Here is a 121,896-nt window from a genome sequence, read left to right on the forward strand (position 1 = left end):
AGTTGAAACTGAGTGGTCTTTTTTAAAAGTAGGATGGGCCAGGTGTAGTGGCGCAGGTCTGCAATCTCAGTGACTCAGGGGGCTGAGGCAGGAGAATCTCAAGTTCAAGGTCAGCTTCACAACTTAGGGAGGCCCTAAGAAACTTAGACCCTACCTAAAAATTAAAAAAAATAATAATGGGGCTGGGGATGTGGCTCAAGCGGTAGCGCGCTCGCCTGGCATGCGTGCGGCCTGGGTTCGATCCTCAGCACCACGTACAAATAAACATGTTGTGTCCGCTGAAAACTAAAACATAAATATTAAAAAAAATCTCTCTCTCTCTCTTAAAAAAAAATAAAATGAAAAAATAAAAAGGGCTGAGGATGTAGCTCAGTGGTTAAGCCCCTTGATTCAATCCCTAGTACCAATAAATAAATACCAACCTTTGTTATGAATATAAACTTAAGAAATTTAGGGGCCTATTATATATAAGGCTCTGAGTTCCATCTCTAGTACCATTAAAAATAAAGGACTTTTAGGTATTTGATATTTTTCAATCCATTGTAATCATTAAAGTTTTCTCAACTAAAGTGCTATCATATATTCTGCATATGTATCTGTCCTACATTTTATTGTTTAGATGAGCATTTTTTATTGAAATATGTATATATATGAACTGTGTAAGTGTGTGTGTGTGTGAGAGAGAGAGAGAGAGAGATGTGTGGCACTGGGAATTGAACCCCGGGCATCACTATGCTAGGTGAGCACTCTACTGAGCCACACCCCTCTCCCTCCATCTGATTTCTTTTCTCTTCCCAGGCCCCAGCTCCAGCCCCCAGGTACTGGCCAGGACCTCAGTTCAGATCCATAGTTGATTGGCACGTATGCTCCCTAGCACACTGGAAGGGCCCAGCAGAGTTTCGAACCTGTCTCCACCCTCCCAGGCCCTGGCCCGGCCCTGGCCCCAGCCCTGCCACCTGTACCTGTAAATGAAACGGATGGTGTAGTAGCAGAACAGGAAGATGAAGAACTCTCTGTAGAGCAGCTTGTAGATGCTGCCACGCCAGCACAGCAGGAGGCGGGAGAAGGAGCCCAGGCGGGCATTGGCCACTTGGCTGGAGTAGGTGATGGTCATGGCCAGGCACTGGGCTGCAGCAGGTGGGCGTGGGTCCTGGTGGGCAGGCAGAGAGAGTGCTGATGGGGTGGGTGGGGAGGCCTTAGTTGGCTCCTGTCTGGGACTCATGCATGATCTTAGCCAGGATGCTTCCCTGCGTGGGGCCTCAGCTCTCCCACCTGGACACTGGGAGCAGGGGAAGGGGATCATTTTCAAGGGCCTTCCAGCTCTGACTGCCTTTGGGAGGTGGGAACCCAAGAAAGTGAGCCCAGAGGCTGCCCCTGACCTTGGCAGAGAAAACAGGCAGGTCTGTGTATTAAGGGCATATGCCCTTAATTTTGCACAGTGACAATAACAACAGCAATGTCCACACACTGAGCTGGGCATTGTTCTGAGCTCATCTTGTTCCCTATGCTCCCTCAACTACCTGGAATGAGAAATAAGCAAGGGACCCAGGCAGCCCAGTCCACTGCCAGTGACCCTATTCCCAGAACAGAGCCTGATTGGCAAGGTTGTTCCAATTTACTGAATGGTTGCCCCAGGGCCTTTCCACCTGCTGAGCCAGTTGCCTGGGGGATGCTCTTCCTGAGGGAACTGCCTGACTCATTCCCACTTCATGACATCTCAGCAAGGATGTCCCCGGCTATCCTACTAGAAATAGTGCCTCACTGCCACCAGCAATGTGCTCCCAGCTTGTTTGATTTTTCCACCTAGTATCTATCCCCACTCAAATACAAATTATACAAGATACCTGCTGCTTGCTGCCTCTTTCTTCCTCCAAATGGAAGCTCCTGTGTTGTTCTCATAGCAGGTGCTCAATAAAACTTTATTTGAAGCAGTGATTGAATCTCCATCCTCCCCCACTTGTTCTGATGCAGCTACAAACCATGTCTCTGTGCCTGGTGCACACCAAGCTCATTCCCCACCTCAGGACCTGCAGAAGCCCACACACCTGCACTTGTCCCCTGTGTACAATCATCCACCCTGTATTCCCTCAAAGCCCCAGCCCTGTCCACGTGGGGCACCCCCTACTCACAGGTGGGGCTCCAGTCTGGTCAGACGATCCCTTGTAAAGCTCTGGCCACTGGACTGGTGGGACTGAGACCCTATAGCCAGTGCCCCTGCCCACACGGGGAGGCTGGTACTGCCCACATACATGTGTGCTGAGCGATCACCTGACTCCCTAAGCCATGGCCTCCACAAAGGAGTCCTTGTCTCGGCTCCTCCTTGTAATCTGCTCAGAAGCAGCAGCCCACTCAGCCTGGCCAGGTACCTCTAATTCCTTCCTGCGGGGGTCGAGCTAAGAGCCGGAATCTGGGGCAACAGTTCCTGTACCGTGGCCCTAAAATCCAGAGGTTGAGGGGTCTGCTCCACTTGCAGCCTGACCCGTGAGGTCTTGCAGGGACCATGGGGACAGTGCTGAGCTTCATCTTCCCTTTTCCAGGCTCTACCCAGGGAGGGACCCTCTATCCAGGACCCGGGGAGCTTTGGCAACCCTGAGGGCTGGGGAAAGAACACTGGGCTACCGTCACAAGTCCTGGCTTCTAGCCCTGGCTCTGCGGTGACCTTTGTGGTGACCCTGGATAGGTCTCTGCTCCTCTTTTGCCTCAGCGTCCCTGTCTGAAAAGGGTGGTGTTGCGCTGGAATTTCATCACCTCAGTGAGAGGGACAGGATTCTGCTTATACTGGTGAGGAGTTCTGATTGGCTGCTGGTGACATCACAGGCTGTGATTGGTTGGCAGGATCTGTTAATAGGTGCGTTGCAGCTAGGGAAGGAGGTGGGGGCTGGGAGCCCATGAGTGGAGACCAGGCCTGGCGGGAGATGACAAAGCCATCCTGGTGTTTATGGGGCTGGCTTCTAGCCAGACTGTGCAAAGTGGGAACGAGTGCTCAGACCTCCAGGGGCAGCTGGTTAGACTCTCAGCAGCTGATCTGATACATTTTAATACATTAATCCATTCCGAGGCTCCTCTGAGCCTCTGGGCATGATGGGTATCTACCCAACATACTCAGATTAGATTACTAAGGGAGAAGAGCAGAATTCCAAGCAGCAGTGGCTCTTGATCTTCAGTGGCGACAAGAATTGCCCACTGTTCAGTAAATATGCAAATCTCAGGATCTTTCTCCAGAGGCTAACCCTGTGCCCTTGGGATGTTACATTTTTTCAGGTACTGAGGGAAGCATGATGTGAGTGGTCCCGGGACCACACCTCCAGAAGCCCTGATTACAACATGACCTTGAGTCTTAAAATAAATCCACTCTCCCTTCCTCCCCTTCCTCTCCCCCTGCCCTGTTGCCCCACCTCTCAGACTTTACTCCCTAAGCAGTAACTACGCTGAGCCTGCAGGAGATTTTTGTACACACTGCTTTTGCCTTGACAATTCTCTGTCCCTGATCAGAGGTGCGGGGGCGGGGGGGGGGAGAGGTAGAAGGACAACAAAGAGGACAATAAAAACCTGCTTTGCCATGACCTTGGCAACTTTTCTAATCACAGCAAACAAAGCCACATTGTTGTCATGAGAGCATCTCTAGGAGATCAGGGACAGCCTTGTAGGAGTCCTTTGCTGCCTCCTTACCTCCCCTGCCTGTCCTTGACTAAAACAGGGAAGGGAGCTGTCGTGTGTCTCACGCCTGTAATCCCAGCAGCTCAGGAGGCTGAGGCAGGAGGATGGTGAGTTCAAAGCCAGCCTCAGCAACTTAGCCCCTGTCTCAAAATAAAAAGTAAGGACTAGGGATGTAGCTCAGTGGTTAAGAATCCCTGGGTTTAAGCCCCAGTAGAAAGAAAGAGAGAGAGAGAGAGAGAGAAAGGGAGAAAGAGAGAAAGAAAGAAAAGAAGGAAGGAAGGAAGACCAAACAGGGAAGGCAGAGAGGTGACATGGGCCTCAGTCTGCTCTTCTGCGAAATAGGACAATAACATCTGCCCCAGTGACCAGGTGAGGATAATGAATGGCAAACCTTAGTGAACACTTCAAGCCAGTGTTCTCCTGCCTGGTGCCCATTAGCATTTCCTGGGGAACAGTTACAATCACTAGTACCTGTGCCCCACCCTACAGATGCAAACTCTGTCAGCTCAGGGGTGGTATTTTTGCAGTTTTCCGGGTGGTTCTAATGCACAATCTGGGCTGAGAACCGCTGCTGTAAGGGGTTCTTTCTCTACCTTGTATTCCTTCTTCACCGATGCATGCCAACACCCCAGAGAGAGCTTTCCACCCACCAGATGATTAATACATATATTCTTAAAGTCAAACACGTGTCAGTCGCAATGCCTGGCACCTTTAAACTCTGAAGAATCCTCCTTTGTGGACAGGTTCCTGCCTCCCTTGTGGTTGCCCCTAGAGGGCGCCCTTGACTAGCTGGCTCTTGTCTGGGAAGCCTGGTCCATCAGCTACCAGCCCCAAGACTGTCATCTCCCTGACCCTGACCAGCAGCCTTAGAACCCTGAGAGGGAGCTGGGAGACACTGAAGTCCTTCCTCTCTTTCCCTTGAACCCCAGAACCTCCTGACTGTGCTGCTTCATTTTCCCTGCCCCAGAATGTCGGCAGAAACACTCACAAGTCATGGTCTCTCCCACTGGGTCTCAGCCATGAAAATGGGTACAGCTGGGCACAGCTTAAAGGCACCACAGTCACCAGGTGACCCAAGCCAAGCCTAGATGAAGGACCCCAGGATTGAGCCCTGCAAGAATTCCACAAGGTAGTCATTCAACACAGCAGCTCTGATGCCCAAATGGAGCCTATTCTGTCTCCTGTTTCTGAGAATTCATAGTCAAAAGAAAACCAGGAAAACACTTAAAGAGCTCGAATGGAACTGCAAGGCCTACGATCTGTGCCCAGTACACAGGGGTTAGGGAAACTTTCACGGAGAAGGGAGCATTTGTGTTGGGTCTTGAAGCTTGTGTAGGAGTTCACCAAGCGGAGAAATATGAAAGGGCATGGGGGCATTATTGAGGAACAGTTCGGTATCACAATCTTAGCCACATTTTACAGAGGGCATTGAAACTCAAGGCATGCCTTGGTCATGGTCACACAGCTGTGAATGGCTTGGTACTGAAGTCTGACTTCTGACTTTGGATTCTGTGCTTCTGCTCCCCACGAGGACCTCAGCAGTGGAGGTGAGTTTGTGAGAGTGGAGGCCCAGGGTAATGGTCTGTCAGGGTTGAAAGGAGGTCTGAGGAATGGGGGTGCACACAGGAAACCAACTAAAGCAGAGCCCATGCTCATGAGCCCCCTCACAGAGAGCCATGTCTGGGGCCAGGCAGAGCAGAGCTGGGCAGATGGTGCTCCAGATGCAGGACGCCATAGCCTTCTCATCCAGGGTGGACCTGGCAACAGGAGCCTCACAGAGGACCTGCCTCAGCTGGACAGGTAGAAAGAGACCTGGCTTGGCCGGGGACAATGGGCAAGGGGCTCTGGGGTGGGCCACCCAGGCCTGACACTGCCTCCAGCCTCTGCCCACACCCCTCTCTTGAGCCAATCAACAAACAGGGCAGAAGCCAAGAGAGAAACGGAGGGGGCTTGGCACAGCTGGACAGGGAAGGGGTACTGCCCACCCGGAAGTAACCAAGGCCCAGAAGGCCAAAAAGCACCTGTACCCTGAAGTCAGGCAGCCCTGATCCCCGAAGGCTGGAGAGATGGATATGCAAACAGGTGGACACGTGACCTCTGGCCACTCCACAAGAGCCCCCGGGAGCAGAGGCGCAGGGCAAGGATGGGACTCACCTGGTTCTGGCTCCAGGAAGCCCCGGGCTGCCAGAGACAGCGGATTACCACAGAAGAGGCCAGAGCCGGCTCAAGCAGAGGCGAGGGACGTGACGTCACCGTCACCCTCAGCCTTGAGGAGAATGCCCCAAGTGGCCCCAAGTGGCCCAGACCTCCATGGACTCTGCCCTGCTGAGTGAGGCCAGCCAGGTGAGGACAGACCCACCCTGCCCCATTCCACCCACTAGAACTGGGGCTAATGGGCAGGTGAGGAGGAGGAACTGCCCGGGGCATGGACAGCCTGGCTGCCGTCACACACCGACCACGGGTCGGTGGCCGCAGTTCCTCATTTCAGATGGGCATCTGAGCTTGACAGCTGTGAGCAAATGTCAGCGATTTCTCATCCAGTTACTCATCTTGCAGACAAAGAAATGGAGGAAGGAGAGGGAGAACGAGTTGCCTGGGGTCCCGAGGAGTCAGAGGTGGAGAAAGGCTGTCGAAGGTCACTGGCTGCTCCACTGGGTTTAGCGCTGCCGGGGCATCGTGGGAGGGGAAAGAAGAGAAGAAACCATCGCCTGTCCACCTCCCGGGCACTTACTGGGGGACAGGCAGTCCACAAAGTGCCTTTTAGGAATGATGTCATCTCATTGTTGGTGCATAGCCCTGGGGGATAGGTAGGGCTGTCCATCTGTGTGGACAGACTTGGGGAGGATGGACAAGGGCAAGTCAGAGAGAAAGTGAGCCACACTGCCACTATGTCACATCAACAGGACCCCAAGACAGCGGCTTTAAATCGCCTTTACAGGTGCACGCCTGTAATCCCAGTGGCTCGGGAGGCTGAGGCAGGAGGATGACAAGTTTAAAGCTAGCCTCAGAAATTCAGCGAGGCCCTAAGCAACTCAGTGAGACCCTGTCTCTAAATAAAATATAAAAAAAGGACTGGGGATGTGGATCAGTGGTTAAGCACCCCTGGGTTCAATCCCTGGTACCAAAAACTTAAAAAAAAAAAAATCACCTTTACCAGCCAGGCACAGTGGTACCCTCCTGTAATTCCAGTGACTTAGGAGGCTGGGGCAAGTTCCAGGACAACCTGGGCAACTTACTGAGATCTTGTCTCAAAATGAAGAAGAAAAGGGCTGGGGATGGAGCTCAGTGATAAAGCACCCTGGGTTCCGTCCCCAGTACCAAAAAAAAAAAAAAAAAAAAAGTTTTTAATTTAAAATTAAAATAAGGTCTGGGGATATAGCTCTATGGTACAGCACTTGCTTAGCATGTGTGATTCCCCAGCATTCCAAAAAGAAAAAGAAATTGTCTTTACCTACCTCCCACGCAGGTTGGCTGGCTGGGAGGGCTCTGTCCACCCCAGCCTAGAGCTATCCAGCTTAGCAGATGCAAATGCAGGACATTCGGTTAAAGATGAATTACTCATTAAAAAAAAAGGAACGATTTTTTTAACCCAGGGCCTCACAAATGTTACGCATGTGCTCAACCACTGAGCTACACCCCTCGGGTGTTTTCCATTCTACAATGAAAAAGTCTTTAGTGTAAATATGTCCTGCATGATATAAATTCCTGGGGGAGGGATCTAGAAGCAACAGCCTCTTCTCTGTTGGCCCCTCCATTCAGTGAATTGCTTCATCAGTCTCTGACCTCCTGCTACCATCTTCTAGAATCTGGCTTCTCAAACTGAGGTCTCGGGCCCAGTACCATCGACACTATTTGGAAACTTGTTAGAAATACAAAGTCATGGCCAGTTGTGGAGTCCCATGCCTGTAATCCCAGCCACTAGGGAGATTGAGGCAGGAGGATTGCCAATTTGAAGCCAGCCTGGGCAATTTAGCAAGACCCTGTCTCAAAATAAAAAGGGCTGTGGATGGAGTTAAATGGTAAAGAAAAAAACAACAAAACAAAACAAAAAAATACAAATGCAGAATCTTGGGCCCCCACCTGAGCTCTCCTCGATCAGAACCTGCATTTTAATAATTATTACAGGTGCACATCCCAGATATGGCTTCAGACCATGACAAGAGAGATTGAAATTATTTATTGTTTCCACTTCAAAAGTACATGCTATTATATAAATGATTAGGAAACTACAGAGCAGTAAAACAAACAAACAACAACAACAACAAAAAAAAAAAAAAACGAGTGAAAGAAAGAAATACACCAGTGGTAATTATTTTGATATATTTCCTTCTGTTTTTTTTTAATACCAAGGTAAAATTTCTATTCTATAAAATTCACCTTTTCCATTTGTTTATTGCTTATCTTAAACCCATGGAGTAGTATGTGTGGCTTCTCTGTGGTTTAGGGTTGAATTTCCCAAATGACAAATAATGGGGAGTATCTTCTCCTTTACTTACTTACTACTTTACTTACTGTATACCTTCACTGGAGAGATGTCTATTTAAAACTTTTGCTCCTTTCAAAATTTCCACTTTTTATTTATATTCATACTTATTTATTGCAGTACTGAGGATTGAACCCAGGGCCTCGCACATGCTAGGCATAAACTACCACTAAACTACATTTTTTTTTTTTTTTTTAAATGGGTTCTCACCAAGATGCCAGGCCGTCTGGAACTGACGATCCTCCTGCCTCTAGCCAGCTCTATTTACTTTTTTGAGGAAGTTCTATTTACTCTTTTGAGGAAGTTCTCTGATGCATTTTTGACCTTGCCAAGTCCAAGGTCACAAAGGATTACCCCTGTGTTTTCCTCTAAGAATGTTATAGCTTTAAGTCTTGCACTTAGAAATCTGACCAATCTTGAGCTCATGTCTGCGCATCCTGTGAGGTAAAGGTCCAGTTTCCGTCTGCTGTGTGTGGATGTCTAGTTATCCGTGCACCTGCTGGTTCAATATTCTTTCCTCACTGCATGGTCTCAGCACAGTTGTCGAAAATGAAGGGGTAATAGACGTGTGGTTCTACTTCCAGACTGTCATCCTATCACACTGATCTGTATGTCTGTCCTTATGCCAGTACACTATTTTGATCCCATAGCTAGGGAAAAAACATGAAATCAAGAAGTGTGCATTCTCCAAATTTGTTTGTTTCTTTTTTTCTCAAAGCCTGGGGTATAGCCCAGTGGCAGAGTACTCACCTAGCATGCGCAAGGCCCTAGGTTCCATCCCTAGCACTGGGAGGGAAAAAAAAAAAAAAAGATTGCTTTAGCTATTCACGCTTCCTTAAAAATCTATATAAATTTAGTGGAAAACTTTCACATACAAAATACAAAAATCAGGGACTGGGCATGTAGCTCAGTGGTAGAGAGCTTACTTGGCATGTTTGTGAGTCTGTGTTATATCCACAATTCTACACACACACACACACACACACACACACTGCAGAGCCAGACTCAGTAGTGCACACCTGTAATCCCAGCAACTCAGGTGGCTGAGGCAGGAGCATTGCAAGATAGAAGCCAGCCTCTGCAATCTAGCAAGAACCTATATCAAAATGAAAAGGGCAGGGTATGTAGATTAGTGTTAAACCACCTCTGGGTTTAATCCCCAGTATTGCAAAAAACAAACAAACAAAAAAAAACTCAGTTATATTTCTATACACTAGCAATGAACAATCTGAGAATGAAATTAAGAAAACGATTCTATTGGGACCGGGAATGTGGCTTAGCTGTGTAGCACCTATGTGACATGTATGAGACCCTGGGGTGAAATGGGGAACAAAACAACAACAATTACAATAGCATCAAAAAAGACAAAATACAAATATTTTACAGTGACTCTGTGGTTTGCTTTATAATCTGTTATGGTTTTGATCTAAATTGCCTCCCGAAAGTTCATGTGTAAGGCTCCCTGCCCAGCTGATGGCACTCTTGGGAGGTTGTGGAAACTTTAGTGGGTGGAGTCTAGTTGGAGGATGCAGATAGATCATTGAGGTGTGCCCTTGAAGGACATATGAGGACCTGGCCCTTCTCTCTCTCCCCCGACTTGTTCCCTGTCATGATATTCTGCCTTACCACAGGCCCAGAAAAAAAATGGAACAAACTGACCATGAATGAAATAAATCTTTCCTCCTTTATCTCAGATATTTTGTCATAGCAAAATAAAGCTGACTAATGCACCATCTTTATAACATCAAGTCTTCCAATCTATGAACATATGAACATGGAATATCTATTCACTTATTTAGTTTTTTTTTTTTTAATTTCTCCCTCTCTTTCTATCCCCCCACCTCTCTCCCTCTCTCTCTCTCTCTCTCTCTCTCTCTCTCTCTCTCTCTCTGTGTGTGTGTGTGTGTGTGTGTGTGTGTGTGTGTGTGTGTGTGTGTGAAACCTAGGGTCACTTTACCACTTAGTTATATTCCCCAGATATTTTTATTTTTTATTTTAAGAGTGGATCTCAGGTTGGGATTATGGCTCAATGGTAGAGTGATGGCTTAGCATGCATGAGGCACTAGGTTCCCTCCTCAACACCACATAAAAATAAAATAAAGAGATTGTGTCCACCTAAAACTAAAATAAATATATATATATATATATATATATATATATATATATATATATATATATATTTAAAGTGGATCTCACTAATCTCTGAGGTTGGCTTGAACTTGCAATCCTCCTACCTCAGCCTCTGGAGCAGATTACAGGTACGTGCCACCACATCCTGCTCAATAATGTTTTTATAGTTTTTAGTATATAAGTTTTGCATTTCCTTGGTTAAAAATATCCCTAAGTATTTTGTGGGGTTTTAAAAATACTATTATAAAAAGAATTATTTTTTTAAATTTTTTTTCAGATTTCTGATTGCTAATGTATAGAAATATAACTGATTTTTATATGTTAGTCTTGTGTTCTGCAACTTGGTGAATTCATTTACTAACTGTAATGGTTTCTGTGTGGATTCTTTCAGATTTTCACTATATGTAAGATAAGGCCATTTGTGAATAATGTTGTTTACTTCTTCCTTTCTAATGTGGTGCCTTTGTTTCTTTTTCTTCTATGACTGCCCTTGATAGAACACCCAGTAACATGTTGAGTAGAAGGAATAAGGCTAGCCACCCTTATCTTGTTCCTGGTCTTAGGAGGAAAATGTTCAGTCTTTCACCATTAAGCATGATATCAACTATGGGTGTTCACAGACGGCCTTCATCCGGTTGAGGAAGTTTCCTTCTATTCCTAGTCTCATGAGTATTTTTGTCATGAAAGCATGTTGGCTTTGTGAAATTAGTTTTATGCACCAATTGAGAAAAGTGTGTGCCTATTTTTCATTATTTTAATACGTTAGTATATTATACTGATTGAGTTTCATTTGTGGAACTTCCCTTGCTTGCGTGACCAGAATAAATCCCATGATGTAAAATCCTTTTTACTGAATTGCTGGCTTTAATTTTTTAGTATATCATGGGGGATTTTGTACTCATATTCATAAGGGATGTTAGTCTGTAGATTTTTTTTCCTTGTGATGTCTTTGTCTGGCTTTTGTTGCAGGGTAATACGGGCATCATAGAATGAGTTATGCAGTATACTCTCCTTTAATTTTTGGAAGAGTTTGAAAAAGATTGGTGTTTATTTAAAAAAAAAAAATGTTTGAGAGAATTCACCAGTGAAACAATCTGGTCCTCATCTTTTTTCTTTATTGGAAATTTTTGATTACTGATTCATTCTCATGTTTGGGGCTATTCAGGTATTCGACTTCTTCTCGAGTCAGTTTTGGTAGTTTGTGAGTTGTTAGGAGTGTGCCCGTTCTATCTAGATTATCTACTGGTGCCATATAATTGTTCATGGAACTCTTATAACTCTTTTTATATGTGTAAGATTTATAGCAAATTAATTCCAAATTTGAATTTGAGTCTTCTCTCTTTTTTCTTGGTCAAGCTAACAAAAGGTTAATTGATTTTGGAGATTTTTGTTGTTGTTGTTTGTTTTTGAGACACAGGGATTTATTTAGGAAAGCAAGGGGTATACATTCAAGGGAGAATGCAGGCTATCTCAAGAGTGAAAAGTCCAATTTTGTTGAGTTTTTGAAGAACCATCTTTTGTTGTTTTGATTCTTCCTGTTATTCTCTCTCTCTCTCTCTCTCTCTCTCTCTCTCTCTCTCTCTCTCTGGTACTGGGAATTGAACCTAGGGGTGATTTACCACTTAACCACTTTCCCAGCCCTTTTCTTTTCTTTCTTTCTTTCTTTTTTTTTTTGGACACAGGTTCTTCCTAAGTTGCTTAGGGCCTTGCTAAATTGCTAAGGTTGGCCTCAAACTTGTGATCCTCCAGCCTCAGCCTCTTGAATTTCTAGGATTTCAGGTGTGCACCATCATGCCCAGATTTCTGTTATTTCTCTCTATATATCCTTTATCCACTCTAATCTTTATTATACCCTTTATTCTGTTTGATTTGGGTCTATTTTTTTTCTACTTCCTTATATTGGAAGTTCAGTTTATTCATTTGAGATTTTTCTTCTTTTTAATGCAGGTGTTTGTATCTCTAACTTTTCCTCTAAGTAATGCCTTTGCTGTGTCTCATAAGTTTTGATACACTAAGTTTTCACTTTCATTTATCTTATCGAATTTCCCTTGTGATTTCTTCTTTAATCCATTGGGTATTTAAGAATGTGTTATTTAATCTTGACACATCTGTGATTTTTTTCAGTGTTTCTTCTGTTATTAATTTCTAATTTTATTCTATTTTTTTTGTTAAAGAAGATACTTCATATGGCTTCAAGTCTTTCAATTTATTGAAATTCGTTTTATGGCCTGACATACGGCCTATCCTGGGGAATGTTCTGTGTGCCCTTAAGAAGAATATTTAGCCTGGGGTGGCGTATACCTCTAATCCCAGTGGCTCAGGAGGCTGAGGCAGGAGAATTGTGAGTTCAAAGCCAGCCTCAGCAATTGAGCAAGGTGCAACTTTATGAGACTCTGTCTCTAAATAAAATACAAAATAGGGCTGGGGATGTGGCTCAGTGGTCGAGTGGCCCTGAGTTCAATCTCTGGTCGCCCCCCACCACCACCAAAAAAAAAAAAAAAAAAAAAAAAAAGACAAAGAAGAAGAATGTTTATTCTGCTGTTGTTGGGAAGAGTTAGGTATAAATATGTTTTCTTGTTCAAGTTTTGTTTTGTTATTTTGTGTGTAGTTGTTAGTTGTATTATCCCTTTATTGAAGTGGGATGTTGAAAGTCTCCAGCGATTCTTGCTGGTCTATCTGTTTTTCCCTGTGATTCTGTACACTCCTTACACTTTTGTTGCTGTTGCAATGTGAGGGAGAGCATGCGTGTGTAGGGAAGTGCTATACTTCAGAGCTACGTTCCTAGCCCTGATTCTATCCATTTCTGCTTCAAATATTTTGGGAGTTCCGTTATTATCTGAGTGTATATGTTCATGATCCTTGTGTGTTCTTGATGGACGGAGTCATTTATCATCATGTCATGTCTCTCTTTGTTCCTTGTAACGACCCTTGCCTTAATGTCTACTTTTCTCTAATGTCAGTGTGACCATCTGAGCTGTCTCTTGGTTCGTTTTGATGCAAAAGCTTCTCCATCCTTTTGCATTCAACCTACGTGGGTCATTCCATCTAAAGAGAAGCTCCTGTAGACAGCAGAGTTGAATCATGTTTTTAAAAAATCAGCTCTGGGCTGAGTGTGGTGTGCAAACACCTATTATCCCAGCACTTTGGGAGGCTGAAAAAGGAAAATCACAAGTTCAAGGCCAGCCTCGGCAATATAGAGGGGCCCCCAAGCAACTAGGCAAGACCCTGTCCCAGAATAAAATATAAAAAAGACTAGGGATGTAGTGTGTTGCCCCTGGGATCAATCCCTGGTACCAAAAATGAATAAACAAAACATTAGTTCTGCTAATCTTGATTTTTTTTTTTTTTTTTTTTTGGTACTAGGGTCAGGGGCACTCAACCACTGAGCCACATCCCCAGCCCTATTTTGTATTTTATTTAGAGACAGGGTCTCACTGAGTAGCTTAGTGCCTCGCTAAATTGCTGAGGCTGGCTTTGAACTCACAATCCTCCTGCCTCAGCCTTCCAAGCTGCTTGGATTACAGGAATGCCCCACCACACCTGGCTCCTTTTTTAAAAATGTATTTATTTGTTTCTTTTTTATTTATTTTACTAAACTATTTTAGTTTTTTCTTTGGTAGTTGTCCTGGGGATTACCATTAATTTTTTTTTTTTTCTTACAGTACTAGGGATTAAACCCAGGGGCACTTTACCACTGAGCCACATCCCCAGAACTTTTTATTTTGAAACAAGAGTCTCCCTGAGAGACTTGATCTTGAACCTGTGACCCTTCTGACTCTGCCTTCTGAGTCACTGGTTACTGAAGTGTGCCACCACATCCACTCATTGTGTGTGTGTGTGTGTGTATGTGTATGTGTGTGTTTGTGCTGGGATTGAAACCAGGGGTGCTTCACCACCGAGCTATGTCCCCAGCCCTTTTTTAAAAAAATTATTATTTTGAGACAGGGTCTCACAAACTTGCCGAGGGTGGCCTCAAACTTGCAAACCTCCTGCCTCAGCCTCTTGAGTTTCTATAATTACAGTAAAGTGCCACCATGCCCAGAAAACCATCATAATTTTTAATAATCTAGTTTTAATTAATACCAACTTAATTTCAATAGTACATAAAACTTTGCAGTCCTATAGCTTCATCCCCTGTGCTTTATGTTCTTATCCCCACTAAGTACATCTTTATATGTCATATGTCCATCAACGTAGATTTATGGTTATTGCAGTTGCCTTTTAAATGATATGGGGGGAAAAAGAGGAGTTAAAAATTAAAAATATATTCATACTGCTATATTAATCTGTCTTAACTAGCTTTTCATCACTGTGACAAAATACCTGAGATAAACCACTTATGAAGAAAAAAAGTTTAATTGGGCCCCTGGTTTCAGAAGTTTCAGTCCATGGTTGGTGGCTTCATTGCGTTTGGACCTGTGGTGAGGCAGCACATCATGGTGCAAAGTGTGTGGTGCAAAGAAGCCTCTCACATCATAGCATCTCAGAAGTGAAAGAAAGAGAAGGAGGAATGCACAGGTTTCCAATCTTTCCTATAAGAGCACACATGACCCCAGTGACCTCACTTCTTTCTGGGATCTTCCCCACTTTTACCTACCTAATACTAACCAATAGTACCCCAGGCTGGGGACCAAGCCTTTAGCACATGGGCCTTTGGAGGACATTCAGGATCCAAACTTCAGCATGACGTGTATTTACCTGTATAGTGACCTTGACTTGTTGGTGTTCTTCATTTTTTCATGTTATTTTGGTTTACTTTCATATCCTTTAAAATCAGCCTGAGGATAAAGATGGCTCTTTATCTCTGAAGGATAGTTTTGCTGGGTATGAAATTAGAATCTGATCTTCATATTCCCCCAATTTTCCAGTATATCATCCTATCACCTTCTGCCTCCATGATTTCTGGTAATAAATCAATCATTAATTTGTTTTTTAGTTGTTGATGGACTTTATCTTATTTTATTCATTTATTTATATATGGTGCCAAGAATCGAACCGAGTGCCTCACATGTGTGAGGCAAGCGCTCTGCCACTGAGCCACAGCCCCAGCCCTCAATCATTAATCTTATTGAAGTTAATTTATATGTGATGAGTTGCTTTTCTCTTACTGTTTTCAGGATTCTTTTTGTCTTTAGTTGTTAACAGTTTGCTTATAGTGGGTCTTAGTGTTCATCTTTTAGTTTATCCTATCTGGGGTTCATTGGGCTTCTTTCATGCACAGACTATATCTTATAACAAACTGTAGAAGTATGGGGCCATTATTTCTTCACATATTCCGTCTACACCTTCTCATTCCTCTTCTCCTTTTGGGACTTCCACTATGCATGGGTTGTTATGCATAATCACGTTCCACAGGTCTCTTAAGCTCAGTTCATTTTCTTTGTTCTTTTTGTCTTTCTGCTTCCTTAGGTGGTTGATCTCAATTGCTCTATCATGGGGCATGTGGTGTGCTAATTCTTTCTCCTGCCAGCTCAAATCTATTGCTGAACTTCCTCTGTGGGTTTTTCACTTCAGCTATTACACTCTTCAACTCCAGAATTTCTAATTGTTTCCTTTTTATAATTTCTATCTCTTTATTGGTATTCTCTATTTGGTGAGATATCATTACTATGGCTTCCTTTAAATATTTGCATGTGGTTTTCTTTAGGTGTTTGAATATATTTTAAAGAGTTGATTTAAAATCTCTGTCTATGAGATCCAATCTCTATGCTTCTTCAAGGATTTCTCTGTTTTCCCCCAGTGTATAAACCATGATTTATTGTGTCTTCGAATGCTTCATAAGTGTTGTTCTGAACTGGACTTTTTGTTGTTGTTGTTTTTAACCGTATGAGGGATTGAACCCCAGGGGTGCTCTACCACTTAGCCACATCCCCTGCCCCTTTTCTATCTTACTTTGATACAGGGTCTCTCTGAGTTGCTGAGTTTGGCCTTGAACTTGTGATCCTCCCACTGTAGCCTCCCAAATAACTGGGATTACAGGTGTGTACCACCTTGCCTAGCATTAAACTGGACATTTTGAATATTATAGTGTAGCCACTCTGGAAAGTAGATTCCCCACCACCCCAGGCCTTGTTGTTGGGGTTTGTGGTAGTCGTTTCATTAGTGACTTTTCTGAATTCATTTTATAAAGTCTGTCCTTTTGTTGTGTGTGACCCCAGTCGTCCACGATCCGTTAGCCCAGTGAATTGGCAGCTTCTCTTAGTTAATGGAACAGCAGTCCTTGCAGATGGCTGCATGTGTGCTGAAACACACCTCAGACACTCAGCCGGCGTCTACAGCTTTGTCTTGCTCTCACTTTGTCCCTGCGCGGCACCTGAAGATCAGCTAGAGGTGGGAGTGCAGGTCCTTCTCGGTTCTCCTCTGTACACACCAGCCCCAGAGATGTCACTTCTATCCTCAGGACCACGTGGGAGCTTTCCACAGCCCTGTGGACTCCTGAAGCCCCCGGCTCTGCCTTCTCTACTGACATCTGGTCCTTTGTTTTTATTTCCATTTATTTATTTATTTTGCATTGCTGGGAATTGAGCCCATGTGAGGCTAGTGCTCTACCACTGAGCGAAGTCCCCAGCCCTGGTCCTTTTTTATTTAGGTTCCGGGGATTGAACTCAGGGGCACTCGACCGACCACTGAGCCACACCCCCAGCCCTATTTTGTATTTTATTAAAGACAAGGTCTCATGAGTTGCTTTGTGCCTCGCCATTCCTGAGACTGGCTTTGAACTCGCAATCCTCCTGCCTCAGCCTCCAGAGCCGCTGGGATTACAGGCATTTGCCACCGCAAACTGGCTCCTGGTCCTTTATTTTTAAACATAGAATTTTCACATAAAAATAATGATTCCGTATATAAAATCTGCATTATATTTTTTCATTCAATATTATATTGCAATATTATGTTTTAAAATTCATCCTTTCAGCAATGATTTGTTTGGTATCTTTTCCTAATAGTCACCCTTCCAGTCACTGAACATACAGCAGTGAGCAAAACAAGGCTCTGATTTTATGAGGCTTACATCCCAGAAGGAAAAGAAACTAAAAATATAAAAAGGAGTATATGATTGTGATGCAGTTTTCTAGAACATCATTTTTACTCAAAATTATGTCCCTATGACTCACCTGTACTTTATGTGGGCACAGCTTACTCATTTTTACCACTGTATAATATTCCATCTCATGAATATTATATATAATATAACTGTGGGGAGTGGGGAAATGCTCCCCAGACATATCAGTTCTCAGTCTCTGAAACCTGTCATGGTCCCCTTAAACAGGATCTAATGCAGATGTAATCAAGTTTACGAATCTTGAGGTGGGGAGATTATCCTGATCTCTAGGGTGGGCTCTGAATGTCCCATTATAAGAAGAAAGCAAAGAGATCTGACACAGAGCAAGGAAGAATTCATATTCAAAGAATGTGAGTTCATAGAGGATGGATGTCGCCATCACCAGGAACTCTGACACTCACAGGAAGCCAGAAGATGCAAGGAGCACATTATTCCCTAGAGCTTCTGAAGAAACAAACACTGAGCTACCAACATCTTCCTTTCAGCCTAGTACTATTGATTTTTTGACTTTTGCCTCAAGAGTGCAAGAAAATAAATTTCCGTTGCTTAAATCCACCTAATTTGTGGTCATTTGTTACAGTTACTGTAGAAAATTAATACAGATTTATTTTGGAACCCAGAGTGGGGTACTGCTGTAACAAATACCCAAAAGTGTAGAGGTAAGCTTTGGAATTGGGTAATGTGTAGAGGCTAGAAGATTTTTTTGGTGGGGAGGGGGGTGCCAGGGGTTGAATCTAGGGACACTTAACCCCTGAGCTACATCCCCAGCCCTTTTTATTTTGAGACGGTCACTAAGTTGCTTCGGGCCTTGCTAAGTCGCTGAGACTGGCCATGAACTTGTTGCGATCCTCCTGCCTCAGCCTCCTGGGTTGCTAGGACTGCAGTTGTGCACCACCACGCCCAGAAAGCCTGGAAGAATTCTGAGAAGCATGGCAGAAGAAACCCACTGATCAGAACGATGAATGTTTAAGGCTGCTCGTGACGACTGAGCAAAAAGAAAAAAAAAAATGTTACTGGAAACTGGAGAAGAGATGCCTGTTACGTAGTGTCAGGAAGTCTCATTGTACTGTGCCCTTTAGTTGTATGGAAAGCAGAACTCGCAAGTGATGAGCTTGGATATTTAGCTGAGGTGACGTGCAAGCAAAAGTTGAAGGTGCAGGCTGGTTTCTTTTTGTTGAGTGTGGTAAAAGATACAGAGAGTTCCAAGAGGAACCGTTAAGCGAAAAACGAACCAGCACTTGATGATTTAGGATATATTCTCATCCCATGCAGATTGCAAAAGACGATAAAATGAGACGGTGCACTGTCAAGAAAGGGTGTGCTAAAGGGCAGGCTGTTGGTGAGGCTCAAGCCCCTTTTGCTACTGCTGAGGGTATCAGGTACCTGAGTCACAGATCCACTCAACCATGTCAGCACGGTCAGAATGGAGAGCAGATTCCCCAGGAAGGATCCGTGGAGGACCCTTTTATTTAATGATGCAGATCCCTGTGGCAATACACAGGAGAACCACAAGATTTTTAAGAATGGTAGAAATGCTGCCGTCTAGACTGAGAGAGGAACCGACAAAATGAAAAGGAAGAAAGGTTGATGGACTCCAAGAGTGCTACAGACGGGAAGCAGGTTTATAAAACTGCTCAGCTCCAAACAAGTGCTGCCCTTTAAAGGAAAGGAAGAATGAGCTGGGCGTGGTGGTGCACGCCTGTAATCCCAGCTACTCGGAAAGCTGAGGCAAAAGGATGGCAAGTTCGAGGCCAGCCTCAGCAATTTAGCCAGACCCTGTCTCAACATAAAAAATAAAAAGGGCTGGGAGTGTAGCTCAGTGGTAAAGCACCACTAGGTTCAGTTTCCAGTACTGCAAACAAAGGGTGGTGGGGGAAGGAAAAGAAAGAAAAGAAAGAGGAAGAATTGCTCAAAGGGATGACTTTCAGGCCCAGAGGTCAAAGCCACAGGTGCAAAGGCTGAAACTGTGGGTCACAGAGGATTCCCCTCCTCCAAGCCTAATGGAATTTGCTCTGTTGGATTTTGGAATTGCCTGGGACCCAGGACTCCTTTCTCTCTTCCATTTTCTCTTTGGGAGTGGAGATATCTGTAACTGTTATACTGTGCCAATCCAACATTGCATTTGGGGAATGGATGTCTTGTTTTTCTAGTTCCACAATTCCAGAAATAAAAAGGGATTTTCACCCCCCTAGAATGTATTATACCAGTCTCTTACCCATACTTCATTTAGATGACAAAATTTGGGGCTTAAAATTATAATTGGATAAGATTTTTGGACTTGAGTGTCTTATTTTATTCATATCTTTTTACTGTCTGATTTTCAATCGTTTGCTAATTGAAGTCTAAGATCAAGGTGCGAGCAGATTCAGGGTCTAGTAAGAGCTTCCCCCCGGCTTCCAAGATGGCACCTTCTTGACGCATCCTCACGTAGAGGAGGGGACACAGGCGGAAGGGCAAAAGGCGCTAGCTGCTCCCTTCACTTTATTTATAAGGCCACTGATCTCATTCAAGAGGACTCCATCCTCATAACTTAAGGACCTTCTGAAGCTCCCCACTCTTAATATTATCACATTAGCAATTAAGTTCCAACGAGGAATCTGAGGGCCACATTTAGACCACAGCATCACCCTTGGGCTTTTTTTGAGAAATGAGCATGTGGAAGTTTTCCTGAGGTCTTGGATACCCAAACGTCCCTTTATTCTCTGCTCATACTTGAATGATACTTGGGTCATCATGGAATTCCAGGTTGGAGACACTTTTCCTTCAGAATTTTGAGGGACTCTTTCCTGTCTTCTTGCTTCTTGGGTCGTTGTGAGGTTCGAATCCATTCTGATTCCAGACTCCTTGTTTTGACTCCTTCCGTGTTTATGGGGGCTTGTCACGTCTTCTTTTTGTCCCAGTGTTCTCAAATTCTACATTGACTCTCTGAGGCACAAGGAGTTTGAAAACTGATATATGTCAGTTCTTGGAAATGATCTTGAATTGTTGGATACTCTGTTCCTTCATTTACTTCTGTTCACTCTTGTAAATTAGGTATCGACCCTCCTAAATCTATCCTCTAGTAGTCTACTCTTTCTCTATATTCTATTTCTTTCTTTTTGCTTGTTTTTTGGATATTTCATCAATGTTGTACGCTGCTTCTTGGGTTTCCATAGCTGCCTTACTTTTTAAAGATATACGTTGATTCCAAGAGTTCTTCATGCTCTCCGAATGCTTACTTTCATAGAATCAGTTCTTATTTCAGGAATGCAACGAGTCAGTCTCTCTCTCTCTGAGGATACTAAAGCTGGCTCTTCCCTTCTCCCCTCCCCCACCCCCTTCTTCCCCCTGCAGAGCCTCTGTTTCCTGCAAGTTGCTTTTTCATGCTTCCTGGGTTTGGTTCCTTTCACGTTAGAGGTTCTCCTTGGTTGGCTAATAAACCTCTGTCGCCTGCTCATTATTCAGAATGGGGGGAGTTTAGCGGGGTGTGGTGGTGCATACCTGTGATCCCCGCTAAGAAGGAGGCTGAGGCTTGGAGGATCCCAAGTTCAATGTCAACTTGGGTAACAGTGAGACCCCCATCTCAAAATAAAAAAAGGTGGGTGGTGGGAGAGGACATTCAACGACTGATGGGCCACTGCTCCGCATGTTGGCTTTGACCTTCACAATGTGACGTCCTTGGCTGGATGTCTGCTGGGGAATACTGACCTTAGGGGCTCCCTTCCTGGGCTGGCCAGAGGCCCCAAGAAGGACAGCTGGAAGGTAAAGTTCTGCCACCCTGCTGGCCACTGAGTAATAGAAGAGGTTTGGGGGTCTGTTTTCAGCATGTGTTCCATCGCTTAATCTCTGGAGGTGCCCAGGGACACTCTGTTTTGCTATCTCCAGAGAAAAATTCCCAGTCTTATGCTAAACTCAGAAGGGGAAGGTCCCCAGTGGCATGAAGTAGGGAGAGGACCTAGGGATGGGATTCTCAATTAGCTTTGAACTAATGCTCCTGTGTGTGTGTGTGGGGGGGGGGGGGGTGCTGGGGATTGAACCCAGGGCCTTGTGCGTGCGAGGCAAGCACTCTACCAACCGAGCTATGTCCCCAGCCCCTGCTTCATACTTTAACCTTTATTACCAATGCCAGAGATTTCTGTTGCTGTCACCTCTGACATTTTGCTTCCTAGGTCTGTTAGCGAGAGAGTTCCATTGGTATTCATAATTTAAAGGTAGATTTGCCTAATTTCTTCCTGTAGCTCTAATGATTTTTGCTTTACGTATTTTTAGGCCATGAATTTATCTATTTATTTATTTTTTTTGGTACTGGGGATTGAACCCAAGGGCCCTTAACTACTGAGCCACATCCTCAGCCCTTTTTTTTTTTTTTTTTGTATTTTGTTTAGAGATAGTTGAGTTGCCAAAGGCCTCGCTGAGTTGCTGAGACTGGCTTTGAACTCCATATTCTCCTGTCTCAGCCTCCTGAGCCACTGACATTACAGGCATGGACCACCACACCTGGCCGTTTAGAACTGTCATATCTTTTGTGAATTTAGCTTTTATTTTTAAAGATTGTTAGTAAATAACATATTTTGGTCTTAAAGCTCAGCTGTTGATATAGGGGAGGTAAAGTTCTGCCCCCCTGCTGGCCACTAATTATCTGGCCACTTTTCTTTTTTTCTGGTAACTTTTTTCGATCTCCAGTCTATACTGTCAGCTTGTTCGCTGCTGTGACTAAAAGGCCCAACCAGAACAACTGTAGAGGACGAAAAGTTTATTTGGGGGCTCACAATTTCAAAGGTCTCAGTCCACAGGCAGCTGGCTCCATTCCTCAGAGCTCAAGGTGAGGCTAACATCATGGCAGAAGTGTGTGGTAGAGGGAAGCAGCTCACAGGATACTCAGAGAGCAGAGAAAGTCCCACTCACCAGATATGAAATATATACTGACCCAATCATTTCTCCTCTGAACCTTCCTGTATTGTCTCACACGTGATCTTTTGGGGGACAACTCACATCCAGACTACAACAATACCTTATGCTTAAGTGTGTCAGAAATGTCTTTTTTTCCCCCCTAGACACAGTGGTACATGCTTGTAAGCTCAGTGAGTAGGGAGACTGAGGCAGGAGGACCACCAGTTCCAGACCAGCCTGGTCAACTTAGTGACACCCTGCCTCAAAGTAAAAATTTAAAAAGATCTGGGGTGTGGCTCCGTGGCAGAGCAGTCACCTAGACTGTGTGAAAGGTCCTGGATTCAGTGCCTGGTACTACAAAAAATATATATTTTTTTTTCTTTATCATGTTAAAATGTACAGCTTAGTGGCATTAAGTGTATTCATACTGTTGGGCAATCATCCAGTTCTCCTTGATAATCTTATTGCTTTTTCATCTTCAATTCATACATGACCTTGCTATATATAGGACTGCAATATCTGGAGTCCTACAGCATCCAGATCTGACGTGTGTCGTTTCTGCTTCTCATTCACGTGGCTCACATGTTTATGTGCTAGTGATCTCTGACGGGGAGCTCACCGCCCGATATTAACCAATGGGAATCTCATACATAATGCAGACACTTTGTTCCAGAGAATATTTACATCTGCTTCTGTCAGGAGCCAGGGGATGCCACCAACATGGGACTCTTCAATTTTCCTTGAAGGTCCTAATTTGATAGAGGTGCCTGAGATTCAGCCCTTAATCTCCCTCTTGGCCAAGCTCCCAGGTTTGGGAGTGAGGAAGCAGCTTTTGGAGATTTGTTGTTGTTGATGTTGGTAGGTGGAAACAATATTTTTTTAAAACTTATTTTTTAGGTGGTGCTGGGATTAAACCCAGTGCCTCCTCACATGTATTTGGCAAGTGCTCTATCACTAGCTGCAACCCCAGCCTGCTTTTGGAGATCTTGGTGGACAACAAGGCCTCAAAGAATCATGGCCTCTCTTTCTCTAGGATATTGTGTGTGTGCACGTGCGTGCGTGTGTGTGTACATGCGTGTGTGTGCTCACTCACCATGTTGCTCAGGCTGGCCTCTTAACTCCTAGGGTCACGTGATCCTCCTGCCTTGGCCCCTTGTGTAGCTGGGGCTACCAGCAGATCCACCATGTCTGGCTGAGGATATGCTTTTTCTGTAGCAAAAAGATTCCCTGCTTCTCCAAGTCCACCACATCCTAGGAGTAGAGATTCTCTAGCCCATTCCACACACCCCCATTAGAGCCATCTTTTGGAGATATAAATCTAATCACATCACACTCCTGTTTAAATCTTTCAATAACTCCCCTTTGTCCATAGTATAAAATCTGAACTCTCAGTATTCAAAGCCCCACATGATCTGGTCCCTGATTCTCATGCAGCTTCTTATCTTCCCACTCCCAAATCCTTCCCCTTGGGAATTTTTTCCAGGCCCCACATCCAGGTTGAGTTCCTGAATATATTCCCAGAACACCCTGCTCTCCCCGCATCCTGACCCATCACACACAGCTATAATGAGATGTCCCCCTACACCTGACACCCTCCCGGATCACATATTTCACAAATGCGGAAACTGTCTGTTTACTCACCTAGCGCCTAGCATCAGCACCTGGCGCTAGGGCCCTTGGAACAATCGATGGAATGAATGAATGGTACGTCTCTGGGCTTCCGGTGTTTTTCTTACTGATTTTTGCCAGTTCTCTTATGTGAAAGATGTTGACACCTGGCCTTTGGCTGAGAATATTTTCCCTTTGTTACTTGCCTTTTAATTTTGGTTATTTGCTTTCCACGGGAAGAAGAACTTTTACATTCCACTGTCAACAGACCTATGGGTTCTTTTCTGTTGAGATCTCTTTAAACACTTCCAAGTTGAAGAAAGTCCCTTCCCAGATTTGGGACAAACAAATGTCCTTCGCTATTTTTTTTTTTTTCTTTGCACAAACTGACAGAAGGGCTTGGATCATTTTTCTCTCCTGCTAAAAAATGTTTAACAGTCTCCTTAGAGCTTTTAGAATAAAGTCCAAATTCTTTAGCTTGGTCTCCAAGGCCCCAAACCTGAACCCAAGGGCTTATTACCACTGAACCACATCCCCTGCCCTTTTTGTTTTTTATGTTGACACAGGGTCTCTCTCAGTTGCTGAGGCTGGCCTCCTGCCTCAGCCTCCTGAGTTACCGGGATCTGAGGTGTGCACCACTGAGCGGGGGACCCCTCCATTTCTAAATGGATAATGAAATCTTGTTTATTCTTTAAGCCCTACTTTCTCTAAAAAGCCTCACCTTATGATTCCTCCTGAGGGGGTGAATGGTGAAGGGATAAGAAGATAATCTTTCAAGTCAGACAAACCTGGATTAAAATCTAAGATCCTTCATTTTGTTAGCCAGTGGCCAAATCCTTTCCTCTTTCAAGTCCCCCCCCCTCACCACCCCCGCCTTTTATTTTTTAGCCCTGGGTGTGGAACCTCATGCAAGTTCTCTCTCCCTCCACACTCCTCCTCCTCCCCGGGCCCCAATCTTTAAAAGGGGCACCAAAAGCAGTAAAGGACCACTGCAGGGTGAGCTGGGTGTGATCTCCTAAGTACAGGTCCTAGGACCCTCCCTGCCACGCCCCACGTTCTAGTCCTGTTTTCCCCCCGAGGCTTGGTCCTGGAATTCCATCCGACCCGATGGCTGAGCATCCTCCCGCAGGCCAGGCCGGAGTGAGCCAACAGGTTCCACTCTGGGGAGCCAGACCAGGCCCCAGGCGCCTTGATGGGACTCCTGGACTATTGGGTCTGAAACATCCCCCTCCTTCCTTTCTCCATTCTAGCTGCCGTGGCTTCTTCACTGAGAGATGAAGTCTCTAAAGAGGTCTCCAGCACCCCTGCCCTTTCCCACCAGCACCCCACAGTATGATGGCGCGTTCAGTGAAACTAAGTGGATCCTCCCGATTTTAGCTTGGGTAAACCGAGGCTCAAGCTGGCTTGTGTGTTGCTGGGTCTAGAACATGTGACCTTGTCAGTCAGGGTTTACTCGAGGGCCCGGGAGGCCTGGGCACTGGGCTGGGGGACTGGGGGGGCTTGGCCCTATTCTAGGAGATGGGACAGGAATCCCACTCTCAGGGGCTCTGCCCTGGAGGGGGATGCGAGGCTCCCCGAGGCTGCAGATACCTCTGTGTAAGAGCAAGGACAAGGACTCCCTGCTGTGGCGTGGGTCTCCGCAGCTGAGGGTGAGGTGGGGACTTCCTGGACAGGTGCCTGGCCCCGAGGACTCCAACTGTTCTATCTGCAAAATGGGGAAAGGGTCTGTGTCCCAGGATCTTGGTGTTCTCAAAGTGCTTTCCTGGGCCCAGCCCTTCGCTCAGCCCAGACTGTCCCCAGGGCCTGACCTCACCACGTGGGCCTGAAATCTCTGACAAATCTCTGACACCATCGCAGCCTCCACCCTGGGCCCTGCCCTTCCCCAAGGAGCCTGGGCCTGACTCCAGCTCACACCCCGCCCAGGGGGGTAGCAGTGGTCTCGGGCAGGCCTGGAGGCCTCCGCAGGCACCTCTGACCCCCTCCCTCCACACCGCATCTTCTCCTCCCTCCCTCCCTCCCTCCCTCTTGAAATCCGAGCCTGGATCCTGGGAGAATTCTGGCTACAAAACATTCCACCCAGTTGTCCAAACACTCCCCACAGCTGGAGCAGGGAGGGTGGCCAGGGGCAGCCCTCAGCGGCTGTTTCCATGGGAACGGGCAGTCCTCACTCAGAGGGCCACCCTGGCTGCCCTGAGGGGTCAGAGGACTGAGAGGACAAAGGAGGAGTCCCCCTCCTCCCCAATCGCCACCAACACCCAGTCCCTAGGGCCTGCCCAAGGCCGCCCTGCCACGTGCCGGGCCCAGCCAGGTGTCACACTTGGCTCCCGCCGTCCAGCCTGGAGGTGGCCGGGCAGCCTCCTGAGCCTCCCCTCGTGGCCAGGCCGGCTCCTGGCAGGAGAGGCCAGGCGGGAACGCAGCCCCTGGAGGCGACGGCTTTTACTGGAAGTCCAGCCCGGCCCAGCGCCTCCGTCTCCTGGTTTGCAGGACAGGGCCGGCGTCTTTTTGGTCCTGATTTTTCCAAGTCGCAGCTGGGGGTGAGGTCTTGCAAGCTGGCTGTGTCTCCAGGTCCAGAAAGAGGCCTCTCTCTGCCCCGCGCCCCGTCCCCACCGCAGCTTCCCCCTGCCCCGCGGGCTGAGCCCGTCCCCTCCTCCTGTCGGGGTGATGGGAGATGCTCCCCTTTCCCACTTCCTGTTTCCCATTAATAGTTTCCAGGTGAGGCCAAGGTTGCCGGGCAGAGGAAGGTGGGGGCACCAGAGGGTTTAGTGGGGGGACGAGCCAGAAGCCAAAACAGGAAGGGGGTGGGAGCAGGCCATGGAAACTTCACCGCAGGAAAGGGAGGCCGGCATCTGGTCTGCATTAGGCCGAGAGCCTGGAAGCCCAAAGCCGGGAGATATTGTGATCCGCTGGGTGGGGCAGCCGGGGACTGGCTCCTCGCAGAGGCCCACATGAGAGAGGAGGGAGCCGGAAGGAGAAGGGGAAAGGAAACCCTGCTTCCACTCATCGCCGTGGCTGACACTTGTCCAAGGTTACTTTCTTTCTTTGATTCACAAGTTCGCAGGGGGAAAGTGCTCCTTCCCATTTTATAGATGATGGTTGAACTGAGTCCCAGAGAGGTTAAGTGACTTGCCCAAGGTCACCCAGCCAGAGAAGGGCAGAATGGGGATTAGAATTCAGACAGATTTACAGACATTCCACACCGGGGTCGAGGCTGACCGGGCGCCAGGCCCAGGGGTGCCGAGAAGGATACTGTGAGGAGAGCAGGCAGGTCTCTGCCATAAGGCCGTCAGGATCTTGCGAGAGGATCTGAGAGTTCCCAAGGACGTTCATGACGCAAAGCTGAGGGCCCCAGCGCTGAGCTGCAGAGGGGACAGCTTCCTGGAGGACGGGGGATGAGCAAAGAGACAGGGTGGGATGGAAATGGCAGACAGAGGGGAGAGTGTGGGGGAGGCAGGAGGCTTAGAGGGTCTGGGCCACGGCTGCTGGCCTGGTGCACCTCAGAGGGTGACAGTGTGGCTGGGGAAACTGAGGCACAGAGGGGCTAGAAGTGCGGTGAGCTCCCAACTGCTCACAGAACTGTCCCGCGGTCATGGTGGCTAAAGTGTTAAGGGCTACTGAGGCTGGGCTGGTGGGCCAGGGCCTGTCCAAGGCCACACAGCCAGCTGTCCACGGGACCAGCCGGACAGGCTCTCTCCACTGTGCCGACCTGGGAGGAGAGGGGTGAGGGGACGGCAGCCCCCTTTGTGCCTAGGGAAAGCCCAGGGCCTCAGGCTCCGAGGGGAAGCTTCCCACCCCCCCTGGCCCAGAGCCCAGGAAGGAGGGCCCCTGGCTCTTCTGCTGCTCTGAGCCGGGGAGTTAATAATTATGGGTCGAGGAGATAGAGGCCCATCTGGGAGGCTACGCCCTCTGGGGCTGCTGCTCCTAGAGATAGCAAAGGTTAGTGTGGGGATCGCCTGGGGCGGGGAGCAGCCACCAGCCACCTGACCTCCCGCGGTATCCACGGAGACCCTCCACCTGGCCCCTCCGGAATGGATGCCTCCAAGGAGCCCACTGGGTGCCCGGCCAGAGGGACATGCCCAGTGTTCCTGGCCATGAGCTCGGGGACTGTACGCTTCGCCCCATCAGGCCCGGGTCCTGCCCTTTTGACGTGCTTGGGAGAGGAGCCTTGGGACACAGGCAGGTGAGCTACAGACCTGGGACACGGGGGACGGGGTCCTGCCACCGCGTGAACACAGGGGCAGGTGGAAGCTGGGCTCCCGACAGGGTGCTGGCATGGACCTATGAGCAAGTTTCAGGAGCCTCTTACGAGGTCACCTCCAGCCGGTAGCTCTGATTGCCTTGTTCCACTTGACGGTTGTTCAGAAGTGGAAATGGAAGCTCAGAGAGGGCAAGGCACTCATTCTGGGCCACACAGTGAGCCAAGGACACACCTAAGTCCAGAATCGGGGACTGGGTCACCCAGGCTTCTCATCTGCCCTCAGCTAAGACTCTGTGGTTAAGGCCACCAAGCCTGGGATGGGAATGGCAGGGGCCATACAGGAAGGAAGTCGAAGAGGGCAGTGGCTTGTGGGCAGAGGAAACACCTTTATTTCTCCCTCTCTACCTGCTGGGCCCCCCTTCTGACTGTTGGCAGCTGCAGTGTCCTGTGACCCCTCTGGTTTGGGGGCTGATTTTTTTGGAAAACTGGTGTAAGCAGACTGGCCCTCACCACGCCTGGCTGTGTGACATTAGACAGGTACCTTAACTTCTCTGAGCCCATCCCTTTTTAGTGGAAGAACAGGGTTCACTGTGCTCTGGGAAGAGGCAGTGAAGCCTGGGAATCCACAGTCACCTGGATGCACAGAGGACAGGATATTTTTGGTTAGTAATTGGATGTCAGTGTTCCCAGAATGGTGACCACACACTTGTCCTTTGAGGCCTCTCTCAAGGGCCTCCCTAGTCAAGCAGCCCTCGTAGGCTGCAGACTCTTCTCTGGGGCTGTAACCTCTTTACGCCTTAGATTCCCCTAGTCAGGGCTACCATGAGTTATCTCCTGCCCCAGCTCGCGGACTCAGAGGGCAAGGCTCTATTTTGGGCTCCTTCTGTGTCTCCTCCTTCTATCCCTAAAACAAAATTTCAAGGTCATCCTGGGTAATTACTTAGCGAGACCCTGTCTTAAAATAAAAAGGGCTGAAAATGTAGCTCACTGGGGCAGACGACTTGCCGGCATCTGCAAGGTCTGAGTTCCATCCCCGGGACTGCACAGAAGAAGAAAAAAGGAAGAAAAAGGTGAACAGATAGGAGCAGGAAGACAGCAGTTGCTCAAGGCTTAGCTGGTGAAGGAAGCAAGTCAACAGACATGTTGACATCTGTGCTAGACTCGGGTGGGTAGAGGAACACAGGTCCAACAAGCTGGTCCCTGTCCTCTGGAAGCCATAATCCTGCAAACAATTACCCTGTGTAGGAGCCTGGGCTGAATGGTTCTGGAAAGTTAGAAGGGATGCCATGGAGGGCTGCCCAGGTTGTTCACTGGATAAGGTGTTGGCCAAGGGAGTGGGCAAGGCAGGAAATCCAGCCTGGCCTCCACTCACAAGTCCTGTACCTTGGTGGGAAAGGAGCACCCTTTTCTCTTTTGACCAGAGACACCACATTTGCAAGTCATGCTGTAGGCAATCTGGGCGTAATGGTATGCACCTGTCTCAGCCACTGGGGAGGCTGAGGGGGGAGGATCCCATATTGGAGTCCCAGGAAGGCAGGGTCTATATATCTGTACAATTTCCTTCTAGGTCCGCCTGTCATGGTTGTAAGGCCCATAGATTGTGCTCAGAAGGGGTGGCTGAATGAATGAGTGAATGAAATGTGTCCCCCAAATGAAGACCTGTCACCCTCAGACATGGGCTAGGCTGTAGCTTAGCAGTCAAGAACTCAGCCTGGGCCCCAGGGTCTGTGGCCTGGAAGAGGAGCGCGGATAGTTCTGGTGGCGTCTGGAAGGGGAAGGTCCTTGTCTCCAACCCTCAGTCCTTCTCCAGAGCCAGACCGTAGAAGCCCAGTCACCGGCAGGAGAGAAGGGAGCTTGGCCTCGTTGGCTCCAGGTCCAGACTGAAGTTCTGGCCAATGGTCAGGGAGCGGGGGGCTGAGGGGCGGGCAGGTAGAGTAGTGGTCAGAGACTCAGGGAAAGGTTTTCAGAGGCTGCGGGACTCCACAGGCACGTGTGGGCCATGTTGTTCTGCAGAGGGTAGATGGTGGAAAGGGGGCAGAGGCAGGGATGGGCAGGGTGTCCCGTGGCTGGAGAATGGCAGGCCCCTGTTTGGGGAGGCTGGGTGGGGGGCTTGGGCCAAAGACAGATACCCCCTGGGGATAAGGATCCCCAAAGTAGGGCTGAGGCAGAGTGTCACTGCGGGGCAGGTGCTGAGCCGGGAGCTCCGGGAAGAAGCACGTGGTTGGAAGACGGAGGAGGGGGTAGGAGGGTGTCTGCGGGCCTGAGTGACAATCCCGGGAGCATCTGAGACTCGCCGCCTTTGTGAGGCTCCTGCGCGGTGCCGGGCGGAGGGGGCTGCGGAGAGAACCAGCGGCGGAGGCCGGGCGCCTGATCAAGGGGCCGTTCTTCACCGACTCCAGGGCTGGGCGGCCCGGGAGCGAGGGCGAGCTCGGCGCGTCCGGCGGGCGGAGGGGCGTGGCCGGGCACGTGTCCTGGGGCCGCCCCTCGGCCACGTGACCCGCCTCGGGCAGGGGCGGGGCGCGGCGGGCGCCGGAGCCGCGGTCCCAGGCGGCGCAGAGCGACCGACTGGCTGCGGGCGGGACTGACAGGCAGCGGGACACCCTGCCGGCCCGGGGCGGAGTTGGCGGCGGGCGGGGACGCAGCGCGGAGCGGCGCGGGGAGCCGACGCCGGGCACCTCGGACCGGGATGTGGAGCTGGTGGGTCCGCGCGCGGGGGGCCGGCGCCGGGTCTCGGCCGCCGCTGCCTCCTGGGGCGGGAGAGTGGGGGTCCCGCCTGCGCCCCACCCGGGACGGTCTGCGCCCCCAGCCCGGCCTGGGGCTGAGGTCGGGCGAGCCGGCGTGGAGCCGGGAAGATGGAAGAGTCCTCGGAGCGTTTGGGGGTTTCGGGGTGGGGAGTGTGGAGGGCGACCGAGCCAGCCCCTCCTAGCTCACCCGGAGGGCAAGTGACGGTGGCGGTGGGGGGACGGGGTGCCGATATGTGCCTGCCAAAGTAACCCTGGGGCGCGCACCTAAAGGAGGGACACCCCTCCATTCGCTGGTGAGCTCTTGGAAAGCAGTTGGGTTGGGAGAGAGGAGCTGGGTCTCTCCAAGGTCGCAGGCAAGTTGATGGCCAAACCTCTTGCCGGTACTCTGTAGAGTGGCTGGACCTCCCTGCAGCTCGAAAGGGGCCAGCATCGGCTCTGGGTCCTGGGTCAATGGCCCCAGGACCCCTCTGTGTCCAGACCATTGTTTCTCAGGTGGTTCCTATTCCCGGCCGGTCTGATGGAGGGACCCCTGCTCTGGGGGTGCAGAAAGGTTGAGGTTTTTTTTCATGGAGTTGGGGAGCACTTTCTCTCCCCCATGACTGGAAAGACTTAGGTCCCCGGGGGTGTATTCTTGTAAAGCACTTGGCCAGATGAGTTGTCCCAGGACCCAGCTCCCTCCCTGCCACACCAGGCCAGTGGGTAACACTCCCCCAATCCACCCCCCACCCCCTCAAATGGGCAAGCTGGATCCATTTTCCCCCCTGGCACCCGCAGAACCTGAGCTGAGGTGCTCAGAGAGTAATGGGGTTTCATCCCCAAGGAGCTCCGAGACAGGGGTCCCTGGTAGGAGTGAGGTGTGGGGAGGCTTGAGCCTCCTGAGGGGCCGAGAGTTGAAGGCGAGCCTCTTTGCTGGAATTATGCCCTGGGGGAAGGAGGCTGGGCTTAGGGAGAAAGTGACTAAGGGGCTTTGTGGTGCCTGGAGAGGTTAGGACAGTCCTACCTGGGGATAGATGGGTTTTACCCTAGGGATAAATGTGTCTGGGGAGCAGCCTTGTCTGGAGGAATCTTGTGACCCTTTGTGTTGGGTGGACTGAGGCAAAACTGAATTGCTGTGTGACCCTAGGGGTATGGGCTCCCTTCTCTGGGCCTCTAGGTGAAATAAGTAGGTTGTAGGGTAGCCGTGATTCCATCCTCAAGAATGTCCTCTTTTGGAGGCACCCAGGCTAGGGTCAGACAAGGCCCAGTAAATGGATGTTCTCTGTAAGGATAGAGGAAGAGTTTCAAGGTCTTAGAGAAGGCCTTGTCTGCCATATTCCAGGACCCTCGTAGATGAGCCAGGCTGCCAGACTGACCCCTCCACATGCAGTCTTCAATACGGCACACTTCCCATGTGGACCTGTGGGTCCTCTGGGACTTAGCTGGATACAGAGCACACAGTAGGGACTTCATAAATGCAGAGGGAAGCATGGGCAGAATGAGGAGCTGGGCACCCTAGAGAGGCAGAGTTTGGGGGTTACCTTGAGCACTGCATTTTTATGGATCCCTCATGTGGATATGAAGGCAGAGATTTAGGGATCAGGGGTCAAGGTGCCAGCACCCACTTGGGGCCTGGTGTCCTAAGAGCTCACCCAGATCCCAGCAACAGAGGAGGACTCTTCTCAGGGTCACACTTGCACAAGCACTAAGTGACTTGTGCTTGTGACCCCAGAAGCTCATGACAGTTCTGGGACGTGTGTCCTGGGGGCTGTTGGTCCTAGATGAGGAGTTGGGAGACCTGGCTAACCCTCTGTTTCTGGAGCTTAGCTTCCGCATCTGTCCAAGAACTGCGGTCTCTCTTGGGTGACTGTTCATGGACAGGTCCCATTCCCTGTCCCTTTGTGGCCCTAGACTTAGGGCTGCTCTCCTGGGGTGGGCAGCAGTAGCTGGACTCTGCAGGAGCTGGGGGAGGGGGGTGTCCGCTCCCTTGAGACTCTCAAGCAAGGGCCTTGGACTCTGAACCCAGTGGCTGGAGAGGCTTGGCCTGGCTACCTGCTCCACGTGTCCCCTCCTCCTCCTCCTCCCAGGACCTGCTGCTGCAGGCAGCTCCCACCAGTCTAACTTTAAGGTGCTGCTTCTCTCCCATCTGCCATGGTTTCACATGTCCGATGTCTTGGGTGCCAAACCTGCTTCAGGATGATGGGGTAGGGATGGCATCTAAGGTACTTCTACACCTAATGCAGTGCTGGGCATTTGGGACTCGATCTGCAGAGACCAGAATCTGGGTTGGTTCTTTACCATCAAGTGGCCACATGACATTGGTGCAGCCCCTTGGTCTCAGTTTTCCCACTTGACAGATTGGGGGCTACGCATACTTATCTCTAGTGAGTGCTCACTGTTGCCACCTCCTAGAAGCCCTCCATGGTCTGCCTGCCCTCCCTGCCAACAGGTGTTGGTATCCTTCCTGCTGATCCTTTGTCAGCACATTTGCGCACAGGGCTCAGACCCTCATTAGAGCCCTGCTTGTCCTGGACTCTCCAGTGTCTGCACCAGATTCGTGCTTGATGGGCTTTGGGAAGGAAGTGAAGTTGAGGGGGGAGCTACAAAATGAAATAGAATGTGGGGAGCAGGGGGCTTAGTGATGTTCCCCTGGAGTCTGTCTTGTCCTACAGACTGGAAGGATCAGGGCCCCTGGGGTTCCTGGCACATGATAGGTGCTCACTAGGCCCATGTTGGATGGCTGAAATCTTGGGGTGTCAGTTCTTAGACTGAATGCATGGGGATCCCCCTCAGGCATTATGAGGCATGTGCTAGGTGCCCTGCCTTCTACAGTAGAGAGGGAGACCCCCATTTGCCCCGGCCTGGCACTGGTCCCCAGTGGAGAGTCAGGGCTGAGTGGCAGGGGAGCTTTGGCCTGGCTACCTGCTCCACGTGTCCTGACCTGCTCCCCCTCCCCTCCTCCTCTTCCGACCAGGACCTGCTGCTGCAGGCAGGCCCCCCCCACCTGTTTGCCCCTCCTAGCCTGGAGCTCATTGGATCCTGGCCCGGCTTGGGCTCTACCAGGAGGACAGCCGCCCTCTCCCACCCTGAGGTCCTGCTCGTCTCTCCTGTATTCCCCCGGCCCTGCCTAGAGCTGTGGGAGGACCTCCCAACAGCTGCCTCTGTCCTGCCTTTCCCCTTCAGCTGCCCGCAGCCGGTGCCACTTCCCAGATGCCTCGTCACCCCTCTCGTTTCCCGAGAGCCCTGTCCCAGTTCCTCATTTCCATCAGGGGGACCACCGATTCCCTCATCCTCCTCTTCCTTGTTGTTTAATTACTTAATTAATCAGTTACTCTACCGTGTTTTTTTCCTGCGGCCCCCTTGTCCTCCGATGGTTCCCCCTCAGAGTCTTTGTCTGTCCCCTCCAGGCCAGGGCCTGCCTGGCTGGTACAGCCTCCTTGGGCATCACCCTCCACCATCACCACCCCCACTGAGTCCGATCTCAAACTTCCTCAAACCCCATCCGCATCCTGCCTCACTTCTCTGAAACCATCCTTCATCCCCTCTCCTCCCGATGACAGGTCACGTGACACTGTGCCTGCACTCCAGATTCATCCCCATCCTGCTGCTGCTTTGCTGTGTGTTCCAGCCAGGTCACCAACCCTCTCTGAACCTCAGGTGCCTGGTTGTTCGAACCAGGGTGGGGAATGCACCCTCTGCAGCGCCGTCTTGAGTCCCCACCAGTAGCACTCGTGGATGCTCAGGCAGTGGGCTGCCATGAACATGGTCCAAAGCGTGGGAACCCTGTGTGCTTGTGGGTCTTGCTCTGAAGATTTGGCCCTCTCTGGCCTGTGCTGGGCTTGTAGGCTGGCCACAGAACCTTTCCTGGGAGCCCTTCACATTGTGGCTATCAGCCTCGGTCGCCTCAGTCTGCCCGGTCACCCTGAGTGTCCGTCTCAGCTGGCCCTGGGCAGGTTTCTGCAGCTTACCTGGAGATCAGACTTGGTGCCCCTGGGCAGAGGGTCAAGCTCCCAGTGTGTCCTCCCTGCTCGGTCCTTTTCCCAGTTTCAGAGCTGTCCCATTACTGCAGAAGGTGACTGCGAGGACATCCTGGGCACTTATCAAGGGGCAGGCTGGTCTGGCAGGCAGGGAAGGGTGGAACCCTCAGAGGGCCACACTGGGTCCTGTTTGGCCTCTGACCAGGCTCTCCTGGCCCAGTCAGGGTGACTGAGTGACTGGGGGCCACAGAGTCCTGGAGTCCTTGTTTTGCTGTTTGGTGAGTGGGGACAGAAACCCAGCGGGGCCCCTCAGGGCAGGCCTGGTGGGCTGAGGACTTCAGAGTCTGCTTTTCCCCCTGGTTGTGTGCTTCCTGGGGAAGTGACCCTGTGTGGCCTTTCCTGTATGAGCTGCAGGGTCCCTAGGCTTGGGAGATGCCGGCCGCCCCGCCTACCTCTGACCTTGACTCTGAGGAGCTCCCACCCCTAGGCAGACCCTTCCTGGAAGCAGGACTCTGTTCCTATAGGGATGGGCCTGACGAGGGGTAGGGATACCTGGTGGCCACACTTTCCGATGCCTGAGGCACACCCGGGTTTGGGAGCCCCTGCTCCAGGAGGCTGCAGGGTGAGGAGGATCGGGGATTCTGGCTCTGCTGGACCTGGAGGTCTGGATCATCCCTTCCTCTGAATTTTCTGAGTCACAGGAGCTGGCCTCGCAGTCCGGAAGTAGGAGGGGAGGGGGGTCTGCAGATTGGAGCTTCCCTCCCAGCCCAGGCTGGGCCCTCTTCCTCTCTCACTCCTGCTGCTGTGGCCCAGGCAATGGGGAGCTGGTGTCTGTGGGGTGGCCCCGCTGTCCCTACACTTCCTGTCGTTAGGATGTGAGCCTGGGCTTTTCCACCAGGGGGAAGAGAAGATGTCCTAGAGACCTTGTCTCAGGCCTCCTGGGCCACTGTGTCCTCTGGCTGCAAAGTAGGTCCATCCCCCTGACAGGGAGCTGAAGGAGAGCCTGGGGGGAACGTCTGGCCCCAGCCCCAGCCCTGCCCTTGGAGGCTCTCCCTGCGACCCAGAGGCCCACGCTGGTGGATGAAGCTGGTCCCTGTGGGGAAGGACGGGCAGTCTTGTTCCTCTAGTGGGGGTGTAGGGGATCCAGGGAGGTCCTTGGCTGGGGAAAGGCACCAGCTCTTGGTGTTTGAGACCTGGGATCCTGTCCCATGTCCTAGGCTGTCCTGTGGGTCACCACCGGCCCTTAGACTGCAGTCCTTACTCTGTCAGAGTGGGTAGCCCCACCCTAATGGGATCTGCTGCTTCTGGTGTGGCCTTAATGACTATGACTCCCCTCTGCCACCTGAGTGGCAGAGTCCTCCGGGAGTACATTCCCCTCTCTCTGGGCCTGGGGTTTCGGCTGAGGGACCCAGAGCCTCCGTAGGCAATGGTCTCTGCCAAATTGACTGTGGATTGAACACTGTTCGCTTGGTACCATGTCAAGTGACTTCTTATTGGGTTCTTACAGCGCCTCCTTCAGAGTTTTAATGCCCACCCCACGGGGTGGCTGGATAGGAGGATGTCTGAACACTTCCAGGGGCTCACATGTGGGTACCCCAGGACACAGCCTGGCTGTCCTCTTGGCCACAGCTCTCCTGGCGCAGGCTCTCCCTCCTAGAAAGGTGGTGACTGCAGTTGGGGAGGGAACTGGGTCAGAGGTCCCTGTGGCAGCCAAGGAGGAGCCTCCTGAGTCCCCCTGGGCGCAGCAGTCCCTGATCCTGAGACAGGCATGGATTCTAACACTCATGCTCCTCGTCCCCCCTGCTGGGCCACTGGTCAGGAAGCTTTGGGCCTGGGCTGAAGACCTGACTGCCTGTCTTGGCACTGCCACTGACCAGCGGCGAGACCCCAGTCAAGTCCCTTCCCTCTCTGAGCTTTCCTCCCCTCATCTGTAGAATGGGAACCATCGTAAGTGCTGTGCAGAGTCCTGAATGAGGGCAGAGCACCCTGTGACCCCCTGGGCCCAGACCCCAGCCCGTGGGGCCACAGTATAACTGTAGGGGGCTTGAAGGACCTGCCGTAGCTCCTCCATCCTTAGAGACCCTGTGCCAACAAGACCCCCCCACCCCACCCACCACAGCTGATGGACTGTGGATTTCTGGCCTCATTCATCAAGGCCAAGTCCCTGCCAGGCCAAGTCCAGCCCCAGGACCTCGAGGCCCCATGCTGGGCCAGTTCCCAGGCAGAGGGCAGGCTCAGTGGGCAGCAGGACAGGGCCGTGTGGAAGACTGGGAACAGTCTTGCGGCTGGGGTCTCTGGGTGCTCAGTGTCTGTGTTACCAAGAGGAACGCTAAGGTTCAGAAGCTGTTTGGTGGCCTTATTGGGAACCTGAGGACAGGGAAGAGGGACAGGCCCCAGACCAGCCTCTCACCCTTCCTCCTCAGTTATCCCAAGTCCCGGTCTCCTTGGCCTTGTCCTTCCTCTCCTCCAGTGGGCCTCTCTGGGCCCCTCCCCCTCACTTCCCCACTGTTATCAGCGGAGGCCCAGCCCCCCACCCTAGCAGCCCAGCCCCCCACCCTAGCAGCCCAGCCCCCCACCCTAGCAGCCCAGCCGCTGCTGCTCAGAAGCTGCTGGCTCAGGAGCCCCCAGCTTTTGCTGAGTGAGCAAATCCAGAGGTGCTGTCTTGGCACAAACCCCTGCTGGCCGAGCCCTCCCGCCCTTCCCTCGGCAGGATCCCCTTCCAGAGCGGGAGTGTGGCTGGGGGGCGGGTGGAGGGCAGGGGCCCCAGCACTCCAGCGTCTTCAGCCTCAGGGAGGGGAGGTCCCGAGGCCTAGAGAAGGGGGTGTTTTTCGGAGGTGACACTGTAGGCCAGGGGAGAGTTGGAACTGCCCCCCATAAAGTCCAGGGGGACAGGAAGTGGGTCTGTGTGGCCTGGGCTATTTGCAGAATCTTCCTGCTTACCCTAGCCTCATGCTTCCTCTCTGACTCCCCCCAACCCAAAGGAGTGGAATTTGCAATAACTATTTCGTATTAACATTTGCATGAATTCTCATATAAACTACATCACTGAATTTGTACTAACTATCAACGAAGGTAGCTCTCACTGAAGTGCCTCCCGGGTGACGAGGTTTTACGCGCGCACACCCCCCCCCACCCCCCCCCACCCCCCCCCCCCCCCCCCCCCCCCCCCCGTCCTTGGGGCTGACAGTCACTTGGATCTCCCTGCTGTGTAAAGGTGGAGACTGATCCTCAGCATCCGCACGTGTACAGTCATCTGTTGGACAGACGCAAACTGAGCATAGCTGTGTGCTAAGCATCTGCTGCCGGCCCAGTCCCTAGGCTGGGGGTTGACAAAGGTTCAAGAGCCCTGACCTTGCCCCTAAGAAAATATGTGCTTGACCAACATGCTTTCGTGACAGCCTGGTTATGGCCTGTGATGGAAAGGCCGAGGCCCAGGTGACAGGTGTGGTGCCCGGGGCTTGTCCCTCGGGCAGGTCTCAGAAGCCTGCCCTGTGTCTACTGATGCCTCTGTTTGCCTTGCAGCCCACCCCAGCCAGACGAGGCCCCCCCTCCACCCCTCGCGTCTGTCCCTGTCCCCTGGAAGAACGTGGGTTCCTGCAAAGGCCACAGGGAGTCCCCAGGATCCCTGGTGGAGGCCTCTGCAGGGGAGGAGGCCCAAGGGCAGGAGGAGCCCGCGGCTGCCCCCCTGGACGTGTCCCGCCTGCGCAGCTCCTCCATGGAGATCCGGGAAAAGGGCTCAGAGTTCCTGAAGGAGGAGCTGCACAAAGCCCAAAAGGTAGGGACCTCGGAGAGGAGGAGCCAGCCTGGGAAAGCCCAGAGACACGGTGACACAGTGTCTGACGCGGCCAGCTGCAAACTAGGCCAGTGCAGGCACCTGAGAGCTGCAAAGGAGGAACCCATTTTTGTGTCTTTTTTTTCTTTTTTTTTGAGGTGCTGGGACTCAAACCCGGGCCCTCTAGGGCTTGGCCATCTGGCCACGCTCCCAGCAACCTTGACTTGTCTGAAAACCTGTTCCCAGATGTGAGGGGCTGTCGGGTGGGCTTTCGGTCTCACGCTGCCGGCTGGGGGAAGAGGCATGACAGAGCGGGGGGGGGGCACCGGAGGAGGTCGGCTGGCAGCCCAGAGCCCCACTCACGATGGCGGGGGCCTCCCACGAGGCTGACAGTCCCCTCTGTCCCAGGAGCTGAAGCTGAAGGACGAGGAATGTGAGCGGCTGTGCCGGGTGCGGGACCAGCTGCAGCAGGAGCTGGAGGAGCTGACGGCCAGCCTGTTCGAGGTACGCCTGGCCGGTGGGCGCAGCCTGCGGGGCGGATGGCCCGGGCGTCCAGGTCCCAGCCACTCACACGGAGGCTGCCTTCTTCCAGGAAGCCCACAAGATGGTTCGGGAAGCCAACATGAAGCAGGCAGCATCAGAAAAACAGCTGAAGGAGGCCCGGGGCAAGGTGAGGTCCGTGCCCTCTGCCCAGGCCAGCCTGGGGCGCCCGCCATAGGGCGCACCCCACCCCGAGCGTTGGCCTGGGCTCTCCAACCAGATCCTCCAGGCCAGCCCCAGCCCAGGGAGGTGGGGGTGTCTGAGATCCCATAGCCCAGCGCCCTGGACCCCCCTAGTGTTCCTTCTGAACCACTGAGACTTTTCTGGAGCCTTCCGGGGACTGGAAGGACCCTGTGGTTGCTGTAACTCCTCCTCCCTCCTCCCACCCTCCTTAGCAAAGCAGAAACCTGGGTCTGGCCGTGTAGTGGGCAAGTAGCTTCCTCTCGGAGCCTTTTGGATCATCAGGAAAATGTGAACCAGGGCTGCTCCTGCCTTCCAGGGACCCCAGAACACTCAGTGGGTCACCAGGGAAGCTCCCAGACACTTGTTCCCCACAAAGTCTTGTTTGCAGTGTGACCTCTGGCTGGCCACATTGCCTCTCTGAGCCTCAGTTTCCCCGGGGCAGGCGGGGTTAGGCGCTGGTTGCTGTTAGGCACAGGCTGTCCTGAGCTGGGCCGATGGATGGTGGGAGCCAGGGGGGTGATAACTGGATTAGGTTGACAGCCATCCATCTGGGCCAGATCGACATGCTGCAGGCAGAGGTGACGGCCTTGAAGACATTGGTCATCACATCCACACCAGCCTCTCCCAACCGAGAGCTCCACCCGCAGCTGCTGAGCCCCACCAAGGCTGGGCCCAGAAAGGGTCACTCGCGCCATAAGAGCACCAGTAGCACCCTCTGCCCTGTCATGTGCCCCGCTGCAGGGCACACCCTCACCCCAGACAAGGAGGGCAAAGAGGTAAGGAGGCAGGTGGGCAGTGAGCATGGGAGGGAACGGGGTGCCCACTGACAGAAGGGGCCGATGAGGACAGCCTGCGCCCTTGCTGTGTGATCTGCAGTCTGGCTCACCCCTCTCTGTGCTGAGGTGTCTAGCCTTTGGCCGCTAGAGTGTCCAGCTCGGGGCCTGATAACCACCACTGTCTGCTCCAAGCGGCAGGTGGTAGTTTCTGCACCTGGACTGGCTTTGGTGGGGCTCTGCTTGGGCTCTCTGGCCTTAAGGCCCAGGACCACCTTGTGACACTCTTTGTACTCAGAGTCCTCGGCAGCTCTTGGTACAAGCTGGCCTTGGACAGGTGTCTCTCCTGAGCTGGCTGGGCGGGCACTCATGGCTACAGGTCCCAAGGCAAACAAAACCACCCGTTAGCACCCCCATTCCCTCATGTGGTCAATGGAGTGTCCTGGGACCACGGGAGAAACTGATGACACACTGATGTCAAGAGCCAGCTCAGGCTGCACCGAGTGGACACCGAGACAGGTGTAGTGGGATTCAGCTTCCCGGGTGTCGTGTCCAGCCCACCCGGCTCAGTCCTGTCCTCTGTCTGTCTCCAGAGCTTACAGGGAGGAGGAGCAAATAGACCTCTTGGCCCACTTCTGAGCTCTGAGCTTCCAGTCGGACACTGATATCTCCTCATTCCTCCTGTCTCTGTCCACCTGTCTGTCTGTCTGTCTGTCTGTCTACCCCATGGCCCAGCCTGGGCTTCCCCCTCTCCTCTCCCTGCTCCTCTGCGTGATCCCCAGCAAGGCCATCCACCTCACCTACGAGCCGGCCTGGCAGCTCCCGCCCGGGGAGCCGCCCGCAGCCCCCACCTCTGCCACCTCTCTCTCCTTTTCCCAGCAGGTAATGGCTCCAGAGGAGGGCCGCTCCGTCTGCCCCGCTACCTCTCCACACCTGCATGCAGCCCAGGGCAGGCCACAGTTGCCCCTCTGAGTGGGCAGCAGAAGGCCTGTGTGTATGTGCCTGAGTGTGTCCCGTGCCCTCAGGGACCTGTGGGTTCCCACCAGTTTGCTTGAAGAGGCAGTGAGGGTCATCAGGACGAGGCCGGACCCACATCTGTAGTCTTGTAGCACTGAAAACTTAAAGCACTTCTAGAACAAAACTTTGAATTCTAAGTTGTTGGGTGCAAAGGGCAGAGACTTCTTCCCTTGGACACGGCTCCCCTGCCCGGCTGCTGGGGACAGTCTGATGGCTGCTGAGCCTGCCCCACAACTCCCTGGCTCTCCTCTCCCTTAGCTCTGCCTCCCCTGCGATGCCCGCTCTCTGCCCTGACCACCCTCACCCCGCATGCCCTCCCTGCTAGGTGGACACAACCCTGTTTGCAGAGTTCCAGGCCTGGAGGGCGTCGCCCACGCTGGACAAGGCCTGCCCCTTCCTGGAAAGAGTGTACCGCGAGGACGTGGGCCCCTGCCTGGACTTCACCATGCAGGAGGTGAGGCGGGGAGGGTGGCCGTCTGGGAGGCCCGGCCCAGCTGCCCTCCGCCTTTGCCCAGCCCTCACCGCTCCACCTGCTGCCCTGCTCTGCTGCAGCTCTCGGCGCTGGTCCGGGCCGCCGTGGAGGACAACACGCTCACCATCGAGCCCGTGGCCTCACAGCCCCTGCCCACAGGGAAGGCGGCTGAGGTGGACTGTGGCAGTGCCAAGTAAGTTGGGCACCCTCAGCCTTCCCTGCACCATGGGGAAGCCCCCGCGGGGCCTGGAGCCGCACCGAGGGGGTGGTCGGGAAAGGCCGAGCTCAGGCTGCCCGGCCCTGGTGTAGGGCCCCTTGCAGGGCCAGGAGGCATGTGAGACAGAATGTCAGGGTCCAGCCCCCGCCCCCCGCCCCCGGCCCCGGTCCTTCCTGGCTGACCTGCTGCATGCGCCCTGCCCCTCCCTGTCTCTCCCAGCGGGGGTTTTGGACCCCAGTCAACACATAAGTGATTGTCAGTGACTGGCTCTGCCTCCTGCCAGTCAGTAACTCGGTGGCCCTGGCATCTTGTCCTCCCCACTGTTCACCCCGCCTTGAGCAGGGGCAGTGGCAGCACACAAGGGCCAGGGCAGAACCAGAGCACAGTGTGGGGAGGATTCCCCTGGACAGCGGAGACCTGGCCCAGGAGGGGCGGCACCATGGGAGCCTCATCCTGGAGGAGGGAACAGTTGAGGCAGGTTTTGAAGGAGGAGTTAGCCAGGGAGAGAGGAGCCCTTCCTGTGGAGGGCACAGAGTGCAGGAGGGCAGGAGGTGCTGCGTATGGACGGGAGCACCTTGGGCCGGGTCAGAGTGACAGGGCACCGGGGCTGAGGCTGTGCAGGCTGTTCAGAGCCTCTGCAGGTTTGGGCATCAGCCACCGAGGCTGGCTTTTCGTATGTTGTAGCGGAGGGACGCTGGAAGGAGGGTGCTCTGGTTCATTTATGGCCATGTGCAGCAGGAGCTGGTCAGGGGGATAAGCCAGGGTGGTGTTTCATCCTCCCTGGACTCGGAACCCTCCGTAACCACTTCCTGGGCAACAGGGAAGCCGCGGGGAAAGGCGATAGATAGATGTGGGTGTTGGGAGGAGCGCCTGGCCGTTTCGTGGAGGAGAGAGGAGGAGGTGAGGCGAGGAGCTGAGGAATCAGGACAAAAGGCAGACCTAACCTGGGGACATGGTGGCTCACCAGGTGGAGGGGAGGAGAGACCCCCCTTAGGCGATGCCCAGAGTCAGCTCTGGAGGCTGGGACCACCACAGGAGCCAGAGAGGGGAGGCCAGATGGTGGGCTGTCCGCCCAGCCCAGCTGACCTGCACCTGAGCGGCTGAAGGTGCTGAAGGAGGTCGCCCAGGCCTGGCTGAGGACAGAGGGGGGTGCAGGGTGGGGCTCTGGGCGGGAGCTGGTCGGCAGGCAGCGGAGAACCCAGAGGGGCTGGCGGGGCAGGCGAGGCCAGGCCCACCCCACGTCCCTGGCCTGCCTCTCTGCATAAGTCCATTCAGGCCTCACGGCCACCTCTGCTGTCCCCCCAGCACGTGTGCCCTGAGTGGGCTGGCCCGCATCTGCCGCCACCGCATCCGGCTCGGGGACTCCGAGAGTCACTACTACATCTCCCCATCCTCCCGGGCCAGGGTGAGTCATCCTTCGCTATGTGTCCCTCGGTTCCTTGGGCTGGGAGCACAACTGGACTGTACCTCAGTCTAGAGAGCAGGGAGCAGGCTCAGAGAGGTGCAGAGACGTGGGCCACAGCCAGGCCAGGTGTGCTAATCTGTTTTTCCCACATGACAAATGACCGTAAACGTAGTGACTTAAAGCGATGCACCGCTCCCGTCTGGCTGTTGTCCAGGGCCGGGAGTCTGCGCGAAGCTCAGCAGGGATGTGCTGCGACGTGTTCTTTCCTGAGCTCGGGGTTCTCTTCCAGGCTCACGTGGCTGTTGGCAGAATTCAGTTCTCCGTTGTTGCAGGACTGAGGTTCTCTTGGCCAGGGACACTGTCGCCTCTAGAGGCTGTCCACAGTCGGCCACACGGCCTTCTCAAAGTCACCAGGAGAACCTCTAGTCTTCCAGGCCTGGTCTTACATAAGAAATGTCCTCCTGGGAGTGGCCTCTATACCTCGGTCCTTTGATTAGTGACTTAATCAAGAGAGTGGCTGGATTTCAGGTTAAAGCTGCAGGCTCAGACCCCCAGGCTAGGGCTCTGGCCCACCCTAGGAAGTTCAGGGGTGTGTCTGGCACACAGGCTGTGATCAGGCCCGGGTGCTGCAGGTCTCCAGAAATCCCACCTGCCACCCGCAGTCCCCCAGGTTGGGTCAGGGGACCTTACCCAGCTGGGGGTTGAGGCTGGGGATTCCCCTTCCTCTGCCCCACCATTGAGTGGTAAGAGGATTGAGGGATGGAAGGGGACATGTTTGATCCACGTGCAAAGCTGATGGGCTGTGAGGCACCACCTCCCCCTCTGACCTGCCAGAGGCCCCTGTTGGGAGGGCAGGACCAGAGTGGACAGAGGGGCCCCACAGCTGGACAGGGACCGTGTCTGCTCTTGGTTCCTGCACGTGTTGTCGAACACTCAAAGGGACTCTTCTGGTGGTGAGTGAGTACCTGTTTACGGGAAAGGAGTGTGCCCCTTTGCAAAGGAAAGGGGTGTGCCCAGGGCCACGTGGCCTAGATCTGGGGCCTCCCAGCTTTGCATTGTGTCTGTAGTTGCTGCCCCATGGATTGGTGCCCAGAGCCTTGTTCTGTGGCCACAGGTCCCCTTTGCTCCTTTCAAATCCCAACCAGAGCTCAGCAGAGGGCCCACGCCAGCCATTCCTGTGCCCGGCAAAAATCACATCTACTAGTCTGTTTCTTTTCCTGGCCTAGGTGTCCAGCTGTGTTGGGCAAAAATGAGGATAGGAAGTAAGCTGAGGAGGGTCTGGCATTTTAGGATATGGTCCCCACCCCAAGAGATCCAGACCTGTGGGATTGACAAGGAGGAGCACAGTCCCAGGGGACGGCTCCACCATTCCTGCTCAGGAGCTTGTAGCGGGCGCCACTGCCTGGTGCACACCCACCCTGGGCTGCTCTCGTCTCACCCCCATGCAGAGCCGAGCTCGAGCACGCCCGGCCGGCCCTCATGCTGTCCTGCACCTCCTGCCTTCGCTAGGCTCCTGTGAACAGCCCCCTCCTGCAACCTCCTCCACCCCCAGCCAAGGGGTCCCCCACACATGGGACATCCCTCCCCCAGTGTCCTGTGTTCCACAAGGGCTGCTGTGGGCCCAGCTGCCAGGCCACCTCCCAAGCTGTCCCACTGGGCTCCCTGGAGCCAAGATGGGGAGTTGATGCAACTCTTAGGAGAGTGGTGGTCACAGAATAGGGGAGGGAAAGAAGCCACCCCAGGACAGGGCCTCAGGGGCACATGTCCAGCTGGACCCACGGGGACTCTAGAGCACAGAGCTGGTTCCACCCTAGTCAAGGGGCAGGCCTCACATAGCCTCCATGCCAGTCAGTCATTAGTTCTGCTGGGGTATGGGATGCAGAAGGGGACATCTGTGAGCCACAAGTGGCCTATATTCTCAGCCGCTGGGACAGGGACACCCCCCCAACCTGGGGATAGCCCCTGGGAAGGGGACCCACAGTTCTTTCTTCACTGTAAGAGAGGCCTTGTGACAGTACCTGAGCCAAAGGAGGGTCGCCAGGGCTTGGCATGGAGCAGCCCCAGGACCGACTGGGCCCTCAGGCGCTGGCTGGATAGTTCAGTCAGCTTTTCCCTCACTGTGACCAAAAAAATCTGACAAGAACAATTAGAAGAGAAAAAGTTTACTTGGGTCACATCTTCAGAGGTCTGAGTCCATAGATGGCCAACTCCATAACTCTGGGCCTGGGGCAAAGCAAGACATCAAGGTGGAGGAGAGCAGCTCAGGACACGGCAATCCGGGAGCAGAGAGAGCTCAGCTCACCAGGGACAAAATATCAACCCCAAAAGCACACCCCCCCGCCCCGCCCCGTGACCTACACCCTACCTGCCTACAGTTACCACCCAGTTAATCCATATCATTGGATTAATCCTCTGTTTCTGGCAGCAGCTAATCATTTCACCACTGAACATTATTGCGTTGGCTGACACATGAGCTTATGGGGGACACCTCATATCTGAACCATAACACAGGGCTGGGAGGGCCCCGTGAGGGACTGATTCCTTGACTTTCTTGGTATAATAACACTGCCCGGCCTCCACTTCAGCAGGCCCAGCTCCCCGGGTGAGCTTAGACTCTGGGGCAGGCTACCTGGCTGCATTGCTCAACTCAGCTGCTGATTAGCTCCAGGGCTTGCTGTGTTGTCAAGTGCTTTGTTCTTGGGGACTCTGATTTCTCCACACGTTAGATGGGAATGATTAGCATGCCTCATTTGAGACCCATGATTGGTGGACAGGCAGCGCGCTGTGGCTGCCCGGCCGTTATTAGAGCAGTACTAAGTAATCTTGTTGTTGTTTATTAAAACTTCAAAGCCCCAGCCCTGTTCCAGGCCAGGAGTGCTACCTAGCTCTGCCAGGGACCTGGAACCTACTGCTGTTTCAGGTCCCCGTGGCTTTTAGGGAACCCGAGGGTGGGAGTTTGGCAGGTCATACTCTCCCTACTTCTGCCTGCAGATCACTGCCGTTTGCAACTTCTTCACCTACATACGCTACATCCAGCAAGGCCTGGTGCGGCAGGATGGTGAGCACCCCCTGGTGGCCAATGTCGGGATGGCACCCAAGGGAGGGGTGGAGCAGGGCAGTGCTGCACAGGCTAGTCTAGTGCCTTTTGGGTCCACCTGCCCTAGGGCAGAGGGAGGACGCTGGGGCTCATTTCCCAGGAAGCAATCAAAGGAGGAGATGTGGGTCTAAACGGATTAGGATCCTCCTGGGTTCAGAATTCCACAGAGATGCGCCAGAAGGCGGGCTCACTGGCCTCCAGGCTCTGCCTGCTCCGAGGGGCCGATGCCTCCCAGACCCACGCCAGCCCCGAGTCGGGGCTGGAAAGTATTTGGTGACCCGTCAACTGCAGTCCTGGGGCCTCCGTCATCACTGTTGAGTGGGGCACCGTGTGCAAGCATAGACTGGTCAGACGGGGAGGTGCCATATCTGCTGCCACCCACAGCCAGTGGAGAGGGCCAAGCCAGCTGCTGAGGGGACCCTGAGCTGTCCCTCTGTCTACCTACAGCAGAGCCCATGTTCTGGGAGATCATGAGGCTGCGGAAGGAGATGTCCCTGGCCAAGCTTGGCTTCTTCCCCCTGGAGGCCTAGGGCTCGGCCGGCTCAAGAGGGCTCTTAGCTGGAGCATGCCTGCCGCAAGACAGTCCAGAAGTGCAGTCCTGGAGCCAGCCCTGAGCAGACACTGACAGTATGGACAGACGGCCAGGCCATAGGGCAGCACCGAGACAGCACCAAACACCCATCCTGGGACAGACAGAGGGACAGACAGACTTGGACTTCATGAAATGACCCTTCTGTCTCCCCCACTGGATTCTGCAACCATCAGGAGAATTTCAGGAAGCACCGAAGACCAAGGAGCCATATTCAGGGGTTCAGCCCTTGGGAGGGACCCCTGGAAGTCTGTACCCCACCCCGGTCCTGGAGCTACAGCCTGCAGGTGCCTTGTTGCTGCCACCTCTTCAGAAAGGGACTGTCCTGGGGTGGCTGGGTCTCCCAGCTATCGCCACCTCAGTTCTCAGGTCCTGGGCCACCAGCACCTTCTTGTGGCCATCATTCACCCAGTTCCCAGGTGGCCCCTCGGCACACTGCCCCAGTGACCCTGGCCATTTCAAGGGCCCTCTGGCGGCAGGGGCTGGCAGGGCCTCTTCCCCTCCAGCCTGTATATCGTTGAGAACAGAAACCGTTCTTAAGATGAGTCAGGGCCCCTCCTCCCCCCTTCATAAAGGCCTCCCTGTCCCCTCCTCCCCCATCTCGACTTGGGCTCCAGGAGGCCCTTCTCCCCAAACTACTGGAGGTCTAGGTCGCTTTTCTCCAAGAGTGAGACACAGAGGGGGCCTCAGGAACCCACGCCTGTTTCCAGCCCCTCATACAACGGGGACCCCTGCATGTGGTGCCAAGTGGGGCAGGCAGGACCTGGCCCTCCCTGGCCCCCATCACAGCCTACCAAGACCAAGGTTAGGGGATCCAACCTGGACATGTCCCTCACCACGCCCTGATTTCCTTCTTTGAATGGAATGTAACGCGATCTCTATTTAATAAAGGAGGGCTTTGTTGGTAGGGCCAGGCGGCTGCTTGCCTTCCCTGCTGCACCCTGGGGCTCTGGCCAGGCTTGGGCATCTGAAGGAATGAAACCAAATCCTTTCCTTGCCTGCCCTCGTGCTTGGGATTAAACCCAAATCCTGAAGCCACCTCCCTCCACCACCACCACCACTTCCTTGCTGTAGGGAAGACCATTTGAGTCCTCCCTTTGTGTTCCATGGAGTTATGGGGTGTTGGGGATGCTCTCGGGTCCCTCTCTCCATGAGGAGCAGCCTGCTGTTGGAGAGAACCATGCTGGGGCTGTCTCTTTGTGGCAATTTGACAGTTCTGTCTGGCTGTCCTAGCCCTCAGAGACAGCCCGTTCCGGTCTTCTAGAGGTGGGGAGCACAGAGCCAAAGGCGTTGAGACTGCTGGGGCTGGGCATGAGGTTAGCATGATGGATTGGCCATGTCTGCTCGCAGCACAGGTGGGGATTAGGGAAGCTCTGGACTTCCCAGTCTGGGTCGGAGATGGACTCTGGGCACGGGGCAGCAGTTGCAGGTGGAAAAAGGTGGGGGTAAACAGAGCCTCTGAGGACCCAGGGTGGGACTGAGGAGGTGGCTTGTGCCTGGCCTCCTTTGTAGGAATTCACACTTTCCTGGCAGGGGGGCACAGCAGCTTCTGCGATGGGTCAGTGCCCATGGGGGCAGATGGTGCCTCCTTGGGACTTTGCTTTTGGCCAACTCAGCTGGTCGGTCAGCTCTGCTGTGGACTGGTCAGGGCTCTGTCTTGCCCTCCCTGACCAGTAGCCTTTTCTCAGGATTCTCCTGCCCCCCTCAGCACCCCACTGCTCCCCTGTCCCCTTCCCACTCCACTGTGATATGAATCCTTTGCTGCCTCCCTGGCCTGGTAGTGGTCACCAGCCAGTCCTCCTGTCCCAAGTATCCACTCACTCCATCAATACCAGGGACACCTCTGTCTGTGCTGGATGCTTGTAATAATACAAAAAGCACCCGTAGTTTATCCATGGGCAAGGGTGGCCGTCAGGGAAGGGCCCGTGCTGCTGGGTCACGTGGGGTGACCTCAGTGTCTTATACACATCGGCCTCTTTCTGTCTTGTTCTCTGTCAGCCCTGAGGGATCCAAGGGCAAAGGAGGATGAAGGCCTGAGCCTGGAGCTGCTCACTCCTGGCCCAGCCAGACCTAGGACCAAGGAGACATCTGAACCCCCCAGCGGCCCAGCAGGGGGTCCTATAACCCAGAGCCACTCTGCCTGCCCAGGTAGTACCACTGGCTATTGTGAGACGCCCGGTGGGGCTGCCGTGAACAGATAACTGAGATGGCTAGGGGACAAACACAGGCTGGCCTTAGTATCTACCAGGAACAACCGATATCTGAGTGCTGACCAGGTGCTAAGCATGATTCTAAACCCTTTAAGTGAACTCATTTCCACCCCACAGCATCACGAAGTACTATGTTCCCCACAGATAAATAGATCACAGCACCATGAGGCTGTGCAGAGATCACGGCGGCCCCAGGACACAGATGAGGAGCAGACTCCGGCGCCTACGGTATTAACCAACCCCCTAGATGCCTTTCACTGAACACTGCAGCGTGCCTTAGGTTCGTCCCTAATTTAGAAGATGCAGAAAGCTGAGTGGGTAGCTCAGGGGTGGAATGCTTGTCTGGTACACACTAGGGCTTGGTTTGGTTCCCAGCACCTAAAAGAAAAATCTCGCCCTGCAGCTGGCCTCTGGGCTGGAGGCCACCAGCCCCGAGCAGTTCTCCTGGCCTACACACTTCACCGTCTGCCAAGCCTGCCCTGCTGGGGCTCTTCCCCGGGGAAGTCGCGGCTCTCTGGGCGGCAGTTTTCTCATCTCTAAGGTGGAAGATGTGTTAAATGGCCTTCCCGCCCCCTCCTTTTTTCCCATTTTTAAAAAATGTGGTTTAAAAAATGACATAACAAAATTTACCATCTTAACCATTTTTAAGAGTACAGTCCAGTAGCGTTGGGTAAGTTGTTCACATTGTTGTGAAACAGATCTACAAAATGTTTTCATCTTGCAAAATGGAAACACTGTATCCATTAAAAACTCCCTGTCTCCCTCCCACTGCCCCTGGCCACCACCATTCTACTTCTCTCCAGCCTCTATGAGTCACCTATCAGTGCAACCGTACGAGCAGTTGTCTTTTTGTGACTGGCTCCCTTCACTTAGCAGTGTCCTCAATGTTCATCCATATTGCAGCCTGTGACAGAATGGCCTTCCTTTTTAAAGCTGAATAATAGTCCCTTGTATTGCAATGCCACATTCTATTGATCTCTTCATCTGTGGACGGACAGAGGTTGCATCCACCTCTTGGCTATAGTGGATAATGCTTTTCCCCACGTTGCAGATAAATAGATCACAGCACCATGAGGCTGTGCAGAGATCACGGCAGCCCCAGGACACAGATGAGGAGCACAGCTCCAGCGCCCACAGTATTAACCAGCCCCCTAGATGCCTTTCACTGAACACTGCAGTGTGCCTTAGGTTCGTCCCTAATTTAGAAGATGCAGAAAGCCGAGTGGGTAGCCATAAATGGTCCAATAGCTCTTCGAGGCCCTACTTTGGGGTTAAGCAGCAGGACTGCTGGGTCCTGAGGAGCATCCCACGCTGTCCCCCAGTGGCTGTACCATTTCACTTTACCACCAGTGGTACATGGGGTGCCAGTTTCTCCACATCCTCGCCAACACTTGTCATTTTATGCTTTGGTTTTTGGTAGTAGCCATTGTAAAGGATGAGGTGACATCTCACGATGGTTTTGATTTGCATCTAATGATTAATGACTGACCATCATTTCACCTTGGTGGCCACTTGAGGGGAGCCCCTTTTACTACAAGACCTCCTGCCACCAGAGTGATGCCTTCAAGGATGTGGCCCTTGCCCCCCCCCCCCCAACCCTTCCCTTCTCAGAGGAGCGGTGTCCAGGACTAACAAACAGCTCATGACATGATGAGCTTTTCACTCAGAGGCAAACCTGAACACGGTGACTCAAGTACTCTGTGTGTCTGCTACAGAATCAATGCCTGCGCTTTGTGACTGCTGTCCTGGGGGGCCCAGAGCTTTCATTAACCTTGCCCTCCAGGCTAATGCTTCCCTAGGAAGCTTGCCCCAGCCTTGCTGACCCTTAGCATGCATCGCTTGGCTCTAGGACAACAGCTGGTATCACTTGGCGGGCAGCAATTTCCTTGTGTCCAATAAGAGGCCTGTGTCAGCTGGCAATGGGAGGGAGTCCAGCAGGAACGGGGGCTACATTCCAGGGGTTTGAGGGGCTCCCCTCAAACCTAAAGCTCCCCCTTCCAAAAAGTCGCTCCAGCTGGCCAGTTCTGTCAACCCACACCCCCTGCCCCCACAGACCCTGGCAGTGGCCCAGTGGCAGCTCAGGAATGTCAAGTGATGCCTCTCCCTTTCCAAGTGGTCTGAGAGGCCTGACTTGGGGATTTGGGGACAATGGAGTCCCAAGTTCCCACAGCCCCTTTGACTTCCCGAAAATTCAGTCAAGCTGGTTAGAGAGGTTGAAGGTCAGAGATGCAGAAGCAACCTATAGAAAGCCCTGAGACCTGCAGAGAAGTAGTGTGCAAAATTGTCTGTCTGGGCTGTGAGAAGAACACATCCACGGTTCAGGCTTTATGGGAACACACAACTACAGATAGCAGAGACATAGAGCACCTATCACCCCGTGCTGGATCCAAGAAGCCAGAAAGGGTGGCAAGGCCCAAGCCCTGTCCTTGGTTTATCTCCTTGGGGAGAACCTGTGCAGGCCTTCCCCATCTCTCCTGCTACCACCTTCTACAGCCCTGGGCTGAGACCAGGCCAAAGCTCCAATGTAGAAGCACCTGGATAATCCCTGGGTTGACCACATCTGACCACGGAGGGTTACTCAAGATGGGGCAAGGGCCACACCCTTGTGGACAACCAGATTTAGGTGCAGCAGGTACATTTCCTCTAAGAGTCTGCCTTTTCACCCCTGTGCTCAGTGGGAACATGTGGAGACTTCAGGTACTGCTGGCCAGGGCTGCCACCCTGCTCCATGCCCACACATGTGTACACGATCAGGGTTCCAGGATTTAGTGGCAGCCCCAGTCTGTGGTAATGTCACGGTCTCTCTGGTTTTCCTGGCTACCAGACGCAGGAGCTCCTAGAACCAGTGAGAACCCAGAGTCACCCCTCCCCCCACCCACCCCCCCTTCTTCAAGCCCTGGTCTGCCTGTACAAGAAGAGTCGGTTTTCCAAATCCATGGGTTCTTTTTCTGGAATATTCTGGGGGTGGGGGCAGATTCCAGAAAATTCCAAAAAGCAAAAATTGAATTTGCCACACACCTCATACTACAGTGAATCCATGTGAACGAAGTGACGGGTAGGCATCCCCTTCCTCCTGCCTGTTCACAGATCCTGTCTCTGCAGTGCTCACCTGAATGTTCTCCTGTCTCCTTCATGTATTATGAAGTTGAGCCTGGGGTGGTTACATCTGCACTGCACGCGCACGGACCTTTTTTCTTGTCATTATTCCCTGAACAATACAGTACAATAAGTATCTACAGAGCATTGACATATTTGGTATTGTAAGTCATCCGTAGGTGATTTAAACTATCCGGAAGGACTGTGAAGCTTCAATGCAGACGCCATGCCATTTTATATGAGGGATTTGAACACCTGCTGATTTGGGGATCCATGGGGATCCTTGAGCCAGTCCCCCACAGATACCGTGGAATAACTGAATTAGATACACTTATTTCCTACAAGTTGTTAGACCCAGAGGAAATAGCATATGAGAGAAATGCATCTGGGTTCTCAAAACATGTCTCCCCAACCAACATGCAGCATCACCTGGGATCTTGTTAGAAATGCACTTCTATGCTTTGCCACCAGACCTGCTGAATCACACTCCAGATAGGACCCCACAATCTGTATACACCCACCCACTGCAGTCCTGGGAATTGAACCCAGGGTGCTCTACCACTGAGCTACATTCCCAGACTTTTAACATTTATTATTTATTTATTTTTGAGACAGAGTCTGATAAGTTGCTCAGACTGACGTCCAATTTGGGATCATCCTGCCTCAGCCTCCCAAGTGACTGGGAATACAGGCAGGAGCCACCAAGCCAGATTCCACAGTGTGTATTTTAACCAGCCCTCCAGCTAGTTCTGATGGGCACTCAAGTTTGACAACCATTGTTCTGGATCAGTTCTCATGTTGGTGTGAACCTTTAACCTTTAGCACCAAGTATGTACCTCCAAGAAACAGAGCAATTTGGGGATCTACCTACATTCTCAAAAGAACTTCAGCTTAAGTAAAATAATGGGACAGTGTGGGGGCAAGAGTGGGATGTGGTGACATCCAAGCCATCCAGCCTAGCACTGGATGTTCTTTCAACCCCTGAATGGCAGCACTCCAGGGTGCCCTCTGTTCGAACCTCTTCCACCCTGGCGGCCACTCCTGGGCACTCCCAGCCCTGCAGTCCGGAGGAGAGGTCGCCGGGTCCAGCAGCCGGTCACAGAAACAGTCTCGTAGCGCGACGTTGGAGGCCCATTGTTTGAAGGCTATTTACTATCGCCCCGAGGTAGTGGCCCCCTCTCGGGGAATTCGGGATTTAAGGTTCTGGGACGCGCGGCTGGAAGCCCGGAGAGCCACCATCCCCAGCCCAGCTAGGCACAGACCTGCGCTCCCTCTCCGGCCCCGAGGGCGCGTCCGGGCTCTGCGCAAGGACGCGGACGACTGTGGAGTCCCCCTCCCCCTCCTCGGCCGGCCGAGCGGCGAGTCGCCGGAGCTGGGGGCGGGACGGTGCCCCGGGGGCAGAGCGGGCGTGGTGGCCGCGGCCCTCGGGGTGGGGGAGCCCGCCGCGACCCCGCCCTCCCCGGCCAGCCAATGGAGGCCGAGGCGCCGGGCCGGGATTGGAGCGGGCGCGGGGGCCGGGGCGAGGGGCGGGCGAGGGGCGGGCGAGGCGAGCGCTGTCAGCGCGGTTATAAGGGAGGGAAAAGTTCCCTGCGCCGAGAGCCGGGCAGGCGCACGCTCGTACGGCGGCCGCAGCGGCAGGGCGGGGCCGGCAGGGGCGGCGGCGGCGGCGGAGGAAGCCCCCCGGGAGCGCGACCTCGCTTCCCTCGGCGTCTCGCTCGGACCTCGGCGCGTCCCGGCTTCCCGAGGACTTTTGCGCGCAGACATGGGCGGCGTCGGGGAGCCCGGCGGGGAGCCGGGGCCGCGGGAGGGGCCCGCTCAGCCGGGGGCGCCGCTGCCCGTCTACCGCTGGGAGCAGATCCGCAAGCACGACCTGCCGGGCGACAAGTGGCTGGTCATCGAGCGCCGCGTCTACGACATCAGTCGCTGGGCACAGCGGCACCCAGGGGGCAGCCGCCTCATCGGCCACCACGGCGCGGAGGACGCCACGGTAAGGAAGCCCACCGTGGCGGGGTGGAGCCTGGCTCTCGCGGGGACCTGGGTCTGGCACTGTGCCGGGTTCCGTCTGCGCGGCCCTCGCATCCTTCCTCCCCTCTTTGACCTCTGACCTCCACACCCGGGATCCAGAATTGGGATGGAACCCGGGGCCTGATGTAGGGTAGAGGTCACTTCCTTGCCTGGAGGACTCAATCGCCTGTCAGGCCGTGGAGCAGGTCTGCATGGGGGAGGAAGGGGCCTAAGAGGTGGGTGTGCCATGGCGGCAGAGACGGCCCTAGGTGAGGACCCTCCGTGTTGCACTGAGATTAGTGACTCCGTTTTGGGTCTCCCAGGCCAGGGCAGCCTTGCTGGGTGCTTGCTGGGTGCTTGCCTGCTGCTAGGGGCAAGGCTGGGTCCCTAGAGGCCGACAGGGATGTGCCATTAGAGGCTGGGGGCTGGGCAGCAAAGCTTGGGCAGGGCCTGGAGGTCTGTGGCTTTCCTCAGAGCTGCTGTAAGCCTTGGAGGGCCAGTGACTCACCTCTGCTGGGCTGGCAGCTGCACGTGGGAGGGTTTTGCCAGCCAGGCAGGGTGGGCCTCATTGGGAAGCACAGTCACCCCAGGAATAGGCTGGCCCTTGGGGACCCTGCCTTCCCATTCCCAGCCCCTGTCTAGACAAGGAGGGATGTGGCCCTGCCCGCAGGGCTGGCCGGCTGGAGCAGCCACCGGTGGCGCAGCCTGTCCAAGGTCTTACCAGCTCTTTTCCCCTATCCCCCACCTTGGACAATAGGGATTGAGGCCACAGTGCTCTGTCCTTGAGAGTCCAGAATTCTAGGTAGGCACACTGGGTATCAGGAAGCCCTTCGAGATCTGAGGGAATGAATCCCTAATGGCCGAACTTTAGGTGGCAGAGGAGACTCAGCCTTGGCCAGGACTGTCAGCATTCCTGTCTTCCCTCTCCTGACCCAGGGAGCTGAGGGATTAGAGTGAGAAGTCTCCTGAAATTCTTGGGGGACTGCATAGTCATGGGTTGAAACAGCCTGTGGGCCAGTCAGTGTGTGGGCACGTGCAGGCCTCTATGTGCGCCCACACACAGTTGTAAGTGTGGTTTTATGTGTGATTCTGCCAGGGAATGGCAGGCATGAGGTGTCACAACCCCACTGCCTGAGCTGTGGCCACCCTTCAAGGGTCTTGTTATGAATGCCTGTTCTGGCCTTTTCAACCTGTAGGCCAGGGTGGGGGCAGGTGAGGGAAGGACTACAGAGAACACTTGTTAATCACTTTTTCCGCTTGGTGCCAGGCCTCCATCTGATGGTTTTGTCATTGATAGCCAGTAAGTCCTGTTTAAAAAAAAAAAAAAAAAATCTCTTGGCTCTCTGGGCCCGAGTCGGCCTTTGGAGGCTCTGAATGGCCTTGAACCAGGCATGCCACTCCTGAGCCTCCGTTTTTTCATCTGGGGGGTGGGTAGGACTGTGCTTCTTCAACTCTGGGGCCCCAAGGCTTCCATGACGGAGTTTCTATGTGCAGTACATGTTGCAGGCTCCTCGGGGTGAGCATGCCCCACACACTGGAGAATGCAGTAGGATGGCTGTGACAGAGCTGGGCCTTTTCTCGGTGGCCTTGTCTGGTTCCAACCCTGTCTATAATAGAAAGGGGGTGCTGGAGGCCATCATGCAGCTCCCTCAGGGCTCCAGACACTGGTTGGAATTGCCGGAAATACCTGGTCTGCTCAGGCCAAAGGGGTTGAGAAGTGCCTGGGTGCGGGGGACCCCGGTCTTTGTCCAGGATGGGCCCACAAGACATACTGGGGGCGGGACCAGCCCTGGACCCTGTATAATGGAGCCCAGAGGCCCCATCCCCGACCCTGGAGCTCAGATGATGGGGGTGGGGCAGTCACCTCTCACCAGCCCATCAGCTGTTCTCATGTCCAGGCAACAGAAGCCTTCCTGCCAGGAAATTCCCAGAGTTCCTGTGCCATGAAGTCAGCCTGTGGCCATCCTGGGATACAAAGCCTTGTGCCCTGGGGAAAGAGCTCTGGGCCCAGGGCCAGGTTTATCATAGGCACCCTGGGACTAGCACAGCCAGCCAGAGGGGGCTGAGGCCCAGCCACTTCTGGTCAGGAGTATATAAGAGCCAGGTACCTACTACCTTCTATATGCCAGATTCTACATTCAATGCTTGTCCATAATAGTTCTTTCTTTTTTTTTCTTTTTTCTTTTTTTTTTTTTTTTTTTTTTGTGGTGCTGGGGATTGAACCCAGGGCCTTGTGCATGCGAGGCAAGCACTTTTCCAACTGAGCTATATCCCCAGTCCCCAATACTTTCTTTTAATCCTAAAATACTCCCATGAGACAGGCACTGTTACTATTATTCCCACCTTACAGATTAGAAAATCAAGGCTCAGGGAGGCAAAGTGAAATTAAGTGGCAGGTTTGGCATTTGAACACACAGCCATGCTCTTCGCCACATACTGACTGCATGTTGTTTCCATCATTCATTCATTCTTTAGTGATTGGATCCTTATATCCATCAGTGAGCTTTTATGAGCCTCAAGATGCAGCTATGAACAAAACATCTGCAGGGAAGGATTTCTTGGCAGAGGGATCAACTAGAGAAAAGGCTCAGGGGTGGGATCATACTTCTTATATCTAAGGAATGCACCATGGTGGCAGTAGATAGCCGTGGTGGGGGTAGGAGTGCAAGAGGCAGCGATACCAGGGCTCCTCCTGACCCTTCATGCCCTTGGATGGACTTTGCTTTATTCTCTTTAGGAGGGGGAGCCATGGGAATCTGATTCCTAATGGAGAGGGGAAAGGCGGAACCTTCTAGGGAAAGAGCTAGGGGCTGAGAGAAGGGATGGTAGGGAGGCCACTCAGAAGTGACCATTCAGCTGGACCTCAAAGTGCAGTGTGGCCAGAGAAGAGTTTAAGAGATGCTGTGGACACAGGGATACTAGTGGGCGCCCCTTGAGTTAGCTCTGAGTTGTCTCTCAACAGGGAGCTGTCTTGGGCTCACACAATGACTCTTCCCTTCTGGGTCCTGATTGTCCCATCAGTGTAATGGGGATAAGAATACTTTCATCTTGGGCACCGTGTGATGATGGATGGTATGGGGCAGCTGTGTGATGTTTCACCATGGGCCAATAAGCCTTGTACACATATATGTGATGAATTCCCTGCCCACAGCTCCGTGGGAAAGATGAGGGGTTTCCCAGCACCCCATTGTGCCCTTTGGGCTAAAGCACTAACTGCTGCAGATTGAATAGACCTTCTGAGCCCCTTGGCCTGGGATCCTCCCTCTAAGTAGCCTGCTGGGCCTGAACTCAGCTGGAGGTGGGGGTGGCCAGTGCTACCACCAGAGGCTGTGTCATAGTAATTTCAGCCAACAATTACTGAACAAGCAGTGTTCTGAGAGTTTTGGGCTTGGTAACTAATTTAATTTTCTAAACAATTTTATAAGATGGGTCCTCTTGTTCCCCTATTTTGCAGATGAGGGGATGGAGGCCAAAAATAAGTAATGTAATGGGACCTTCTTGGGACCCTGAAAGGCCAGGGCCTTCCTCCTTGGGCTTGGAAGGTGGGGTTGTGTCTGGGTGGGAGCTGTAGAGGGGGAGGGCCAGGACTAGGCAGGTCCGAGGCCAAGTGAGAACAAGGTGGCTCCTGCCATCTGAGACCCAGTGTCCACTCTCTGGCCCCACCCACCATACTGGCTTTTTTGAAAGTTCTGCTGCTGAAGGGCCACTCCCTGTGAAGTGTGGCCGCTGTGGTCTCTGGTGGGCACTTTTGGCAATGCCCTCATCCACCCAGCCTCCTTCCCTGGGGGATGCAGTACTCCCTCCCCCCGCTCGGGGAGGAGTCAGGATTCTCCCACGCTGTCAGGAATGCAGAGTGCAGAGGTGGGAATGCTGGTGACCTAGTGTGTCAGGCAGCCCTCCCGCTCCCTCCTAAGGGTGCCTAGGGCCCCAGCTGAGCTCCAGTGCTAGAGCCACAACTCACTGGTGGAGAGAATACCAAGTGCCCAAGGGCCTGATGGCTTTGGGGCCAGCACTGTGATCCGCACCTGTGGGATCAAGGGTGCTGGCTGGAGGAGGACCTATCGTGCATGCCCACCCTTCACTGGGACGCCAGGGATGCTGGGAGACAGGGGTACCAGCCCTCAGCTGAGCGCTGCTGCACAGACTGGAACTGGATGTGCCACGTTAGGAGCAGGGTCCTTGTTTCCTCCTCGCGAGCCCCAGTTTCCCCATCTGTAAAAGTGATGTTCTGGTGGCTTCCCCGCTGGCCTCCTGGAGTGGGGCGCTGGAGGGAGGATGGGGAGGGCATTTCAGTGACCTGAGTTCCTGCTCCGTCCTCCACCCAGCAGAGCCAGAGAGACAGAAGTTTCCGGGGGGTGTCCTTGGAGACCCCAGCTCCACCCCCATCTCCAGCACAGGCCTAAGGAGGCAGGTCCAGACCACCCAAACCCCAGCAGCTCTGTGCATTCCCTGCTCTGCTGAACTTCCTGACTGATCTGGAATGTTCTCTGTGCTTTGGCCAGTGACCAAAACTCCCTCCCTCCCCTGCCATCTCTGGGTGAAAGGAGGCTGCTTGCCCTTCTCCCTTGGCGGGAGGCGTGGCTGGGACTTGATGGAGTGCTCCTGCCCATGCTCAGGCCCGTGTCAGCAGGCTCTGAACTCTAAGTGGACTCAGGAAAAGGTCATCAGGGCCAGGGGCTCAGATGAGAGCCCAGCTGTGGAGCACTCGCTGCCACCAGGTCCCTCTGAGTGCTTTACCTGTGCCAACTCTGTCTTCCCAGCAGCCCGTGAGATGGGCCTTAATGGTTCCTGAAGAAATGCGGGGAAGGAGGTGCAGTCTTCTCTGGGGCTCCTTGGCTCCTAAGTGGTATCTCAGGCTCCATCCTGGGCAGGCTGGCTCCAGACTGTCCCCTTCAACACTCCCGCCAGCCGCTACGTGGAGTGCATGGGCCTGCTAAGGGCAGTCGGGCCCTGGGAGTCAGCCAAGCCCCTCTGAGGTTTCAGGGCCGGCAGGGCTGGGTTTTAGCCGTATGCTGAGGGAGCATGAGCGTCACACTCTCATTTGAATCCCAGCTCTGCCACTACTAAGTGACCTGGACAGGCATCCCTACCACTCTCCTCCCTAATTAAATGGTACCTCCAGGTAGGGGTCATAGGGTTTGGATACATCCTCCTAGAAGGATGTTTCTGGGTACACCGCCGGGGTCGGGGGCTCCTGCAGTTCCTTGAGACCCATTGACATGGCCCAAGAACTGCTCTCCCATGCACCACAGCCCAAACTTCCAGCAACTGTGTCCTTGGCCACTCGGGATAATGACTGGCCTCACCCCGCCCCACCCAGGAGGCTCACTGCCTCCCTTCTAGCCCAGGAATGGCTGCCCCATGGAGACTGCTGAGTGGCCACAAGCACAGCTTCACAGTCAGCCCTGGTTTCTGATCTAGTATCAGTCAAATGGAGCTGTGTGACCTTGAGTAAGAGGCTGAACCTCTCTGAGTCTTCATTTCTGCATGGCCCCTGGGTCCTTGAACAGAGGCCCAGAGAGGACTAGTAGGTCACATGACCTAGAAAAGGCTATTTGCTGGTTTATCAGGCTTTGGTCTGGTTGAGGGTCCTACCTGGCTGGTTCTCAAGAAGTGCAGGCACCACGATGCCTCTCCAGCCCTGTAGCCCAGGCTACTCTCCAAGACCTGCTAGAGCCCTGACCACATTGCCCTAGAATTTTCTGACCTGCGCTGAGGGGGCTCACACTTCCCCTCTAAGGGATAGACTTGACTGGAAGACCCTTGGACAGGCCTGGACTGGTGCACCCCCTCGGTGCCTGTGCAGGCCTGGGTCAGACAGGACCAAGGAGGTGGATGCGTGCCCAGCACTCAGCTTCTAGCTCAAGGTGGTGGCCACAGAACAGATGGGAGGGGGAGGGAAGGGCTGGGAGGGAGGAAATCCTGGGGCTGGGGAGGAGGGAGTGGGGTCTGGTGTTTCAGCTGGGAGAGATGAAGTTCGGAAATGGACGGTGGTGATCGTTACCCAGCACAGGTGAACCTACTTGATGCCAGTGAGCAGTACACCGAAAAATGTCATGCTCAGCAGCCCGAACCTGAAGGGCCCTGAAGTCTGGCTACTTTGATTCGCTCAGGAAATCAAGGCCAGTAGGTCAGTGGACTAGGTCAAGGTCACACTGGGGGCAGGGCAGCAAATCCCCAGGAACAGTCTTCCCTCCTTTCTCCCCTCCCCTCACCAACCCCAGATCCCCGGGGAGCTAGGGCCCAGGCAGCAGAGGGCAGGAGATGGTGGACCCACCATGCATGTCCTCTAAATGGCGGCTGGCAGGGGCCTGGGTGCTTCCTTTCCCCTGGACGGTGCAGGGCTGGCCTGGCAGTGATGTCCTATCACTTTCAGTTTCATTGTCTGTTTTAATTGACACTTAATAATTGCACATATTCAGGGGTGCAGTGTGATATTTCAATACATCTATATAATGTACAGTGATCAGATAAGGGTAATTAGCACTGTCACACTGTCCCCAGTGAGGTGGCCAGAGACACCACTTCTCACCTGCACAAGTTGGTAGGCTTGTTAGCAAGAGGACAGCAGGAGGCCCCTGTTCTCCACCTGCCTCCCTCAAAGGTACTTATTTCCTTCAGCGTCTGGGGGCCCCTTCAGTCACCTCTCCCAGGCCCATGGGGACACTCTGCCCAGGCAGTGTAGTCCAGCCTGCTTGCTGTCTGGCTGTGGCTCGCCCAATCAGAGGGAGGCTCTGAAAGCTAAATAAAAATTCATCGGAGAGCTGTGAACAATTAATGGGCCAAATACAATACCACGGACAAACAGGGTCTGTGCCAAGTGCAATACCAACCTCGACCAGGAAGGCTGAGCCAGCCGCGGTGTGAAGTTCACGTTTACCCGCCCATCAGCGCTGCCGCTTCCTGACGGCTTCTCTCCCCAGCTCCTTATCTTTGTCCCCCTCTCTCTTGTCCTTCAGCCCCTCTCTTCTTTGTTTCCTTCTCCTGCATGGCACCCACCCCCACTCCAGCTACTACACAGAATCACAGGAATGTTAGATTCTTCTTTTTTTTTTTTTTTTAACTTAAAAAAAAAAAAAGTGTACTTTCTGTTACTTTTAAACCAAATGTGTTTACCCAGTCAAGTATCCTTCCTTGTACACCCCAAGAACTCTGTGTCCCGCCACTGAGAGTTTCCACTCAGGAGCCCAGGTGTCCTTAATTACAAGGCTCCCCACCCCCACACCCATAATCCCAGCTGCTCAGGAGCCTGAGGTAGGAGGATCACAAGTTCAAGGCCAGCCTGGTCGACTTAGCAAGGCGCTGTCTTAGGACTGGGAGTGCAGCTCAGTGGTAGAATGTCCTTGGGTCCCATCCCCAGGCTGGGAAAAAAATAAAAGGGTATAATTTAGAGAAAGCTTTTTGGAAGAGCCAAACCCTTTCATGAAAGGAATCAGCCCTCCAGGGATGTCTCTCTGTAAACCGGATTTTCGTCCTTTCAGCCATGTTTGGAGAATGTTGTGCGCCGGGCAGAGCAGATGGGGCACAGCAGGCCAGGGGTCTTGAGCGGGTACCCAGGGCCTGGGAAGCCCCAGGGAGGGCTCACAGGCACGCCTGGTCCCCTTGGTCCTCTTGGCTATTGAAGAGCCCGCTGACTTTCTCTCCATGTGTCTGTCTGTCTGCCCATCCATCAACAGCCCTTCCGCCCTGTCTCTGCCAGCCGCTTCTGGGTGCTACTCCAGCTGTCTGTCTGTCTGTCCACCTGACTGTCTGCTCTCCTTCAGGACGCCTTCCGTGCCTTCCACCAGGATCTCAACTTTGTGCGCAAGTTCCTGCAGCCCCTGCTGATCGGACAGCTGGCCCCAGAAGAGCCCAGCCAGGACGGACCTCAGAACGTGAGGGGGACGGTGCTGGAGGGCTTGGGGACACTGCCACATTATGCTGGGGGATGCAGGGTCAGAGCTGGGCTTGCCACCCGGACCTGGGCAGACAGTCACAGTTGTAGCAATGTCCTGCACAAGTCGGGGCTCCAGATAAGACTTGGCCAGGCGCCTGCTGTGCGTTCCCAGGGGAGGCCCTTCCCTGCCCCAGGCCTGGCAGCCCCTGCTACAGTCAGGATTGGGAGAGCTGAGTTCTGAGGGTTTTCTCTCCTGTTTCTGGCTCTCTGCTTCTCACCACCCCACACTCTGTGCGGAGGGGGAAACTTGGCCCTCGGTCAGGCCCCTAGCTCACCCCCTGGCCGGGTGCTCCCATGCCGCCATCCTTCCCCCCTGCCCTCACCTCTTGGGCCAGGCTCTAGGAGGAGAGGCTGGGACCTGGGAGCAGTGGGAGGCCTCTGGGGAGGCCTCACCTCAGCTCAGCGGCTACTCTGCCATGGCAGGTCCAGCTGATTGAGGACTTCCGAGCCCTGCGCCAAGCGGCCGAGGACATGAAGCTGTTCGAAGCTGATCCCACCTTCTTCGCCCTCCTGCTGGGCCACATCCTGGCTATGGAGGTGCTGGCTTGGCTCATCGTCTACCTCCTGGGCCCTGGCTGGGTGCCCAGCACCCTTGCTGCCCTCATCCTGGCCGTCTCCCAGGTGATCCCCGGGTTACCCAACAGAGAGGCCCAGCACATGTGGGCGCAGGAACGTATGTGCTGTGTGAACGGATACACCCAAGAGTGAGCTGCCCGCGGCCCGTGGGGATTGCCTGCGGTCAAGCCGTGGTCTCCATGAGCCAAGGAAGTTCTTTGCTTAATAAATCCTGTGTAGGAACAGGGCAGAGAGCCCAAGGTCACAACCCCAGGACAGACTTGCGTAGGGGAAGAAAAGGACGATCCCTCCTGCCCACCATAAAGGTCATGGCCCCTGTAATACAAGACAGGTTAACGAGAGAAAAGCAAATTTATTTGCTCATCATTTTATGGGACAAGGGAGTCTTCAGAGGGAAGAACCAAAGACCGACCAGGGCAAACTCTCCATTTGTACCCTTGGGGTCCGTGCAGCAGGGCAGCCGTGTAGAACTGGACAGGAAGAATAGAGCCAATGGAGACGGGCGAGTAGGGAGACCCGGCCAGGCCTGTCCAGGTTCTCCAGGGCCTCTCTGAGCAGCATTCTTCCCTCCCAGGTGTACACAGGGCCCTTTCTGAAAATGGGGGTCTTAGGATCCACTGCTGGATAAGATCGGTCAGAGCAGTTCTTTGGGGCTGCCTCCAAGTCAGGGAGATTGAGAGTCCTATCGTGAGGCCTCGAGGCTGGGCTTCAGGGGGGAGGAGCTCTGCTTTCTGTGCCCTGCCCTGGGACATGGCAGCTTCTATGGCTTGCCTTAGGGGAGAAGGAGCCGGGGACAGGAAGGCAGGAGAGGGCTGAAGAGAAACTTTGCTTTTGAGGCTTTCACTGGGCTCTGACCTTTGCAAGGCCCTTCCACTGCTGCCAACACTCAGTTACCCTGGTTGGTAAAAACAGGAAATGGCCCCCAGGGACGTCTAAGTGACGCAGCGTCTGCAGTGGGCATAGCCCTGGGAGCTAGAAGAGCCCTGCAGCTCAGGGCTGGGGTCCCATGCAGCCGGTGCCCTCTTCTGTCCCGCCCTCCTGCTCTCCGCTAACCCTGCCCCTCTCCCCAGGCCCAGTGCTGGTGTCTACAGCATGACCTGGGCCACGCCTCCATCTTCAGGAAGTCCCGGTGGAACCACGTGGCCCAGCAGTTTGTGATGGGACAGCTGAAGGTGAGGGCCCTGGTGGGATGGTGGCCAGTACCCAAGGAGGGCAGTGCACCGGGCCTGCCCAGCTGTGTGGGTGCAGTGGGGGCGTGGCCTGGCCCTGCCCCTGAAGCCCCTCCTCTCCTAGGGCTTCTCGGCCCACTGGTGGAACTTCCGCCACTTCCAGCACCATGCCAAGCCCAACATCTTCCACAAGGACCCAGACGTGACCGTGGCACCTGTCTTCCTCCTGGGGGAGTCGTCTGTCGAGGTGGGTGGGGAGGGACATGGACACCCTTAGGCCAGGCCTGCAGCTGAAGGGACCTGGCAGCAACTGAGCGACCCACGGTGGCCCCGTCCAGCCCCTGCCCTCATCCCTGCTGAGCTCCAGTCCCAGCCCCTGTCCCAGGTGCTTCCCTTCCTCCCCACCTCCTACCCAGCTGGGACCAGGAGCCCAGCTGCTAGAATCTAGAGTTGCCTTTGACCTTGGCCCCAGCCAGCCCCCTGACCTTGGCCTGGAGAGCTGCTCTCCCCAGCCGCCGCCTGTCTCCACAGTACGGCAAGAAGAAACGCAGATACCTTCCTTACAACCACCAGCACCTGTACTTCTTCCTGAGTGAGTGTGCATCAGTCCTTCTGGGGGTGGGGACGTGGCAGGGCCATGCCTGAGTCTGCACTGTCCTCCCCACTGTCCCGAGGTGCCCACACCCTGCCTGCTCCAGGCCCGCGGCCTGGGCTCCCTCTCCCAGCACCAAGCCTTCTGCCTGGCTGCTCCCCCACCGCAGTCAAGCCCTGCACGGAACTTTCCAGGCCCCAGCCAGGATTCCCTTCTGCCCTCACAGAGGGTGGTCTGGAGCCCTAGAGCATTTGGGCAGTTTTGGCAAACAGGCAGGGTGAGGATTCAAGGGCAGGAACGTGTGGGGCTGTTCCCTGACGTGGGAGTCGGGAAACGGCAGGGCAGGGGTGAGCCGAAGGAACAAGTGTGGACCAGGCCTTGTGGGTGACGACGCAGGGTCGTCCCAGCTGGACGGGACCAGTGCCAGCATCCCAGGGGTGTGTGTGGAGGTACAGCCCCCTCTGCCCACTTCCTCGTACCCCAGCCCTGCTCCTGCTCTCTGCCCCTTCTTGCAGTTGGCCCGCCGCTGCTCACCTTGGTGAACTTTGAAGTGGAGAATCTGGCGTACATGCTGGTGTGCCTGCAGTGGACAGTGAGTGGGGGATGCTCAGGACCCGTGGACAGCAGGGGCAGGGCTTCAGCCCCAGTGCAGAGGGATGCCCATGCATGGGGGTGCGCGGGGGTGGGGAGCAAGTGTCTGCCTGACTGTGTAGCCTGCAGGGAGAGCAAGCGTCCACAGAGGCACCGAGTGCGTCTCTGTAGGGGCGTCCGCAGGGGTCTCTGGGCCCGCGGTGCCAGGCACATGATAGATAGCCTTCCCCTCCGTGGTCAGCCCTGTGAGCTGACAGCACAGGGACCTTGTCCTTTCACCCAGCTGAGAAAGTAGAGGCCCAGGGAGGGGCAGTGGCCTATCCAGGGCTCCCAGGCAAATGAAGCCGAAGGTCAGATGGCCCCGGCCCCTCCCTCACCCCCTCCCGCTGGCCGGCCTCCAGACCTCGGCCCCGGAGGCCTCTCAGCATTGCCTCCACCCCCTGCAGGACTTGCTCTGGGCTGCCAGCTTCTACTCCCGCTTCTTCTTGTCCTACGTCCCCTTCTACGGTGTCCCTGGGGCCCTGCTTCTCTTTGTTGCCGTCAGGTATGGCCCGGATGGTGGGAGTGGGGAGGTCACACTCCAGCAGCAGGCGGCCCTGACCACAGTCCTCCTGGGCGGCGTCCACCCCTCCCCCACCCTAACCCACAGCAGTGCCACCGCCCTGGGCTGTCGGCGGGATCAAATAAACATGAGGGGAGGCCGCTGGGGTGGGCAGGTCGGGGGAAGCAGCCTGGCTCGCCGGTGACCCCTGAGTGTCCACCCCCACGAGCCCGGAGTCTCCGCTCAGCCTTGCAGTGGTCACTGCTCCATCCAGCTGCTTTAAACCCCCGGGAGGGAGCGATTCCCCGACCCCACTGCGCCCAGGGGAAGCTGGGGCCCGGGCCTGGGGACAGGCACACTGCAGCCTGCACTCCTGGTACCTCAGTGGTGAGCTGGACGTGGGACAATGCCCGGGACTCCCACAGGGTCCTGGAGAGCCACTGGTTCGTGTGGATCACGCAGATGAACCACATCCCCAAGGAGATCGGCCACGAGAAGCATCGGGACTGGGCCAGCTCTCAGGTGGGCAGTGGGGAGGGCTGGGCGGGGTCCATCCTGGGAGTGCGGGGGAGTCCCAGTGGGCAGGGAGGGATGGGGCTGGCCAGGTATGGGAGGCAGGCCCGGGGGGCAGGACCCTGAGCCAGCGTCCCTTACCTATGCCCTCTGCCCCTGGCAGCTGGCAGCCACCTGCAACGTGGAGCCCTCGCTCTTCATCGACTGGTTCAGCGGGCACCTCAACTTCCAGATCGAGCACCAGTGAGTGTGACCTCGGGTCTTGACAGGTAGTGGGTGAGCCCCGGGGCGGAGCCAGGAGCCCCTTCCCTACCTTTCATGGGGAGGCCGGGACCAGAGTCCTGGGCTTGCAGGGCCCCTGGGAGAGGTGGTGTGTGGGGCCGGGGAGGTGAGGCGTGGCGGGGCTTCCTCTGCCAGCCCTGCTCAAACGCCGGCCATGTCCCCCCCAGCCTCTTCCCCACCATGCCAAGGCACAACTACCGCAGGGTGGCCCCTCTGGTCAAGGCGCTGTGTGCCAAGCACGGCCTGCACTATGAGGTGAAGCCCTTCCTCACTGCCCTGCTGGACATCGTCGGGTAAGGCTCTGCCCAGCCCCTTCCTTCCTGGAGGTGCCGGGGGGGGGGGGGGGCACACTGATCCCCGTCCCAGCTCAGCTGCTGAGCACCTGGCCCCTCGTCCACACGGGCCCCCTAAGAACTGGCGACGAGGCCTCTCTGGGTCAGCCATGCCTCCTCCCTTCTCAGCATTGACTCACACAGTGAGAATTCTTGGAGCATCTATAAATACATCAGTGAGCCAGACAGGCGGTCCCTGCCCTCCTGGAGCTGACATTCTAGCAAGAGAGCAAGTAATTAAAAGAAAAATGAGTCAACTGCAGAAAAAGTGAACGTGTTCTGGCAAAAAACAAAACAAACAAACAAACCAGGAGCAGGTGAGATTAGAAAGTAGGCAGGGGTTGCAGTTACAGGATGGCAGATGGGCAGGGTCAAGATGCCAGCATGTGAGCAGAGACAGAAGCTGAGAGGGCTGGCCCTGGGGCATCTGGCAGAAGAATATTCCAGGCAAAGAGCACCACCGTGCAAAGGCCCTGAGGCAGGAGCATACTGCTGTGTAGGACCTGAGCCTCATCTTGGGACGAGGCTGTGGCTGGGAGCACATTATGGGCCAGAGCCAAAGCAGAAAGGCAGAGCAGAAGCCCCGGCAGCCTGGAGGTGGGAACACAGATCAGATCGCCGGTCTTCCTCCTCTGGGCCCTGGCACACGCTGTTCCCTTTGCTTGGCTGCTGCTGTCCAGACTTGAGGTCTCCCCATGTTCTCCCAGCCTGGTCCTCTGAGTCCGTGCCATTCAGCAGAGCACCGTGTAAGCCCTGACACGGGGTTTCCTAGCGAGTTTTGATATGTCTGACTCTTCTGCCTGACTTCAGGCGCCTGGTGGGAAGGTTCCATGTCCTAGGTGTGTGAGGTCACAAGGTCCAGCAGGAGAGGGCAACAGGAACTATGAGAAGGAGGGTCAGGCCCACCTGGGCTCCTACCCGGACTTGGCTTTGTCCACACCCCCCATCTGCATCCCATGCAGCTCATGTGTGCCCAGGATGCTCCCTGGCCCCGTTCACCTGCTTGCCTCAGGGGGAGGGGACTCACGGGGGACTGGGGACGCACCACGGGAGCCTGAGAGTGTTGGCGTCCTGTAATTGAGTCTCTGATGCCCGCCACACCTCCCAGGTCCCTGAAGAAGTCTGGCGACATCTGGCTGGATGCCTACCTCCACCAGTGAAGGCAGCCCCCGGAGGAGAGAAGGGGTAAGGCCAGGGCCTCAGCAGCCACGCGCCAGACCGGCCGATGGACAGCCTCACCCTCCGTGCCCAGCCCAGATGCCCTGTGTGTCCTGCAGGCCCTGCTGTCTTTGTCTCCACCCTCTTGCCTGCCTGTTCAGCTGCTCTGCAGCGTGGCTCTGGGCCCAACAGGACCAGGAGTCGAGGGAGGGACCTAAAGCCACACCGGAGCACAGCATGTTTTCCTAAAGCAAGAAATGGGGGAAACTGTTATTTTTGTATAAAAACCAACCCAGATATATTATGGAGCAGAGTGTGGAGTTTGCATGAGTTTGGGGGCTGGAATCTGCCCTGGACTCCCCATCGGTGTCTGGCCCTGGGTATCCAGGTGTCATGGTATCCAGGGAGGTTGGTGGCTAAGGAGCTCCCCTCCCTCTCTGGGTGCTCTGGGTTGGGGGTGGTGACAGCTGGTCTCAGATCCACTTCACTCACTAGCAACCTGGCAAGTCCTTCTGAACTTCAGCTCATTTCACTCCTCTGTGGGACAGGACGGGGCTGGTGTAGCAGACAAAGGCCCAGGGCTGAGGGCCACGTCTGCAGGCACCTTCGGGGCATGGGAAGGGCAGCTCATGTGTCCCTGGACCTGCACCAGCCTTGTTTTGCAGCCCTCTAGGAGATGGGGGCTCAGAGGGCTGCATGCAGTGGGCCACCTGCCCCACTCAGGACCACACCTGGCATCACATGGGTAGGGGCAGGGTGGCCTGTGGCCACCTGGGGCCAGGTGCTTGCCTGTGGTTGCTTCAGTGAACAAGTCAGATCCTTAGGGCACTGCAGTCCCACCCCTGAGCCCCAGGAGTCCAGGAACTTGTCCTTGGGCAGGGCACTGCCCTTCACCGGCCCTCGCCTCCTCGTCTGCACAGTGGGTAGGGCTGGACGTCCTGGGTTGGGACAGTTCTGGGGAGGGCTTACCCAGGGCTTTGCGTGTGCTAAGCACACACACACTTAGCTACGTCCCCAGCCGGGGAGACCTTTGGGTTTCCTCTTGGGGCATCCTGAAGGTGAGAAGAAAGGAGAGGGGAAGTGCCACGCTCCTCGGCTCTGAGCTGAGCTTAGAGATGCTTGGAGAAGTGCTGGTAGCCTTAAATAACAACAGAAAATCTGAGATGCTGTGCTAGGATTTCTCTGAGGGCCTTTCTAGTGTGGGAACAGAGGTCACCCCACCAGCTGCAGGGAATGTCCTCCACTCTTTATTAGGGTGCCTATTAGTTTGTGCTGGGGTCCCCTTTGGGAGATGGAAAGGACACAAGTATTGCACTTCTGGTTATATCCTTAGTGGGGGTCCTCTGTGGGCACGGAGCTGGGGACATGCCCTCCCTATCACCTCCAGAAGGCAACCCTGAGTGTCTATTCCAGGGAGATTCTGGACTTCTATTCCAGGACCTGAAGCCCCTAATGTTCGGGTGATTGTGATAGTCCCTGGCACCTGGGCACCTGCTCTGGGTGGGGAAGGTGCTGCCTGGTTCCATGGGTTCTTGTGGCTCTTCCCCAGGGTCTCGCCTTCTGGGAAGTTCTCCAGGACTCTCCCCCTGCCGCCTCAGAACGTCGACTGAGTCTTTAACTCACGAAAGCTGGAGGAAACCCAGAGTTGCCCACGCCCTCCCTGCCCAAGGTGGCGCCAGCGGGAGCCCCCGAGCAGGGCCCGGCAGAAGCAGAGGGCGATGCTCATGAGCAGCCAGTGCCACGCAGCCCACCCTGGTCCACTCCATGTGGCTTCCACCTGCTCTTACCTGGGGTGGGAATGGGTGGGGGGCCAATTCTAGTGTGGGAACAGAGGTCACTGGGAGAGGTGGGAGTGGGTGGAGTGTGACCTTGGGAAGTGATTCAGCCTCAGCCGTCGTCCCACTTTGGAAGTGATGGGAAAGGAAAGGGATGCGGCAGGAAGGCTCCTGGTCAAGAGACCAGCAACAGGGCCTGGAAGTTTTATGCAGTCCCGGGCCCTGGAGCTCACTACTTGCTCTGTGACCTGAGACAAGCCTTTGGCCTTATCTGAGCCTCATTTTCCTCCTGTGGGTAGGACTGGATGCCCCTTGAAAGGTACTTGCTGCCTCAAGTGCCAACTCTTATGCCCAGATCTGTCCCACCTGCAGGGTTTCTGCACAGGCTGTCTCCTCTGTGGTCCACTTGTCCCAACCTGCTGACTCCTGGTGTCACGTGGACACTGTGAGCAGGGAGGGCTCTGGACAGTGTTCCCTTCACCCCCTACCTCGCAGGGTTTGGTCCACAGATGGTCAGCAGAGTTCCATGGTGGCACATGCCCGTGAGCCCAAAGATTTGGGAGGCTGGGGCAGGAGATTCATCAACTCAAAGCTAGACTTAGTAGTTTAGCAAGGCCCTAAGCAACTTAGCAAGACCCTGTCTCAAAAAATAAAATAAAACTGGGGGTGTAGCTCAGCAGTAAAGTCCCCAGTACCCCCGAAAGAGTTAACACCCTGGGTGGGGGGTGGGGACATGGGACAGAGTATGCTCCTGCCTGAGGGACCACTGAGCCTGCAGCGCCACCCAGGGGCCCCCGGAACACCTGCACCACTGTGGGGTGGGCTGTGCTCCATGCTGCCTCTGGCGGTCGGTGGCCTCTGGTGCTGCTTTGGACGATTTGCATTCCTGTCTGTAAATCGGGAATCAGCCAGTAACGTGCTTGAAGGACCTTTGGGGACACCCTCTGTCCGTGGTGACTACCCCCAGATCCCTCTCTACTGCCTGAAATCCATCACTGACAGGTCGTCTTTGCCCTTGTCCCCTTCCTTCCCCATGCTAGAGCCCCTGGGGACAGGCCACTCCCCACTCCAGCAGAGCTCCCCCTTCCCTATCTATAGGACTCCGCTTGTTCAGTCACAGGGTTTGTAAAAGGAAGGCAGGAAAGACCTTGGTGGGGCCTCTGAGACGCATCCCCATTTTTATTATCTGTTCCTTCAACCAAACAACATCTAAGTCTCCTGAGGGCCATTCAGAACCAGCCCTGGCCCTTGTCCTGTGGGAGTGACAGTGATGGGGAGGCGGAGAAAATGCTTTGTGCCAGGACAGGTCGTGAATCTTTCCCATGCTCACTTCCTGGGATACCTCCCCACTGCCATATCCGCCCCTCCCAAGCTCCTGCCTCCCGGCACTAATTCTCTCAGATAATCGCTATCGGACCAGATGATTTGGAAGAAAGACCTAATTGCTTTCAAAATCTGGAGAAAGGCATCACTAATGGCAGAGGGCAGGGACACGACCCCTTAGCATGCTGGGTGGCTGGCTGCGTGTTCCTGTGTGCCTGGAAACAGCAGGTGGTCAACCAGCACTGACATCTGGGGCCCGCAGTGAGCCTTGTCCTCTGGCCTGTGTCTTTACAGGTCATCACCAGGCACCCTGCTGGGTTCCACAGCTGACCATTTCCAGCCCCGTCATTAGAACAGACCACCCCTAGAGGTTCTTCTCTCTGGGGATGGTGCAGCTGGGCCGGTGTCCTGATGCGCCCAAAGCACATGGCAACCCAGCCCAGCCCAGGTGGCTGCCACCTCTGCCTGGCCTCTTGCCAAAGGCTCCTCTCCCCTCCCAGTGGGCCCAGAGGGCCCCTGAATGTCCAGCAGGACTGCCTGCCTCCCGCTCACCAGCTTCAGACACAGCCCAGGCTGTTTGGCCAGCCCTCTCTCTGGGCCTGGTGCCCAGCACGTGCCCACACCCCCCACAAAGCTGATATGGTTATCTCAGCAGCCACCCTACAAGGGGTGAGGTCTTATCTCCTCCACCTGGACTAACTGCCCTCCACCACCTCCACCCACTCAGCCAGCCTCCTGGGAGCAGCTGGGAGAGGTCTGGGGTGGGGGCAGGATTCCCATGTGCCCTCTGTGTTTCAGCTGCCATTGCTGTGTGGCTCAGGCCAGTGTTTCCACTCTCTGTCCTCAGCTTCCTGGACTATGAATGGAGGTGTCAGGGTTTGGGTCACTCAGGGTTTTAAATATGAGGGTGTCATACCTTTGGCAGGGGGCAGGGTCAGAAATCCACAATTCGGCGGGTGTTGTGCAAGAGCCATGGCTCAGTACGGGACAGGGGGGAGCCGTTAGGCATGAAGCACTGGTGGGTATCCCCAGCTTCTGGACCCGACCATAGTACTTAAGGGCAAGGCAGGGGCTGGGGGCATCACAGAGAAGACCCAAGTACCTGTGCACCTGGACCAAGATTTACCTGGTGCCTAAGCTGTGGTGTCTGTCCACCTAGTTCCCCACCACTCTCCCTGGCCTCAGGTCCCTGAGTGACGAACCCTGGATTTCCAGTTGACAGGGACTGGGCTGGTTGCTACTGCTGCCCTGGACCACCCTGGGACTCAGGGGTGCAGGTGGAACTCACAGATACATAAGAACAGGAGGCAGGTTCTCCCAGGTCTCCGGCCTCCAAGGGACTTACCAGGAGGACGAAGGCTCACAGGTGTTGAAATGTTGGCGTCCTTGGAGTCCCTTTACCCCCGTGCCTTTTCTGCTCAAATGCAGAAACTGTGGCCCGGAGGGCCAGCAAGAAGAAAGGACTCACCCAGGGCTACTCAGTGACTCAAAGCATCCCAGACCCTGGGGAATCACACACCCCACAGGGGTGTGGGGGAGTGAAGGTCTCTGCTGGAGCCCTCCCCAGCCCCGCTGAAGAATTGAGAGGTTGAGAGGCCGTGTGGGGAGCCTCAGGCCACTCTGCCTCCTGGCTGTCCCCTGAACCAGCAGACAGCAGCGCGGAGTCAGTGAGAGGCAACTGTCAAGGGCCCCTGCCACAGTCCTCTGACTTCCCAGGCTCAGGGTCAAATAGACCCAGGACCTGACCCCTGTGACATGGGCTGGGATGATCTTGGCTTCCCCTGGGCTGTAGGGCCTCCCCCTGCCCCCCAAGCCCCTAGAGCACACCCTGTGTGTTAGGCCAGGCAGCGCACCAGCGCACAGGGAGGTGAGAATAAAATTACTGCTTTTATTTCCCAAAAACGTAGGGGTGGGGAAGCAACATGATAAAAATGAAGATCAGTTCCCTAGGATTCATTCTGCCTCCGGAGGGAGCACATAGGAGCTAGGTGGTGGGAGGGGTCAATGCTGCCGCGGTTACCTTGGGGTCTCAGCCCCACTGAACTGTCTATCTAAATGTTGGTTAGTGGATTAGACAGTAGAACTAGGCCGCTGGGCCGCAGTCTTCTCCCTCCCGCACACTCTCCCAAAGCCTTCACATGTCCTGGCCTCCGGCCGGCCTCCTCCTCTTCCTGACACCCACTTGGCCCTCACTGGGCCCCCCACTCCCCTCGCGCCTCAGGGTGGCCTCCTGAGACTCCCCTCCCTCCTTGCTTCCCTGCCCTCCTGCCAGTAGTGGTCTCCACACCCTGGGCCTGGGGGAGCCCATGGGGGCATCTCATAAAAGGCATATTGTCCCAAGACCCAGCCCATTGCCCTCCACCAGAATGCATACCGTGGAACAAGTTAAAATGGCAAAGATTAAAAGCAGTAAGACAGGAGAGCGAGGCTCAGTGCTGTCCCCCTGACACCCATTCTGGGGAGGGCCTGTGGCAAGCTCTAGTGCCCTCCTGCAAGGCCCAAGTCCTTGGGCCAAGTAGCCAAGGACTGACCGGAGCCTTTGGGGGAAGAATCTGACGGCTAAATCTCGGGACACTCAACTAGGACAAATATCTGAAAGAGGTGGGCGCAGGGCTGAGCCTCCAGGCTGGCCAGCCCCTCCCACAACCTGGCCGAGCCCACACAAGGGACGCCCCTCTGCTCCCAAGGTCGTGGGCTCTGGAGTTAGGAAGACGGAGGAACAGAAGCTGCACCAGCCTGGGGGCCCAGAGCTCCAGTGGTAGGCGGTGGACATCCCCTGGGCCTCGAGGTCTGAGCTGGCCATGCTGCAGGCCTGGAGCCCTGGACAGCTGGAGGGAGGCCCCAGGTACAGACCCCAGCCGTGGGAAGGAGACCCAGAGCACAAAGCACACCTCCCTCCAAACAGGAGGGCAGAGCCAGGCCAGGACCCTGCCCACAGACCCCAAGAGTATCCGAGGGACTAGGGTTTGTCAGCCTGGTGGCCAGGTAGAAGCGGAGGAGTCCCAGGCCAGACCCCATGGACCTCTGGTCTCCTCAGATCTTTTGGGGCAAAGGCTGGAGGCAGGGACAGAGCCACTTCCCATGGCCACCTCTCTCTCTGCTCCTGGGGAGGAGCCAGGAGGTGGTGGGTGAGGGTTAGGGCTGGGAGAGGGCAGGCCCCAGAGGGGTTGGTGGGGTGAAGGGAAAGAAGAGAAAGAAAACCAAACATGGGGTCCATAAGCCAGTGTGTACCCCAGCCTCATGGAAAACCCTCAGAACAAAAGCCCGCCCCTCCCTTTGGCCATCACCCCCACCTGCGCCCCTTCCCCATGGGGCCCTCTGGGGGGAGAATCTGACGCTGAATCTCGGGACGCTCAACTAGGACCAACATCTGAGAGAGGTGGGCGCGGGGCTGAGGGCGGCCACTTCACTTGTGGAGGTAGGCGTCCAGCCACAGCTCCCCAGACTTCTTCAGGGAACTGCAAAGAGAGAGGGAGGGACCAGGGCTCAGGAATGGGGCGCACCAGTGCAGGGGGAGAGGCGGGGGAGGCCGTGTTGGGGGGGCGGGGCGGGTGCTGCGCTCAGCCATCAGTGGGAGCTGTGGGCTGCTGGCTAAAGCTCCCCAGGGAGGTCCAGCAGAAGGTCAAGGGGTCAGTCCTCCCCAGCCCAGAGCAGGAAGCCAGGAAATTCCTGAGGGTAGGGGACAGGAAGGCCAGGTCCTCTTGTGGTCTCCACCATGAGTACTCCCAGCTATGGACGTCCTGGTCCCCTCAGCCCCGACTCTGGGCCCTCCCTGCACCCCAGGGCCCCCAGGCGCTCCAGCACTGTTGACTCCGCCGCTTACCTGATGATGTCCATCAGGGCCCTCAGCAGAGGCTTCTCCTGGTACTCGATGCCGTGCTTGGCGCACAGAGACTTCACCAGCGGGGCGATCTTGTGCAAGTTGTGCCGGGGCATGGTGGGGAAGAGGCTGGGGGAGCACAGCCCGGCGCAGTGTGAGGGCGCCCCCCACCCCCGCTGCTGCCCGCCCCTCCCACGGCCCAGGGAGGCCCCATTTGCAGGCAGGACAAGGCTCCTCCCGAGTGCCCGCTAGGGTTGTGGGAGGGGGGCTGTTGGTGAGCAGGTGTGTCTGCTCTAGATGGCCAGAGACAAAAGTGTCACGTCTCCCCCCCCAAAAAAAAGGAAATGAAAGAAACAGACGGGAGATGGGAAGAAGAACGATGACAAGAGGCGAGACTGGGACAAGGGGCAGCAGAGACAGCCCCTCGGCCACCTGTATTCTAGGGAGGCCATGTAGTGGAGCCTCAGTTTCTCAGTCCATAAAATGGGATCAACCATCCCTGCCCGGCTAGCAGGGATACGAGATGCCCAGGCAAGCTCTCTGAAACTACAACCCTCCAGCCACACGTCAAGGAACGTGCTCACTACTATGGCCATGTGGCACGGGGTCCGGGCACCAATGCTTTGGGGAGAAGCCCAGGGAGCCCCTCTCCTGACCTCAGTGAGGGCGGCTGCGGAGTCGCGCTCTAAGATGGGGAAGTGACCTTGCTGAGGGGAGAGAACCCCACAGGCCGCCCTCTGCCCTGTGGGCCTGGTGGCCACTTCCCTCCCTGCCTGTCTCTCCGGGCCTCACTCACTGGTGCTCGATCTGGAAGTTGAGGTGCCCGCTGAACCAGTCATTGAAGAAGGACTGCTCCACGTTGCAGGTGGCTGCCAGCTGCAGAGGGGAGGGGGTGTGAGTGGCGGGGGCCGCCTAGAGGCCGCGGTCCAGCCAGATTCCCCACCTGTCCCTCTTGGGGATCTTGTCACCCTTTCTTGCTTAGCCCGAAGGTTGCCAGTAGGACACAGGCAGCCCCAGTAAAACCCAGAAGAGCGGGTCCCCTGGTGCAGCCACATCAGGGCTGAGTGCAGGGTCCCCGGGGAGCCTGGTGACCAGCTCTGGCTTCCCTCACCTGGCTGCTGAACCAGTCGCGGTAGTGGTCCAGGTTGATCTCCATGACAATATGATTCATCTGTGTGACCCACACAAACCAGTGGCTCTCCAGGAACCTGGAAGGGAGCCTGGTCAGCACTGCAGCCCCGGGTCCCTCCTTGGGTCCCGCTCAGCCCCTGCTGCACCGTCAGGAGGGAGGTCCCGGGACCACAGGGGTATGTTGGGCATCTCCCGTCAACGCTGGTGCTCTAAAGGGCCCAGGGACCACCAGCCCAGGTGACCAGCCCAGGTGAGGCACCTGATGAAGTTGAGGAAAAGGAGGGACCCCAGGATGCCGTAGAAGGGGATGTAGGTGCAGAAGAAGCGGGCATAGTAGCTGATGGCCCAGGCCAAGTCCTGCGGGAAGAAACAAGATCAGACGCAGGCCTGCCCTGCCCCCCTGCCCTCCTTGCACAGCGCGCCCAACCACAGATGTGCACACACACCTCGCACTGCCAGGCACAGCTGTGAAGAATCACCCCCGACAGCCCTCTGCGGGCTGGACACCAGCCCACGGGGATACAGCACCTCCCCGAACACCACCTGTTGGCTCAGGTCTCCCAACTGCCTTGATGCCCGAGGAAAGGGGGCGTGTTTCAGTAGAGGATCCAAAGGCAGAGGGGCAGCCATGGGCAGCAGCCAGGGGAGGCAGGCTCGGGTGGGTCCAGGGGGTTCTACAGGCTGCGTATGCGCTGCCCACCCACCACGCGTGGCCAGGTGACCAGCTGCCCTCGGCCTGCCTCAGCTCACCAGCACCTGGGCCTCCTTCCTCATCTGTTGCTCCAGCATGAAAACATGGGAGGGCAAAGGCCACACACCCTCTCCAGTCTCCCTCCCCCCCTTCCTGGGGCCACGTGGGCAGCAGGGTTCTGAGCAGCCCCTCCACAGGCAGCACTGCGCAGAGCAGCCCTCTCTCCACTTCCTCTGCTACCCAAGCCCATGTGTCTTGGCTGGCCCACAGCTGTCCTGCTCGTCCTTGTGCACCCTTGCCTCCAAGAAGATCCCCTCTCTCTCCTGTGACACCCTCCCATCCACCAAGTGGCCCAGAGCTCTGCGGCATCGGGAGCCCCTCTCTCCTCAGCACCCTGCGCCAGCTCATTCCCACCTCAGGGCCTCTGCATGGATTGCTCCTGGTGTCAGGAAGGCACACCCAGGCGGTCCTTAAGTACCGACGGTAGACTGCATGGGACAGGACAATGTGTGAGGTGAGGGGTGAGACGGCTGGCCAGGTAGGCCAGAGTCAGCTCAGGTGTGGCTCAGGGGACTGTCCCCTCTCTCGGCAACGGAGAACCATTGTTCTTCAAACAATCCTTCAAAGAGGACCGCACTGGTGTCTTAAAATAGATCCTACCAAGTGGAGTTGGGAGATTCGGAGGTTATTTCAGCAACCCCTGCATGAAATGGTGGGTCCTAGATCGGGACCCACACTGTGGATGAAGAGGTGACAGATTCCAGCCTATTTAGGAGGCAGAAGAGGCCGTATTCGGCAGCCGCTTGGTTGTGAGGAACCTGGGCTGGCCCTGCCGTCAGCCCAGGTGGTCAGGGCTGGGGTGGCCTAGGCTGAGCAGAAAGCGGGAGAGGGCGGCTTAGGAGAGGCAGGAGTTTTCCCTCATTCTCCTTTTCTGGTGTGTCTGCAGGGCAGAAGTGTGGGTGTGGGTACACACATGGAAGAAAATGGGGACGGGGGAGATGCTTGCTGAGTTTTGCGTTGAGTGACATATGGCTATGGGGACCTCTGGCTCCAGGACAGGGATGAGGAGATGCAGGGAAGCCACGGAGCAGGAACAGAGGGAGCAGGGGAGCGGAGGGCAGGGCAGGGGAGGGGAGGGGGCTGGGAAAGGGTTAGGAAGAGCTTCAGGAAGAAGTGGTCAGGGTGTCAGTGACGGTCATAAAGGTGGGCACACATCCCTTGGCAGAGTGGTGAGGCCTTCCTCACAGCTCTTGGGGAGCTGGGCACGGTGACACCTGCCTGTAATCCCAGCAGCTCAGGAGGCTGAGGCAGGAGGATTGAAAGTTGGAGACCAAACTGCAGGTTAGTGAGGCCATAAAGCAACTTAGCAAGACCCTGTCTCAAAATAAAAAATAAAAAGGCCTGGGGATGTGGCTCAGCGATCAAGTGCCCCTGAATTCAATCCCTGGTACCAAAACAAACATAAACGCTCTTGGGCTTGTCCCTCTCTTTCCTCAAGGCCAGGGCTTCCTGGGGCTCCATACTGCAGCCATCTGGCTGAGTCTCTGCTTGACGGGTCACATGCAAGGTGGATGTCTAGCACGCTCCCTGGCTAGATGCCAGAAGTGCCTTCCCATCTCCAAGCTGTGACATCAAAACTGTCTCTGGATCTTGCCAAATGGCTCAGCAGAGCAGCTCTCACTTGGGACTGACAGATGCCCGGCTCTGCCAGCTGGTGCCTTTTAGGAACGTGGTCTGATCTCCTTTCCTGCTCTTCCTGGTCAATGCTTTGTTCCTTACAGAGCAAGCAGGTAAAAAAAAAAAAAAAGTGGGCATTGACACCCAGTCATCCGATATAAAATACAAACGCTAGTTAAATGACCAGGACTGCGGGGCTCAAGTTTCTCCTGGGGACCCGGGCGAGCCCCAGGGGAAACAGCAGTCCCACATGGGCAGGAGATGTGGGTTCTAACATCAGCCGGCAGGAAGCTGGTGAGGACAAGGCCGGCCTGAGCAACTTAGCAAAATCCTGTGTCAAAATAACATTTTAAAAAGGGGTGGGGATGAAGGTCAGGGGTAGGGTGCTCGCCCAGCAGGCACGAAGCCCTGGTTCAATCCCCAGCACCACAAAAAAAGAAAGAGAAAGGAAGGAAGGAAGGAAGGAGGGAGGGAGGGAGGGAGGGCCAGCAAGACCTACTAAGTGACTGGACTTGTCTGTTCTCTGCCGGGGGCGGGGACCATGTCCCTGTGACAGCAAACCCTGCTCTGCCTATGGGTTATTCTGTCAAGGGGGTGTTCTCATCTTGCACAAAATCAAAATCATGATCTCACGTGTACATAAATCCAAGGGTTCCCTCGGGCACCATGGTGCTCAGTCCCCGTCAGGGCCACTCTCGCTCTCTCTTTGGAAGCAGAATCGGGAGACGCCCATAAGCCTGTTATTTTAGGTTGAATTGTGAACCCCACATTTGTATGTTGAATTCTAACCCCTAGTGCTTCAGAAGGCGACCTTATTTGGAAATAGTGTCACTGCTGGTGTACCTAGTTAAAAGGAGGTCATCAGGATGGGCCTTAATCCAATAGGACTGGTGTCCTTATAAGAAAAGGGGGACATCTGCACACAGATAAAGGAAACACAGAGGGAAGAAGATATAAAGGCAGAGAGAAGACGGCATGTACTAGCCAAGGAGAGGGTCTTGGAACCGGCCTTTCCCTGGCAGCCCTCAGAAGGGGACTGCTGACGTCCCTCCAGACTGCAAATTTGGGTTTGCTGAAGCCACCCAGTTCAGGGTGCTGTTACACAATCTTGGCAAAGGAACACACCTGTCTTCTTAGCCAATGCCCAGCTGCTTCCCATTTCTCAACCAGAATGTGGAATGAAAATGTCCAGGAATCCCACAGGGGACGCAGAGGGCAGGGCCGGGCAGGGCCACAGCTGGCTGGGCTGTGTGCCTATCCCAGGCCGCCAGGAAATTTCTAAGGAGCTCCGCAAAGCAGTGGCTGTCCTGCGTGTACGCACTGGAGGAGTCCTTGGAACCGGCATGCTGTGGCCTTCCTGGCTCTGATGGTCCCAGAGGAGGACCCTTGCCAAGAGTGAGCAGGCAGCCCCGGGCCCAGAGAGCCACAGAGGGCACAGGGCAGGACCCGTGGGTGCCTGTGCCCCACTCACCCGCCCCCCGAGCCAGCCCCCTGGACTCACCACCCAGTGTTTGTGAACGATCATGGTCATGATGATCTGATACTGGAAATACAGGGGGATGAGCAGCGGCGGCCCAACTGTGGGAGAGAGTAGAGGCACTTAGAGGCGACCCGCTGAGCACGGCTGGGCTGGAGGTCAGGGAGCCAGGCGGACACTGGACAGAGGCCACCTCGGCAGTGCAGGGGAGGACGGGGCGCAGAAGCCCCACATCACATCTGTGATGTGGGCTGAGTAGGGCCAGCTCCGGCAGGCTGCCGTGACCCCTGCTCCGACAGATTTAGTGTCCTTCCTGGGCCTGGAAGGGACAGCTCCCACAGTGGGGAGAGGTGGCGGGGGGGCAGGCACCCCAGTACTCACTCAGGAAGAAGTACTGGTGCTGGTGGTTGTAGGGAAGGTACTTCAGCTTCTTCTTGCCGTACTGAGGAGAAAGGAGAGATGCGCGTGAGCACCGGCCACCCGGGCCAGCCTCCAGTGCCCCCGACCCACACACTCTGCAGCCACCGTCCCTCCTTGTCAGTCTGCACCCTGAGCCTTCGAGAGCTAGCGGGGGCCAACATTCCTCACCCTGGCTCATGTGTCAGCCCCCACTGGCCAGAATCCCCTGCAGGCCCAAGGGACGGTGCTGACCGAGCTCAGGCTCAGAGGCCCAAGGCCCAAGGCCCAGGCCTGGCTGGGACTGGAAAACTCACATGGGTACAGGGGCCCAGAGGGAGCTCCTCAGCCTTCTCTACCCCTTTGGTGGTCGGAAAAGTTCCTCAGTCTCCCTGGGGAGCTCCCGGGAGCCCACAGAGGCTGGGGGAACCCAGTAAGGGCTGGGAATTGTTAGCGGTCATCAGCCCGGGGGCCTCCACTCCCTGGAGCTGCCCTGATTAATTTCTTTCTCCTTCCTTCCTTCCTTTTTTTTCCTTTTTATTTTTGGTACTGGGGATTGAACGCAGGAACACTCTACCAACCACCGAGCTACATCCCCAGCTCTTTTTATTTTGTTTTGAAACAGGGTCTTGCTAAGTTGCCCAGGCTGGCCTTGAACCTGCAATCTTCCTGCTTCTGCCTCTCGAGTGGCTGGGATCACAGACAGGTACCACCATACTCCGCAGCCCCGAGACGTCTCAGAGTTAATCACTCCTTCCCAGTACACCTGGGAATGCCAACAGACCACACAAGGCCACACGTAGCACAGGCACCAAGGAGTCCCCGGGTGATCTGACTCTTTAGTCCCACAGGCCAGCCCCTAGGAACCAGCCTACCTTGCTCTGTGGGGGCTGAGACCCGAAAAGTTTCATAAAACCAAGTACTGACCCCAGGACACTGCCCTCATCCCAGATCCCAAGGCCAGGGACACCCTCCAGACGGTGTCCATTCCTGTTGTTAGAGTCTGAAGATCAAAGTGAGTTTCAGCTGGGAGAGAGCTCGGCCAGAGCCAGCTCTCCAGTGAGAACACAGAGGAAAGTGCTCATCAGATCACAGGAGAGCCGATGTGCTCTGGCGAGGGAGCAGGTGTGAGGAGGACCAAGTCCAGCCTACCCTTGGACTTCCATCTTGGTGCCAGAGGCCGTGGTCACAGCACATCTGGCCAAAGCACTGCCAGACGCAGTCCCTTTGTTCCATGTGGCTCCGGTGCCCTGGCAAGGAGCTCACTCCTTCCCACAGCATCCCATGTGCCCTCAGCCTGTCATTAAGGTCAGGGCTGAGGCTGGTCTTGCAGGGATCAAGCCAGGGAGGCCTCAGAGGAGCCTTTGATGATGACCCAGTGAAGGGAGGGTTGGGAAGGGCCAGCCTGGGAAGGCGAACCCCCAAAGTGGTCACCTGCGGGGAACACAGAGGCCCAGGGTTCCTGGGAGGCTGTGGCCCACAACACAGGCCCTGGGCCCTTTGCTAACCTCCGCCAGCAGCTGGGGACCCAGGCCCCAGGCCCAGCCTCTAGACACAGGCTCCCCACCACGTCTCACTCCACGGACATCTCTTTCCTCTCGGGGACTAAGCACTAAGAGCAGCCTCCAGGTCAGCAGAGGCCAGAGGGTTCCCCTAGAGGGACTTGAGGCTGTTCGAACTGCTGAGAGGCACGAGGTGGGGGGCACCCAGGGAGTGTACCTGAAGCTGCATCTGTATGACAAACACACTGCTGTCATGGGTTTATGGTGACTTTGCGGGGATGACAAGGCTGTCCCACTTGTATACTCTGCTGGGCCCCACATATAGCTCTTCAATGCCCCAGACTGACCTAGGGGAGACCAGGCACCTTGGTCCCCCTGGGCAGTGGCAGCCCTCAGAACCAGCTTCTGGGAAGCCTTAGGAAGCAGGGGCTCGGGATTTAGGAGCCATTCATTATCTAGACAAATTGCATCACCCCCTGAGCTCTGAGGTCCTGTTGCAAAGTGGAGGTTTGATGTACACACTCCACAGGGTTGTGAGGGCCCAGCGGAAAGAATGGATAGCAAAGCACTATGGGGCAGCAAACGAATGTTACTCATGGTCACGTGTGTGTGCAGCAAGTGACACACCAACACTCGGTGCCCATCAGCCCCCATCTCCACGGCCTCCAATGAGGCAGCCGCGAGGCGGTCTGTCAGGATACAGCAGACCTGCAGCACTTTCCCCAAAATCAGAAAGCGCCGCTATGGCTTTGATGACATCAAGCCCTGCCCTGTGACTAACTCTCGGGCCTGCTTTTCTTTGTCAGCACCTTGTCTGGGAGTGGGGAAGAGATGAAGAGAGGTATTTTAGGAAGCAGAACCAGGAAAATGAGCTCCTGACTTCTTTCTCTACCTGCACCTTTGAGCTGGTGGCTTCATCCCTAGGCCTCAGCTGCTCTCTGAGGGCTGGTGACAGCTCCGCCTCACAGGCTCAGCGAGGACTAAGTGACGGTGCACATGCCTGGTGCTGGGCCCACGGACTCGGTCGGAAAGAGTCAGCTTTCCTCCCAGCTGGGGACTGCAGGGAGTGGGAGACCCCCACCTCCCTCCGCTCCTAACCAGGAGGTCACACATGGAAGAGGGCTGGGGAGGCAGCCGCAGGGGGTAGAGAAAGCAGACAGATGGCACTTTCACCAGCTGGGCTGTAGGCAAGGATGTGGGTGGCTTGCTGTGGCCGAACCCCAAGGAGGAGATGATGGTACACTCAGGACTTGCCTTGAACAGGGACAGAGCGTTCCCAAGCCAAGGCCGACAGCTCGGGACGCAGGCCAGGCCAGAGCGAGGCGAGAGCTGCCAGCCCCGGTGGCTGGGCTGAGCCCTCTGCGCTCAGTCTCTACAAAGCCCACAAGGCCAGCATGGGTGAGGGCCAGAGCGGGTGCCAGGGGCACGAGGAGGGGACTGTTCAAGTTTGAAACAAAAATGTCTGAGGAATGACAAGAGCCTTCCTTGTGTGTCTAGGGCTGGGGGAAGGGGAGCTGCTGAGAGCCGGCTGGTTGCCTCTGGGAACCCACAAACTCACACAGAGAAAACGAGCCACGTGGCCATGTCAGGAATGGGCAGAATGGCAGGGTCCCTACCCAAGGCGCCAGAGAGGAGAGCCACAGTTGTTCCAGGAGGGGACTGGCCACTGTGGTCTGTTCGTGGTCTGCAGGAAGCCTAGGGCTTCCGCTGCCAATGGGCAGAGGGCAGGGACCTCCCCAGATGGGAGAAGCAAGAGGCTCCCAGGCGGATATTCTGGGAGCCATTAACAGTGCTGTGTGGATATGGCCTTGCGCTGCCCTCGACGATATGGGGAAAACAAGGAGCAAAACAAGATTGCTGCATCTAAGGCAGCCATGAGAGTTCCCGTCAATGCACTAAAACCCTAAGCAGAGGTCACAGGATAGAGCCATTAGAAAGAGCATACATTTTCCTTCCCCTCCCCCTTCTTTCTGGTACTGGGGATCAAACCCAGGGGCACTCTACCATTGAAATACATCACCAGCCCTTTCTATTTTTTATTTTGAGGCATGGTCTCACTCAGTTGTTGAGGCTGGCCTTCCACTTGCAATCCTCCTGCCTCAGTCTCCTGAGTCGCTGGGATTACCGACACGTGCCACGGCACCCAGCTACATTTTCTTTATTTTCAAGGATACGATTGTCTATCCAGGAACTCAAAAGAATCGACTGAAAAACTAGAATCACGAAGAGACACCCGTGGACACTAGCTGGACATGACTAGCCAGTTATCGACCACATTCCTGAACCCCAGAGAAAATTTGATCATAAGGGTGAAAATTTAAAAAGAAGTCCCCAAGAGACCAAAGAGCACAAAGCCTTGTCCAGAGAGACAGAAAGGCACTTGAGTGGCTGAGAGGCCCTACTCCTGGGAGGGAAGCGGAAATGTACGGCTGCACATGTTTTCAGAAGAGACAAGTGCTCCATTACTAGCTTCTGAAGAGCCATTAGTGCAGAGTTCTCATGAGCACGGGTCCAGATGACCCGTCCAGACCAGACGCTGGGTGTGGGAGGGCTCATGCCATCATTTGGGGGAGCGGTCACTGTGATCCCTTAGGGGTGCTGGGGAGCCCGGCTGACCCTGGAGAAATGTGAATGTAGAACATCATCAGCCCCCAACCCCCTGGGCAGAAGCTAAGCATTCAGACATAAACCCACAAAGAAGTGAAAACGACATCATGAAGAACTCCCTAAGCATAAAAGTGACGAAAAGAATCTATAGGGAAGGAAAGTGAATATATTTTACTACATAAAACACAGCAACCAAAAATCCTCCTGGAAGTCATAAATAAGACCCAGAGGTAAGGATCTACCTAGGAAAAGGGCTTCACTGGGGTGACCTTGCTGTCTACCTCTCTTCTTGCTGGACAGCCCTCAGGGCCCCTGGCCAGGCTGCTCTGGTCACCTGAGCCCAGGGGTAAGAGCCCTGGAAGGCACCCTTGCTCTGGAAGCTGGGGTGGTGGTCAGGATCCCAAGGCCTGGCCATGCAGGGCAGGGTGGGGGGCCCTGCTGTGGCATGTGAGGCTGACGGGAGACAAGAGCCATCAGACCAATGTCACCTCTGTCAAAACACCAGAGCTCCCTGTGGGTAACAGTGCACGACCTGACCAGGAACCCAGGAAACGTGGGCCCTTTCTGCTCGTGAGTAGGTAAGAAGGGGGTTCCACAAACACTGGTGGGGGCCTGAGTCTTCCAAACGTGATTGGCAGCTGGACAAGGCAGACCTCCACAACCTCCCACCCAAAGGCCAGCATTTGAGAAGTGAGATGTCAGAAGAGGTTCCGCGGGCCACCTCGCAGATGAAGAATTGGAAGCAGAACGGGTGAGACTAGGTTTTACTTGTTAGGGACACAGAGAACATGATCAGAACAGCCAATCGCTCTACCCCATGAGAAAGGAGGCCTTTGTCTGTGCTATCAGAGAGCCTCTAGCTAATCTGTTCTCTATCTAGACACCCCCTAATCAATGCTGGCAAGCTGTTTCCTAAAAGAAAAACAAAGGCTTGTGTTTAAAATCCCTGCCCGGCCAGCCAGAGAGGCTCAGTGCTTCCAAGGTACCGAACTACGGCTCGCTTCCTGTGATTGAGCTGTCACTAGAGACCCAAGTCTGCCAGAGAGAGGGGTTCAAACCAGAACTGGGGAACAGGCTCTCTCCTCCCCATGCTCCAAGCCTTAGACACCAACACTGTTGGGATACTACCTCATTTATGACGCCACTGTTTACCAAGGGTGAATTTGCCTCGCTTGGCCAATGCTTATTGGGCACTCTGAGCACTGTGATTCTTAAGACCTGCGTAAAAACAACAAAGACCCCCTGACTTTGGTTTCCATCACCAGTGTGTTCCCCAAGAGAAAAGGGCATGTAAATATTGTTAAAAATGAAAGGCTCTACTTTAAAAAAAAAAATTGTGGCTGGGCATGGTGAGGTGCACCTGTGATCCCAGATTTGGAAGGTCAAGTTCCCGGCCAGCCTGGGCAAATTAGACTGTCTTAAAATAAAAATATAAAAAAGGTTGTGGATGTAGCTCAGTGATAGAGTGCCCTTGGGTTCAATCCCCAGTATCAAAAAGTGTTCAATGAGAACCTTCTTTAAATGCACTTGGGAGGACTTTTATTTAAAGAAAATTAGGAAACTAGGGGTAGAGCTCGGTAATAGAGCACATACTTAACATGTGCAAGGCTCTGGGTTCAATTACCAGCTCAAAAAAAAAAGGAAGGTAATAGTCAATACTAGTAACACCACATTTTCCTGTCTTAGGAAATGCAGTAGCTGTGCTATGCTACAGAAATGTAACAGAATACTGTACAACCTTCAAAATGGATAAGAAAAATCTTTTTGGGACTCCTGAAACAGGGTCCACATTTGGAGAGGCTGCAAGCTACAGAATGTAGGGCAGAATTTATTTTAAATATTGGGTTTATTTTTGTTTTCATTTTGGTATGTGAACTTGAAACCAGGGGCACTTTACTAATGAGTCACATCCCCAGCCCTTTTTATTTATTTATTTGTTTTTTGAGGCAGGTTCTTGCTAAGTTGCCAAGGCTGGCTTGGAACTTGCAATCCTCCTGCCTCAGCCTCCGGAGTTGCTGGGATTATAGGCATGCATCACCATGCCTGGCTTGAATTTTGTTGTGAATGAAACAGATACATGTATATTCATATACACAGAAAATGTTGGGAAGGACATAGGACATCTTGTCAACAGGGGTAACCCCCAGGGTCATAAGACCTGGGGCAAAGAGTGTGGTGGAGATACTAGAAGAATCACCTTTTAATGTTACATATTTTTATATTATTTCAATATTTACACCAAATATGTATAAACATGAACTCATATAAAAATGAGATGGTGTACAGAGCCATAGTAACATAAATGGCATGGTGTTGGCACCAAAACAGACACGTAGACCAATGATACAGAAGACACAGAGACAAACCCACATAAATACAGTTATCTCACACTAGACAAAGGCACCAAAAACATATTGGAGAAAAGATAGCCTACTCAACAAACGGTACTGGGACAACTGGAAATCCATATGTAGCAAAATGAAATTAAACCCATATCTCTCACCCTGCACAAAACTTAACTCAAAGTGGATCAAGGACCTAGGAATTAGACCAGAGACGCTGCACCTAATAGAAGAAAAAGCAGGCTGAAATCTCCACCATGTCAGCTTAGGAACTGACTTTCTTAACAAAACTCTTAAAGTGCATGAAGTAAAATCAAAAATCAATAAATGGGATGGGATCAAACTAAAAAGCTTCTTCACAGCAAAGGAAACATTCAATAATGGGAAGAGAGAGCCTTCAGAATGGGAGAAAATCCTTACCACACACACATCCGGGAGAGCACTACTCTCCAAGATATATCAAGATCGCAAAAAACTTAACACTAAAAAACCACAAATAACCCAATCAATCCATAGGCAAAGTAACTGAACAGACATGTCACAGAATAAGAAATATAATCAATCAATAAATTCATGAAAAAATGCTCGGCATTTCTAGCAATTAGAGAGATGCAAAACTACACCAAGATTCCATCTTACTCCAGTCAGAATGGAAATCATCAAGAATACAAGCAACAATAAATGTTGGCAAGGATGTGGGGGAAAAGGTGCACTCATACATTGCTAGTGGAACTGTAAATTTGTGCATCCACTATGGAAAAAAGTATGGAGATTCCTAAGAAAACTTGGAATGGGCCACCATTTGACCCAGTCATCCCACTCCTAGGTTTATACCCAAAGGACTTAAAGTCAGCTTACTACAGTGACACAGCTACATCAATGTTTACAGCAACCCAATTCACAATAGCTAAACTGTGGAATATTACAATAAGCAAAATAAGCCAATCCCAATGAATCAAAGGCCAAATGCTTTCTCTGATATCTGGATGCTAATTCTCAATAAGGGTATTGGGGAGGAGAATAGAGGTAATGTGGACTAGATGGAGGGAACTGAAGGGAGGTGAGGGGGTATGGGGTTAGGAATGATAGGAGAATGAATCAGATATTATTACCCGACGTGCATATATGATAACATGACCTGTGTAACTCTACATCTCGTACAACCAGACAAATGAGAAGATACACTCCATTATGTATGATGTGTCAAAATGCATTCTACTGTCATGTATAACCAATGAGAACAAATTTATATATGAGATGGTGTGGTTGAATGGAAGGAAACGGCCTAGTGGCCAGGATCTAAGACTTCTCTAGACTGAACTGTAAGCCCTGCGACTCGGAAGACACCCCGTTATCTCACTGGGCCTTGATGATTCTCATCTATGAGTGAAACAGCACGGACCAGGCCATGCTGAGGTTCCTCCTACAGGGGAGACTCCCAGGGGGCTATGAGTCACCAAATAGTTTTCTCAGCATGATCTGGCCCATGGGGGATCCAGCTTTAGCCTGGAACCTTGTCTTCCTGCTAAACTTGAAACAGATTCCCCATGGGAGGAAGGGAGGAGTATTCCTATGGAGGCCCCTCCTCCTACTCTCCAGGTAGAATAATCTGGGAGCCTAGGAAAGTGTTCTGAGTGCATCAGAGACCAGTTTCCTGGGTGCATGTTGACCCTACGGGATCCCTCCCCTCCCCTCTATGACACCTCTTATGTCAATGCTGTCACATACCTCAAGGGCCTGCCATTCGCCGAGGACAAACACGTGAAGCATCTTCACGTCTGGGTCCTTGTGGAAGATGTTGGGCTTGGCGTGGTGCTGGAAGTGGCGATGGTTCCACCACTTGGCAGAGGCTCCCTGCGGAGAGAGGGGCTGGGGTGAGCCATCCGGCCCAGAGGCAGAACTCACCTGCGACAGGCTCTGCAGGACAGTTCCTGGTCCCCCGACACACAGGCCGACCTCCATATCCCACTTGAGGTGGTGCCTTGGGCCCCTGAGAGAACGAGGCCCTGTCACGGCTGAGCCCCCAGTGCAGGGAAGTCCCCTCTTCTCTCCAGCCTCAGCTTCGCCCTTCACACGATGGTGCTGTGGGTGGAACGTGCTGGTGTCGGGTCGCAGGGTGAGGGGCGGGGTGGTCTCTGCCTCTGCCCACGCCCGCTCACCCAGGCTCATGCCTTGGGCACCAGCATTGACAAGGGGGAAGGGTCTCGGGTCGGTAAGAACCCTTCCCCACCAGGGACCTGGCAGTTTCTCTCCTGGATGTGCAGTTAAGAGAAACGAAAACGGATCCGCAGAAAAACCTGCGCATGAATGTTCACAGCAGCATTCTTGAAAACAACCAGAAAGTAGAAACGACTCAAATGCCCATCTGCAGGAGAATGGAGAGACAACACGTCGTGTGGCTACACAGTGGAATCGTTTGGCCAGACCTTAAGAAAGAATGAAGCACTGACACGTGCCGCAACACGGACGGACCTGGAAACGCAAAGTGAACGGAGTTAGTCGCAAAGGATCCTCAGTCCCCCATTCCAGATATGAAAGCTACAGACAGAAAGATCTGCCCAGGCCTGGGGCGGGGGGTGAGGAGGGGACGGCAGATTGAGATGTGATGGTGAAGGGGTGCAGGGTTTCTTCTTGGGGTAAAGGAGGTGCTCTAAAATTGACTGTGATAATCGTTCCATTAATTATGAATATACTACACACATATTCACTGCTTTGGACACTTTATTTTTGCAGTACTGGGGATGGAACCCAGGGGCGCTCTACCACTGAACTACATCTCCAACCCTTTCTATTTTTTTATTTTAAGACAAGATCTCACCAAGTGGCTGAGGCCAGCTTTGAACCTGTGATCCTCTTGCCTCAGCCTTCTGAGGAGCTGGGATTACAGGTGTGCACCACTGCACCTGGCTTGATTTGTACACTTTAAATGGGCAAAGGCATAATATCTTTAAACACGTTTTCTTTGTGTTTGGAGGCTCAGACACAGGACTGGGCTGGAGCGATGCTGAGGTCCCTGACCTATCAGCAGGCTCTAGGGGGGCTGACAAATAGTTGTTAACAGGGTCAGGGAAGGGCCACCCTGATTCTGGCACTGAAGCTAGGATTCCATGAGACAAGGAGCTCACACAGCAAGGATGTTTATTTCAAGGCCACAGACTGTTACGTCACCGGCTCAACCTCTTGAAGCATTCTGCTGAATTGTGTCCCTCAACAAAGTTCATTGCTCCGTGGAAGAAATCAGTCTTTGCTGACCCTTGAGCATCAGAACGGCATGGTGACGGCCAGATCAATGCTAGGGCTAGGGTCCGGCCATCCGCAAAGTGGCCCTATTTGCTAAAAGCAAACAGTTTACTTGGGAGGTGTTTTTGGCACAAATGCAACGTCTGGACACTCATAGCCATGGGTGGGGACGGCTACAAACAGCTGTGGCCTTTGCAGTGACCTCAGGCCCCTGTGGACAGGCGAGCCTCAAAACCCATCCGAGCAAAAACCAAAATGTCAGAGAGGAAAAGCCCGGAGGTTTGAGGAATCAGATGACACATTCACATCTGAGGCCAGGGGAACAAACGTCCTGGGAAGAAGCGAGTGGAAAAGTCCCTGGCACGAGGACATTGAGGAGCAAGGCCACGTGACAAGAGAGCAAGCTGCGGACAATATGCCAGCACAGGCCTGGGGTGCAGCTAGGCAGAGCACTGGCTGGCCTAGCACCTCAGGGCCTCGGTTCTACCTCCCACGCTGCAAAAGCAAAGCAAAAACCCAACGCACCCACCTAGAGATGTTTGTTAAGTGGATAATCAGAGGGACAAAAGTGAGACAGCCACGGCTAGCCCCTCACTGGGCGCAGGTGCTAACTGGGCTCCGACGTGATGAAAACACTTGTTCCTGCTGTTCCTCGGTGGTGATTCTCTTCCACTCTTCCCCAAGCAAAGTCCTACTCATCCTTCGGGAACCCCTCCACTGGGACACTGTGGAGCCTGCCAGCGTCCTCAGAATTCAGAGCAAACGCTGCCTGCTCTGAGCCAGCTGCTCTGCTGGGCCCTGAGAACAGAGCTGGGAACCAAGAGACAAAGCCCTCGTCCCCAGGGAGTGGCGCGCCAGATTTTAGAGCAAGCTGTGAGCCTCCGGAGTCTGGGGGGGCCCGGGGTGAGCCGTAGGCCACACCACTGACTCAGCTCTGCACACAGCACCGCGGACACGGGCAGAAGAGGCTGGCGAGCCACGACTGCAGTCCGAGTCCCTGAGCCCAAGGACCTTGATGCTGTCAGCTCGGAATTCTGATTTCCTAGTGAATGATCCACATGGAGGCCAGTGCTCGGTCTTGCCCTGGCCTTCGGTCTGATGAACGAGCCGGGCTACAGGAATCTTCAGGGACCAAGGCCGTGGGGCTGGAAGGCCTTTGCTGCCCAGATTCTAGAAACAGCACGCAGCCCATCTTTGTCAAGGGCATGGGGCGAGCATGGGGAGCGCATGGGGCGGGAGTGAAATGTTACTCTCCAACCCTGAGAAGGGTTTTATCCGACAGAACACAGCACAAGAGGAAACAAAGTGCTGTGCATTCATACCCGCTCCCTCCACCCCTGAAGTTCTGGAAGCCATCCAGGTTCTCAGACCTTTCAGGCTCAGAGCCCGGCAAATGCTGGCCGGGGAATGGGTGGCCAGCTCGGGGCTTGTCACCCTCTGGCTGATCTACAGCTGGCAAGCCCAGAGCCCAGGAGATGTGAGCAGCAGCTTAACCTAGACACAGGTCCCCCTCTCCAGCATGGGCAGGATGGCGTCTCCAGGACCCAGCTAGATACTGTTAGGGGAGGGCTGGCGTTGGGGATGATCAGGCCTCCTTTCCCAAACCAGGGAGATAACACCTATCAGATCAGCACAAGGTGTCACTGGCAAGTGGCTCATCTTAGTAAACTTGCTGAGCAGTAATGCCTCTCTCTGTGGGTCTGTCTCCTCACCCAGGGGTGCCCAAGACCGAAGAGGCTCACAGCTTGCCTGAGGGCTCTGGCCCTTGGCAGGCACACAGCTATAGTGGGCAAATCTTGCAGGGTCATCTGTGCCTTACTTCCTGGGTTTTTAACAACTTTTTTATCTTTGGCTCATTTGGGCATCATACAGTTTGACGTCCCTTATCTAACAACTTATCCATGACCACAGTATCGATGGTCCCCAACTTACAAAGGCTTGACTTATGATTCTTTGATTCTATAATGGCATTAAATAAGGCGTCAGTAGAAACCCTCCTTTGACTTTCCATCTTTTCCCAGGCTGGTGTAGGCACTGCAGGACTCTCTGGAGGCTGGGCGTGGCAGCCAGCCACCGATCACAAGAATAAACAGCCAGCACCCGACAGCGCACCGTGTTGCTCAGCCGTGGGTAGGTGAGTTACAGGTGCTACGTACACTCTCAACGTACGGGTTGAGTTCTTCCAAACTCCGTCAGAAGTTAAGGGGCATGCCTGTCTTCCTTTTGTACCCCACATATTTCCAAAGAGCATTTGAGAGGTTTAAGAGAAAGGACTCACATAGACAAAGTGGTTCAGACGGAACCAACCAAAGGCAGAGGGTCAGGATGATGGCCCTTCCAGATGTTGCTCCGCACTTCCCGGAGCCAGAGGATAAAAATAGGGACACAATGTGAAATGGCTCTCCTCCACAGTGAGAGGAAGCCCAGCAAGTCACCAGGGGAGAGGGCTTCTTCACCGGCCCCAGACTAACAGTTAAGAAGCGCCAAACAATATGACCAACGGAGCCAGGAGACAAGAAAGGGGGGTGTCTGTTTTTATAATCAGAACATGTGCCAGGCGCGGTGGCACATGCCTATGATCCCAATGACTCAGGAGGTCACTGAGCCTGGGCAACTTGTGATACCCTGTCTCAAAATGAAGAAAGAAAAACAAACAACGTGGTTTTGCAGGTACGGCTTGGTACCAAGTCATGCTCTGGGGGAACAAGGACCAGCGTGTGGCCACACGGTCCATCCCAGCAGAAGACACTGGGAGGGCCTGCCTTGTTCCTGAGCGGTCCTGGAGCACTGACCCCGGAGGTCCTGGTGTCAGCAAAGTGAGATGTGCGGTGACAACTGCTGATTGATAGTTTACCTTTAAGTGGCCGATGACGAACTTGTGGACGATGTGGTTCCACTTGGACTTCTTGTAGACAGAAAGGTGGCCATAATCATGTTGCAGCCATCCAGCTTGGGCCTGGGGACAGAGGGCCACAGAGGCCGTCACAGAATCAGCGAGGTGGGGGAGCCAGTGGGTAGAGCGGGCAGGACTTCCAGAGACGGGTGAGGGTGTCATGCCTCACCTGAGAGGTAGCAAGGACAAAGGCTGTGACGAGGGTAGAAATCCAGCCATTGCCGAAGTAAAAGACAGTGAACCAGGCGATGCTCTCCATGGCGATGATGTGGGCCAGGAGCAGGAAGAAGAACAGGTGGTTGGTCTTGAACAGATTCATGTCCTCAGCAGTCTTCCTCAGGTTCCGGAAGTCCTCGGTGATCTGAGCCTATGACCAAGAACACAGAGAAGGGAAGGGGCTGCCTGCCCATCCGAGAGGACCGATGTTTGGAACCCAGGACACCCTTCAGAAGCTGTGGCAAGAGGGGACAATCCACTATCCCAAATCCTGCAGGAGCTGGACCACCACATACTGCAACAGCTGACATTGCCACATGCCTGCTGCGCGTGTGGCACAGGCCTGGGGACTCTGTACTGCCACAGCAGTAAGTGACAAAGAATTAGACTCAAAAGCTGGCATCTCATACCTCAATGTTCTCAGCAGGTTTTTCAGGATGGTTGAAGGTGGAAACAACCCAAATGTCCAGAGATGGACGAAGGGCTGACCCAAATGCAGCCTATACGTACAATGGAATAGTATTCAGCCTTTAAAAGGACATTTCCGACACATGCTACAATACGGAGGAAACCTGAAGACATTGTGCTAAGTGCAATAGGCCAGTCCCTGTCACAGGAGGACAGATACTGTAGATCCCTCTTAGGCGGGGTCTGTAGAGTGGTCAAATGCCTAGAGCAGACTGTTGACGGTGGCTTCCAGGGGCCGAAGGACGTGGGGAATGAGGAGCTGGTGTTTCATGAACATGGATTTTAGTTTGAAACAATAAACAAGTTCCAGAGCTGGATGGTGGGGTGGCTGAGCAACAGTGAGAGAAACTGAGTGCCGCTGAACTGGGCACGTAAGTACGGTGAAGTTCTATGTTAAGCATATTAAGCAACACTTTAAAAAGGAAAGCTTGTATGTATTCACCACCCGCCACTCTGCGTCACTCTGGAGAACTGAAGGAAGTGAAGTGGGGGACACAAACAAGTCAGGCTGGTCCCTGCCCACAGAGGGCCTGGGGCACAGGGGAGGACAGGTGAGCGCCGGGCACAGGGAGCCAGGGGTTGAGGCGGAGTCCGGAATGGCCCTGGGTCAATGCTGGGCGTCACGGCAGAGCGAAGCAGCAGGGGACAGAGAGCGGAGCATGGAAGAATGGCTGGGTGGGTGTGGGGGAGGGGACTGTGCAGGAACCTGGGTGACACCTGGGGGACAGGTGCAGAATCTGAAGAGCAGCTGTCCAAGCTAAGGAGCAGAAAGGGGAGAGGCGGGTGGAGCGGGAGAAGCCAGGCCGGAAGGAAGGAGCTTAGGACGCAGCGGAGGGGACGGCTGGAACCGGGGAGGGCCAGGTGGAGGAGAGGAGATGACCAGGTCAGCCAGGGCAAGGGGTGCAGGTGATCTCCTGTGTGCCCTGGTGGCAAAGGCGAGAGGAGAGGGGGAGACCCAGGTTGGGAAAGGGCCTGGCCCCTGCAGGACACGCAGGACGGTCTGCATCTGTTCGGGAGGGCCAGACGCAATGGCAGGGGGCCAGTCAAGAGCCTGGGTTAAGAAGCCTGTGTCCAGCCTGGCTGGGCTGAGGCCACTGAGATGGAGGCTAACTATGAACCACTCCAGGGTGGGGCCCAGCTCAGGCAGGGAGCAGGAGACAGAGGGCCCATCAAGAGGAAGCATGTGGCGTCTCCAGGGCTTCACCCTAGACAGGAGTCAGAAGCCATGTCCTAGGGCTGGCAGGGGCCATGGTGGCCCCAGAGCAGAGGGGATGAACCGACCACAGCCTCCAAGGCCCTCAGAGGAAGCAGGATTTCCACAGAGGCCACCCCAGCCCTGGGGTCACAGGCAGGCCTTGTGCAGACCCCCACGCGGCCCTGGACACACACTGTCGGGGACAAGGCTGGGCCAGACAGGCTTGAGGAAGGGACTGGACTCGGTGCCTCATCCCTGCTTAGGACCAGGATAGAACTGGGCTTGCTGCGCAGGAGAAGGCCAGGACTGGGAGGAGCGGGGAGGCCGGCCAGGGCGACTGTGCAGGAACTCAGAAGCACAGAAGCAGGGTCTGGCACGCGGGCCCCTTCGCTGTTGAGCAGGGCGGCCCCACGAGGCCCAGGTGTTTCTTCACACACCACCCTCACCGAAGCCCAGCAACCAGCAGGGCATCTGACCCAGAGAAGATGAATAACGAATGAGCAAATGATGGTCACTCTCCCAAAGTGACCTAGGAATACATTTATTCCTAGATTGTCAAATCCAGGAAGGGAAGGAGGAGGAGGAAAATGAGGTTAGCTGGGAGAGGGGGATGCCACTAGCTATGGCCAGTCCCTGGCTGTCGGTGGGAGCTCTGAGGTCCACTGTGACCCTGGGTGCTCCATGGAAGCTCCTCCTGGACTGTCCCAAAGGCTCCGCTGCCCCCAGCCCTGACATTGTGGCCCTAGAGTGAGGGAGCCTCCCCAGGACCCCCAACCCTGCTCAGGTTTGAAGTCCTACTCACGCTCTTGCCACGATCCAGGCTGGGCTCCTCTGGGGCCAACTCGCCAATCAGCAGGGGCTTCAGGAACTTGCGGACAAAGTCAAGGTCAGGGTGGAAGGCATTGAAGGCATCCTGGAGAATAGAGGAATAAAGGCGAGAATGAGCCCCAGCCCTCGGCCTGCTTTTCTGGCCCCAGGGAAGATAGTGCTCACCAGTAGCAGCCCAGTGTACATATCCACACCAAGCAGGGCATCCACCATCTGGCCTCAAGAGCTCTCTCCAGTCTCATCCCCCAGACAGATCCCTCAACCAGGAGCAATCCTAGAGCTGTGTTCATCTGGGGCCTGCTGAGCTGGCCAAGGGTTTGAGTGCGCATCCTGGGAGGTGCGCCCACAGGGGTTGGGCCTACTCCTAAGCTGGGTGCCTCACACAGTGTGCAAATCACAATACCCACCACCCTGGGGAGCTCCTCACCCACACACCCACAATTATCAATGAAAAGAACAAGACCAAAGACAAGTACAACACGGAAAACAAGCTTAGGACAGAACTGTGAAAAAACACTTCTGTCAAGAGTCTTGGGAGATCTAAATTCAATGTGTTAAGGGAGGGGTGTTGAGCCTCAGTTTATTTTCCTTACTTCCCAAATTTTCCCTAACACCACTATCATGTTATGCATTTTAATCTCTCCTAAGGATGAAGTAAAAAATGCTTAGTTTGGGGAAAGTCAGAAAGTGTACAGAAGAATAAAGAGAAAAATAATTACCATCAAGAAAGTGGCCATCATTGCTAATAATTTTAGCATTTTTTCCTTCCGACTTTTTCTATACATATTAAATAAATTATCTCATTAAAATAGAGATGAGCGGGCACCAGGAGCCCCCAGGGCTGAACAATAGGATGTTCCAGTGGCACAACCTTTACCCCACATCAAACTAGTCCCTAGAATGGAGAGGTCACCAGGACTGAAGGAGAAGCCTAACAGCACCATGGGAAACCAAGAGAAAAATCAATATGGCGGGTGGAGGTGGGGTGGAAACATGGGTTTGTGGGAGAAGGGTCTAGATGAAAAGAAACTAAAAAGACATACAAACTGCAATGCCTTAGCTTGAAAGACTCCTGTTTGGAGGAAAAATACAAGTTTTACAAGACTCTCTTCAGGGTTAGACATACGGATTGGCTATTTGATCCTATCCAGGAATGGCTATTCATTTGCTTGGAAGGGACCCAGGGAGTGCGATCATGATGAAGCATCTCCTCACTCTCAGGAGAGGATGCTGAAGAATTTAGGGGTGCAGACACACCACAGGGATGCGACTTATTTTCAAAAGAAAAATGGTCTGCGTATAAGGAGAAAGCAGATGTGGCCAGGTGTCACAACTAGCGGCTGTGGGCCGAGAGGATAAAAGGTGCTCACCTGCTCTTTCAATATGTCTGTATGTTCAGAGAATTTCCAAGTTAAAAAAGAAGTGGGGGGAGAGAAGGTGGGAAATGCTGGCAACTCCTAAAACTCTTCACCCCCACACCAAAGTATCTCCTGACAGCGACTGTCAGTCCCCTCCGGCTTCCTCGCTGCGCCTGCCCCCTGTATCCTGTCCTTGCCTCGTTTAGAGCAGACATACAGAGCAACACTTTATGCAGGGGAAAACTGGGCCTGGGGCTTTAAAAGAAAAAAAATCTCTGAGCCCCCCCTTGCTGAAGGGAAAGGTATGGGTCAGATCCAAGGGTCAGAACAGGTGACTTTTCTGAGACAACAGAGGAGCCTGCAGGGGAGGAAGTGAGGAGGCCCAGGACCCAGCCCTGATCCGCTCTGCCTGCCCCGAACTCAGACGTCTCTGCCAAGCGAGGAAGGCCCTGGGAAGGGCCCAGCTGGAGCCGCCAGAGTCAGGGGCCCTTCATGTGTCCCTCTCACATCAAACCCCGGCCTTTGAGAAACAAACAGGAAGTCCTCGGTATAGTGCCCCAGGAACAACTTCAGTGTCTGAGAACTAAATGATGCCTCTCAGCTAATCACGGAAAGGTAAAGTCCAATACCTGGCAAGTGTGTTCACCGCAGCCTTTCCCAAGGGCCAGACATGGCCTCGCTGGCTGTACCTGGGAACCTGGTCTCACAAGGACTTGAAGGGGTTCCACCCTGCAGACCTGTTCTGAGTGTCTTCATCTACTGCTTTACACAGCCCTGCGTATACTTCTGGAATACCAGTGTTCTCCTCCATCTCCTACACCCACACCTTGGTGGTTGGTCTAGCTGCATGTACCGAGGTGGCAGAGGCTCGTCACTGAGCCACACGAGTGGCCTGCATCATAAGCCACTACTCTTTACCTAACTCTGGGAGGCAGGTCCTCGATTAGAGATGAGAAAGGACTCCCAGGTTGGTGAAGCCACTTGTCCATGGTCACTTTGCAGGGATTAGCTGGTCAGAGCTCCAACTAGCTGCGTTTACTCTAGATGTTTCCTCTGTTCATACAAAGACCTCAATCAAAGCAAGTTTCCATCTCCCTGAGAGTTAATCATTTTCTCTGTCTCCCCATTTAAGTTGCCATAAATGTGCCTCACACACTTCCAGAAGTGTCCCAACAGCTCTTTGGGACAGGGATGTCTGTTGATTGCAAGGTAGGCCACGGTACACGGCAAGACAGAGCCAACCCAAACGTTGATTTTGGAACCAGGTTCTATCCTGTTCTGACAGGGAGAGAAGCCAAAGCCCTTCTAGCAAGAGAACCCGGGACTCCAGAAGGGATGCTGGGCCTGGGCAGGAGGCCTCCCACTGAGCTGCAGCCAGTAGGAAGCAGGCAATTCAATGCCCCCTAGATCTCGGACACAAAGCTGCCCCCAGGCTAGGAACACGGAAGGCCAGGACTCACACCCAGGCTCTCTCCCCTGAATACCACGCCCCTCCTGCCTGTCCACCACATGGCCTCACTGAGTCTCTTCAATTGCTGCCTTTTCCCAAGAACAGCACAGGAGCAAGCGGGAAGCTGGAGCGTTCCTCTGGCCTCCTCTTGCCTTCCCTGGATTTTAGAGCTGAGCAAGGCAGATAAGGCAGGAAAAGGGACAAGGCCAGCTGGGGAGGGACAAGATTAGTGCCTAGAGGCTGACAGTCCAGAGTCAAGCAAGCTTGAGAGCGATGAGGGAAGCAAATCCAGTAGATTCAGGTCACTGTGAATTATTCATCTTCCTGCCAGGGCCCAGCTCAGAGTCATGGAGCTTCTCAATGAATGTTTGATGAATCCCAAGTGGAGGACGTTCTGTAGGGGATGGGGACTGCAAGGAAAAGCGCAGACACACTTTTGAGGCACAACGGTGAGGGTTCTTGGCGCCCACAGCCTGGCAAAGACAGGAGAAACTCCAGGGAGCAGAGGGAAGAGATCGGAGAGGCAGAAATAGGAAATGAAAGAGGAAGAGGGGGAGTGAGCCCACACGATTCACTGCCAGAAGATCCTGAGTTTCGGGTTTAAGCACTGCTGCTTGAACAAGGTTTCCGAACCTTAATAATGAGAATATCTACATGGCTGATCTAAGGATTAAATAAGATAACACATATGAATGCACTTTACGAAGTTGCAAGAATTAGGTGACTTTGTCTTTTTTTTTTTTTTAAGATATAGGAGCTTGCTATATTGACCAGGTTGGCCTCCAACGCCTGGGCTCAAACAATCTTCCTGCCTCAGCCTCCCCAGCAGCTGAGACTACGGGTATGCACCACAGTACCTGGCTAAGTGACTTTTTATTATAAGCACAGCCAAGGTCTAAATTCTGCAGAAAAACCTAAGGACAATTGCTCCCTCCTTTGGGGGAAGAGGTAGGTCCCTAACTTCTACATCTTCTTTTCTGTAGAAACAGAAAAATCCCCTACTGACATCTGGATTGTGCCCAAAATGGCTTCTTCTTTAACTTATGGCTTCTCTTTCCAGCCCCTTGTTAGGATGTCACTGGACTGTAGGTGGCTCAGAGCTACGTACTAAGGGGATACCCATCTGTCTGCTGATCCGTTCCTCCCAAAACTTTGCCAGATCCACAAATACTCTGTCATTTCCTGTGTTCTCAGGAAGAAGTCTGTGCCCCAAGGGACAAAGCCACTTGCTTAACAGGCTGGACAAAGCTCTCGAGGCCCACAGGCTGCTCCTACCTTTTTTCCCTTCCCATATTCCCCTGATGCTCAGGGCCTTTTTTCAGAAAGTTAAAAAAAAAAAAAAAAATTCAAACTGCCAAAAGAATCCAGTTGTTCACTCTATCACTATTCAATTACATCCTCAGTGGAAGTCCATGCCCGAGAAGTCTCAATGTGGAAGGCAGTAAGCTTCATGGACAGGGGTTGTCTTTATATTTTGCTACAACAAAATAGCTAGCATAAATTAACATTTTCTTTCTTCCAAGTTCCTCTTTGCATACTTTACATTCTAGTGGTTTCCTAATTCTCTCTCTCTCTCTTTTTTTTTTTTTTTTTTTTTTTTGTCATTTGTCTGATAACACCATGTTGGGTGGTTGGGTGGTGTAGGGCTTACTTTGCCTCGAATATTTCTTTGGAGTAGGTACAGGTGTATCTTACCTATGAGGACAGGGGGCTCAGTAGCATGATACCACTCCAGTAATCACATCTTCTTTCTCCCATTTCAGACTGTCTGCAGCCTAATCTGACTCCTGGCCTAGCTTTCTGACAACAGGCAAGTCACATCCGTGTTGCCAGATTTACCATCAATGAAATTTATACAGAAAGCTCTGGGGCAAAAATCAGAAATAAAGAAAGTGTTATATTTTTACCTCCAACTTGTGAGATAGTGAAGGGGCATAGAAGAGTAAGGCATTCCAGTACTGAACAGGATGGATGTGAGCACAGTTTCTTGGAGGAAACTCATTGTAAAGGTCAGGAAAACACTGATAACATCCAGAATAAGGATGGAATAACTCTGACAGCTTAAACTATGAAGTTCAAGGCAATGGACAGATTGAGCTTCCACATAAGAAAATGATTACTAGACAAAAACAGAATAATCAGACCAAATATATCATGTTTGACTTTTCCTTCTAGGAAACTCTTTGGTGAGAGCCTGGTAGAGCAGGGACCTTCTACAACTTACCTATGGAGTCATGAACAGGCTAGCACAAGTCCAGCAACAGAGAATAGTGGAAAGGCCCCAACCAGGAGGTAGGAGGTCTTTTACCTAGGAATTGCTTCACCAAAGCTCCTCACCAGATTGCAGAAAAGTCCAATTGAACTAGTACTGAAAGTCTGTGAAAAGTTTATACCCATCTGAATTCTGATTAGCATCATCAGCCCTCCTGGGCTTAAGCATTGTAGTGAGCAGGTCAAACAAGGTGGGGACGAAAACTGTAGGCTATATGGATATGGTGGCCCTCTTCTCAATCTTGAAAAGAGTTGAGCCCTGCTCACCAAAGCCACCAGTCCATCTGGTCTCCACGATATGAAAGTGGGGAGAGTCAAGAATTAGGAGTATCCCACTTGAACAGCAAAAGATCACAAACAGGTCAGCATCCTAGACCTCCAGGTGGAATGAGCGGGGTCAAGGTTATCCCTCCTTTCTTTCTGCCTCTCCCCTATTCACCTTGCCCCAGTTTCTTTAGCCCAGTCCACCTTTTTCTCTGCTCTGGCTCACCACCACCAAGGGTGAGCCAATCCTTGTCTCCCTCTCCCCGCTCTGAGTCTCTGGGGCTCCTGTCGAACTTTAATGCCAGGATTTCAGACTGGGGGCTGCCGGAGTGGGACTGCTGCGTAATTGCGGAGCCACACACGTGGTGAGGGCAGGAGAGGCAGCCCTGGCTCTGGAGAGGTCCCAGAGCCCATTATCTTTGACAGTGCAAGATGAGGGAAGTGAGTTCCCGGTAGGATTTACAAACAGAGGGCCATTGAGTTGAACGTCCGAGAGTAACCTCGGATGCAGATGGACCTGTTGCCAAGCCTGCCTACTGTTTCTAAATTCCGGTTCCAGGCATCCTCTCTACCTGGGCTTTGCAGACTCCAGCCCGTTCTCCTTCCACCAGTTCTCCATCCGGGTGTCCCAGAAGACCGGCCTTTGAGGTGGGTCCAGATAATCCTTGGGAGCGTGGGAACCTGAGCTACTAGGCTGCTTCTCCCGGGCAGCCATTGCGAACCTTCTCAGACCAGAATCCCAGCAGCAGCGAGCTCGCGCCAGGGATGAGCTTCCCTTCTCCGCCCCCTAGTTTTGCTAGAGAGTGCAGGACGCGCGCCGAGTCCCACACAGGGCTGCCCGCTCTCCCGCTCCTTTCCGCGGCGTCCAAGGGTGGCCATCTTCCGAGCTGGGAGCGCGAAAGCCCCGAGGAGCGCCCCCTTTGGAGAGTGCCCGTCTCAGGCTGAGCTCGCGGAAGGAGTGGACGCGTGGGTCGCAGCACGCGCGGCAGCTGTGCACAGTTACCCACCGCTGGGACCTCCACGGCCGCGCAACCCCCCGGGGTGCGAAATCCGACCCCCACCCCAAGTCGGCCCAGTAGGCCCAGAGGAGGACGATTCTGGACGTGGGATGAGCGCAGGAGATTCACTTTCCTTCCCTCCTGAACGTCCCGAGCTCGATTCAGAGCCTGAGGTCTGTTTGGCGCCCAGTAACCCCGGGCTCCCGATCCCGCCGGTGGCAGAGAAGGGAAGCTGGAGCCCCCAGACTCTTACCGTAGCATCTTCTCCCGCGTAGTGCGCGATGACCCGGTGGCCCCCCGGGTGCCGCGTGGACCATTTGGTGACGTTGTAGACCTTGCGGTCGACCACGAGCCACTTGTCGGTGCCCTGGTTGTGCTTCTGAATCTCCTCCCAGCTGAAGGTGGGCATCGGCGCCTCGCGCTCGGTGGCCCCCTCGCCCTGGTTCCCCCCCTTCCCCATGCTGCCTGCCCACCGGGATGCTTCGTGCGCCGCGGTTTCCGGGAGCCGGCGGCTGGCTGCACGGACCTTTCCCTCCTGGCCCGCACCCTCCTCGCTTTCGGCTTTTGTCTTCTCCTACTCCTCCTCCCACCGCGACCCCTCCCCTCGCCTTCGCTCCTCCTCGCCTTGCAAGTATCCCTGCCTTCCTCCGGTGTATCCCGGTTTCCCGGTGCCCCCAAGTGGTCCCCTTCCTTCGCCCCACCCTCAGCCCGCCCGCTACGACTTTTGCCTCCAGTAAAAACTCCCGGGTAGCTCACGGCCTCGACGCCTCCTCCTCCCGCCCCTCCAGCCCCCCCCCCCGACCGGGGCTCCGCATCCTCCCGCGTTCCCCGCCGCCCGGGTTTCCACAGTGATCAGCAGAGCGCCTGCACCAATCAGGGATCGTCGCCCCGCCTGCCATTGGCCCAGGAGGATCTTTCGAAGGCCAGCGGGCTGGAGCGGTGGGTCCCCGGCTCCCCCGCCCGCCCGCGTGGAGTCCAGCCCTGCGGCGAGGCCCGCTACGTGTCCGACCTCCTCCCTCCCCCAGATGCAGCCCTAGGGCCCGGAGGAGATCCCAGAGGGGCAGACCGGGGGCGGCGACTGGGCTCGGCCGAGCTCAGGGGCGCGTGCGCGCACTCCAGGCGCTTCGGGGGTTTGCACCTGATGCCGGCACAAAGAGGGTTCAGCCGCCGCCCACGCCAGCAGGCTCTTAAGCTGGCGAGCAGGCCAGGACACCGAGTTGGTGAGGTCCACTCCAGGACTGGATTGGCTAGGTAACGCCCTTCCCTGGCCCGCTGGAATCGAGACTCCGGTATCTCACATTGTCTGAGCGATCCACGTTGTGTGGCACCTCCCCGGCAGCCTCTCTGGGGAAAGGAGCCGGTCTGGATCTGTTTGCAGGCTTTGAACCTTTTAATCAGACAGTCTTGGGAGGAGAAATTGGGGAATCTCTGTTCTGTTCCTTGTGCTAGGAGCCAATGCCAGGAAGGAGGTGAAATTCCAAGTCGCAGCGCTTTCCCAGGATTCAAGCTCACAGCCTTGTTGGGAAACACGGAAACAATACAGGACCATATATAATTGATGTGAAGTGGTGGTGTTCAGACTCGGGGAAGTCTAAGCCTGCAGTCCTGCAGGTCCCCAGATGCTGTTTAACATCAGTGCCCTAACAGGGCTGGCCCAGATTCCTGGGGAAGTGGGCCTGGCTGGATGAGGAAACCAGTAGAAAATAAGGATGAACAGAGGGAGGTGCAGAAGATTTGGGAATCAGCAAGTGGCCCAGTCACTCCCGGAGACCACAGAGAGTTCATACTGCCTAGCTCCTAATGACTTTAGTGAAAGGAACCAACCTGATGCAGGGGTGACTTGGGCAGACATGGGGAGGGGGGACCAGGCAGGATCCCTTCCATGTCACTCCAATAGTCCCAGACCTATAGGACCTCCATGGCCTCATCATTCCATACTGGTATCAGTCCTGAGCCCTGTCGTTCACTCCACAAACCCCAGACCTGAAGAGGGCGAGACCTCTGCCTTAGAGCTTCCCCACAAGATAAGAGAGAATGAAGCAAGTCATCCAGGGGGTACAGTGACTTTTAGGCCTGTTAAAGTTTTATTGAAATGGAACCAAGAAGAGGATTTTTTCAAAAGAGTATTAGCACAATACAGAGATCACTTCAATGAAAAAGTTTTAAAGGGCTGTGGAGCTCAGGAGAGGGAGCGATATCTGAAAGGAAGACCCGGGGAGGTCTCCCAGGTGAGCCTTGGAAAGTTGGGGAAAGCTGGGGTTCCTAGGAGCAGGTGCCAGCTGGGCACTAGCCAGAGTGCGGGGGGGAAAAAGGCAGGGATGAATGAATGAACAGGACGGCTGCAGCAAGGCCAGCTCCCGGCAGGTTTCAGGTTCGGGGAGCCTCTTGGGCCTCCATAAGGACAGGATGAAGGACTTCGTGGTGGAGCCAGTGCAGAGCTTTGAAAATTCACCCAGCACGAGTGTGCCCCGATCGGATCTGTGATGTGGAAAGAGACCCTCTGAGGCAGGTTGGGGCTGGGATGAGAAGTGGGGAGAAGCCAGGGATGCAGCAAATTTAGCTTAGGATTGAGGAAGGGAGGCCTGGACTAAGGGGACTTCATGAGACCAATCTCCCACTAGAAGCACCTGGCACCCTCTGCCCTCTTCCTGTTCCTCTCTTATTGAATATTCTGCCTGCTTGGATGAGCTGGTGAGAGTGTTTGCTCAGCCAACCCACCCAGAGTCACTTAGGAAAAGGGGTGATCTCAGAGAGGAAGGAATTCCTGTGGCTTCCTCCTGTCCCACAGAATCGGCCCTCTGCTCCCCCAGGAGCACCAAAGACTGCAGCCTCCCAGGGGTGCTGCCAGGATCTCATCATGATCTTTCATCTTTATCAGTGACAAAAGGTACCAGCTTGCAGGCATGGAGCCCAGGTCCCCTCAGCCAGCCAAGAGGGTGAACAGATCAGGCAGAGTGCATACGAGGGGAGAGAGGGCCTCCAGGAATGGAGCCCACACCCACAATCCCCGCTAAATGGGGGGATTGCCCTCACAAGGAGGCACTGATGGGAGCCTGTTAGGGTCATGAAAGAGAGAGTGAAAATGAATGACCCTCCAGCCATCTTGCAGCTGGGGCTCATCCAGAGGGAACACTGGAGACAAAGGGCACCTTGGAGGCAAACCATCAGCAGAACATTCATTCTGGCCTCTTCTGTCTCTTCCTTTCTTTGGGTGATAAATATGGCCACATTGCTTCCAACCTTTAAGATATCTTCCTGTTGCATCTTTCCAAAGCCCTCAAGGTCCACCCACTATCACATTTCATGAATGCGGACTCTGTGCTCTCTGGGTTTACTTTCTGTCTTCCATTCATTTCTCAGTTCATTACAATTTCTCCCATTTTTTTTTTTTTTTTCCAGTGCTGGAGATGGATCCCAGGGCCTTGCACGTGTTAGGCAAGTCCTCTACCACTGAGCCACACCCCGGCCCCACTCTACTCCAGTTCTCCTAGTGTGTCAGTCAGCTTTCTGTTATGATAACAAACACCTGAGACGATCAACTTATTTTTTTAAATAGGTTTATTTTTGCTCACCGTTTCAGAGGCTTCAACTCTCTGGGCCTGTGATGGCACATCATGTGGAAACGTGTGGCAGGCAAAACCGTCTACCTCATGGCTTAGAATGGAAAGAAAGAAAGGAGAGGGGCTGGGGTCTCGCTGTCCCCCTTGAGGGCATGCCCCTAGGGACCTCTTTCTAGGTCCCACCTCTTCAGGGTTCCATTGCCTCTCAAAAGCACATGCTGAGAGCCATGGCATTTTTGGTTGAAAGCCATTGAGATGATATGATTATGTTAAGATCTGCATTCAAATGGATATTAGACCCCTGCTGTCCGCCTCCACCTGCTACTTTGGAGCTCTAGCGGGACTCCCGGAGAGTTCCCATTGGTTGGGGAAGTGCGGGAGGAGGGATTGCCAGAGGAGGGATTTGTCTGTTGGTGTACTGTGGCCCAGGAGAACCGCCGCGTGTGTGGTTCGGCATATTTCCCGGGAGAGTGCGTGGCATTGGCGGGAGTTTCAGAAATAAAGTTTGTTCCTGCTTGAGTGGCTCGTGATTTTGTGCCCAGCCAGACTGCGGCAGGGGACCAAGCCTTTGACACATGGACATTTGGGGTACACTTACAATCCAAACTATAGCAAAACATAATAATAGCAATCCCTCCCATTGGTTTCTCCATTTAAGTGCACAAAGATCTTTCAAATAATGTACAAAACCACTGCATAATGTCCAGTACAGAGCGATCATTCAATAGACAGAAGTTCTCATCCTTCCTCCCCATGACCTGGTTTCTCCCATTTCCTTGTTCAGGGACCAGTCTGCATCCAAATCTACATTTGCAATGCCATCTCTTTCCCAGGGCCTGACCACACTTCCACTCCTTCCCTGGGCTGCAAAGCTGAGGTCCCCCTCCCAACTGAAACCCAGAGGCAAGGGAGCAGCCCAGCCTCATGTGTTTTGGGGGTCTATCCAGGTCTAACTCACACCATTTCAGGTACAAAATCAAACTTGTCTTCTTCCCAAATCCAACCCTGCCTTTGAACTTCTCCATCTCCATGAATAGCACCACTGTCCCTCCAGCCATGCAGTGTCAGAATTCCAGAATATCTTTACTTTTCCAGGATCCCACTCTTACAAAAAGGTTATGGTGTTCAGCAGATTCTACCTCCAGAGGGTTTTATTCTGCCCCCCTTATTCCTTTGTCTCTGTTACTGCCCTGGATAAGACCTCTCAACAACCAGCCATTGCCGCACTGAGCCCAGATCTCACTGTGACTTTCCTTGACTCCAAACTTCTCTCCGTCCCTCATTACCTAGTGAATTAAGTAGGGCTGAAGTGCTCCCTGGGGGCTGGTCATGTGACTCATGGGTAGAGTGCTTCTAGCACACAAGCGGCCCTGGGTTCCATCCCTGGAAGAAAGGAAGGAAAGAAGGAAGGAAGGAAGGAATGAGTTTTCCCTGAAGACATTGGCTTGCCTGTAGTTCTAATGCAAAAGGCAAAAGGCACACACACACACACACAAAAAAAAAAAGGCATGTGGGGAGAAATACCTTATTTTTATGTAAAATCATGGTAGGAATATCCCATCGTAGTTCAGACCATGAAACCAAAATTAGAGAAGTGTTCTTGGGCCCTGAAGTGGAGAACCAACAGAACCGATATGTAATATCTTAAAAAGCTTAGTTTATCTCGCGGACAAACAACTGTAAGAATGGGCAATGAATGATCACACTACACTTCTCAGAGAGCCCAGGCTGGGTGGGTTGTGTCCAGTCTTCCATTCTCACATCAGACAAGGTCGTTGAGTGCTTTGTATGTCCCTTTAGGTCCCTTTGAAGGGTACTGGACCACAGGCCATTGTTATTAGAAGGCCCAAATTATCCAAGCTCTGGCTCCTATTGGCCTTGTGATCTTTCTTGACCAGGTCCTTAGGTTTTTCTGAGCCTCAGGGTCCTCATCTGTAAAATGGGAGCAAACCTACCTCGAATAATTTTGCAGATAAAATCAGGCAATTACAATGAAAACTAAAAACACTTTGTAGTCTACAAATTAATCCACCTACCCACTTCAAGGGACTTATTATTATTATTGCGGCTGTCATTGCTATGATATCAGTAATGGCAGGTCTTTGGTATTGCCACCAATGTTTGTTTCTTCAGCTATCAGTACTGATAATTAACAGTTCTTGAGCATTGATCATGCACTGCTGTGTTACATGCTTTAAACCCATTGTCTATTTTAATCCTCATCTCAGCCTTATTTTGCCAATGATGACAAGAGGGCTCAGGGAGATGATACAGTTGCAAGAGGTCCCATGTTTATAAGCATTGGTGGGATTTTTCTGATCCATGGCCCACATCCTTTCCATCAAATTGCAAATTGCTGGGTGACAGCAGGTAGATGGTTAAACCTAATCTCACCCATTCGTTCATGCAATAGATATTTTTTGAGTTCCTATTACTGTCACACAGCATAAACAACTGAGGTAATGTCAATGGATCAAGCGGCCCTCTGCCAGGAGGAAGAGCTGCACTGGAGACCTTAGATCCTGCTTTCAAGTTAACCAAGTTCAAGTGCATTTGTACATTTCATAATATCATAGTTTTTAGAACTGGAAATACCTTGTTTTACCGACAGGATGGCTAAGGTCCAGCAAGGATGATGAACTTGACCAAGGCCAACATTGTAAATGAACGGTAGAACAAGGACCAGAAATTGTAACTCAAACGTTTTCTGACTCAAAGGTCAGGGCTGCCTTACTGACAGCAGCCAAATACAGGTGGCAAGACCTGCCCAAACATGACAAAATGTACATATGCATTTGAGCACGATGCTTCTGGAGCTTTGAATGTCTTCTCAGACATGTAGGGTTAGGAGGCTTAAGTTAGATTGAAGTAGGGACTCACTGGGCATTAGCCGAGTAATCTCTAGGCCTCGTGTCCAGTCTTTGGTTGACTAAGCAGCAGGGTCAACACTGGTGCCCAAGCCCTGTCCCAGCTAAAGGAGGAAAAGCACCAAAAAAAAAAAAAAACTATCATCCTCATTTTTACAGTTGGGAAAAGTAATTGATGCTCAAGTAATTGGTAAAACTTGGATTTGACATTCAGGTCGAATTCTACAATAGGATCTCTTTCCCAATAGCATTACCTCAGGCAACTTATGACCTTTTGTTGATCAGTTTTCCCACAAGAGATAAATAAGTGGGCTGGGGATGTGGCTCAAGCAGTAGCGCACTTGCCTGGCATGCGTGCGGCCGGGGTTCGATCCTCAGCACCACATACAAACAAAGATGTTGTGTCCGCCGAAAAACTAAAAAATAAATATTAAAATTCTCTCTCTCTTTAAAAAAAAAAAAAAAAAGACACCTATCTGAATTCATTAAAAAAAAAAAAAAAGAGATAAATAAGAGATATCCACACATTTTGCCTGCCTCCAAGGGCTGTAGTGACAATCGTGGTGTAATGGATAGAAAATCACTTTTTAAATTGTTATAGATGCAAATGAAATAACACGGATACGTCTAGATATGGACATAAACTTTACATGGAGCTAACATGCTGGATCTGGAGGCAATTTAGTATCTAATCCAATCATCTGATTTGACCAGACTTGAAACTAGTCTCATGAAGCTGGGTGGTTGCAGAATCAGGATTAGAGTTCACAGATTTTAGTTTCTATTCCAGGGCTCTTTCCCCAAGAGACCTCAAGGAATTTGCAGAGCTGGATAGAAAAGTGGCTGCTGTGTTTCTGTGGTTCCCCCTCCAAGCCTGCTGTGAGGGGGGACAGGCATCCTCATAAGGGGCAGAGGAAGCACCCCAAGAAAAGGGAAGCCCAGGGCCAGAGCTGAAGCAGAGGAGAAAGACTGTGACCACTGGTGTGGGGACATGGGCACAGGAGCCCACGGGGCACACAGCCAAGGCAAGGCCAGAATTCACCCAGGTCATGGAGGGCAGCCTGGCGATTACCTGGCTTTACTTTTAAGACAGGGAAACTAAGACCCAGAGATGGCCTTGTTCAAAGTCACACAGTGGTTAGGAAATCTGAGAGGCTTTCTGTTTCTAAGAATAGGTTGGCGGGTTCTGAAGTTAAGAGGCTGATGAAAACACAAGAACAGTATGGCCTAGGCATCCGAAGCCACCCTCTCCATGAAAATACATAAAAGTTCTGGCTAAAATATATAAGGGATCCCTCAAATGCAGCGGTCATCAATTTCTACCCAGCTTGTCAGACCTCAGGTGACCTGTCCCCAGGCCCACCTGAGCAGCATCCCTTAGCACTGGGCCCCTGGGCTGTGACACTGGGTGTGGGTGCCGCAGTCTGGCTGGGCACAAATGCCACAGTCTGGCTGGGCACACAATCACGAGCCACCACACAGCTTGTAGATTCAAACAGCAACTCTTTATTCCCGAACTCACACCAGCCATCTACAATCACGTTCTGGGGAAATCCACGTTCTCTGCCCAAATCCACCTCCACTGGGCTTCTGTCTCCCAAAATATACTGTCTGAATCCCGTGAGAACTCAAGGGGAACTCAGGCAGCAGGATACGCCCTATTCCCAGCAGGAATAATCTTAAACCTTAAACCTGGAACCTAAACCCGGAACGCCCTAATCCGCCTTGGTCCTTGAGCAAGGTCACCTACATTCAATGTCACTGCAACATGGGGTACGCTGGCAAGGAAATTGTCATACCTACTTGGCTAATGGCTCCCAGCATGTGGGCACAAGAGAGGCTTCCTCTTTTGTTTGCCATTGCTCTAAGCCCCCCAGTCAAACCTGAACCCTCTCATGCCCCACAGGTGAACAAGGTCAAGTCCTCCTCTGAATGTCTCCCGGGTGGATGTCCTCTCCCCCTGCCCAAGATGCTGTCCTGCATCTTCTTTCCCAGAGTTCTGTGCCCACCACTCTGGTGCCCTCACTTAGACCTAACTCTTTTTTCTCCTCTGATCGTTACCGTCCAACCATGTGGAAATGCCGGTTTCTCAAGCATGGCTGTGACCTCTGAGTCCTCCTGGCTTTCAACCCATCTCCTCTCCTGAGCAGAGCGCCTCTCCCCACCTTCCCTGCCTGCAACTCCTACTCAACCTAAAGACCCACTGGAGAGTTTCCTCGGCTGTGGCAAAGTCAGAAGTTCCCTCCTCTAGGTCCCACAGTACTTCTGTCTATTGCATCGGGATGATTTTCCACATCTCCTCCACCATCCAACCTGTAATTCCTTCTGGGAGGAGGTTAAGCCTAACTCAGCATTGACTCCTTGGTGTGGGTCACATTCTGGACTCTGGTTAACCATCTGTGGAAATCTACCCTGGGGAAAGAAGGCTGATGGACTCACCAGAGCCATGGGGGTGTCCTGCCTCGTGGCCCCTGAGGCTGGGCTGAGCTTCCAGGCCCTCTGTGTGTGTGGTGCAGAGTCGCACCCCTGGGTTGTGAGACTCCATTCACATTCCAGCCTTGCAGCCTCCTTCCTTGCTGTCTTCCTTCAGTTATTCAGCAGCTAGGGGCATTGTGGTGTGTCAGTTTAGCTAAGCTGAACTGCACTTCTGATCTCTGTGATAAGCCCTTTTTCTCCATAGCCCACAGATGGGACCCCAATAGACACTGTATGACAAATACCTCCTAGACACTAAGGATGGGAAAAGAAACAAGCCATCACCCTCTGGGATCTCAGAGTCCCCAACTGTACAACTCAGGGGAGCAATTAGATGATTGTTAAGATTCTCAGCTGCTCTTCAACTGTATGACTAGACAAGCCCCCACGTCCAAAGCACATGCAGCCGCTCTTTGCACATGCATGGGTTTAGGGAACTCATTCATTCCTCCCAGAATATGGTGCTGTGAGTCAGATAGATAGTGACCCAGAAACCACGCTCAGATGATTTTGGGGCTGTGTGTGCCCAGGGATAAAAGAGAGACCTTTGGATTCTGACCACCAGTGAGTTCAGCCAACTACATGCTATTTTGTTGTTTTTGTTCATCTTGAGGTCAGAGAGCTCCTGGGCTCCATGCAGAAAGTAGCGGGTGGGCAAAACCTCCTCTGTACTGTGCTTCTCAAGCTTGTCAGCAGGGAAGGAACAGCCTTTTTTAAAGAATTTCCAATTCGTCACTTGATTGACACTTTCATATTTCATAAAATAGGAATAAAAATGAATCATTGGAAAAATGAAACTCAATCATAAAAAAAGAGAATAATGTCACTAGACTAGGGATTGGGGGGGGTGGGAAAAGTAACAGAAAGAAGTGAGATAACAGATATCAAAATACAATTAGAGGAATCAGTTCTGGTGATCCACAGCCCAGCAGGGTAACCATAATCTACAATTGATACTCTATTTCAAAATAACTGGAAGAGTTCAAAAGTTTCCAACACAAAGAAATGAAATGAAATGAACACAAAGAAATGAAATGAAATGTTTGAGGAGATGGAATTGCTCACTGCTCTCATTTGATCATTATGTATTATATATATGTATGGAATTGTCATACTATTCCTCATTAAAGGGGTACAAATATTATGTGTCATTTTTTTTTAATTTTAAAAGAAAAATGAAATACAAAAAAGATGCCAATATTTTAGCTCAGATTTTTTTTTTTAATTAATGTTTACAGGCAAAAAATTATTCCGTCAAGTTGCTAAAACATGGATTCCACCTCTTGGGTCCCCTTCTTCCTCCGGGAGAAGTCTTTTCTGCTGTCCTTTAATAAACTTCTAATTTCTACTCTGACCTTGCCTCGGCGTGCTTTTCTGGTGTTATTCTTCAACATTGGGGAAGCAAGGACTCGTCACCGGTCAACAGCGGTAACATATTGGAGGTCCCAGACGGAGATTCTACACCGAGACCACCCATCACTCAAATGGCCTTCCAGTCTATTACTTCTCAATCGAACTTCTATCATGGACCACTCCATAGACCTGATTTTTAAAGGGGAATCCAAACTGCTTGCCCCACATCGTCCCCTTTCAGCCTGAAGAAGCCAGAAGTACCTTCGCCCCCTTTCCTTACAGCAGTAAGGAGTTCCCCAAATTAGAGGGGAGAATGAAGCCAGATTTAAAATTAGGTAGTCAGTGTAGTTAGGTAAATCGGGTCTAATATCAAGTGAAATCTAAAATGACAATGATTCCAGGAAACACAGGACAACTCATGGAATGTTAATGAAGTCCCAGAGAGGCCATAGGCCAAAGTCCACCCCAAAGAAATGTTAATGGAGCCCAGGAAACAGCCCCCAACAGATTTGGAGATAGCCCATCCCAAAGAAGTGATAAGCCCATCCCAAAAAGTGATAATTAAGTCCTTCCTGCCCCCATTACTTGTTTGGCCCACTTGTGTCCCACCCCTTGGGCCTTTCAACCTACATTCCATCACCAAAACTATAAAAAGGGGAGACAACCGCACTTCCACGGATTCCACCTCTTGCGTCCCCCTTCTTCCTCCTGGAGAAGTCTTTTCTGCTGTCCTTTAATAAACTTCTAATTTCTACTCTGAAAAAAAAAAAAGTTGCTAAAACATTTCTGAAGGTCTACTGTGAACGTCTAGAGCGTTCGGGTCCCTGGGTAAGGGTCACGAAATAACCGGGACACAGGGGATGCAGAGCCAAGGCAGCAATCGCAACTGCATGCTGAAGTTTATTTGTAAGTTCCTTTTATACACTTCTTCTAACAAAGCAAGCAATTCTTCAATAACACTTTACCCACATTGCCCAAATATCATGCCTCAGCGGATACACAGAGCTAGATTCAAATTGTTCCTGTTTGTTTGATAAGTACCCTCCTAAAGTTTTTTGTAGACATTATCTACTCCTCTGAGGATGCATTTGTTTCTTCAGAATGTACTGTTCCCAGGATAAGTATGCAGGAAGCTTCTTCCTCTTGGCCAAACCATGCAGAACTTGTGACTTGCAATAAAGGGAAGAGAACTTTTCCTCCTCCTAGCTGAAGTTTGCCTCAGCTGATGTAAATCACAGCCACAGCTCTTGCAAAAAGTCAGGCCTGAGGGAGCTAAACTCTGCACACTTAAACCCCAACAGTCTACTTCTCAGTTCTCTCACTTCTCAGAGACAGACAGCAATTTGTGGGCAGGTACTGACTTTGGAGTAAGGCTCCCTATTGCCCGGTGGGCTGGGGAGAGACCCCAGCTGCGTAGGCCCAGCGTCTGAGGTTTCTTGTTCTTCTGGTGCTGAACAAAGAAAACAGGTCTTGGAGTCACTCACTCTGTGACCAGGCCCTTCCAGATCTCAGGTTTCTCATCTGCAAAATGGAGCACAGGTAGAAGGATAAGGTGACACACGTGAGGGCACCTTGTGAACACTTTCCACTGCGTGGTGCACAGCAGCAGGGCCTAGGCTGGGCGTTGGCTGTGGCTCCTGATTCCTAGTTGGTAAAAGGACTCGTCCAGGAGCACATTCTGGGAGTCCTAGGAGCAGAGGCAGAGCTGGAGAGATGGGTGGCATCTTGCTGGGTCCAGCATCCATCTGTCTACTGGGTATGAAGGGCCTGTGCCTCCCACAGGCATGGAAGAGCACGGGGAAGACGTGAGACATCATGCAGGCTCGGGGTGCTGAGGTCTGCAGGCAACAGGGCGCTGGGACTTTGGGAGTGGGGGAGAGGTCCCTTTGAGAAGGATGGGGTCCTCTGCAGTGCCTGCTAACAGGGGCAGTAGTGAAGCATGCTCTTCAAGGAAGCGAAAATGGACAAGTTTGTGAGCACAGAGGAGACACCCTGGTCCCTGTTATAACTGGGCAGAAACTTGATCTCCAGTGTGCATTCTCAAAGGGGCCATGGTGCCCCTAAACGGGGGAGAAAAAAATCGTATTCTTTTTACATATAAAATAGATGTACAGTGTGCATATTGGCTCACACCTGCAATCCCAGGGACAATGGAAGCTGAGGCAGGAGAATCTTAAGTTCAAGATTAACCTCAGGAATTTAGCAAGGCTAAGCAACTTAATGAGACACTGACTCAAAATAAAAAATAAAAAGAGCTAGGGATTTGACTCAGTGGTTAAGCAAGCACCTCTGAGTGGTTAAGTACCAAAATAATAATAATAATGATAATAAAAGAAAGAAAGAAAGAAAAGGAAAAAAAAATACCCCACAGATGTGTAAACCAATACAGTAGTTATTATTTATCCACCATTTAATTTTCTGAGGTTTCAATTACCCACAGTCAACCACATCCCTCAAATATTATTGGTATATTGTTATAATAGTTTTATTCTTCAGTAGTCATTATTGTTACTCTCTTAGTGGCCTAATTTGGAAGTCAAACTTTACCATAAGCGTGTCCGCACATGAGTGAACATGGTGTGTGTGTGTGTGTGTGTGTTATTCAGCACTATCTGTGAACTCAGGCACCTGCAGAACAGCTGGCATCATAACTCCTGCCGTTAAGGGGAGACTATGGTAAACAGCTTATCTGTGGTGTTAACATTTCCAGGGGGGGGTTCCATCAGGGAGAGAAACATCTCAATGGCTCCTTGGGGGTCCAATAAGGAAAAAGAAGAACACACCACCCAGGGCTCTGCAGAACTGCACTATGTAGGGAGAAGCCAGTGCCATTTTTTACATGTGCTGTGAACTCACTGGCGTCCCCCAGACTGGTGAGACCCAGGGATAACTGAATTGCATTTTTAGTAACAACAAACCCCAGACTCCTGAGCTCCCTGTGCAAGGCAGGGACATTGCAGCCCTGCCCACGCCCACCACTCTACTGTACCAGGCAGGTCTCTTCTGGAGCCCTGATGCATCCACGAGTCACCCTTGGCTCATTGTGACCTCAGAACTATTTTAAGAAGCTGGCATTTCCCCGCCAGGCGCTGCATGAGAGAACCTGGGAGGACTGGTGCCAACTGTGGTTAGCCTTAATGAGCAAGTCTCTGCTCTTATGCCAGCTTCCAGAATGGCGCCTCAAGCCTTCCTTTCTCGCCCTGGCTTCAGCCCTGCAGACACTCTGGTGGATCCGTAATGGCAAGGCAGGGGAAATCGCCCTCCCTCCCGACTCATGTTTGGGCCAGCACACTCCCCGGGAGCCTCCCGACAGTCTCACTGCTCCATTCAGCTTGAGTGATCTTAAAATACAGGTTGGATCCTGTCATTCTCAGGCTTAAAACCTCTCTCTTTTTCGAAAGTTCAAAATCTTCATGTCAGGCCTACTTGTGGGTTTTGGAAAGTCAAGTTTATTCCTGTTTCATGGCCTTTGTCCAGACCTCTGCTTAAAATGTTCCTCCTTGTCCCCTGCCCACGTCTGGCTCAAAAGTTTCCCAGAGTTTTCGCTAGCCACCCCCGACCACCTCTGCTTGTTCCCGCCACCCTGTTTGTTTCCTCCGTAACACATAGTTGTCGTGCTTTGTAATGGTCGGTTTACTGGTTCATGATTGTTTTTCTTCCCACTAGACTGTTAATTTCCTGAGGGTGGGGACCAGGTCCATCTTGCCCGTTACTATATATTCAACCCCGAGGAGAATGCCCAGCACATACCAGGCATTCAGTAATTATTTGTTGAGTGGGTCGAGCATGCATGAGCAGATGCTGCCCAACAAGAAGGGGCAGGCTGGGACAAACCGAAATGCCAGGGTCAAGGGGCAGGAAGCTGCCTCCTAGGGGGTCTCCTGCCCTAGCACTGCCTTTGAGGATCCATATGGTCAGCTAACAAGAAGAGGCTGAGGACAGAAAGGGTACTGCCCAATGTTTTCCAGGGTATAGCCCTCCAGGGGCCTGGGGGAATTCCCTGGCTTCATAATCTACCAATCCGCATTGGTAATGATCTAGAAGGATAAGTCGACCCAGTAGACCCACTCAATGAACTGGTAGGAAAGGTGGTTCCTCCTCGGACAGCTCTAACGAGTGCATCCCAAAGGTTGGGAAGGAGGGAAGAGGAGGTGTGGTCGACACTCCTTGGTCCAGTGATGTAAACAGCTCTGGTGGGCTTCTGGGGGACTTTTTACTTTCAGGGCACTGTTTTGACTTCCTTGACATTTCCACGGAAACATATCCTCTCAACTTAACTTGGCCACATTAGTTCATTGTGCTTTTAGTAACACGGGTGGGTTTGGATTTTCAAGGAATTTTTATGGCTTCAATCTCCCTAATTCAGCCAACCAAATTGTCTGTGCAATGCTCTGGGGAAGAAAACAGAAAGAAAAACGTGTCAAATATCTAGTGTATACTGGAACCGTGCAGGACACACACACACACACACGCACGCACACACACACAATCTCATCGACGAGTCACTACCTGTGAAGTAAGCTTTATTATTCCTGTTTTACAAAAGAGGAAACACAGAGTTGAGATTAATAAAATAATTTACCCCAAACCACACTTATTAACTTAAAAAAAAAAACCTATCATGAGTTCTTCGACAGAACAGCTTGTGTTTTGAAGTCTGAAGGATATCAGAGAAAACATTTGTAGTTGGATCGAATGTGGATGCCCCACTATAAAATTCATGATCGAAATGGTCTCATGGGAGAGAATTCAGTGCTAATAGAGCCAAACAATATCTATTGATCGGCCAGCAGATGTGTGTTGAAGATTAAAGGAATTCAGGGGCTGGAGTGGAAGCTCAGTGGACCAGGAGGCCTGAGTTTAGGTCCACCCTCACTTTTCACACCTTTGGGCTTTTAAGCTGTCCCCTCTAGGCCTCGGTTTCCCCAACAGGGCACCAACAAGACCCTCAAAAAGTTCCAGATTTTGGACATTTTGAGCTTTAGATTCCCAGATTAGGGATGCTCAACTGTTCCCAAATCTGAAGCACTTCTGGTCTTAAGCATTGTGGGAAAAGGATGCTCAATTTGTGTCACTTATCAAGTCCCTGCTAGCTCAGGTGTCCCATCCGTGAATCACTGGTCAGGTCCAAGGCTCACTGTAGCAACCCTGGACTCGCGAGCACCTTTCTTGAATTCTTTCCTGACCAGCATTACCGCATGTCCTGGTTCCAAGCCACAAAATCTCCAGGTCCCATTTCCCCCCTCTATCACCCTCACCCCAGTATTCTTTCCTGTGTGTTGTTCAGATTTCTCTGGTTCTGCCCATCCGTCCTGTCCTCTCCTGCCTGGCCCAGGTTTGCAGTTGCTTTCCGACTGGTCTCTGCCTCTGAGCCTGGGTTCCGGAACAGTCTGTGGGTGCTGCCAGACTGATCCTATTATGAGACCATGACACTCTTCTCGCTGTCCTCCCTCCCTCCTGAAGCCACGGCCCTGCTCTTCTAATCCCCCCTGGCTCTGGTCCTGACTCAACCTCTCTGACTATTAGTTAATCCCTTGCCCTCGTTCCTTGGTCTATTAAAAATGGAGAGTGGACAAGGTCCTGCTCAAAGTTCCTTTAGTCTAAAAATGCCCCAGCTCTCCCAGAGCCACACAGAGTTGCCGGCAGCCTGGTGTGGACCAACCTCAGCCTGCCTCCTCGCCACGTTGCCAGAGCGTCCTGGGAGCCACTGAGGGTCCGAGAGTGGAGACAGGGGAGGGGTCGAGTCCGGTCCATGCTAACTGTGATGCCAGGGACGGAGTCTGACTCCCTCGGCCTGTTCTTCACCTGCAAAAAGGAAAATTCACCCTTTTTCTGGGTCCCTTAGAGATTTGTTGAGAAGGAGTGACTACATAGAAACGATCTTTCCGTTCTTTCTCCCTCCTTCTTCTATCCCTCCCTTTCCCCTTCCCTTTTTCTTTCCTCCCTCCACTCCTCCTTCCTTCCTTTCTTCCAAATATACTCATCCTATGCACCAGGCACTTTGGTAGACATTGGGTATATCATGATACCAGGCACATCAGATGAACTATGGCAGCCACTAACTGGATGTGGCCACTGAGTACTTGAAACATAGCTACTACGTAGGACTGAGAGTCTGCATCTTTATTGTTTAATTTTAACAAATTTAAGTTTAAATAAACACATAGGGCTGATGGCCTCTATATTGTATGGCATAGACCTAGCTGTATGATGGTAACAGAAGCATTAACAATAAGACCAGTCCGGGCAACTCAGGGAGATCCTGCCTCAAAATAAAATATACACAGAGCTGAGGATGGAGCTCAGCGGTACAGCATTCACCTAGCAAGTAGGTAACCCTGGGTTCAAGCCACAGTACCAAAAATATTAATGATTAATATTAATCATTAATATTAATTAATGATTCTCCAAAAAGTTAAACTTGACTACCATATGACTCAGCAATTCACTCCTACATATACGCCCCCCAAAGAATTGCCAACAAGGATTCAAATACTTGGGCCCAGATGTTCATAGTGACCAAAGATGGAAACAACCCAAATGTCGGTGAGTTGGTAGGAGCATGTGGTATAGCCATTGTGTTGGGAAGAACACAGAACGCCTGTTTCTCCTCTGTATTCAGGCCGCGATCAACACAAAAGACTTCTGACCCCAGGCACGTGGGGCTTTCACCTCCGCAGCCAAGTAAGCAATTCTCCAGCACCAGACACTAGCTGGGTCTCCTCCAGTTCAATTCAGTTCTACCTGAAGGTGGTGTCAGACCAAGGACTCAGTCTCTGAGACTGCTCCCTCTACCATACACACCTGGGTGTGCCACCTGTGATTTCGATCCACCAAGGCTCCCATGACCCTGTCCTTAGCTTTGATTAGTTTGCTTGAGTGACGCCCAGAACTCAGGGTGACACTTCCACTTACCGGTTTATTCTGAAGGATATTAGGAATCACATAGAAGGAGGGATGTGAAGGCAAGGCCTGGGGAGGGCACAGAGCTTCCATGCCCTCTCCGTGGTCAGCCATTGGAAGCTCTCTGAACCCTGTTCTTTGGGACTTTAATGGAGACTTTATTGCTCAGGCACAATTGCTCATAGGCTGACTGATGACTCTCAGCAAGGCTTGTCCGTTCAGATTCTTCTTGATCTCTCTGTAGAGCATTCCTGCCTCCAGGGTAGGGGACAGGATCCCTGCCCCTGTGTAAAATGAGAAGGGTTTTATGATCTACGACTATTGGACCAGGGTAGGTCCAGGAATTTCTTTTTCTTATTTTGAGAGAGAGAGAGAGAGTTTTTTGATATTTATTTTTTAGTTTTCGGCGGACACAACATCTTTTGTTTGTATGTGGTGCTGAGGATCGAACCCGGGCCGCACGCATGCCAGGTGAGCGCGCTACCGCTTGAGCCACATCCCCAGCCCCCCAGGAATTTCTTTATGGCCAGCTCCAAGACAGAAAGGTGGTGGAAGATCAGAGTTTCTGTGACCTGCCTTAGGGAAGAGAAATTCTAGTTTCTGTGGTCCCTCGAGGAGAGAGTTAGGATCCAGCAACCAGGATTAAGATCCAAAATATATAGAGGCCCTAATATCACAACCGTATATCAGGGGATATTAGTCAGCCATAAAAAGGAATGAGGCACTGATTCATGCTATCCCATAGGTGACCCTTGAACATTATGCTAAGTGAGAGAGGCCAGATGCACAGGCCATATGTATATAAAATGACCAGGAAGGTATACCTATAGAGACAGAAAGCAGACTGGTACTTTCCAGGGGCTGAGGGGAAAGGGTCAATGCGAAGTGACTACTTAATGGGTATGGGGTTTCCTTACGGGATGGTTGGAAGTGTTTTGGAACTAAGATGAGGTAATGGTTGCAGAACGCTGTGAATGTACTCAAGGTCACCACGTTGTACCCTTCAAAATGGTCAATTGCATGTTTTGTGAATTTCACCCCAGCCAAATACATACATGGACACATACCGTGATTGTTACTGTAAAGAAAAAATCAAGATGCTTTGGTAGAGAGTGATGGGGAGCCGGGAGGGGACCTTGTGCCCAGGTAGATGAGGAAGGGCTGTGCAGGGTGAGACCTGTGGGCGGGGAGAGAGGTCCTTGTGGTGGCAGCAGTGGGGAACCAGAGTTCTCTATGGAGAGGGAAAATAGCAGGAGCTATGGCCGGAGGGCCAGAGAGCTGGGCAGTTCCAGGTGTTGGGAGGAGGCCTCTGGAGTCATAAGGCACACCATTGCCCCACACCCTGATCATCCCCCAGGATCACTGATAAGGCTGTCCTCCAGCTGGGCTGACATTGGTTGGAATCCCAGTGTCCTCAGGAAGTATCTTACTCGGAGGGCGTGTTCTCCTCTACCTGCAGGATGTGGGCTCGCTTAACCCCTGAGGACTGAAGACATTCTCTGCTGTAGGGTTCAGCAGAGTGGGGGTGGGGCCACACCTGCCAGGTGCTCTCCTGGCTCCTTTGTCCCTTCCTGCCTGGACCTCAGGGTGTGTCTCCTTCCTCCCTCAAACAAATGTCGTCCTCCCCTGACAGCCGGCCCAATGACTAACTGTCCCCTCCCTCAGAGCACCTGAGCCACGAAGTCCCAGCTGCTGGGGTCCGTCCCCGGCCAACTCTTCAGCCTGGGGGGCTCCTCTAAAAAGCCAGTGACTCCCTGCTCAGTCACTTCCTGCATCTCTGCAGAGCAGAGAGGAGCCCTGGGCTTGGAGGATGCCCCTTTTCAGAAGGGGAAGGTGGAGAAGCAGCAACGTCAGGGAAAGGGCAGGTTCAGATCTGCCCTGGGCTTTGAAGTCCTGCCTGCCGTCGTCCATGGAGCACTGCCGCTGTGCCCGGTGCGAGGTCAGCAGGTGAGGAAAGACCCAGGAGGACTAGCCAAGGACCAGGGCAGCGGTGGTCGAGTGTGATCGGCAGCAGTTGGCATGTGAGGGTTTGGGTGCTGCTTTTCTTCTTACTAGATTTTGACACCCGCTCTGGGTCAGCGAGGCCAGTCTGCGGCCTCCTCGTTTTACAAGATGAGTCCCAGAGATCGACTTGTATCAAGGCCATCCTGCAGGAGTTAGAACCCCGGGCCCTGGACTCCCACTCGGTCATCTTTCCCCTGCTCTAGTCGGATGCCTCCTGAGGCACCCCACCCCACCCCACCATCACCACCAAAGAGCAACGACCTCAGGCTGGTGGGGGGATTGGAGGAAAGACTAGCCTCAATTCTGGGTGCTTCCTACAGGAATAAGGCTGTCTTTGGCCCTGGAAAGACAGATGTCCAAGCCCCCTGGGCTTGGGTCTTCCGGAAGCGTGCTCTCTGAGCCAGCAGCAGGGTTCCTGGGCTGGCCGAGCCTGCCGCTGGCCCCCAGCTGCCTTGCTCCTGCTGCCCAGGGGTGGACATGGGTCTCGACAAGGCCAGTGGTGCTGAATTCCGGAGAGAGGCCCCGGGGCAACTGCAGAGAGCTGGACTGTGTCCTGTGGCTCCAACTACCAAGTGGCAAATAGAGAAAGCTAATAGATTCCGTTTTCCCAAGGTCACTGGGGTTCAGGAGGACAAGAAATAGGCAGCCAAATGACACCAGTAAATCAGACATTGTCCTTCACCTGAGTTAGCCAGGCTTACCGTGAATCCCACAGAGTGGATCCCACAGCTGGGCCTTTACCTTTGGTCCTACCTGGCACAGAAAGTGCCAACCTGGAAGGAGATTGCCCGCCCCCACTGTTTTTCTGTCTGGATGTTCCCTGAGTTCACTGAGGAGGTCAGAGATGAGGGGCCACGGTGCTTTGGAGAGAAGCTAGACTCCCCACATTCATGGCTGTGGGCCCATGGCCCTCTGCCCAGCCCTAACTTGAGTTCTCCCCACAGCCAGACTTCAGTTCAGTGAGGGGGGATTTCCGGCCACCACAGCTCCTCACCCTAATTCGTCATGACCCGCAGAGAGGCACTTCCCTCTGAACCGCCATGTCTTT

At 53.3% G+C, this 121,896-nt stretch overlaps 4 protein-coding genes and 2 long non-coding RNA genes across 10 annotated transcripts in view; 3 read left to right on the top strand and 3 right to left on the bottom strand.

Annotated features, from left to right (window-relative positions):
• Nucleotides 1–1,114, bottom strand: part of Best1 (bestrophin 1) — a 9,233-nt gene extending 8,119 nt beyond the window's left edge. Inside the window, exon 1 of the mRNA XM_027944579.2 lies at nucleotides 963–1,114. Within this exon, the coding sequence (XP_027800380.2) occupies nucleotides 963–1,114 (152 nt within the window). The remainder of the gene's footprint in view (nucleotides 1–962) is intronic.
• A 25,417-nt stretch (nucleotides 1,115–26,531) lies between these two features.
• On the bottom strand, nucleotides 26,532–29,082 carry LOC139706862 (uncharacterized). Its single transcript, XR_011708518.1, has 2 exons — nucleotides 28,991–29,082; nucleotides 26,532–27,182 (listed from the first exon to the last, which is right to left on the bottom strand). It is a non-coding gene; the product is annotated as an uncharacterized lncRNA (long non-coding RNA).
• Rab3il1 (RAB3A interacting protein like 1) lies at nucleotides 27,731–47,675 on the top strand. 4 transcript variants are annotated; one of them, XM_034637034.2, is made up of 11 exons: nucleotides 27,731–27,984; nucleotides 38,222–38,474; nucleotides 38,880–38,975; nucleotides 39,064–39,141; nucleotides 39,752–39,970; nucleotides 40,703–40,849; nucleotides 41,310–41,438; nucleotides 41,537–41,649; nucleotides 42,979–43,078; nucleotides 46,070–46,136; nucleotides 46,626–47,675. In XM_034637034.2, the coding sequence occupies exons 1-11, from the start codon at nucleotides 27,833–27,835 to the stop codon at nucleotides 46,703–46,705; spliced, it is 1,434 nt and encodes a 477-aa protein (XP_034492925.2). In that variant the 5' UTR covers nucleotides 27,731–27,832; the 3' UTR covers nucleotides 46,706–47,675. The 4 variants fall into 4 exon arrangements, with proteins under 4 accessions (XP_034492925.2, XP_027800008.2, XP_034492926.2 ...); XM_027944207.2 differs by having other exon boundaries at nucleotides 27,732–27,984; nucleotides 46,623–47,675; XM_027944209.2 differs by lacking the exon at nucleotides 27,731–27,984 and adding an exon at nucleotides 30,626–30,699 and having other exon boundaries at nucleotides 46,623–47,675.
• A 5,963-nt stretch (nucleotides 47,676–53,638) lies between these two features.
• Fads3 (fatty acid desaturase 3) lies at nucleotides 53,639–70,277 on the top strand. 2 transcript variants are annotated; one of them, XM_071616113.1, is made up of 13 exons: nucleotides 53,639–54,057; nucleotides 61,838–61,948; nucleotides 62,434–62,631; nucleotides 63,657–63,758; nucleotides 63,880–64,002; nucleotides 64,287–64,347; nucleotides 64,863–64,939; nucleotides 65,385–65,482; nucleotides 65,905–66,001; nucleotides 66,156–66,235; nucleotides 66,442–66,567; nucleotides 67,715–67,791; nucleotides 69,314–70,277. In XM_071616113.1, the coding sequence occupies exons 1-12, from the start codon at nucleotides 53,833–53,835 to the stop codon at nucleotides 67,764–67,766; spliced, it is 1,350 nt and encodes a 449-aa protein (XP_071472214.1). In that variant the 5' UTR covers nucleotides 53,639–53,832; the 3' UTR covers nucleotides 67,767–67,791; nucleotides 69,314–70,277. The 2 variants fall into 2 exon arrangements, with proteins under 2 accessions (XP_071472214.1, XP_027800238.1); XM_027944437.3 differs by lacking the exon at nucleotides 69,314–70,277 and having other exon boundaries at nucleotides 67,715–68,072.
• A 2,453-nt stretch (nucleotides 70,278–72,730) lies between these two features.
• On the bottom strand, nucleotides 72,731–102,348 carry Fads2 (fatty acid desaturase 2). Its single transcript, XM_027944076.3, has 12 exons — nucleotides 101,940–102,348; nucleotides 95,320–95,430; nucleotides 92,808–93,005; nucleotides 92,600–92,701; nucleotides 88,234–88,359; nucleotides 80,040–80,100; nucleotides 79,683–79,759; nucleotides 76,073–76,170; nucleotides 75,794–75,890; nucleotides 75,479–75,558; nucleotides 74,686–74,811; nucleotides 72,731–74,320 (listed from the first exon to the last, which is right to left on the bottom strand). Exons 1-12 carry the CDS (start codon nucleotides 102,144–102,146, stop codon nucleotides 74,269–74,271), a joined length of 1,335 nt encoding a protein of 444 aa, XP_027799877.1. The 5' UTR covers nucleotides 102,147–102,348; the 3' UTR covers nucleotides 72,731–74,268.
• Nucleotides 100,692–105,765, top strand: LOC114099689 (uncharacterized). Its single transcript, XR_011708519.1, has 3 exons — nucleotides 100,692–100,785; nucleotides 101,248–101,336; nucleotides 105,086–105,765. It is a non-coding gene; the product is annotated as an uncharacterized lncRNA (long non-coding RNA).
• Nucleotides 105,766–121,896: the final 16,131 nt, after the last annotated feature.

This window comes from Marmota flaviventris, chromosome 9 (genome assembly GCF_047511675.1).
Source record: "Marmota flaviventris isolate mMarFla1 chromosome 9, mMarFla1.hap1, whole genome shotgun sequence".
NCBI lineage: Eukaryota > Metazoa > Chordata > Mammalia > Rodentia > Sciuridae > Marmota > Marmota flaviventris.

Coding starts and splice junctions, on each gene's coding strand:
- Fads3 (XM_071616113.1), top strand. CDS start 53,833: ATGGGCGGCGTCGGGGAGCCCGGCGGGGAGCCGGGGCCGCGGGAGGGG. Junction 61,949..62,433: donor GCCAGGACGGACCTCAGAAC/GTGAGGGGGACG, acceptor CTGCCATGGCAG/GTCCAGCTGATTGAGGACTT. Junction 66,568..67,714: donor GCCCTGCTGGACATCGTCGG/GTAAGGCTCTGC, acceptor CACACCTCCCAG/GTCCCTGAAGAAGTCTGGCG.
- Fads2 (XM_027944076.3), bottom strand. CDS start 102,146: ATGGGGAAGGGGGGGAACCAGGGCGAGGGGGCCACCGAGCGCGAGGCG. Junction 76,171..79,682: donor TCGTTCACAAACACTGGGTG/GTGAGTCCAGGG, acceptor TTCTTCCCGCAG/GACTTGGCCTGGGCCATCAG. Junction 75,559..75,793: donor GCGACTGGTTCAGCAGCCAG/GTGAGGGAAGCC, acceptor TCCCCTCTGCAG/CTGGCAGCCACCTGCAACGT.
- Rab3il1 (XM_027944207.2), top strand. CDS start 27,833: ATGGATGCCTCCAAGGAGCCCACTGGGTGCCCGGCCAGAGGGACATGC. Junction 38,976..39,063: donor TGACGGCCAGCCTGTTCGAG/GTACGCCTGGCC, acceptor GCCTTCTTCCAG/GAAGCCCACAAGATGGTTCG. Junction 39,971..40,702: donor CAGACAAGGAGGGCAAAGAG/GTAAGGAGGCAG, acceptor CCCATGGCCCAG/CCTGGGCTTCCCCCTCTCCT.